Source organism: Coenobita brevimanus, chromosome 93, assembly GCF_032717465.1.
Source record: "Coenobita brevimanus isolate Jiangsu-jjx chromosome 93, ASM3271746v2, whole genome shotgun sequence".
In the NCBI taxonomy this organism is placed as follows: Eukaryota; Metazoa; Arthropoda; class Malacostraca; order Decapoda; family Coenobitidae; genus Coenobita; species Coenobita brevimanus.
Window position 1 is genome coordinate 30,449,007 of NC_137046.1, and position 130,792 is coordinate 30,579,798.

At 43.3% G+C, this 130,792-nt stretch overlaps 1 protein-coding gene across 1 annotated transcript; it reads right to left on the reverse strand.

The window, feature by feature from the left end:
- Positions 1-10,393: 10,393 nt before the first annotated feature.
- Positions 10,394-95,180, reverse strand: LOC145412493 (RNA demethylase ALKBH7, mitochondrial). The gene is made up of 4 exons (XM_080282381.1): positions 94,515-95,180; positions 61,096-61,272; positions 36,816-36,940; positions 10,394-10,678 (listed from the first exon to the last, which is right to left on the reverse strand). Exons 1-4 carry the CDS (start codon positions 94,980-94,982, stop codon positions 10,531-10,533), a joined length of 918 nt encoding a protein of 305 aa, XP_080138507.1. The 5' UTR covers positions 94,983-95,180; the 3' UTR covers positions 10,394-10,530.
- Positions 95,181-130,792: the final 35,612 nt, after the last annotated feature.

Sequence of the window (130,792 nt, forward strand, 5' to 3'; positions counted from 1 at the left end):
TGTTCACTTATATTTACATTCATTGCTTTCTTGCTGTTTACACATTATTTACACTTTATTTACAATTCTCTCCCTACGTGTCAAGTGGGGTTGGTGGAGGATTAGTGCCCCTCCCTGTAAAACAATTAACTCTAAGCCCTTGTCCACCCCGTTTGGGATACATGGCGTCTGGCAATGATGATGATGATGATTTACAATTCCACTTGCACTGTTTTACTCAATAAAAAGATCATAGTCACTCTCTATCAATTGTCAGCCCTTTACCTCTTTCCACACGAGGTTTAGTAGGGGGTAAAGGTCACAGGGCCCTTTGCATGGGGTTATAAAGCGGCGGCAGTTAGCAGGAGCAATTCAGACATACTCCCACTTTCAAAGATGACAGTGAACTGATAGTGGTGGCCTCCTGCCGCCTGGCTAGGGTAGGTGCAATACTACCAACTTCAGCCCTATGAGACCTGCTAATATATAGCAATGAAATGATTGGCAGGAAACCAAGACAATACATAATAAATTAGGTAGTTCCAGGTGAATGTAAATATCACTTAGGCTTCTCCCTTCCCTCCTTATATGTATTTTTATTACGAAAATAGATTATACGGCATATTTCAAGGGGAAATAAACAGCGAAAATTAGCGAATGAGTGCACGTGAGGTGTTGTCAGGTGATAATTAGCCAATTCTAGGTGTATGGCACTCTCACTTACCTTATTTCTTTCTTGTGTATATTATTTGGTATAAGAATAGGGCATAGGGCTTATTTCAATGGATGAAATCAGTGAAAAATTCCAGGGAAGATTTACTTAGCGTAGCACGGCCAGGCAGGCGAGAGGATAGGGTAATGGGGGGGAGGTAGGGAGGGGAGTCAAGAATGGAGAGAAATGGCTAAATTGTCAACAATGGATGGGAGTACAGATGAGATTAGGAGTGCTGACTAGTGTTGGACATTGGCAGTACTGATAGATGATACAAGCCACCACTTCAAAGGCCGGGCAAATTCAAAATAACACAGAATCACAAAAGTGTCGCCCCACGGTGTGATCCCTTGCTCCCAAGCGTCACGAAAGTGACGCCCCGCGGTTAAGGAGTTTTTTTTTGTTCATTCATTGCCAGATGCCATGTATCCCAAATGGGGTGGTCAAGGGCTTAGAGTTGTTTTACAGGGAGGGGCACTAATCCTCCACCAACCCCACTTGACACGTAGGGATGCCAACAGCATCTGGTGTTCCCAGGCGGTCACCCATCCAAGTACTAACCAGACCCAACGATAAGGAGTTAAAGTATTAATTATTCAAAAATAAGTATTTTTATAGAATGACGGGGAATCGTCCAGGGTGCGAATTGTCCTGACGGGGAATCGTCCATGTTTTGACGGCGAATTGTCTGACGGCAAATTGACTTGACGGCGAATTGTCTCGGAACCTATACAGTATGTAGACACTGTAATCACACACTCCCTGACTGGCTTTTTCGACAAAGGCAGAGCTATATTCTATAGACGAGGGATTGGGTTGTGTAGTATTGGCGTTTATTGTGTCGTACAAACCCGCGCATACTCCTTCAGCACATGGAACTTCATTAAGAGTTGTGATATCACCTCATCGGTAGCAGTAGGCGTTAATTGTGTCGCCCGGAATCTCTATTAGCGGTCTCCCGCATACCCCTTCTGCGCAAGGAACTTCAGCTCATCCAAGCGTGCTGTGGAGTGTGGAAAGGCTAACAACCAATCAGAATGCTACCCACAGAGTAGTGGTACCGTACAGTGTATCGTATCCGAGAGAGGTCGAGTTAGGAGCAATTTCAAATAAATATAAGGTATGAACGAACTTCCGACTATATAAGAAATATGAGTGAAGAGTATTTACATTTTTGCCTACAGGATCTGTTTAGAAGAGCGTAAAAAGCCTAAGTTGCAGTGACAGTGAAAAAGAAACGAAAATCATATGGTTCACTGGTACTTACTTCAGCTTCGCCCCTCCGTTCAGTGGGTTGTGTTCGGTTTCTCTTCCTTGATTCTGAAGTTGACACTGTGATATTGACCTTGATCCATTATTCTTGACAATTATATATCGACATTCAAAGTTTACAATAACAATTGTTAGGAAACAGATTATTGTAGCAGAAGCACTGATAATACCCCTTAGAATCATCAATTATTTTATGGTTTATCTTAAACTGTGCATAAAAACGGATACCAGTACTCCGTCCCAAAACCGAGAGTCAGGAGAGTAGACAGGTGCAGGGTGGACGCTGGCATAGAATGGATATTGTGTTTAGTGCCAGTAGGATATTTATCGTTGTTATGCCATGTGCTCAGAAATCAACCTGCTCTCTGAATATGTGAGTCTGATACTGAGCTCTTTCCAACATCGGGTCCAGAGAATGCAACCAAAAGAACAGGGCTAAATCACAGGCTAAGTCTTACACGTATAGTACTCACAAAGAATACAGTGACTTGGCACAATACATTGTGATAGATAATACACACTATAGGAAGTATAAAGATCAGAGTCTGAGACTAGCGGGCTAATAAGATAACTGCAGGTGGCGCCCAGGTGTGGGAGGTGTCTCGTCAAGTGTGTGCTCTCTGAAGGGGCGTGGGACCACTATTGTATTCTGGATCGTTGGGTGAGGGCTGCTGGGTGGTGCAGAGGGAGGCCTTTCACTAGAGGAGCCTCCATTGGTGTCTCGGCCCTCGGGGCTGGGACCGAACCAGTCGGGAAGGCACGCTGCCTTGTGCCTGCCCTTGGTGGAGTACAGTTCGCCAGCTTGTCTAAGGAGGCCTTGGCCGGTAGTTCTGGGGGCGTCCCTCTGTGACTATGCGGTCTCGCCTTTGTCGGGAGTCTGACAGGGGCTGCCTGTGCTTTCCTCCTGCGGGAGTCTGACAGTGACTGGTGACTTAGGGGTGCTGGTTGTAGTGAGTGTACCCCCAGACTCACTATAGGGCCACTCCAGACCTCTTCCAGCAGTGACTCCACTGGGAGGCCTGCTCTGCCCCCTGTGGTGCAGGGAGAGCGAGAGGGGCATCCCGCTCGGCCTCCAGAGAAGTGAGGCGAGCAAGGGGCATGAGATGAGTGAGGCAAGCAAGGGTCATGACCCTCTGTAAATGCTGAAGGTTCAGCAGATGAGGCCCGCGTGGTGGGCAGGGCCTCCCCGGTGGGCATCCTCTCCCTGGAGAGCCAGGTGGGCATCACAAAACGGTCCTGCTTCAGGCAGGGGCTACAGGTGAGGGAAGCATGGTGGGCATTCCCTCCCCGACAAGCATGGTGGGCATCGTTGTGGTCCTGCTGGTGGCTGTAGGTGAGGGAAGCACTGTGGGCGTTCCCTCTCCGATGAGCATGGTGGGCACTGTCGTGGTCCTACAGAGGGCAGGTGAAATATGCAAGGTTGGCATCCTTTCCCTGACGAGCATGGTGGGCGTCGTTGCGGTCCTACTCGGGGAGTCTGCCGGCACACAGATCCTGCCCCAATTCTGGTGAGCGCTGGTCCAGGTATAGGGTAATGAGGCAGGGCGACGTACCTCTCGTGGATTCTGTTGAGGGGAAGAGGGGCGCGTGGTGGTTGGGGACGTATGTCTGTCTTGCTCGTTCTCTTCTCGCACCTCTATGTGGTCTCCCCTTGGTACATCTCATATTTCAGTTTCATTCATGTCCTCCACTGGTACACACTAGTGATTTCTCAAGGAAAATATAATTTTTATCGACATGCAGTCATCACCTGTAGGTCAGTCCTGGTCTGAGGCTTCTTGTTTGTGTTTTTAGTTGTTTTACAGGGAGGGTCACTAACCCTCCACCAACCCACATGTCATATAGGGAATGTGTTGGTGTGGATATGGATGTGATGTGATATAACGTGTTAGGAGAAATACACTGAGATGGTTTGGCCATATGGAGAGGATGAAGAATGAGAGATTAACAAGGAGAGTGTATGTGAGTGAGGTGGAGGGGAGGGGAGGGAGAGGGAGGCCAAGGATGAGATGAAGGGATGAAAGGGAGAGGTATATGAGAGAGGGAGAGTGTGCGCTGGGAGCAGGGCAGTGAAATGGTAGGGGACCGGGTGACATGGAGGCGATTTGTTTGTGGCCACTCCATATGGGATTAAGGCACATGGCAACAGATAGATCAACATATCGAGATCGAATCTCAGTCAGACCAGTATAAAATATAATAATTTGGTTTTACGCCAGGTATCCCCGAAGGGCTAAGGCTTTGCCCCTGGGTAGAGGACTTTGGACTGGAGCGTGTTGCATTTTATGACCGGATGCCCTTCCTGATGTCTACCAATGACCCTTGGGTGGATTCGATCCTCCAACCCTTCGGTCAGAGCGGAGCACTCTAACCCACTGAGCCACGGCTGCTGCTCAGTCAGACCAGTGATTAATTTATTAAGCTTCATTTCGGTTATTACATTTGTGGCAGCATCGGGATATGAGGCGAGGCTTGGTTGGCAATTTGATGTTGTTCCCTGGTTAGCTGACAGCGTCCTTGTCCTTACATCCCGGGGATGAGCTGGTCGGTGTGGTCCGCAGTGACCTCAATAGTGGCCTACAATGTTACATGACCCTGTGTGTTTGAAACTTACCAAATTAATCACCTAGGGGAAGAAAGAGGGGTGTAATGGGGCCTATAAATGCCAGCGTTGCTCATAGCCAATGTGGGGATCCTCTATTTGTCTAAGTGGTAATGTGCATGCATGTGGATGGCATTTTGTAAATATTTTCACATAAGTGTAAGTCGTAAAGCCCCCTGGGGGTAGGGTTTTTCTTCAAGAATACTCCCCCAGTATCCCTGCTTGTCGTACAAGGCGACTAAAAAGGTTGGCGGGGGGTTCATGCCCCTCCCCGGAAAGCAACTAACTAAAAAGACGAACAAGAAGCTTCGGACAAGGACTGACCAAAAGATGACAACCAAAGACCGGACAAATGACATGGTAATCACAACATGGAATGTAAGAGGTGCGAATGATGAGGTGAAAGAGAGAGAGAGAGATTGTCCAAGTGCTTGAGGGTGTGAAACTTGATGTATGTGGAATAACTGAAACTAAATGGAGAGGTGAGAGTGTGAGAGAATGGGAGTATGGATAGGGTATAAGTGCAGGAGTAGGTGAGAATGAGAGGGCAAAAGAAGGAGTGTGTATAGTTGTGAGTAAAAGATGGAAGAAGAACATAAGAGAATATGGATCAGTTGGGTCAAGGATTGTGTGGGTAAGATTGAAAGTTGGAATACAAATGTGGGCAATTGTGTGCATGTATGCGCCAATGCAAGATCGTGCAAGCAGAGTGAGAGAAGACTTCTGGACAAATGTGGAAGTGTGCATGGAAAAGTTTGGATGGAATGAGAGAGTGTTTTTGATCGGTGATATGAATGGTGAAGTAGGGAATGTGAAGGTGGATGGAATAGTTGGTGAGTGGGGTGTGTCTGTTGAGATAGATGAGAATGGCAGTGCGTTAGTGGACATTTGTGCTAGGAGGGGGATAGTGATAGCCAATACCCTCTTCAGGCATAAAATGATCCACAGGTACACATGGCGAGTGATGAGAAGTTTGGGTGGTGAACTGAATGAAAGGAAGGCAATGATTGATTATGTGTGTGTGGATGAAAGGATGCGAAGATGTGTGATGGATGCAAGAACTTATAGAGGTTCAGGGAGTGGACTTTCTGACCACTCCTTGGTGGTGTCCAGAATCAAGATCCAAATAAGATGGAGAAATAGAGGAAGGGAAGGATGGGAAGAAGGAGTATTTGCAAGGAGAGTGGAAAGGTTACAAGTGGATGAGAAAAAGGCAGAATATAAGAGAGAAGTGGAGGAATGATTGGGCAAATATGAATTGGAGCAGATGGGGGACGTGGAAGGTGTGTGCAGGATATTCACAGAAGAAATATGTGCAGCACGTGATGTGGTGTGTGGGATAAAGAGAAGACGGAGGGGGGTGAAAGGAACAGTGTGGTGGAATGAAGAGGTGAGACAGGCTGTGGCACAAAAGAAGAAAGCATACAATGAATGGATGAGAAATAGGGGCGTGGAAGAAGTTGAGAGGCGGAAGAGAAAGTTATACGTAGAAAGAAAGAGAGAGGCGAAAAGATTAGTAAGAGAGAGTAAGAAGAGAGTGTATGAGGAATTTGGAAGGAATTTGAGTGTAAAGTGAAGGGACTGTAAGAAAATGGTCTGGAAAGAGGTGAAGAGAGTAGGACAGGGTGGAAGTGAAGTTAGCAGGGGAGTGAAAGATAAAAATGGTAGATTACTAGTGGAGAAGGGAGAAAAAGTGAGCAGATGGAGAGAACACTTTAAGGAATTGTTGAACATAGAGGATGGAAGTAATGCGAGTATAAGTGGCTGGGAGAAGAAGGGAGGTGAGAAAACAGGAAGAAATCAGTATGATGGATGTTGTGGAAGCAATGAAGAAAGTCAAAATGGGGAAAGCCCCAAGAATTGATGGAGTGTGTGGTGAAATGCTGAAGCATTGGTGAGAGATAGTAGTAGAATGGATGTGGAAGATGTGCAGATTGGCCTGGGAGGAAGGTAGAGTCCCGGAGGATTGGAAGTCAGGTATAATTATTCCCTTGTACAAAGGAAAAGGGGAAAAAGAAGTGTGTGGTAATCATAGGGGCATTTGTCTTCTTAGTATAATAGGAAAAGTGTATGGTAGGATACTTACTGACAGAGTTAGGGAAATAACAGAGGAATTAGTTGGAGAAGAACAGGGAGGCTTTAGGAAGGGAAGAGGATGTGTAGATCAGATATTCATTCTTAGATCTTTAGTGGAAAAGTTTCTAGAGAAGGGAAAGAAGTTGTATGCGGCTTTCATGGATTTGGAGAAAGCATATGACAGGGTGGATAGACAAGGATTGTGGAAAGTATTAAGAATATATGGAGTAGATGGGAAGTTGTTGAATGCCGTGAAGAGTATGTATGATGGTGCTAAGGCTGCAGTGCGTGTGGATGGTGAACTGAGTTAATTTTTCTCTTTGAAGGTTGGGTTGAAACAGCGATGTGTCATGTCTCCATGGTTGTTCAATCTGTACATGGATGGGGTAATAAAAGAGGTACAAGGTAGGGTAGTGGATGTTGGAATGGCCCTGGTGAGAGAGGGTAGTGTTTGGAAACTCCCTGTACTGTTGTTTGCAGATGATACTGTGTTGTTGAATGAAGATGAAGGGGAGCTGCAAGGCCTGGTGGATGAGTTTGGGAGAGTGTGTAAGAAACAGTATCTAAAGGTGAATGTAGGGAAGAGAAAAGTGATGGTCTTTGAGAGAGGTGAAGTCGGTGAATGTACAGCAAGGTTGGATGGTGAGGAATTGGAAGATGTGAGTACCTGTAAGTTTAAGTACTTGGGTAGTGTGATGAGTAAGGATGGAGGTTTGGAGGGTGAAGTGCTTGAAGGGGTACAGCGGGGAAGAAATTTTGCTGGTTCCTTGAAGGCAGTGATGAGAAACAGGGAAGTGAGCATGGAAGTGAAAAAGTTACTACATGACAGTATTGTGATACCAACTCTAACGTATGGAAGTGAAGCTTGGACGTTGTTGGAAGGACACAAGTCGAAAGTGAAAGCAGTGGAAATGAGTTATTTGAAAGGAGCATATGGAGTTACATGCACAGAGTGACAAATGAGGAAGTGAAGGAGCACTGTGGTGTGGATGTGACAGGAAGTGTTAGGAGAAATACATTGAGGTGGTTTGGGCATGCAGAGAGGATGAAGAGTGAGAGACTGACGAAGAGAGTGTATGTGAATGCGGTGGAGGGGGGGAAAGGAAGGGGGAGGCCAAGGATGAGATGGAGGGATGGAGTGGAGAGGTATTTGAGAGAGGGGTGTGAGCTGTGGGCAGCGCAGTGAAATGGTAGGGGACGGTGACATGGAGACGATTTATTTGTGGCCACTCCTTATGGCATTAAGGCATCTGGCAATAGATAGATAAACAAAGGAAAAGGGGAAAAAGAAGTGTGTGGTAATCATATGGACATTTGTCTTCTTAGTGTAACAAAAAAAGTATATGGTAGGATACTTATTGATAGAGTTAGGGAAGTAACAGAGGAATTAGCTGGAGAAGAACAGGGAGGTTTTAGGAAGGGAAGAGGTTGTGGAGATCAGATATTCATTCTTAGATCTTTAGTGAAAAAGTTTCTAGAGAAGGGAAAGAAGCTATATGCAGCCTTCATAGATTTGAAGAAAGCATATGACAGGGTGGACAGACAAGGATTGTGGAAACTATTAAGAATAAATGGAGTAGCTAAATGGGAAGTTGTTGAAGCCCGTGAGGAGTATGTATGAGGGTGCTATGGCTGCAGTGTGTATGGACAGTGAACTGAACGAAAGTGAACTGAGTGAATTTTTCTGTTTGAAGACTGGATTGAAACAGGAATGTGTCATGTCTCCATAGCTGTTCAATTTGTATGTGGATGGGGTTATAAGAAAGACACAAGCTAGAGCAGTGGATGTTGGAGTGGCCCTAATGAGAGAAGGCTGTGTTTGGAAACTCCCTGTACTGTTGTTTGCAGATGATAGTGTATTGTTAAGTGAAGACAAAGTGGAGCTGCAAGGCATGGTGGATGAGTTTGGGAAAGTTTGTAAGGAACGGAATCTAAAGGTGAATGTAGGGAAGAGTAAAGTTATGGTCTTCAAGAGAAATGAAGTCAGTAAATGTACAGTGAGGTTGGATGAGGAGGAAATGGAAAATGTGAGTGCAGTGTGATGAGTAAGGATGTAAGTTTAGTGTGTGAAGTGCTTGAAAGGGTACAATAAGGAAGAAAGGTTGCTGGTTCCTTGAATGCAATGATAAGAAACAGGGAAGTGATCATGGAAGTGAAAAAGTTACTACAGTACATGACAGTACTGTGATACCATCTCTGACGTATGGATGTGAAGCTTGGACCCAGTTGGAGGGACACAAGTCAAGAGTGACAGCAGTAGAAATTAGTTACTTGAGAGGAGCATGTGGAGTCACATGGAGAGACAGACTGACAATTAAGGAAATGAAGGAGCATTGTGGTGTGGATGTTGTCATGATATGATGCATTAGGAAAAACACATTGAGGTGGTTTGGCCATGTGGAGAGGATGGACAGTGAGAGGCTGATGAGGTGAGTGTATGTGAGTGAGCTGGAGGGGAGGAAAGGGAGGGGGAGGCCAAGGATGAGATGGAGGGATGGAGTGTTCAGGTATATGAGAGAGAGAGGTGTGAGTTGGGAGCAGGGCAGTGAAATGGCGGGGTATAGGGCGACATGGAGACGATTTGTTTGTGGCCACCCCTTATGGGATTAAGGCATCTCGTAATAGTTAGATAGATAGTTTAATTAGCATTTTCATATATAATTATTTACTGCATTTTTAGCATTTGAAATTTACCTTCTTAAAGTTTATATAATTCAAGTGTATGTTTTAGTGTGGATACAATGCATTCATAATGAAATTGAAGGCTTTCTTTTTAAGGGCATGCAATATCTACAGTCTATTCACTCTGTCTTGTGGGGGTCCCAAAGCTATAGCCCCAGTAGCCCCCCTTTAATCCGGCCCTGAGGAAGGGCATCGTTCAATGTGAGTTTGTTCCACAGGGTCAGATAGTCAATAAAGAGTTTTACTTGGACGTCTTGAAGTGTTTTAGGGAGGCAGTGCAAAGGAAGATGCCTGAGGCATGGACAAACAAAACTTGGATGGGTTCTGCACCATGACAATGCACCTCCTCATGTGTCGCTCCTTATGTGACTATTTAGTGAAGAAGAAGACAAATACCATTCCTCAATCACTTTACTCTCCAGATTTGGCTCCAGCAGACTATTTCTTCCTCCCTAAGTTAAAATCCACTCTGAAAGGTTGCTGATTTCAGACAATAGAAGGGCTGGAAGAAAAATCACAATGAGAACTGTGCACCATCTCTGATAACTTGTTTCAGGACGGAGCGCTTTCCAGAACTGGAAAAAAAAGGGAATGTTGTATTAACAGTGGAAGGGAGTATTTTGAGGGAGACATGTCTGACTAAGGTGTAAGTAAAGCAATAAATTTTTGTTGTGAAAAGTTCATATTCTTTTTGGACAGACCTCATAGGTGAAAAGATTTTGGATTGTGAATATGGAGGGATGAGCACCTATAGAAAGACCTTGTAATACCTAGGAGGAGGTCCTACAAAATGATCAGGGAAAAATATCAAAGAGATCCTATCACAGATCATGTAGCATGTTGTGCTGCCATAATATGAATAAGAGTTACACATGCAAGGATGTACAATGATATTTGGAATGAAGATTCACATGATATGTATAAAGGACATAAGACAGAAGTGAATCAGCAGACATTCTGGATTACATTATTTCTCTCAAGTGAAGAAGATGTGACCGATTGGGAGTGAGCTGGAGGGGCAAGGATGAAGAATATGACTTGGGGAGAGTATAAAAGTCTGAAGTTTCTGCCAAGATTTATTTGTCAGGAGGTTCCTGCATATCTATCTACTAAGTTCAAGGAAATAAGGCATCAGACAGTATGAAACAGGTATTTACAGTGCTGTGTTGCATTTCACACTTAATGTCATAATGACGATGCTTTGAAATTAAGATGATGAGTTAGCATCATCCCCCTCCCTAGGATGGTTACGACTAATTATGGACACTCTTCTTCCACGAGGTACAGCTTGTCTCCCAAAGAAAGAGTCCTTCTCACCAAGAACTTCATGGGTGTAACTGTATCGAGATGCATTCCTGAGAAATAGGGGAGATGATAAACATATACTGATAACTACTGTAAAAAACAACCTACATAAAGCTATGAAATGGTAGCTGAAAAGTAATGAGCTAGTCATAACAATGTTATCTATTGCAATAAGACTCCAAATGAAAACTCAGACTATTACACAGCTTTCACTACATAACCTGAACACCTAGTACCACAGCAAAAGAAGATACACAATGCATAGTTAATACCTGGTACAGTAGCTAGTTCCTATATGTGGGACAGCTAATTTTCAATTTTATATTTAGTCTAAAGTGATTATGTCATCAAAGAGTGTCCCCATGTGATGAGTGAGAAATGAACTGCCTGTCACAGCTACATTAATGAGTACAGTATTATAATGAATTATTTCAACAATTTTCCATTTATCATGTAAGCAATATTTTACACAGATACAATTGCTCCCCACAGATCGCGAGTTCAGAGAACACGATCCTTATTGTACGCAAAGACCTATTTTTTATCGAATTTTAGTGTATTTTTTAATAGTGACGCGAACTGAACTCGTAATAGGCAAGACGACAGCGAAGTGTGGCCCAAATCCAGGGTTTACCCCAAGCACACAACATTGCCACTCCAAGAAGTGCCAACCACCAGTGATGAAGAGTGGAGACTTGTCGATGAGCCATTTCCTGGGGAGGATCAAGAGGATGATGCAATGTCTGAGGTATCAGAAATAGACTTTGAAGGGTTTATAAACGAAGTGAGTGTATTAGCTAGTGAACGTGTTGAAAGAGCTGGTGACTAGAGTGGTGAGGAAGGTGGTGTGTCGGGTGATGCAGGAGTTGCATGATAGGGTTCCGAGACAATTTGCTGTCAAGTCAATTCGCCATCAGACAATTCCTCGTCAAAACATGGACAATTCCATCAGTATACTTATTATTAATTAATCAATACTTTAATAACTGTATTTCAGGGGAATCCATAAAAGTCAATGTTCAATAGCTATGCTTTGGATATTATTTATTAGCTGCACCTTTACTGAGTACTGACTAAAGGTGTAACTAATAAATAATATCCAAAGCCTATGCTATTAACATAGACTTTGATGGTTATTAAAATACTGATTAATTAATAATAGGTATACTGTATTTATAGAGTAACGGGGAATTGTCCAGGGTGTGAATTGTCCTGATGGGGAATCGTCCATGTTTTGATGGGGAATTGTCTGATGGCAAATTGACTTGATGGTGTATTATCTCGGAACCCTAACGTGCACCTCCTGCACCACTCGACACACCACCTTCCTCACCACTCTCATCGCCAGCACTTTCAATACTTTCACTAGCTAATGCACTCACTTTGTTCATAAACCCTTCAACGTCTATTTCTGATACCTCAGACATTGCATCATCCTCTTGATCCTCCTCAGGAAATGGCTCATAGACAAGTCTCCACTCTCCATCACTGGTGGTTTAATTAACTTGTTTCTTCCTCGCTGTGGTCGCCTTTGAATTATTCTAGCGTCACCCATGGCTGTCTTCATTAATGACGGCGAACTGTCTTCTTATTGTTGTGACGGCAAATTGACTTAATGCCAAATTGTCCTGAAACCGAGTGGTGCAGGAGACAATTCTTCCTGTTATCCTCTTGGGTTAAGGTGAGCAGCCATATTCTTTTTGGTTTAGTTAAGCCATATCCATCTTGACTAAGTAAAGCCATAATCTTGCTGTTTTACTTTATCTTAGGTAATATGTCTTAGATAGTTTCCCTGTACAGTACAATACTTAGGACTGAATGGAGTCTCAAGGGTTGCCCATCAAGGGGGGTGCCGCTCATATGTAATTTTTCCCATAAGTTTATGTATTTAGAGTACGCGAATTCCTAGTACACGACGTCCTCTGCCGCCCATATAGGCGCGTACTAGGGGGAGCAACTGTACAATATTGTACCACTAGAATGTGTATAAATATACATAAATAAATAAATAGTTTTATATATATATATATATATATATATATATACAGGTAACTTGCACGGAACACGTGGGTTTCGTTCCTACCGTGCCGTGTTAGGTGCGAAATCGCGTATATTTAAACTACTCCGTATTTTGCTCCCTAGACCCCCCAAATGTGTTGTTTTGCTGTTATCTGTCACTAGAAAGCACTTTAAGTGGTTAGAAGGTTTATTTAATGTTATAACTCACTAATACAGTACTTCAGAGCAAAACTTCAACACACAAATACTGTACGTAAACACAAGGAAACATTCCAACGCCGATCATAGGTAATCATATAAATTAGGTTAGCTGGTACCAGTGCTTTAACTTACAAGTACATACCAGAACAGTACATATTTAACTTAGAAATGCAGTACTGTGATATCAATTGATTTCAGTACATAATCTGTTAGGAATGGCTGGAAAAAAAAAATGTTATGAATACATTTTCACCTTTTTGATATATGTTTATGGTAGTTTCGAGTTATTTTTTACATTATCGTTCTGCCCATGCTTGGAAAAGGGAGCGAAAGAGTTGAATTTTCAGTCCTAAATGAGAAAACTGCACGTCCTCCAAGGCTAGACTCTGCCACGGGAGAATAAAGTGGAGGGTCAGTCCGATTAGCAATAAGGAAGTTGTGTCACAACTTCCAGCTCCCACACCACGAGAATGGCTAAAAATAGAATCGTAATGCAGTTTCAGAACTAACAATAAGTCTAATTATTACGAATACAGATACAAAGCAGAAATAAATACGTTTACAGACAGGGAAAACGTATTTCTTCCGTCATAACATGTTCATCTTTCTCTATCATTTTACGTTCATCTTTATCATTTTACCTTGTTATTTTCACAATATATATTGCTGTCTCGTAAACAGGGTGGTTGGTTGTGTTTTGCAAGGGAGGAAAAAGGTTGTATTTTCTGTCTGGGTCAAGATAATGGGTGTAACTATGTGTGGTTAGGCATGGCCACGAGCGAAAAAATCGTACAACCACTCATCACGATAGCCGGTGGTGAACTGACAGATGATACATGAGAGGGTGAAGTCAAGGTCATGTCCCAGATTTTCGTTCACTTCCCGAAAGTTTTCACAGTTTTCTACAAGCTGCAAACCATTACAGCAAACCTGAGCAAATAGGTAAAGATACCAAGACAAAAATGTATTTTTCTCTTATTATAAGTCTTTAACGAACAAACAAAAAAAAGGCAATATTCCGACGCCGATCATGGGTAATCATATAAATCACGTTAACTGGTTACAAGGCTTTATTTAATGCTTTAATTGCATACAAGTACATACCAGAACAGTAAATATTTAACTTACAAATACAGTACTGTAGAAAAGCAGTATAGTAAGAGTTTAACGAACAAACAAAAAAGGCAATATTCCGACGCCGATCATGGGTAATCGTATAATTCGGGTTAACTGGTTACAAGGCTTTATTTAATTATTTAACTTTATTTAAGTGCTTACAAGTACAGTACATACGAGAACAGTAAATATTTAACTTACAAATACTGTACAGTACTGTGGAAAAAACGAACAAATAAAAAAGGCAATATTCTGACGCCTATCAGGTAAACTGGTTATAAGACTTTATTTCTTGCTTTAATGTTATTTAATAGTACTTTAAGTTGCACATAAACTTACCAGAACAGTACAGTACTGTAAATATTTAACTTACAAATACTGTGCTACTGTACTCGGGAATGTCTCACTCACTGAATAATTTCCCGCCTAGATCGTCACGTAATCAAAACAAACCGCGCGCTGCGGTGACGTTCGAGGATTTGATCTTTCAAAGGCCTCTCCTGCGTTAATTTGTAGTTTTCATAATGGTTTTTTAATCTTACGTTGTCTTATATGTATCCCAGCCCTTACCATGTATAATTGCGAGCGCGTTCCGTGAGATCGTGTTCTGTGCGAGTTACCTGTATATATATATATATATATATATATATACATACAGGTAATCCCTTCATTCATGCGAACTTTTTTCACGTGATTTCGTTATCCACGAATTTTTCGTACAAAAATTAAAACATAAAATTATAGTATTCAAATAAATAGTTTTAATATACAAGAGAAATAAATAAAATATAAAAATGCCTACCTGCTTCCTGTGTGCATACATATATGTATGTGTGTGTGTGTGGGGGAGGTCGGTCTACCATGCACCACACAGTCAGTTTGAATCCGACGGTCGAACCATGCGTGACTCGCGAAACGTTATTTGTGGCTTATTTTTCTGCCTTCCAGTGACTGCTTGCCTTGTCTGCCAACATGGGGCCTAAGCGTAGTGCTAGTGATGCATGTGGTAACACGCCAAAATGGACTGTAACGTGATGTTGCTGACAGAGAAAGTTGTGTTGGACAAACTTAAGGGAGGAATGTCGGCGACAATTCTCCGTCAGGACGATTCCCCGTCATTTATTTACATACCAGTTTATTTAGCATGTACAGTACATTAGTTTTTTACTTATATGAGTTATAAAATCCTCCTGAAAATTAGTAATTAAAGTATTAATTAATCAATAATAAGTATATTTATAGAATGACAGGGAATTGTCCATGTTCTGTTGGTGAACTGACTTCATGGTGAACTGTCTCGGAACTGTGTGTTTGGGGTGAGTCAACTGTTCTTACAATAAAGAAGGCAGAATGTAACATACGGGAGGCAGTGGGGGCTAGTGCACCAGACTGTGCTAAAGTGTCTCCACCTACGCCTGTGAACTGGCTTGGAACCGTATGTTTGGGGTGAATGAGTCAACTGTTTGGACAATAAAGAAGCCAGAATGTAGCATATGGGAGGCAGTGCGGGCTTGTGCACCAGACTGCTGACGTGTCTCCACCTACGCCTGTGCTTGTCATGTTTCAGTGTTAAATTTCTTACATTTTTGTTGTTTTTCATACTTTAAGCTAGTTTATGAGGTGTATGTAGTGCATAAGCAGTATTATTCAGATGTAATAAACTTAGTAGACATGCGTAATTATGTGCACACAAGGGCAGAACGTATACACGAATTTACCACATACGCGAAGGGTCTGGGAAAGTAACCCTCGCGTGAATTAAGGGCTTACTGTATATATATATATATATATATATATATATATATATATATATATGTATATGAGAGAGGGGGGTGTGAGTTGGGAGTAGGGCAGTGAAATGGCGGGGGACAGGACGACGTGAAGGCGATTTGTTTGTGGCCACCCCAAACGGGATTGAGGCGTCTGGCGATAGATATATATATATATATATATATATACATATATATATACATACAGTGAGTCCTTGATAAACGAAAACCCAAAGTACGAATTTTCGATGTTACGAAAGCGATGAATATAGGACAAATTCCACAATACGAAAGTATCTGTCTCAATGATGCAAAAAGCGATATGAAAGGAAATACGAAAAATTCAAAACGGGTGCTCGCTTGCGGTGAAGAAACGAACTAACCCCTCTGGTAAACAGTTTTTCACACACTTCTCAGTTGAGTCCACAGTTTCGGAACAATTCGCCGTCAGGTCGATTCCCTGTCATTTATTTACATATTAATTTATTTAGCAAGTATATTAGTTTTTGAGTTATATGAGTTATAAAGATGGTGGTTTATTCTTTTTATAATAAATGTAAAATATGGCATCAAATAGTTGGTATTAACAGAAAAAAATATAAATAAATTGAAAAGTGACTCCGGTGACGTACGATGTTTCACTTCATCGTTTAAAATAGGGCTACATGTGAGACATTGGCATTTATATAAATGCCTAATAACCTCAAGTGCACGATCGACATACTCTAAAATTATACGAATAATCTTCATATTATGTCTACATTCTCAGCTTATCAATCGATCTCAACCTACTGCATCCAAAAATTACAATAAAAATTACTGAAGACAGCTATGGGAGACGCCAGATTATAATTCAAAGTCAACTACAGCAAGGAGGAAGCATGTTAATTATTGACTACAAGTGCAAATTAAAAATAATATCCAAAGCCCACACTGCTGAATGAACATTATTAAGTATATTTAGAGAATGACAGGGAATCGTCTTGGGTGCGAATTGTCCTGACAGGGAATAGTCCATGTTTTGATGGCAAATTGACTTCATGGCGAATTGTCCCGCAACCGAGTCCACGTCCCTCCTCACAGCTTTGCTGTATGTGGCTATTTCTGCAGTTCTACACCTTTTTGTACTGTTTAGACATGCCTCCCAAGTGCCCTGCATCATCTCCAGCATCAGGGGAGCCTGCTGCAAAGAAGAAGCAGCACCGTACTCTAACTCTGGAGAGGAAATTGGAAATTATAAGATGCCACTAGGAGGAGCAAGAAGTCTCGGAGACTGGGTGTGCTTTAGGCCTTGCAGCTTCCACTGTTGGACTGTGACCAAGAAAAAGGAGATGTACTAGAAAATAGCCACCTTGTTCTCTACATCTACAGGTATTACTTATTTCTACAGGTATTATTTCTACAGGTATTACTTCCTTCAAAATAGGAGGGGTAAAGTTTAGGTGAAGGGTCTGAGGGGGTCCTGGGATGCATCCCCCCATTTCTATGTACAGCAAGCTCACCCCCAAAGCGTGGGTTTCGTTCCTAACGTGGCGCGTTCGGCGCGAAACCGCGTAAGTTTTAACTACTCCTTATTTTGCTCCCTAGATCTCCTAAATGTGGTCTTTTGCTGTTATCTGCCATTGGTAATCAATATGAAGCACTTTAAGTGGTTAGAAGGTTTATTTAATGTTATAACTTACAAATACAGTACTGCACAGCAAAACTTCAACATACAAATACGTAAACACAAGGCAACATTCCGATGCCGAAACCAGTCAGCTTCGGAATGTTGCCTTGTGTTTACGTATTTGTATGTCGAAGTTTTGCTGTGCAGTACTGTATTTGTAAGTTATAACATTAAATAAACCTTCTAACCACTTAAAGTGCTTCATATTGACTACCAATGGCAGATAACAGCAAAATACCACGTTTAGGGAGTCTAGGGAGCAAAATGGTTTCTGGACTATTCATTGTCAACCCAGTTCACCGTCACAACAATAACAAGACAACATAGACTTTGATGGATCCCCTTGAAATATAGTTATTAAAGTATTGATTAGTTAATAATAAGTATATTTATAAAAGTATTGATTAATTAATATATTTATAGAATGACGGGGAATCATACAGGGTGCGAATTGTCCTGATCGGAAATCGTTCATGTTCTGATGGGGAATTGACATGATGGCGAATTGTCTTGGAACCCACCGATCGTGTGTAATCTATAACTGGTTACAAGGCTTTATTTAATGCTTTAACTTTCTTTAAGTGCTTTAACTTACAAGTGCATACCAGAATAGTAAATATTTAACTTACAAATACAGTACTGTGGAAAAGCAGTACAGCAAATATTTAACAAACAAATAAAAAAGGTAATATTCTGACGCCTATCAGAAAACTAGTTATAAGACTTTATTTCTTGCTTGAACGTTATTTAATAATACTTTAACTTGCACATAAACTTAACTGAACAGTACTGTAAATATTTAACTTACAAATACAGGACTGAGGAAAAGCAGTACAGCGAAACACATCACGTGATCAAAACAAACCGTGCGTGCTGAGCTGATGTTCGAGGATTTGGCCTGTCAAAGGCCTCTCTTGCGTAAATATATAGTTTTCGTAATGGTTCTTTAATCTTACATTGTCTTATACATATCCCAGCACTAACCGTGTATAATTGTGAGCGTGTTCGGCGAGAACGTGTTCCGGGTGAGTTTACTGTACAATAAAAATCGTTCCGATATACAAAATTTTGGATTACGAAAGTTTTTTTTGGTTCCTATCCCTTTCGTATATTGAAGACTCACTGTACTGTATATGTATGTGTATATATATATATATATATATATATATATATATATATATATATACAGTAATCCCCGTACTATCCAGACGCCCACTTTCCGGACATCCCCACTTACTGGACATTGTGGGCCTGGACCTTCAGAACCCAAAAATGGCCAAAATAAGAAAAAAATACCCCCCAAATCCGAATTTTCTCCCACCTGTAATTTGAAATTGCTATGTGGCGCCGAACAGCTGTTACACCACAGACCCTCACCCCTTCCTTCATCGGCCCTCCTCCTCCCCCCTCCCCCCTCCCCTGTCAGGGTTGCCATTTGGTATTTTTCATTACCAAGTGTGGGCCAATTTGGTCATGAAAATTTTGTTTGGTAATGAATCAGAGTAATGCATTACCAAACAGATTTTTCACATGTATGAGGATACACAGGATGGTGATGGTGGATTGTTTGCTCTCTCTGATTAATCTGCTAACGTATATAGCGTGAAAATAACCAACATGCTGCTAATTATACAAAGAGTGATTACATGTATTTCCACTTGTATATAAAATTAGTGAAGAACAAATGCTAGCATTACAAATTTGGTAATGAAAGTTAAATTTGATAATGAAAATTGAGGAGTTTGATAATGTGGCCGTTGCGATCTGCCAACTCTGTTTCCCCCTCACACACCAACACCCAAGTAGTTATACCCTAACTTCGATCGTGAGTGGTAGCATGTTGTAATGGCAGCCACACGTGCTCATTTTTTTGTGAATAAACAGTGAATAAACAGCAATACCTCGCCACTAGACCACACAGGAATTTACAATGTTGTGCAGTGTTAAGAAATTGGAATTTAGAGTGCAAAGGATTAACTGTCGAGTGCAAATGGCGGTTGGAACTGGCATGGTGCAATTAACAATGTGCAGTGTTAAACAGTTATAACTCACAGTGCAAAGAATTACTGGAAGTGCAGCACAACACTGGATTACTGTATGTGCTTCAAGAGATTTTAACCACCGCCAAAACCTTACAAAAGGCAGCCACAAACGTGCTGTAATTACCCTGGATGAGGTACAGTCACTTCTAATTCCTCATTCCTTGGTTCCTTTTCATTTATTTCAAGCTCTATGTCCATTATTGGTGTGAATAAGGTCTTAAATAGGTTTAAATATGTGCTATGCATGTCCGGTAGGGAGTTATTTTGGTGGCTTTCAAAATTAGGCTGGGTTAGGGTCCATAAGTACCAGTCTAGGAGCCAGGGACTTGTTGTAAGTACCCAGAATGTTTAATATTGTATAAATTCACCTCTAAAACCTCATTTTATGGTTCTTTTGCATTTATTTCAGTCTTTTATGTTCCTTATTGGTGTTCCGCGGCATTCAATTTGAAAATCACGACCCAACAACCAATCACCACCCGTCCCTGGTGGCAAGTGTGCATACTAATGCCACCACGTTGTTGTTGTTCTTCCCACCAGTCCACACACCATAGACCATTGCCGTGGAGTACGAGAGCTACCTGCCTTTTTCTTTGTGCACCTTCCCCCCCGCCTCCTACCTTCCATAGCCCCTCCCGAACCCCCAATGAAGCGCTCTATGCAGTATGGCATCAAGAAGCAGCCACCGTTGTCGTACAGTCAACGTTTGGAGCTCATTTGTCGTGTTGAGAAGGGAGCACCCCCACCTCATGCCGAGAGGTTCTAAGTTCTTCCCAACACCACCCAACTCCATTCACTTAAGCAATATCGTCACAGGATTAAGGTGAGATCCCTTAACATTGCTTATTTCTATTAAATACATGCACTGAATATTCCTAAATTTGTATGTTTGTGTTTGATGGTGCCTAGATAGGTGTAGGTAGGGTGCTGTGGGGGATGGTTGGCCAAAGGCCAGACCCAAATTCATTTTTCACATAACAGTTATTATTTATAAACCACGGAATTTGTAAATCATGGCAGTGGTCTAGACCCAAATTGCTGCGATTTACGAGGATTGAGTGTGTGTGTATATATATATATATATATATATATATATATATATATATATATATATACAATAAACATATATATATATATATATATATATATATATATATACAGTATATATATATATATATATATATATATATATATATATATATACTGTACACTCAATCCTTGAGTACCACGTGGTTGAGTAACACGTTTTTGTTCTAACGCGGTCAGCATAATGAGACAAGTCATGTCAACACGCGGAAAAACTCGAGCTCACGCGGGAAGTCAGCTGGCCTGGCGACTAAATTTGAAAGTTGCGCGCGATGACGTCACCCTCTAAACTCTGGGTACTTTTCCTGGGCACATAGTTCCTTTCTGTATGGGTATTGATCTCAATACCACATCCAGCCACCTAAGCCAAGCAGCCCTAGTGGGACAGGTTAGGTGTTAAGGTAGAAAAAATTTTGCCTGGGAAACACACTGAGCATATTTTTGAGAAAAACCTATGGTTTGTTTTGAAACAACTGGGCGAGCATCGTTCCTGGCTGAGGGTTCCCGGTGGTGAGATGAATACGCATACAGAATGGAAATATGCTTCATGGGCACACTCAAGGCCAAATGGTTAGACAAAATTTATGGGTTTCGCAATTTCAGGGGACGAAATGGAACGAAAATGTATGCTAATCAGGAAAAAAAAAAATCCATGTGTTCTCGTGAGTTAGGGTTCAGTTCCACATTCTTCATTCGATTTCATGCTGCCCAACACATTTCGGACCAACTGGGCATGTGGTTATCAGTCCTTTCTCATGCCTCACCTAGTTCTCACCCACTCATAATGGGTTTTGCAGTTTTAAGGGACGAAATGGAATGAAAATGTTTGCCAGACAAAAAGTTACTCTTTTATCCATGTGTTCTTGTAAATTAGTGTTCAGTTCTACATTCTTCGTTCGATTTAGTGCTTCCCAACACATTTCCAACTAACTGAGTATACGGTTATGTCCTTTCTCGCGCCTCGCCTAATTCTACCCCACACTCATACTGGGTTTCACAGTTTTAGGGGACGAAATGGAACGAAAATGTTTCCTAAAAAAAAAAAAAAAAAAAAAAAAAAAAAAAAAAAAAACTTTCATCCATGGGTTCTCGTAAGTTAGTGTTCAGTTCCACATTTTCGTTCGAATTCGTGCTTCCCAACACGTTTCGGACCGACTGAGCATACGGCTAAAAAATCCTTTCTCGCATCTCACTGACTTTACCTCACAGTCATATGAGTTTCGCAGTATTAGGGGACAAAACTGAATGAAAATGTTTGCTAACCAGAAAAAAAATTACTTCCATCCATGTTCTCGCACAAGTTAGCGTTCAGTTCCACATTCTTCGATCTACTTCCTGATAGTCTTGTATTTTTCGGATTACTTATGGGAGGTAAATAATCGTTTCATGCTAAATCTGTTTCCCCGTTGTTTTTAGCTGTGTTACACTGTGTCAACTCGTTTGACTCGTCAGGGTTACAGCGAAAGGGCCTGTCCTAAATGTTTAACTACAGTTGACCTAACCTAGCCTAACTATACCTAATAATTTAACCTAATCTAACCTAGCATCCAGTTGGGAAATTGGGAGACGAAAACCACCTTTGAGTACGTCAAGACAATCATAGGTACGGCTTAAGGAACGTGATGATAAAATGTGGGAAGTTTTTCTGCAGGAAGTTGTAATTTATCACCCTTAAAATAGTCAGAAAAACACCGAAAACAAACTGGAGGAATATGAATTGAATTGGTAAGGTCCTTCTACTGCTGTAAGTAAAGCGTACGTTTACCGAAATGGCAAAAAAGTGTGGAGTACATGAAAGCACCATCATAATGATTTGGAAGGACCAGGAGAAGATAAAGATCGTGCGAAGGAAGTGATGCGAACCTTGTAGCACTGAAAGTTTATATTTGTCCTGAAGCTGACTGAGAAGCTTAGGCCTATAGGGCGTTATGTGGAGCGTCAGAGAAATTGTCATTTTTACTCCTCCTTACCACCTTACCCCACATAAATTACCCCCACTTATATGCACCATCAGGTAAAACAGTGATATAATCATTGCAATTAAGATCACCAATGATATTAGAAATAGCATTAACAAAAAAGTTGGGCTAGGTACCCTTATTTTGATACGTAGCTTCCCGGCATTCATTCACCACCCCCCAACGATAATGTTATCAAAGTTTCGCCTTCTCGTATCATGTGGCCTTCGGGAGAGACGTTAGGCCGTATGGTTAGACTAAAATTTATGGGTCTGGCAGTTTTAGAGGACGAAATGGAACGAAAATGTTTGCAAAAAAAAAAAAAAAAAAGTACTCTTTCATCCATGTGTTCTTGTGAGTTAGCATTCCGTTTCACATTCTTCGTTCGATATCGCTTTTCCCAACACATTTCGGACTGACTGAGCAGTTTAGCCATATGCTTAGTCTGTCTGAAAAGTGTAGGGAAGCGCGATATCAAATGAAAAATGTGAAACGGAACGCTAACTCAAGAGAACACAAGGATGAATGTAATTTTTTCTGGTTAGCACACATTTTTGTTCTGTTTCGTCCCCTAAAGCCATCAAACCCATGAATTTTCATCTAACCGTATGGCCTAAGGTCTCTCCTGAAGGCCACATGATACAAGAGATGGCGAAACTTTGACAACAACAATGGGGTTGAGGGGAGGGAGGAAAATACCATGGAGCTACGTATCAATTAAAGGGTACCCAGCCCAACTTCAGCTTTTGCTAATGTTTTTTTTAAATGCCAATGATTTTTTAAATAACAATAGTTACATCTCATTGTTTTACCTGATGGTGGGTGCAAGTAAGGGTTAATTTACGTGGGGTTAGGTTGTAAAAAAGGGTAAAAGTGAGTTATGAAAAGTCGCCAGAACACATTGTACCATTATACACACAAACATATTGTCTGAGTGACGCGCATTTGGGTACCACGGTCCTTGTCCAGTCCCTATTGCCCGCGGTACTCGAGGATTCAGTGTGAATATATATATATATATATATATATATATATATATATATATATATATATATACAGTTTATATATACTGTATATATATATATATATATATATATATATATATATATATATATATATACTGTTTATATTATATATATATATATATATATATATATATATATATATACAGTATATATATATATATATATATATATATATATATATATATATATATATATACTGTTTATATTATATATTAATATATATATATATATATATATATATATATATATATATATATACAGTAATCACTCCAATATCCGGATCAATAGAGCCATCGGTAGGTTCGGTTATTGGTTTCGTCCGGATATTGGGCCCCAGCTTATGGACTTGTACTTATGGACCCTAACTCAGAGAAACACCTATACAACTCCCTCTGGACATGCATAGCACCTATTTAAGACCCAAATCACACCAATAAGGCACATAAATGACTGAAATAAATGCAAAAGAAACATAAAATGAGGGTTTAGAAGTATGTTCATACATTAATAAACATTCTGGTACTTATGGACCCTAACCTAGCCTAACTCTGAAAAACACATTCCTACTGCACATGCATGAGGTAAGTATAGTATGGAAAAAAGTACAGTATGAAACATTCTGGTAAGTATAGTATGGAAAAAAGTACAATATGAAACATTCTGGCTACTTACAGCAAGTCCCTGGCCACCTCGAAGAATAACTGCCTCCTCTCGAACTCTGACAGTAAGAACGATTTCCTGAAGCACTTGCAGTACACTCTTCCTGAAGTCTTGCACTGAACTTAGTCAATAACACACAGAAGTCCGTTCTCTTCACAGTGTTCACTTTAGTCCAAATAATGTTCCATTTTAATTTCGTGTTGCACATTAACTTTTCCCAATTTTTTTTTATTTTCCAAAGCCAAAACAAAGAAGGTTAGTTACGTTAAATTTTGTTTCCACTGAGTCTTTTCTCTCATTTCGAAAACCTTAACACAACACACCGTTTTTTTCACTGCACAACACTCAAAATTCCCGTGTGGTCTAGTGGAGAAGTTCTTGCTGTTTATTCACTGTCAGGGTCCGAGAGTATCACTGGCAGGCGACCAAGGGGTGCATCGCTGGGTCGTGGTGATGGCGTACCAACTACAGAAGACTCTGAGGAAAGCCGCAAACTCACATCGAGCGGTGACTCCACTGTAGCTGATGTGCTGGGCTGTGGCTCGGAGCATGAGGGCCTGTCTTGGGGAGGCAACAGAGTGGAGCCAGGACTTGGCACAGCGGGGGTCACGGGCCTGAAAAAACTGTCAATCGTTGATTGACGCAAGGACCGACGATTCTGGCGATTGATGATGCGCTGCCGGAAAGCACGCACTTCCTCCACGAGTCCCAAGGGCCCCATCTCCCTGTCGCAGTCCGGGTGTTCCAGGTAGTCTAGGACGAACTCTAGATGTTCCCGGAGTGCGCTCAGCTTGGGGATGGCTGGAGTAGTGTCCTGCTGAGAGGAGTCCGCATCATTGTCGCCTTCGTCGTCGGAATCTTCAAGTTCGGGAATGACACCAGCAACCGAAGACGCGATCTCGATATCAGACAACGTCTGATACCCAGGATCGCCCTCGTCGTCGTCCAACCACTCACGTACATCGTCCACATCAACAACGTCGCCGTGCGTACATAGCCTTGCATGGAAGTCATCCACATCAAAGCCCAGAAAATCGTACTCCACATCTGGTCCGAGAAGCAGACGAGACCAACCATTTTCAAGAGTTTTCTCAGGGACTTCCTTCCATGCACTAGCCCAGTTGTACAGCGCAGACTTGATGTTGTAGCGGCGAAGGTTTTCCAAAGTCCTCTTGCCTCGAGTGTCACGTCCTTCCCTGCACTCGTCCTCGTCCTCGAGAACAACCATCACCTCGTCCAGGAACTTCCGATGGTACAGGCGCTTTGTTGCCACGATCACTCCTTGGTCCATGGGTTGAATGAGAGCAGTCATATTAGGTGGCAGAAACATGCACCTAATACGGCCATTCTCAGCAACCAAGTCCTTGTCGCACGGGTGGGCAGGTGCATTGTCGAGCAGAAGGAGAGCCTTTACCTGGTCGCGAAGGATTCCCAGTGTCTTCTTCTGGTACTGGATGACCTCCTTGACGAAGTGACGGTGAAACCAGTCTTTGAAAGTCACAGCTGTGAACCATGCTTTCAAAGAATGGTACCATACGACAGGAAGGACATCCATCACCCCACGAAGGCACCGAGGCTGCTTTGCACGGCCAACAACAACGGGCTTAAGCCGGTGCATGCCGTTAGCACTGGCACAACACAAAGCAGATATCCGTTCCTTAGAAAGCTTGCGGCCAGGTACACGCTTCTCCGTCTCATCAGCTAGAGTGTTCGTTGGCACCGAGCGATAGAATAGGCCAGTTTCGTCTGCGTTATAGACTTGACCGAGAGTGAGGCCTTCCCTGTCGATCAAGCCTTTCACCTTTTGCCGAAACTCGTCAACTCCATCCTCGTTAGCGTCCAATGCTTCGCCATGTGCTTTACGGTTAGTAAGGCCATGTCGCAACTTGAACGCGAAGAGCCAACCCTCGGATGCCTTGAAGTCTAGGGCGTCGTGAAGCCTTGCAAACTTCTCAGCAGCAGCCTTCAGCTCCGTTCCACGTACCATCACACCAGCTGCACGTTGCTGTCGGTACCAAATCAACGTGGATCGGTCGATTTCTGCAAACTTGGGGGTAAACATAACCTTCCTTTCCACGTTGCGTTTGCTTCTCGACGAGAAGTCAGCCGTGTACTGCATGAGTTTGTCTCGGGAACGTTTGATATCGAACAAAGTCGACCGGGCCAGGTTCAACTCGCGGAGAATGCGTGAAGAAGACCAACCCGCATCAACTTTCTCCAATATCTCCCTCTTCTTTTCCAGAGTCAACACCACTCTCTTCCTTTTCTCAGGTGGCGGGGCCATCATCACACACACTAAGAGGAAGGCCGAGAGCAGCAGGAGGCCTTGCAGCAAGTACGGCACCACCACAAAAGCAAGCACGTGGGCAGCCATTGCGAAGAACGTAGGTCCAGTCGCGGTGAGAGACAGGCGGGAAGTGGGGAGGATGCAGCGGCGCTCTATCGGACGTCGGAGGAATGACGAACCAAAACAATGCTCTCCCGCGGCGCGCACGGCAAGTTCAAATTACGGACGGCAAAAAATCGATTTATTTTTTTATTTTTTTGGGTTTTCGGACCATTTTGGGAATGTTGGATCCCAGGACAATAAGGTCCGGGTAGTGGGGATGTTCGGTTATTGGGCGTCCGGATGTTACTGTATATATATAAATATATATATATACATATATATATATATATATATATATATACATATACAGTACCCTCGCGTCCAACACGGTAATATTGTCATGCATGGGTCACGTGTTGGACCAAAAACGTGTTGGACTAACAATAGAGCTTATGGGGAAAAATGAATTATGTCAGCAACCCTTGGAAATGTCACCCTAAATACCTACCATATACCTACACATATATTGGTACTATTGTAATTATAATAAATGGTACTGTGCTATGAATGATAACTAACCTTTTAGGATAGTGTTGGTGGGCTTGCTGGGAATGGAAGATGGTATCCAAGGCTGTAGGTAGTCCTACTGGGTCCCCGGAGGATGGCTGCTGGCGTCACTAGTGGGTAATGGCTGTTGCTCCTCCTCAACCTCCCTCATAAATCTTTCAAAATCACACTCAGAATCACTATCTTCGTCCACAGCCATGGAAGGTCCTGCTTCTGCCTGTCCTAGCACTCTGTAATCCTCGGCAAAAGGCATGCTTCTCACACTGTTGGCAGAGCCCCATCTCGTGACTGTGGAAAGTGACCGCTGTCGATGACTCGGTAGAGAATAAGGAGAAGCAACTTTGTTTATAAACTGGTACACACGCTGATGAGAAGGGTTTCAAACGATTGATATTTATTCTAAAATATTAATATGTATTCAGTGTCAGGCTAAATGTTCAATGCTGTAGTACGATACATTCTCTGTCGAGCCGCCTGGGTTTTGGTCACACTGTTTTGCTCATAGTATCCTCGGCAGGAATCCATCCAGATGAATTCCAAATGACCATGGTATTGTCGGAAATTTTACCACGTTACCGTTCCGATTTACCATCGTATCCTCGGCAAACCTGGTATGAAGCGCCGTGTGATAGCCTTCGGCTGCCAGGATCTTGTCTTGGTTTTTTATTATGGTCCTCACGTTGGCTTTATTCATGTCGTAGGCCTTGGCAATGTCAACTTTCCTCTCCCCTTTCTGCTTCCTCTCAATGCTTTCTAGCTTGGTGGCCTGAGGGAGGTGCCGACGCTTCTTGGGGTTCTCAGAAGGCTTACTAGGCATCGTGAGCAGGGTAAAATGCAGTAACAAGGGCAGAAAATGCAGCAAGAAAAAAGCACCTTCCAATGCGAATTATGCGACTGAGTGGCACTGTGGCAGGAGAAATTTAAACAAAACATCACGTGACAGCAGAAGCGTTTTTAATTGGGCAGCATCACGATCACGTCACAACTGCGGGCGGGGAAGGCTACTTGATCAGAAGTTTTCATTGGCTATCATCATCATGGGAATGTCCAGTATGACCGTGTTGGACCGGGGGTGATTGTGCTACAGGTGAACTCTGCGGATTTCGCCCACTTCTCGGAGCTCTGTGTGTGTTATGCTAACACACTCATGTTCCAGTAATTAAATCGTATTAAAAAATACTAATTACTTGCTCTCCGTGCTGGACATGAATCGTGCTGGACTAACGCGTCTTGGACGTGAGGGTACTGTGTATATATATATATATATATATATATATATATACAGTATAAATATATATATACACCTATATATATATATATACAGTATAAATATATATATACGAAGGGTGATCAGAAAGTAATGACAGTTTGTGCTATAACATGAAAACCTTGAATGATGGGAGGTAGGGGAGCAAGGAGAGTGCAGAGTTGCCTGTCCTTACGAGTTTGAACTTGTCGCCGTATGCCTGACTTTTCTTGTTTTATTGTTGTGAGTGAATGCTTCACTCTTGTTTTTGCTCTCTGGCCAGAAACATGGATTACTTGAAAGAAGGCTGCAGGTTCTACATTTTTACGAGGCGGAAACTGGGAAAGAAAGCAACAGAGATTCGAGGGGAATTATTACAAGTTTATCCAGACACTACTCCTTCCCTGGAAACTGTTTCCCGCTGGATTCGTGCTTTCACAGCAGGAAAAACTGAATTGAAAGATGAACAACGCTCTGGACGCCCCCGGACATCCGTGACCGAAGCAACAACTGTCCATGCACGGTCCATCATTGACGAGGATCCAACTGTAACTCTTAGGTTCTTAGCCTTGGAGCTTGATATCAGTTATGGGAGTGCATATGACATCGTGCATGAACAATTACACCTGAGGAAGAAGTGTTGTTGATGGATACCCCATTTGTTGGCTGATGAGCAAAAGGCTGAACGGGTGAGGATTTGTCGTGTCTGGCTTACTGAATTTGAACCAAATGGTCCAAAACGGTTCTCAGATGTTGCTACTGGAGATGAGCGTTGGATTTCATTCTTCACAACCCGTGACAAGCAGTCAAACATGGTGTGGTTGGGCGATGAAGACCCTCGACCTCAGATTTTGAAGGAAGGATTTCGCAGCCGGAAGCTCCTTTTCACCATCTTTTTCAATTCTCAAGGACCAATATGCGTGGATGTGATGCCTGGAAAGTCCACTATCACAGCCCAATACTACACAGACCAGGTCCTTCCACAAGTCTTGGAACACAAGGCCAACACTGCACCAACCCGCCGTCGGTCTCACCTTTTGCTGCACCACGACAATGCTGCACCCCACAAAGCTCGCCTCACTATGCAGTACCTGGAACAACAAGGTATAACTCTGCTCCCCCACCCACCCTACTCCCCTGACCTGGCTCCCTGTGACTTTTCGTTGTTTCCAAAAATTAAATCTGCCATCGCTGGGAAGCAATTTCATCGCATCCAAGACTTGGCACGGACCGTCAATTCAGAACTCCGAAGTATACCATCTTCAGAGTACCACGCTTGCTTCATGAAGTGGAGAAAGAGAATGGAACGCTGCATAGAGGTTGGAGGGGAGTACTTTGAAGGAATGTGAGTCATAGTTTGATAGTTCTTCATGCTAATAAAAGTTTATGGACTCAATGTCATTTCTTTCTAATCACCCCTCGTACACCTATATATATATATATATACAGTATATATATATATATATATATATATATATATATAAAATGAATGGATCAGAAATAGGGGCATGGAAGAAGTTGAGAGGCGGAAGAGAGAGTTATATGTAGAAAGGACGAGAGAGGTGAAAAGATTAGTAAGAGAGAGTAAGAAGAGAGTGGATGAGGAATTTGGAAGGAATTTGAGTGTAAAGTGGAAGGACTGTAAGAAAATGTTTTGGAAGGAGGTGAAGAGAGTAAGACAGGGTGGCAGTGAAGTTAGGAGGGGAGTGAAAGATAAAAATGGTAGATGACTAGTGGAGAAGGGAGAAAAAGTGAGCAGATGGAGAGAACACTGTAAGGAATTGTTGAACATAGAGGATTGAAGTAATGTGATCATAAGTGGCTGGGGAATGGCTGGGAGAAGGAGGGAGATGAGAAGACAGGAAGAAATCAGTAGGACAGAAGTTGTGGAAGCAATGAAGAAAGTCAAATTCGGGAAAGCCCCAGGAATTGATGGAGTGTGTGGTGAAATGCTGAAGCATGGGGGAGTGATAGTAGAAGAATGAATGTGGAAGATGTGCAGATTGGCCTGGGAGGAAGGTAGAGTCCTGGAGGATTGGAAGTCAGGTATAATTATTCCTTTGTACAAAGGAAAAGGGGAAAAAGAAGTGTGTGGTAATCACAGGGGCATTTGTCTTCGTAGTATATTAGGAAAAGTGTATGGTAGGATACTTATTGACATAGTTATGGAAAGAACAGAGGAATTAGTTGGAGAAGAACTGGGAGGCTTTAGGAAGGGAAGAGGTTGTGTAGATGTAGAGTAGGATGCTTACTGACAGAGTTATGGAAAGAACCTAGGAATTAGTTGGAGAAGAACAGGGAGGCTTTAGGAAGGGAAGAGGTTGTGTAGATCGGATATTCTTTCTTAGATCTTTAGTGGATAAGTTTCTAGAGAAGTGAAAGAAATTGTATGCGGCTTTCATGGATTTGGAGAAAGCATATGACAGGGTGGATAGACATGGATTTTGGAAAGTAGCCAAGAAACCATTTACAACGCTGGGTGGTAACCGTATAACCAAACCATTCGTGCTCCCTACGTGTCAACAAGTGGGTTGGTGGAGGGTTAGTGCCCCTCCCCGTAAAACAAATAACTCAAGTCAAATGGCCACCCCTTACGGGATTATGGTGTCTGGCAATAGATAGATAGATATATATATATCGCAAATTGACTTAGGACCTAAACACAAAGAATTGCTATGGGAGAGTAGTCTGTCTTTGCTTTGTGTTTCCACCTCTACCAAGTGAATTTTTTGGGCAACAAGTAACTGGCAACTCCTCTGGTGTTGGCGGAAGATGGTGAAACACTCAGTACGTCAGTGATTGCACAGAAACGAGAGTGGGAGTATATATTCCCTTTGCACCAAGTTTGCACCTCCCCTTTTTTTCATATGCATTAATCTTTGCCCTGTTATTTTCCTAGAGTCAAGTTGTCATGCCTGGAAAATACTGCTCAAGGGATGAGAAGGTCCGTATCATTGCATGGAGGCAGGATAATGTCCCTATCAACACGATTTGTGAACGTACGGATGCGCAAAGTCACCTGACATGAAGATTCTTGCTGCAGCGCGCGGCCTGCCACTTGATGTCATACCAGAGCACAAGCATGGTGGAGGAAAGAAGAGGACGACTTCCAGAGGTACAGATACGCTTCTGAAGAGGGAAGGAATCAAGAATCCTCAACTGACAGCAGCAGAATTGAAGAGCATGCATCCCCAGCTGTTACAAGACTTCTCAATTTAAACTATCCAACACTGCTTGCAGAAGGAGCTGGGTTTGCCAAGCCTCACCACAGCCAAGAAACTGCTTCTCACTGACCGCATAAAGAAGCAGCGCATTCAGGTTGCCAAGAAGTATGCACACTGGACATCGGATGAGTGGAGAAAAGTTATGTTTTCCAATGAAAGCACATTTGAAGTGTTCCAGGTGCATTCTGCCAAGGTTCGTCACCCTGCCTCCCGTAGTCAATATGACCCTGCTTACACGGTGTTAAGCACCCACAATCAGTAATGGTATAGGGGTGTTTTTAAGGTGAAATGGGAAGGGGAGGCCTCTACTTTCTACTAAGAACTTGATGATGAATGGTGGCTGGTACATTCAAGTTCTGAAAGATCATTTGTTATAACTTTTTTTGCTATTCATGGGTGTGACTTTTTCATGCATGATTCAGCTCCATGTCACAATTCAAGAAAGGTGACAAAATGGCATATATATATATATATATATATATATATATATATATATATATGTCTATCTATCTATCTATCTGTCTATATAAATATCTATCTATCTATCTTTACAATCTATCTATCTATCTATGCCACATATATATACATATAGATATAGATATGTATGTATATATATACAGTGCTCGTCAGAAGTATCGAGCGCCCTGCGTCCCTCCTAAGAAACAAATCTTTCAACATTGAAAAAGCATATAAATAATGCATTTTATTTACCTTTAGTGCTTCGCAGGGTAGCCTTTACGCTTCTTCACGGACCTGAGACATCTTGGAAGTGAAAGGGCGAGGCTCCTGAGGTGCTGGAGGGGTATTTTGTCCCAGGAGTCACGAATGGCAGCTTCCAGCTTAGTCAGAGAGCTCACGTCCTTCCCTTGGAGACTCTCCTTTACGAGGTACCAGAGGTTTTCAATCGGGTTGGGGTCTGGGCTATTTCGTGGCCAGTCTTTCATGAATGATACCTTGCAGTCATGAGCCAATTGGTGACCAATTTGGCCTTGTGAGCAGGTGCACCGTCCTGCTGAAACACTCGTGCACCTATTAGCTCGAAGGAGTCTGGTAAATGATCACACAGAAGCTCCAGGTAAACATCCTGATTCACTCTTAGGTTCTTCGGAAGTACAACAAGCTTCCCCAAACCCTTCCCTGAGAAACAACCCCATACCATGAGTGAATCAGGATGTTTAACTGTGCTTTCTACATACTGTGGGTCAAGTGGGTCACTACCTTTGCGTTGGTACACACATGCTCCTCTGTTACAGATGACACTAAACGTTGCCTCATCAGACCACAACACTGACAACCATTGCTACTCACCCCAATTAAGGTATTTGTTAGCAAAGGCAAGCCTACAAAGTCGCTGGCTGCTAGAGAGAAGAGGCTTTCTCACAGGCATGTGACTTATGTAACCAAGTTCATGGACCCTACGAGACACTGTTGTCACAGACACCTCACCAAACACTTCTGGGTTGCTTTCCTTTATTTTCCATGCACTCACACGAGGATTAAACTCCACTGCATGTTTTAAAACATTAACAGGCCTTGGGGAAGTTTTCCTAGGCCTACCAGACCGCGGTTTCTTTGTGGGAACTTCACCACTGTTTTCCAACCGAAACTGCGCGCACCACCGATGCACTGTCGCTCGAGCCACACCAACCAATTCAAAATTTCCTTTGTCTGGTGGCCTGCCTCCTTTAGAGTAATGATCTGGGATATGATTTCGCTCGATAGTTCACGGGTAGGTTCCATAACAAAGTGGCGAAAGCCAAAACACTGTGGGACACTCGGTAAAAAATGGCGCAAAAAGAGAGGGAGACAAGGCAGAGTTCCTCTCTCTCAGGCAGCCCGTGGGCAACTAAGGCGGGAACCAACCAGCACGTCGGAAGGCCTCAGGCTACCGTGACGTCATGCTAATGCGCCGCAAACTTGTGGCTCAATTTTTGCCCCTAAAAATGAGTGATTCTTTTTTGGCCATAAGTATTGCGCGCCCGGTGGTAGGCGCTCGATAATTTTGACGATCACTGTATATATCTATATCTATCTATCTATCTATATATATATATATATATACACTAATCCCTGTAATATCCATATGCCCATTTTCCGGACATCCCCCAAAACCGGACATTTTCGTTGGGGGATGCAATATTCCCAAAATAGGCCAAAAACCGCAAAAAATTTGAAAAAATCTGACTTTTTCCCGCACATAATTTGAAGTTGGCGTGCGCGGTGCGGGTCAGCTGTGTTCCGGTGTGTTGTTCTGCCGACGTCCACTAGAGCGCCCCTGCATCCTCCCAACTAACCGCCCATCTCTTGTTGTGTGTGCATGTTCGTCGTCATGGCCGCCCACGTGCTCGCTTTCATGGTGGTGCCTTTACCTGATGCAAGCTCTCCTGCTGCTCTCGTGCCTCTCCTTCGAGTGTGTGATGATGGCCCTGCCGCCTGAGAAGAAGAGAGTGGTTTTGAGTCTGGAGAAGAAAAGGGAGACATTGGACAAGGTGGATGCGGGATGGTCTACCTCACGCATCCTTCATGAATTCAACCTGGCCCAATCTACTTTGTTTTATATCAAGAGATCCCGCGACAAACTCGTGCAGTACACAGCTGACTTCTTGTCGAAAAGCAAACACAACGTGGAGAGGAAGGTGATGTATACTCCCAAGTATGCAGAAGTCGACCGCTCCATGTTGATTTGGTATCGACAGCAACATGCTGCTGGTATGATGGTGCGTGGCACGGAGCTGAAGGCTGCTGTTGAGAAGTTCGCAAGGCTTCACGATGCCCTAGACTTAAAGGCATCCGAAGGTTGGCTCTTCACATTCAAGTTAAGACATGGCCTTACCAACTGTAAGTCTCATGGCGAAGCTTTGAACGCCAACGAGGATGCAGTAGACGGGTTTCGGCACAAGGTGAAGCGCTTGATCGACAGGGAGGGCCTCACTCTCAGTCAAGTCTACGACGCTGACGAAACTGGCTTATTCTATCGCTCTTTGCCTACGAACACTCTAGCCGAGGAGACGGAGAAGCGTGTACCTGGCAGCAAGCTCTGCAAGCAAAGGATATCTGTTTTGTGTTGTGCCAATGCTAACGGCATGCACCGGCTCAAGCCCGTTGTTGTTGGCCGTGCAAAGCAGCCTCGGTGTCTTTGTAGGGTGATGGATGTCCTTCCTGTCGTCTGGTACCATTCCTTGAAGGCATGGTTTACAGCCCAGGTCTTCAAAGACTGGTCCCACCGCCATATCGTCAAGGAGGTCATCCATTACCAGAAGGAGGAACTGGGAATCCCACTTGACCAGGTAAAGGCCCTCCTCCTCGACAATGCACCTGCCCACCCGTGCAACAAGGACTTGGTGGCTGAGAATGGGCGCATTAGGTGCATGTTTCTGCTACCTAATACTACTGCTCTCATCCAACCAATGGAGCATGGAGTGATCGTGGCAACGAAGAAGCTGTACCAACAGAAGTTCCTGGACGAGGTGATGGTTGTTGTCAAGGACGAGGATGAGGACGAGCACAGGGAGGGACGGGACACGCAAGGCCAGGGGACTTTGGAAAACCTTCTCCGCTACAGCATCAAGTCTGCCATCTACAACTGGGCCAGTGCATTGAAGGAAATTCCTGTCAAGACTCTAGAAAATGGTTGGTCTCGACTGCTTCTCAGAACAGATGTGGAGCACGATTTCCAAGGTTTTGACGTGGATGACTTCCATGCACGTCTACGTGCGCATGGGAACGATGTTGATGAGGACGAAGTGCGTGAGTGGTTGGATGACGACGAGGGTGATCCTGGGTATCAGACATTGTCTGATATCAAGATCGCATCTTCAGTTGCAGGTGTCAGTACCCAGCTTGAAGATTCCGACGAGGACGGCGACAATGATGCGGACTCCTCTCAGCGTGACACTACTCCAGCCATCCCCAAGCTGAGCGCACTCCGGGAACACCTTGAGTTTGTTCTGGACTACCTGGAGCACTCGGGCTGCGACAGGGAGATGGGGCCCTTGGGACTTGTGGAGGAAGTGCGCGCTTTCAGGCAGCGCATCATTAATCATCAAAATCGTCGTTCCTTGCGTCAATCAACCATTGACAGCTTTTTCAGGCCCATGACCCCTGCTATGCCCAGCCCTGGCTTCACTCCATTGCCTCCCCAAGACAGGCCCTCATGCTCCGAGCCACAGCCCAGCACATCAGGTACGGTGGTCACCACTCGACGTGCGTTTGCGCCTCTCTTCAGAGTCGTCTGCAGTGGGTACGCCATCACCACGACCCAGCAACACACCCCTAGGCCACCTGCATGTGCTACTCTCAGACTGTGACAGTGATTAGACGCCTAGAACTTCTCCACTAGACCACACAGGAATTTACAGTGTTGTGCAATGAAAAAAAAAAAAAAAAAAAAAAAAAAAAACAGTGAATAGTGTTAAGGAATTTGAGTTCTGAGTGAAAAGATAAAGATTTAATTGACTTTCAATGTAACATAAATTAACTACAGTGTGTTATGTTTAGAAAATGGTTTTATGAGTGGAAAGACTTTAAGTGCAGAGTGCAACACTTATTTCATTAAGGTACAATGGAGTGCAAGTAAGACTAGAGTGCACAGTGTTAAGAGAATGGAATTCTGAGTGCAAATGACTAAGTTCAGTGCAAGACTTCATGAACAGTGTACCAGTACTGCAAGTGCTTCAGGAACTCCTTCTTACTGTCAGAGTCTGAGAGGAGGTGGGTTATTCATCGAGATGGCCAGAGACTTGCTGTAAGTACCCAGAATGTTTCATATTGTACTGTATTTTCCATACTTACCTCTAACACCTCATTTCACTCTTTTATGTCCCTTATTGGTGTGAAAAGTGTCTTAGGTGCTATGCATGTGCAGTAGGGGGGTGTTTTTCTGAGTTAGGCTAGGTTAGGGTCCATAACTACCAGTCTAGGAGCCAGGGACTTGTTGTAAGTACCCAGAATGTTTATTATTGTATAAACTCACCTCTAAAACCTCATTTTATGGTTCTTTTGCATTTATTTCAGTCTTGTATGTCCCTTATTGGTGTGATTTGGGTCTTAAATAGGTGCAATGCATGTCCAGAGGGAGTTGTATAGGTGTTTTTCTGAGTTAGGGTCCATAAGTACAAGTCCAGGAGGCTGAGGCCCAATATCCAGACAGGACCACTATCCGGACATGCCTTTGGCTCTATTACATCGGATATTGGGGGGATTACTTATATATATATATATATATATATATATATATATATATATGCTGGATACACACACACACAGTATATACTCACTTCATGATGTAAAGTGATCGTCGCTTCAAAAAGACATCAACAACTTGATCTCTGTGTTCCACATGCACAAGTCTCATCACTGCATCACTCAGCAAATTCAGCCCACATATGATGTTTCCACAGAACTGTTGTAGGAACGGGATAAATTCTGCTACTGTCTAAAAACTGTATAAAACATACTTCAGCAGTAATCATCATTAACATTATCAACATCATCATCATCATCATAAAAAATTACACTGAAATTATTGGTCAGCAAGATCTGGAAATAACACAGAGAAAGCACAAAAAAGGTAAAACTTTCAACAAAATATCCAGTGAAATGGGTCACATTCTCATTCACCAACCATTCAAGATTTTGACATACTGGCTCCAACAGACGAAAAATAAATAAATAAACATAAATTTTAAATATCAACGGAACAGACACTCTAATCACTATGACAATTGTCGTATCACTCATATTGTTTATGAAGGCTCCAACGTGCTTATAAGCGTTGGCCTTGGTCATCTAATAGTGGCTCTCCACACTGCTCGATCTCTTGCAGCCTTCCTATTCAGTCTTATCCCTGATGTCACACTCTACAACCTTGTCCCATGTCTTTGTTGCTTTGCCTCTCACAACCCTTCTCCCTCTCACACTTCCCACCTTATGCATCCAGCTGTTATTCTCCATCCTCTCAACATGTCCAAACCATCTCAATCTACCCCTCCTAATATTGGGAGTAGTCTGTGGCACCAGTCAAGCAGGGCAGTACGCACAAGGTGGATGGAAAGCTGATGAAAGAGCTGGAGCTCCCGTTTCATAAGCCCTCGGGTCTAGTTCCTAACCATCCCCCTATGCTGAACTTTTTCAGTGTTTTGGTAATAAAGAGTAGGCCAGCATGCTATCCAATACAAGTTTCTCCAACTAGCTGTAAACACCAAACTACATGCACATTACACACTACACTTCCTTTTCAAAATTCAACCAAAATCTATCTATCTATCTATCTATTGCCAGACGCCTCAATCCCGTTTGGGGTGGCCACAAACAAATCGCCTCCAAGTCGCCCTGTCCCCCGCCATTTCACTGCCCTGCTCCCAACTCACACCCCTCTCTCTCATATACCTCTCCACCCCATCCCTCCATCTCATCCTCGGCCTCTCCCTCCCTCTTCCCCCCTCCACCTCACTCACATACACTCTCTTCGTCAGTCTTTCACCCTCCATCCTCTCCACATGGCCAAACCACCTCAGTGTGTTCCTCATAACGCTTCCTATCACATCCACATCCACACCACAACGCTCCTTCATTTCCTCATTTGTCAATCTCTCTCTCCATATGACTCCACATGCTCCTCTCAAATAATTAATTTCTACTGCCCTCACTCTTGACCTGTGTCCTTCCAACAACATCCAAGCTTAACTTCCATACGTTACAGCTGGTATAACAATACTGTCATATAGTAGTTTTTTCACTTCCATGCACACTTCCCTGTTTCTTATCACTGCATTCAAGGAACCAGCAACCTTTCTTCCCTGATGAACTCTTTCAATCACTTCACCCACTAAACTTCCATCCTTACTCATCACACTACCCAACTACTTAAACGCACTCACATTTTCCACTTCCTCCTCATCCAACCTCACTGTACAGTCACTGACTCCACTTCTCTCAAAGACCATAACTTTACTCCTCCCTGCATTCACCTTTAGACTCCGTTTCTTAAGCACTCTCCCAAATTCATTCACCAAGCTTTGCAGCTCCCTTTTGTCTTCACTTAACAAAACAGTATCATCTGCAAACAACAGTACAGGGAGTTTCCAAACAATGTCCTCTCTCATTAGGGCTGCTCTAACATCCACTGCCCTACCTTGTATCTCTCTTATAACCCAATCCATATACAGATTGAACAACCATGGAGACATGACATCCTTGTTTCACCCCAACCTTCAAAGAGAAAAATTCACTCAGTTCCCTCTCCACATGCACTGCAGCCTTAGCACCCTCATACATACTCTTCACAGCCTTCAACAACTTCCCATCTACTCCATATAATCTTAATACTTTCCAGAGTCCTTGCCTATCCACCCAGTCATATGCTTTCTCCAAATCCATGAAGGCCGCAAGATCATCACCACTACCGATAAGCACCATCACCACCATCAAACAACACTGTTACCACCACTAAACAGCACTATTACCACCACCAAACACCACCATCACCACCACCAAACAGCACTATTACCACCACCAAAAACCACCATCACCACCACCAAACACCACCATCACCACCACCAAACACCATTATTACCACCACCAAACACCACCATCACCACCACCAAACACCACCATCACCACCACCAAACACCACTATCACCACCACCAAACACCACCATCACCACCACCAAACACCACCATCACCACCACCAAAAACCACCATCACCACCACCAAAAACCACCATCACCACCACCAAACACCACCACCAAACAGCACTATTACCACCACCAAACACCACCATCACCACCACCAAACACCACCATCACCACCACCAAACACCACTATCACCACCACCAAACACCACCATCACCACCACCAAACACCACCATCACCACCACCAAAAACCACCATCACCACCACCAAACACCACCACCAAACACCACTATTACCACCACCAAACACCACCATCACCACCACCAAACACCACCATCACCACCACCAAACACCACCATCACCACCACCAAACACTACCATCACCACCAACAAACACCACCATCACCACCAACAAACACCACCATCACCACCACCATCACCACCAACAACCACCACCATCACCACCACCAAACAGCACCATCACCACCACCATCACCACCACCAAACACCACCATCACCACCAACAACCACCACCATCACCACCACCAAACACCACCATCACCACCACCAAACACCACCATCACCACCACCAAACACCACCATCACCACCACCAAACACCACCATCACCACCACCAAACAGCACTATTACCACCAACAACCACCACCATCACCACCACCAAACACCACCATCACCACCACCAAACACCACTATTACCACCACCAAACACCACTATTACCACCACCAAACACCACTATTACCACCACCAAACACCACCATCACCACCACCAAACACCACCATCACCACCACCAAACACCACTATTACCACCACCAAACACCACTATTACCACCACCAAACACCACTATTACCACCACCAAACACCACTATTACCACCACCAAACACCACCATCACCACCACCAAACACCACCATCACCACCACCAAACACCACCATCACCACCACCAAACACCACCATCACCACCACCAAACAGCACTATTACCACCAACAACCACCACCATCACCACCACCAAACACCACCATCACCACCACCAAACAGCACTATTACCACCAACAACCACCACCATCACCACCACCAAACACCACCACCAAACACCACCATCACCACCACCAAACATCACCATCACCACCACCAAACACCACTATTACCACCAACAACCACCACCATCACCACCACCAAACAGCACCATCACCACCACCAAACACCACCATCACCACCACCAAACACCACTATTACCACAACCAAACACCACTATTACCACAACCAAACACCACTATTACCACCACCAAACACCACCATCACCAGCACCAAACACCACTATTACCACAACCAAACACCACTATTACCACCACCAAACACCACCATCACCACCACCAAACACCACCATCACCACCACCAAACAGCACTATTACCACCACCAAACACTATTACCACCACCAAACACCACTATTACCACCACCAAACACCACTATTACCACCACCAAACACCACTATTACCACCACCAAACACCACCATCACCACCACCAAACACCACCATCACCACCACCAAACACCACCATCACCACCACCAAACAGCACTATTACCACCACCAAACAGCACTATTACCACCACCAAACACCATCATCACCACCACCAAACACCACCATCACCACCACCAAACAGCACTATTACCACCACCAAACAGCACCATCACCACCACCAAACACCACCATCACCACCACCAAACAGCACTATTACCACCACCAAACAGCACTATTACCACCACCAAACACCACTATTACCACCACTAAACAGCACCATCACCACCACCAAACACCACCATCACCACCACCACCAAACACCACCACCACCAAACACCACCATCACCAAACACCACCACCACCAAACACCACCATCACCAAACACCACCATCACCAAACACCACCATCACCAAACACCACCACCACCAAACCCCACCACCACCAAACCCCACCACCACCAAACAGCACCATCACCACCACCAAACAGCACCATCACCACCACCACCATCAACACCACCACCATCACCACCACCAAACATCACCATCACCACCACTAAACACCATTATTACCACCACCAAACAGCACCATCACCACCACCAAACAGCACCATCACCACCACCAAACAGCACCATCACCACCACCAAACACCACTATTACCACCACCAAACACCACTATTACCACCACCAAACACCACTATTACCACCACCAAACACCACTATTACCACCACCAAACACCACCATCACCACCACCAAACACCACTATTACCACCACCAAACACCACTATTCCCACCACCAAACACCACTATTCCCACCACCAAACACCACTATTACCACCACCAAACACCACTATTACCACCACCAAACACCACCATCACCACCACCAAACATCACCATCACCACCACCAAACACCACTATTACCACCACCAAACACCACTATTCCCACCACCAAACAGCACCATCACCACCACCAAACAGCACCATCACCACCACCAAACACCACCATCACCACCACCAAACACCACCATCACCACCACCAAACACCACCATCACCACCACCAAACACCACCATCACCACCACCAAACACCACCATCACCACCACCAAACACCACCATCACCACCACCAAACACCACCACCAAACACCACTATTACCACCACCAAACACCACCACCACCATCACCACCACCAAACACCACCATCACCACCACCAAACACCACTATTACCACCACCAAACAGCACCATCACCACCACCAAACACCACCATCACCACCACCAAACACCACCATCACCACCACCAAACACCACCATCACCACCAACAAACACTACCATCACCACCACCAAACACCACTATTACCACCACCAAACAGCACCATCACCACCACCAAACACCACTATTACCACCACCAAACAGCACCATCACCACCACCAAACACCACTATTACCACCACCAAACACCACTATTACCACCACCAAACACCACCATCACCACCACCAAACACCACTATTACCACCACCGAACAGCACCATCACCACCACCAAACAGCACCATCACCACCACCATCACCACCACCAAACAGCACCATCACCACCACCAAACACCACTATTACCACCACCAAACAGCACCATCACCACCACCAAACACCACTATTACCACCACCAAACAGCACCATCACCACCACCAGACACCACTATTGCCACCACCAAACACCACCATCACCACCATCACCACCAACAAACACCACCATCACCACCACCAAACACCACCATCACCACCACCAAACAGCACCATCACCACCACCAAACACCACCATCACCACCAACAAACACCACTATTACCACCACCAAACACCACTATTACCACAACCAAACAGCACCATCACCACCACCAAACAGCACCATCACCACCAACAAACACCACTATTACCACCACCAAACACCACTATTACCACCACCAAACACCACTATTACCACCACCAAAAACCACCATCACCACCACCAAACACCACTATTACCACCACCAAACACCACCATCACCACCACCAAACAGCACCATCACCACCACCAAACACCACTATTACCACCACCAAACAGCACCATCACCACCACCAAACACCACCATCACCACCACCAAACACCACCATCACCACCACCAAAGACCACCATCACCACCACCAAACACCACCATCACCACCACCAAACACCACCATCACCACCACCAAACACCACCATCACCACCACCAAACACCACCATCACCACCACCAAACACCACTATTACCACCACCAAACACCACTATTACCACCACCAAACAGCACCATCACCACCACCAAACACCACTATTACCACCACCAAACACCACTATTACCACCACCAAACACCACTATTACCACCACCAAACAGCACCATCATCACCACCAAACACCACTATTACCACCACCAAACAGGACCATCACCACCACCAAACACCATCATCACCACCACCAAACACCACTATTACCACCACCAAACAGCACCATCACCACCACCAAACAGCACCATCACCACCACCAAACACCACTATTACCACCACCAAACACCACCATCACCACCACCAAACACCACTATTCCCACCACCAAACAGCACCATTACCACCACCAAACACCACCATCACCACCACCAAACACCACTATTACCACCACCAAACACCACTATTACCACCACCAAACAGCACCATCACCACCACCACCATCACCACCACCAAACAGCACCATCACCACCACCATCACCACCACCAAACAGCACCATCACCACCACCAAGCAGCACCATCACCACCACCAAACACCACTATTACCACCACCAAACACCACTATTACCACCACCAAACAGCACCATCACCACCACCAAACAGCACCATTACCACCACCAAACACCACCATTACCACCACCAAACACCACTATTACCACCACCAAACAGCACCACCAAACACCACCATCACCACCACCAAACACCACCATCACCACCACCAAACACCACCATCACCACCACCAAACAGCACCATCACCACCAACAAACACCACTATTACCACCACCAAACACCACCATCACCACCACCAAACACCACCATCACCACCACCAAACACCACTATTACCACCACCAAACACCACTATTACCACCACCAAACACCACTATTACCACCACCAAACACCACCATCACCACCAACAAACATCACCATCACCACCAACAAACACCACTATTACCACCACCAAACACCACCGTTACCACCACCAAACACCACTATTACCACCACCAAACAGCACCATCACCACCACCAAACAGCACCATCACCACCACCAAACAGCACCATCACCACCACCAAACAGCACCATCACCACCAACAAACACCACTATTACCACCACCAAACACCACCATCACCACCACCAAACACCACCATCACCACCACCAAACACCACCATCACCACCACCAAACACCACCATCACCACCAACAAACACCACTATTACCACCGCCAAACACCACCATCACCACCAACAAACACCACCATCACCACCAACAAACATCACCATCACCACCACCAAACAGCACCATCACCACCACCAAACACCACTATTACCACCACCAAACACCACCATCACCACCACCATCACCACCACCATCACCACCATCACCACCACCATCACCACCACCAAACACCACCATCACCACCACCAAACACCACTATTACCACCACCAAACAGCACCATCACCACCACCAAACACAACCATCACCACCACCAAACACCACCATCACCACCACCAAACACCACTATTACCACCACCAAACACCACCATCATCACCACCATCACTACTAGCACACAACACCATTACTATCTATCTATCTATATACCTAGGCTGCTTCCCCCAAAGAAAGGGAGGTAGCCGAGACAGGACGATACACTCCCAATTTACTCATCCACACATACACACATTTATTCACATCGTATTCCGAAGGGAAGAAGGGACAGATCCTCACTGCACCACACCACATGAGGGTCAACTGCACAGTGCAATCAGCAACATCCGCAGCAGGGCCCGACAGCAGAGCTGGTTTACCCCTGCCACATCATAATGGACCCATCCCCTTACCCTCACCTGACCTGATCAGCTGATCAGACAAAATGCGGGAGAATATCCCCTCAGGGCTGCGTCATCATTTATTCAGTCACAGTTTCTCTCCATTCATTTCTATCCCGCACAGCCACTCTTCCTTGCTCAACAGTCATCCCTCTCACATCCAACGCTCTCTTCACACTGTCCATCCATCCTATTCGTGGTCGTCTTCTCAGCCTTACACCTCTCACATCAGATCTAGTTATCTTTTTCACCAATCGCTCATTATAAATTCTCTCCATATGCCCAAACCATCGCAACACCCTCTGCTCAACTCGATCAGCCATCTCCTGAACAACTCCAGTTCTCCTCCACACTTCATCATTTCTCACTCGATCCATACACATCACTCCACACATATTCCTCAAACCTCATCTCCATTACATTCAAACTTTTCCTCTCTGCTACACCCATATTCCATGTTTCAGCCCCATATACAGTCATTACTCGTTTTACGATGGGGTTACATCAGGTCATATCTTATCATATACCGATTTTATCGTAAATTGGGAGACTGAAACCCATTACAAAAGGGGGGTTACATCAACTCAACTTCCGAAAGTCACCTAACCAAGACTGAACCGTAAATGACAATCCACCTTCATTCCTTCCTGTGTTGGTCCAAGTCATCTCCGAGTCGTCCCCCCTGAGGCTGGGGGACAGCCTGTGCTTACAGGCACTAGTGGTCAGCCTCTGAGTCAGACAGGAACAGGTTAGGGGGAGGGGAATTCAGCCCATACCTGCACCAACCTTAGCACTGGGACCCATACCTGCACCAACCATAGCACTGGGGCCTACACTGGCATTGACCTTACCACTGGGCACACAAATCCACAGTACTGTAGTACGATGTTTGGCTGAGAGTGACCATAACAAGGGGGCACACATGAACAAGTTGGAAAGACAGGGCTTTGAAGGAGAGGCGGGACCTAAACCATAACAATGCCTGCACGCCGGGGCCACCATCTTGCCTGAGACAAATGACGGTCACCTTGCATGTGCCTGGCGCTTTCCAATGGCAAAATCGTTATAGCAGGCAATTTATTGTAAACTGAAATTTGGGGTGGAACTTTTCTATTATCACTGTAGCGAATTATCATAAACGGAATCATTGTAAAACGAGTAATGACTGTAATGCAGTCGGTACCACATCACCCTCATCCAGCCTTCTCTTTACATCCATTCTAAGCAAATGACATCTAAACACTTTTTTCATTCCTCCCAGCACCTTTCCTACTTCATTCATTCTAAACTTCACTTCTGCATCTATTCTTCCATCCACAGCAACATGTGACCCTAAATATTTAAAACATTCTACCTCCTCAAGCAACTCACCATTCAAAACTATATTCATCCTCCTACCATCTACCAACCTCGTACACTTCATCACTTTATTCTTATTCTAATTTACTTTCAATTTCCTCCTTTCACACACCCTTCTAAACTCCTCTACCAACTGTCTCAATCTCTCTGAATCAGCCACCAGTGCAGTATCTGCAAAATGCAGCTGATTCAGATTCCACTCTCTAACATCAACATTCACCAGACTCAGACGACCACATAACACTATTGCATTCACCTCCCTTACAATACCATCCATATAAATATTAAACAACCAAGGCGACATCACACATCCCTGCTGCAGTCCCACTCTCATGGGAAACCAATCACTGACAGTACTTCCCACTCTTACACATGCTTTACAATTTACATAAAAACTTTTCACCCCTTTTAGTAACCTACCATCAAGTCCATACAATCTTAAAACAGTCCACGAAGCCTCCCTATCAGTTCTATCATATGCTTTCTCTAAATCCATGATTGCCCAAAACACACCCTTACCTTTCGCTAAATACTTTTCACACACCTGTCTCACAGCAAACACCTGATCCATGCATCCCCTCCTTCTCCTAAAGCCACACTGTTCATCACCAATCATTCCCTCTGTACCTTCTATAACTCTCTTAATTAACACTCTACCATACACCTTACCTGCAACACTCAACAGACTTATACCCCTAAAACTACTACATTCATACTTATCGCCCTTACCTTTACACAACGGGACCACACAAGCACTTGCCCAGTCAACTGGCACCATACCTTGCACAAAGCACACATTCAACCACCTTACTAACCAGTCAACAAGAGTCACTCCACCACCTTTCAGACATTCCACAGCACACCCATCCATACCTGCAGCTTTCCCTGTTTTCATCTCCTTTACTGCCTCCTATACTTTCTCAATCATGATCAAAGAATCATTCAACTCTCCCAACACATTTAATCCTTGCACCCTTCCTTCTGCCACGATCTCAGCCTTCCTTTCCTCCTCTACAGCTACCGCAAATTGACTTAGGACCTCCCCCCACAAGGTACTGAAAAATGCAGAAATCATAGTATATCACATTAATATGAAATCATGTTTCTCCTGTTTTTCAGGACCAGTTGGATGCATTTTGGCATGGAATCACATAGATCTCTAAAGTAATTTCTTTGCACCAAACATCTGTCAGTTCAGTCTTGAGGTCGGGTGTCTTCTTCTCTGCCATGATTTTCTTCATCTTTGCCTGGCAGTTTTCTATCGAATTTAGATCCGGACTGTTGCCAGGCCAGTCGAGGACTTCAATCCGATTATCCTGAAGCCATTTTGTCACCTTTAGTGACTTGTGACAAGGAACTGAATCGTGCATGAAAAAGTCGCACCCATGAATAACAAAAAAGTTTAACAAATGATCTTTCAGAACTTGAATGTACAGGCCACCATTCATCATCAAGTTCTTAGGAAGAAAGCAGAGGCCTCCCCTTCCCATTTCACCTGAGAAACACCCCCATACCATTACTGACTGTGGGTGCTTAACAGTCGGCACCGTGTAAGCAGGGTCATATCGACTACGGGAGGCAGAGTGACGAACCTTGGCAGAACGCACATGGAACACTTGGAATGTGCTTTCATCAGAAAACATAACTTTTCTCCACTCATCCGATGTCCAGTGTCCTTACTTCTTGGCAAACTGAATGCGCTGCTTCTTCATACGGTCAGTGAGAAGCGGTTTCTTGGCTGTGGTACGGCTTGGCAAACTCAGCTCCTTCTGTAAGCGGTGTTGGATAGTTCGAATTGAGACGTCTTGTAACAGCTGGGGATGCATTCTGTTCTCTTCTGCTGCTGTCAGTCGAGGATTCTTGATTACTTCCCTCTTCAGAAATGTATCTGTACCTCTGGAAGTCATCCTCTTCTTTCCACTGCCATCCTTGTGCTTTGGTATGACATCAGGTGGCAGGCCGGGCGCTGTGGCAAGAATCTTCATGACAGTTGACTTTGCTCATCCAGTACATTCACAAATCATGTTGTTAGGGACAATATCCTGCCTCCATGCAATGATATGGACCTTCTCATCCCTTGAGCAGTACTTTCCAGGCATAACAACTTGACTCTACGAAAATAACAGGGCAAACAGTAATGCATACGAAAAAAGAGGGGACTTTGCTCATCCAGTACATTCACAAATCATGTTGTTAGGGACAATATCCTGCCTCCATGCAATGATATGGACCTTCTCATCCCTTGAGCAGTACTTTCCAGGCATGACAACTTGACTCTAGGAAAATAACAGGGCAAACAGTAATGCATACGAAAAAAGAGGGTGGTGCAAGCTTGGAGCGACGGGAACATATACTCCCAATCTCGCTCTTTGGCAAGCACTGATGTGCTGAGTGTTTCACCACCTTCTGCCAACACCAGAGGAGTTGCCAGTTACTGCTTGCCCAAAAAATTCACCTGGTAGAGGTGGAAACACAAAGCAAAGACAGACAACTCTCCCATTGCAATTCTGTGTGTAGGTCCTAAGTCAATTTGTGGTAGATGTACATCCAACAATCTTTCAAAACACTTCGCCCATCTCTTCCTTACTGCATCCATCTCAATTAACATCCTCCCATCCTCTGCTCTTACTCACTCTTCCTCTCCCTTTTGCACCTTTTTCACCTTCCAAAACATTTTCTTATTCTATTGAAAATTCTCAGTCAACTGCCTATCCCACCTCTCACCTGCTGCCACTTTAGCATCACGCATAGCCCTTCTCACCCTATTCCTCTTTTCCTTATACCTCTCATATGACACCTCATCCTTCCTCTGCAGCCACACTTCATATGCACATCTCTTCTCAACCACAGCCATACTTACTTCCTCGCACCACCATTCACTTCCCTTTCTTACACCACCACCCACTCGTCTCACACCACACACCTCTTCTGCATACCCCACCACAGCACTCATAAACAACTGCCATTCCTCCTCCACACTGCCATTCTCCTGATCTTTCACTGCAATCCACTCATCTTTCAATTTCTCCTGATACTCTATCATTTTCTCTTTTATCCAACTCATTCACTTTCAAAATCTTCCTGCCACACCTAACTCTCCTAGCTCTCACCCATCTCTTACCTACTCTCAACCTTCCCTCCACCAGGTAATGGTCAGACATACCTCCACCCTCCCCTCTCAAAACTCTCACATCCAACAATCTTCCTATTACATTCCTGGACACAATCACATAGTCCATCAATGCTCTATCAACAACCCTTCCACCCTCGTCTCACCCATGTATACTTATAAACATCTTTCTTCTCAAACAAAGTATTTCCAATCACCATCTCTCACTAAATGCACATCCCTATCATTTGTTCCCCATTTTCATTTCTTCCAGGCACACAGTGCATACCAACTACACCTTCATCTGCTACATTTCCCACTCTAGCATTCAGATCTCCCATCACTACCACATTCACATTTGCTCCAGAACTCTGCAGACACTCATCAACATCATTCCAGAAAGACTCCCTCTCTTCTTCATCCCTTTCACTACTAGGCCCATATGCACTCACAAATACCCACAACTCACATTCAAATTTTGCTCTCACCCATATCAGTCTTGATGACACCTCCTTCCATTCAATCACACACTGCTGTACTTCCGGGCTCACTAACAAGGCCACACCTTCTCTTGCCCTTCCTCTATCCACACCTGACAATCTTCCATTCACACTTCCAATTATGGAAATATCATCATTGGTGGAAAGATTCACATTTATTTTTTGAAGTGCCTGGCAAGTGTTAAATATCAGCATACATATAATTTCTGTTTCTGACCTGAGTTACTAGAGGACAAGGGAACCTAATCTTGGGACAGTACAGAATAGCTTCTTAGACACAAAGGCCATTCTATCTGTCTAACTATCTATCTATTTATTCATAGCCAAAAGTCTCAATCTCACAAGAGGTGGCCATAAACAAATCATCTCCATGTTGCCCTGTCCTCTACCATTTGGCTGCCCTTCCTCCTATGCACACTTCCCTCTCTTATATCTCCACTCCATCCCTCCACTGCATCCTTGGTCTCCCCCATCCCCTCCATCTCACTCACATTCGTTCTTCAAGCCAGTCTCTCATACTCCATCCTCCCCACATGGCCAAACCATCTCAGAATATTTTTCTTAACACATTTCAATCACATCCACAGAAATATCACAATGTTCCTTTACTTCCTAATTTGTCTGTCATCTCTTGTAACTCCACATGCTCCTCTCAGACAACTCATTTCCAATACTCATGCTCCTGACTTGTATCCTTCCAACAAGGTCCATTCTTCACTTCCATACATTAGAGTAGGGGATTATAATGCTGTCACACAACGACTTTTTTTACTCTCACTCTCACTTCCTTATTCATTCTCACTGCTTTCAGTAACCAGCAACCCTTCTTCCCTGCTGTTCCCTTTCCAGCACCTCGTCCTCCAAACTTCTATTCGTACTCATCACACCTCCTAAGTACCTGAATGCACTCACATTCTCCAATTTCTCTCCATACATTCTCACTGCATTCTATGGCTTCATTTCTCTTCAAAGACTAAAGCTTTACTCTTATCTACATTCACTTTCTGATTCTGTTTCTTATATACACTCATATTCACCAAAGCTTGCAGCTTACATGCATCCTCACTTAATACAGGATTGTCAAGAAACAACAGTACACGGAGTTTTCAAACTCTACCCTTTATAGTTAAGAGACACAATCATCCGCTACCCTACCTTGTATCTCTTGTACATCTCCGTCCATGTATAAGTGAACAACTCAATATACATGACACATCCCTGTTTCGGTCGAACATTCAGTCAAAGAACTTGATTCACTTTCCACAAGAACTGCAGCCCTGGTACCCTCACACATACTCTTCACAGCATTCAACAGTTTCCCAGTTACTCCATATATTTTTAAAATCTCACACTCCTTGTACAGTATATATATATATATTCCGTCACATGCTTTCTTCAGATCCACGAAGCCAGCATATAACACATTCCTTCTCTAATACTCTTCTTTGAAACATCTTAGAATGTATAGCTATCTGATCAACATAACCCCTTCCCTTCCTAAAACCTCCTTGTTCTTCTCCAACTAATTCCTTTGTTATCTCCCTAACTCTGTCAATATGCATGGATGCATAGAGACAGCATTATAGCCGGTTGTTGAATGAGGAGTTTGACTGGGATAGGGAAGGTTTGGAGTTAAGAGGTCCAATGTTTGGTCCTTGGCCTTTGATTGATGCTGCAACAGTGAGTGAGGCAACAGGCAGGATGCAGGTGGGGAAGGCAGCAGGTGTGTCTGGGTTGACTGCTGAAATGTTGAAGGCCTCAGGAGATACAGGAATAAGGTTAGTCACTGACCTGATAAGTATGATTATATATCAGTGCGTTGTCCCAGATGACTGGCTGAAGAGAGTAATTGTAAATGTGTACAATGGGAAGGGGGTATAAAGTTTTCAGATCACATAATGAAGGTAATGGAGAGAGTTCTAGAAAGAATGATTAGAGAAAGAGTGAATACTGATGAAATGCAGTTTGGGTTTATACCAGGCGGGGGGACCACTGATGCCATATTCACTGTTATGACAGCTTCAGGAAAAATATATAGGAAAGAAAAGGGGAACTGTACTTTGTTTTTGTTGATTTGGAGAAGGCCTTTGACAAAGTCCCAAGAGAGGTGGCGAAGTGGACAATGAGAAAGCTTGGGATCGAGGAGTGGGTGGTTAGGGTGGTTGTATGGCCATGCATGTGGGTGCTCACACCCAGGTAAGAGTGAATGGAGATATGAGTGATGAGTTTTCCATGAATGTTGGAGTGCATCAGGGGTCAGTTTTGAGTCCCTTGTTGTTTATCATGGTACTTGAAGCCCTCTCACGTGACTTCAGAAATGGACTCCCGTGGGAGATGTATGCTGATGATTTGGTGTTGATTGCAGGGAATGAAAGGGAGGTGGAGGAAAGATTCAGGAAGTGGCGAGATGATATGGGGCACAAGGGCTTAAGAGTATATGCAGATAAAACTTAAATGATGATATCTAGGGTTGGTGGGAGTACTGTCAAAGAAGAGGGAGAGTGGACATGTGCAATTTGCCACAAAGCCGTGGGAAGTAATTCCATCTTGTGCAGCGTTTGTGATAAGTGGCTGCATAAGAGATGTAGTGGTATTAGAGGTAGACTGCAAGATAATGCTGATTTTATGTGTGCAGTGTGTCGGGAAGAGCAGGTGGAAATTGTCAGGCGTGGAAGGATTGAACTTGCTGGTGAGTCTCTCAAGTGTGTGGAAGTTTTGTTATTTGGGAGACACGTTATGTGATGGAGGTGGGGGTGGAGCTAGCTCTATGGCTATGAGGAGTGGTTGGAAGAAGTTCAGGGAGCTGTTGCCTCTTCTGACACTGAGAGGGCTCTCCCTACGTGCTAAGGGATCTTTGTATACAGCATGCTTTAGGAGTGTAATGCTGTATGGCAGTGAGACCTGGGCAGTAAAGGAAGAAGATATTCACAGGCTCAAACATACAGAAATGACAATGAATAGGTGGATGTGCAGTGCATCCCTGAGTGCAAGGCCAGGGGGGCGCTAGGCTGGTGATGGAAAAGTTGAGAGGTAGGATGTGACTGGAGTGTACTGGTGTTGTGATGAAGAGAGGTAGACTGAGGTGGCTGGGCATGTGGAGAGGATAGGGGATGATAATTGGGTGCAGGACGTGAGAAGCGTTAATATTAGGGGTGGGGTTGCGGGGGGCAGACCAAAGAAGACCTGGGACAAGGTCATTAAGTGTGACCTCAGGGCCAAGGGACTGTACAGGGAAGCTGCCAGAGATCAAGCCACACAGAGAGCTGCCATTTAGTGACCAAGGCCAACGCATGCAAGCATGTTGGAGCCTTCAAAAACGAAACAAAAGGATATCCTACCATATATTTTTCCTTTCACACTGGGCAGACAAGTAACCCTATGACTGCCACACACCTCTGTTTCCCTTTTGCTTCTGTAATGGGAAAAAATTATTCCTGACTTACAGTCCTCTGGAGCCATAACTTTCTCCCAGGCCAGTCTGCACATCTTTCTTATCCATTCTATCACTAACTCTTCCATGTATTTCAACATTTCACCACACACTCCATCAATCCCTGGGGCTTTCCCCATTTTGACCTTTTCATTGCTTCTAATACTTCCATCCAACTGATCTCTTCCTACCTACGTGCCTCTCTTCTTCCAGCCATTCCCAAACCTCTATACTTGTGCTACTCTCATTCTCTGCATTCAACATTTTCTTGATGTGTTCTGTCCGTCTGCTTACTTTCTCTCCTTTCTCCACCAACAGTCTGCCACTTTTCTCTCTCACTCCTCTACTGCTTCCCTTATCACTGTCTTACCTTCCTGACCTACAAAACAGTTTCTTATATTCCCTCCACTTTACAATGAGACTTCTTCCAAACTTCTCATCCACTCTTTTCTTTCTCTTATTAGTCTTTTCACCTCTCTCCTCTTCTCTACATATAACTTACTCTGCCATCTCTCCATTAAACCCGATGAGGCCAGTAGGTATCCAAATATATTATGCTTTTATACACAGAAACATATTCAGGAATTTATAATCCAAAAGATAATTTTAAAAAGTGAGTCTGTCTGTTTGTCTGCTACAGACATTAAGGAGGAACTATCTACAGGGCTCTAAAGGGGCCTAACAGGAGTAATTTTATGATGAAGTTAATCCTGTAGTTTATATTTTCTGAAGTGGTGCCCCTGATGGAAAAAAGTAGAACTCATCAGATCAGCATGGTGGTCAATTACCATAGTTTTTAACTTCCACCTACAACCACATCAATATTACAACTTAAAAAACCACTACAGTATATTAAGTCAACGTGGTGGAGTTTGAAGGCTGGGTGGGTTGCATGGGGAGGGTGGGTTAGTGTTGTGGGTCAGCATGGGTGAGCAGGATGGATGAGTGGCTGGGTAATGGGAAAATAGGTCCATGGAAGGATAGGTCCAACAATAACATATTCCTGAAGAAATGGACTTTGGAGGAAAAAAGGTCCAATGGGTAAAAAAAGGATCCCATGGGTCATCCCCTACAGAGGGGTGGCCCCCCAGGGGCCCAGGCAATGCCAATATAAGGGTCACAGTTTTTTACCCAGGGACTGTTGGGAATCATGCTAGCATAAGGAGGAAGTAAAAACTATACAGCTGACCCTCATTTTACAATGAACCAGAATGCAATGAATCACTTATATGACAACAAAAAAGTCAGGCCCTTTTCATGATAAAGTAAGCTCTCAATTATCCTTTGGTGCAATATCCTGCCTAACACAGTATCCAGCACAGCAATCTTGGCTCTATTAAAGCACTATCCGGCAATTTTATGCAACATCCGGCACTGAAATGGGACTTGACTGGCAGTCCAATGCAATGTCTGGCGTTGAGGTGTCTGAACTGGCTTGAAAGTGCTCGCCAACCGGTGCCAGGGGAAATCCAGAAACTTGGGAGCCAATGAAAACGCTCGCTACACACCAGCCAATCAGAATCCATCATGGGCATGGCTTATCCAGTGAGCCAAGAATACCGCTTCGCTCTAATTCTCACCTGTGGATGTCATAGAGTCAAGACCCGCCTGTGCACTCCCACACTTCTGACCATGCGGTTGCAAAACTTTGGTGCACTGACTAACTCTGTGGCAGCCTATGTTCAAGCTATTGTACAGTACTGTTTTGTACTGCAAAGCTAATGGCCTGACAGTGTTCATGCCCTCGTACTCTATTGTCTTTTTTTTTTTTTTATGTCTCCGACTCTGGGCATAGGCTTCATAGTCTGTTACCACGACCCAGTAGTCCTCCTACGTCCACACACCTTCACATATCACCACTTTGGCACTAACACCCACCATCCATATTGAATACATGCTAGGGCTGTCTCATACAGGACTGGTGTACAGTGAGTCCTCGAAATACGAAAACCCGAAGTACGAATTTCCGATGGTACGAAATTGATTAATATAGGACAAATTCCACAGTACGAAAATATCTGTCTTGATGATACAAAAATCGATACTCAATACGAAAGGAAATGCAGAGATAGCCCGATTATCCAGACTATATGATGTGAAGAAGTGCCTGAATAGTCTGAAATCACGATTAATCTGGCGAAATCAAAACACAAGTACTGTTAGACTGATTTAGTTACCGGTAAATGTACAATGAAAGACACAACTATCTTCCCAGTTCAGTCTGAAGAAAATTTACACCAAGTGAAATACAATGAAAACCCTGTTTCTACTAGTGCCTGTTTCAAATGGTTCGATTTTTCCACGCTATATTCGTCAGACTCTGGGAAGATGCTTTTGTCTTTCATTGTACACTTGAAGCAGCAGAAAGACTTTACCAGTTCAATTCATAATCCTCCAGCTTGTTTCTGTAATTTTCTGACAACTTTCAGTTTGGCAAATTACTTTTTCTTGCTGAAAAATTTTCTCCCTGTTTTTATCATCACTTTCCCCTACGATCGTTTCCAGCGCAGTGGAAGAAACATCAACGTGCTCAAAGGTGGATATCGTTTCCCAATTTCCCAACCGGAGGTTAGGTTAGGTTAAAATTATTAGGTACAGATAAGCTTGGTCAGGCCAGGTTTTCTTAAACACTTAGGGAAGGACAGTCCTTTCTCCCATTATGTTAACGAAATAAACAAGAGTTGTCACACCAGAATAGCTAAAAATGACGGGGAAAAAGATTTAATAAGAAACGTTTACTGTATTTACCAACCCAGAAATAATCTGAAAAATATAACAGACTATCAGGAAGAACTGATTTGGTAAGGTGCTTTTACTGCTTAAAGTAAAACGTATGTTTAGCCCTCAATGGCTGTGGGTTCATATATTTGCGTGCTCCCATGGTCGGCCTTGGGACCATTTATTCAAAGTTCTAAAATCAATTTCTTTTTCTTACATATGTGAACAGACTCGTCTGGCACACCTGGCTTCCCCCCCCCCCAAACCCATCCTGTGATTTGCTATGATTCGTGTAAGAATTAATAAAATTAGGATGCATGTTACATCAGCATGTATACATTGGCCGAAAACATCTGGGCCGAAGTGAACTGTGAACGCCAGACTGGTTGAGGTGGTGGAGTAGGGTCGTGTAAACACACCAGTGACCCTCATTCCCTTCCCATAATTGCTCGCAGTTTTTTATAGCTCACCCTAACTTAACGTCACTGACACCAGTACAGTAAGGCGTTGTTCAGGGCCAGCAGCTATGAAAGTGATAATGGAATACATTATTGTTTGTATCAGTCGTCTCTCTTTCACACATCCACATAAGAACAAACAAAAGAATGAGCAGTAAATGTACACTAACTCTAAGGAGCAGAAATAACTGTGCTCAGTCGGTCCGAAATATATTGGGAAGAGTGATACCGAACGAAGAATGTGGAACTGAATGCTAACCTACGAGAACATGTGGGACAAAAGAGTAATTTTTTTCTGATTAGCAAACATTTTTGTTCCATATCATCTCTTAAAATTGTAAAACCCATAATCTTTCGTGTAAGCATACAACCTAAAGACCTTATCAATTCAGTTCATATTCCTCTAGTTTGTCTTCGATACTTTTCTGACTATTTTGAGGGTGGTAAATTATGTTCTCTTGCTGAAAGAAACTTACTCAAAATTAGGGCGCATGTAACATAAGCATGTTAAACATCGGCGAATACATCTGGAGTGAAGAGAAAGCCTGACTGATGGGATGGTAGAGTAGGGTCATGTACACACACCAGTGACCTTTGTTCCCTTCCCATAATTGTTCGCAGTTTTTTATAATGCCCTAACTCAATGTCATTGACACCGAAACAGTGAAGTGTTGTTCAAGGCCGGTAGCTATAAAGAGGTTAATGGAATACTGTATGAAAAATTCAAAATGGGCGCGGTGCATAGCGCAGCACTTGCTTGCCGAGAGAAAACGAACTAACCGCTCTCTAGTAAACAAATTTTCACGCGCTTCACAGATGAGTCCACGTCCCTCCTCTCCTCACAGCCTCGCTGTACGTGAGGATATTTTCGCAGCCCTTCACCTTTTCATATTGTTTTTCCATGCCTCCCAAGTGCCCTGCATCATCTCCAGTGTTGGGGAAGCCCGCTGCAAAGATGCAGCAGCACCGTACTCTAATTCTGGAAAGGAAATTGGAAATTATAAGACCCCATGAGGAGGGGCAGGGAGTATCGGAGATTGGGCGTGCTTGAGGCCTTGCTGTTTCCACCAGCACAAGAATATGGCCACCTCAATCTCTACAATTGTACACAGGTATTGCTTACTTCTTAATAGGGAGGGTGAAGTTTAGGTGGGTGTCCGTGGGGGTCCTGGGACGCATCCACCCATTTATGTGTATATTTCAATGGGGAAAATCGTTTTGATATACGAAATTTCGAATTACGAAAGTTTTTTTTTTGGTCCCTATCCCCTTCATATATCAAGGACTCACTGTATTGGTATTAGCAGAGGTACTTTTATGACATGTCTGTGGGTCTTTGGTAGATCAGTAAAGTCTGCTTGAATGACATTCTGATCCTTAAACCGTTCTCTGCCCCAGCAAGGATTCGAACCTGGATCCATTAAGATGCAGGCCAACTCTCTACTGTGCTGTATTGTGTACTGTACTGTTTATTGTGTACAGTGCTGCTTCTCCAAATTGATGCCAACACTTGATGAGTACATACAATAGTACAGCTTGTACAGTACAGTATTACTGCACTGTATCATTACTGTATTGTTTTTATATGCTTAGGTTTCGTCTTCTACTCATGGTAAAGTTTATTGGACAGAGCGTCGAGATGGACAGAATCACATTATCCGGCATTTCACATTACTCAGCGTGGGGCTTGGCTGAATTACAATGGATAATTGAGAGTTTACTGTATGTGACAGAATTTTTTCTTAACCAATGATTATTAATCTCATAAAAAGCCTAACTGATCAATACATGATCACTATTTTCGTTTATATAGTCGCCCTCACCTATGTCTAACGTCATTTGTTTTTCAAGGTGGCATTTTCACTTGTCACTGTCAGGTGTGTCAGTGTCAATGTTGGAATAATAGTGTGGTGTTTGAGTTCAAGGAGCAAGTGAAGTGCAGTGAAGTGAAATAACCACCAGTTTAGATGACTTAAAAACTTGTTTTGGGGGTTTATTTTTGGTGGCTAGCAGCCTGTGAAGTGCACTGATGTGAAATAACAACCAGTTTCAGTGGGCTGGAAACTTTGTTAGGTAGGTGACCCTTGATGTAAAATGTATCCCCAATGAACCGATGTTATAACTGGCTCAATATACGATAAATTGTCATACAATGGATTTCAAATACATCATCATAAAATGAGGGTGTCTATCTATCTATCTATTGCCAGACGCCTCAATCCCGTTTGGGGTGGCCACAAACAAATCGCCTCCAAGTCGCCCTGTCCCCCGCCATTTCACTGCCCTGCTCCCAACTCACACCCCCCTCTCTCATATACCTCTCCACCCCATCCCTCCATCTCATCCTCGGCCTCCCCTCCCTCTTCCCCCCTCCACCTCACTCACATACACTCTCTTCGTCAGTCTTTCACCCTCCATCCTCTCCACATGGCCAAACCACCTCAGTGTGTTCCTCATAACGCTTCCTATCACATCCACATCCACACCACAACGCTCCTTTATATCCTCATTCGTCAGCCTGTCTCTCCACGTGACTCCACAGGCTCCTCTTAAATAACTCATTTCCACTGCTCTCACTCTTGACTTGTGTCCTTCCAACAATGTCCAAGCTTCACTTCCGTACATTAGAGTTGGTATCACAATACTGTCATGTAGTAACTTTTTCACTTCCATGCTCACTTCCCTGTTTCTTATCACTGCTTTCAAGGAACCAGCAACCTTTCTTCCCTGCTGTACCCTTTCAAGCACTTCACCCTCCAAACCTCCATCCTTACTCATCACACTACCCAAATACTTAAACGTACTCACATTTTCCAATTCCTCACCATCTAACCTCGCTGTACATTCACTAACTTCACCTCTCTCAAAGACCATCACTTTACTCTTCCCTACATTCACCTTTAGGTTCCGTTTCTTACACACTCTCTCAAACTCATCCACCAAGCCTTGCAGCTCCCCTTCGTCTTCACTCAACAACACAGTATCATCTGCAAACAACAGTACAGGGAGTTTCCAAACACTATCCTCTCTCACCAGGGCCACTCCAACATCCACTACCCTACCTTGTACCTCTTTTATTACCCCATCCATGTACAGATTGAACAACCATGGAGACATGACACATCCCTGTTTCAAACCAACTTTCAAAGAGAAAAATTCACTTAGTTCACCATCCACACGCACTGCAGCCTTCGCACCATCGTACATACTCTTCACAGCATTCAACAACTTCCCATCTACTCCATATATTCTTAACACTTTCCACAATCCTTGTCTATCCACCCTGTCATATGCTTTCTCCAAATCCATGAAAGCCGCATACAACTTCTTTCCCTTCTCTAGAAACTTTTCCACTAAAGATCTAAGAATGAATATCTGATCTACACAACCTCTTCCCTTCCTAAAGCCTCCCTGTTCTTCTCCAACTAATTTCTCTGTTCTTTCTCTAACTCTGTCTATAAGTATCCTACCATACACTTTTCCTATTATACTAAGAAGACAAATGCCCCTATGATTACCACACACTTCTTTTTCCCCTTTTCCTTTGTACAAGGGAATAATTATACCTGACTTCCAATCCTCCGGGACTCTACCTTCCTCCCAGGCCAATCTGCACATCTTCCACATCCATTCTACTACTATCTCTCCCCCATGCTTCAGCATTTCACCACACACTCCATCAATTCCTGGGGCTTTCCCCGATTTAACTTTCTTCATTGCTTCCACAACTTCTATCCTACTGATTTCTTCCTGTCTTCTCACCTCCCTCCTTCTCCCAGCCATTCCCCAGCCACTTATACTCGCATTACTTCCATCCTCTACGTTCAACAATTCCTTAAAGTGTTCTCTCCATCTGCTCACTTTTTCTCCCTTCTCCACTAGTAATCTACCATTTTTATCTTTCACTCCCCTGCTAACTTCACTTCCACCCTGTCTTACTCTTTTCACTTCTCTCTAGAACATTTTCTTACAGTCCCTCCACTTTACACTCAAATTTCTTCCAAATTCCTCATCCACTCTCTTCTTACTCTCTCTTACTAATCTTTTCACCTCTCTCTTCCTTTCCACATATAACTCTCTCTTCCGCCTCTCAACTTCTTCCACGCCCCTATTTCTCATCCATTCATTGTATGCTTTCTTCTTTTGTGCCACAGCCTGTTTCACCTCTTCAGTCCACCACGCTGTTCCTTGCACCCTCCTCCGTCTTCTCTTCCTTCCACACACCACATCACATGCTGCACATATTTCTTCTGTAAATATCTTACACACACCTTCCACGTCTCCCATCTGCTCCAATTCATATTTGCCCAATCGTTCCTCCACTTCTCTCTTATACTCTGCCTTTTTCTCATCCTCTTGTAACCTTTCCACTCTCCTTGCAACTACTCCTTCCTCTCGTCTTTCCCTTCTTCTATTCCTCCATCTCACTTGCATCCTAATTCTGGCCACCACCAAGTAGTCAGAAAGTCCACTCCCCCAACCTCTATACACTCTTGCATCCTTTACACATCTTCGCATCCTTTCATCCACACACACATAATCAATCAAACGAGGGTGTGCTGTATTTTAATTAATCTTATTGGTGGAGTTTAGCTTTCCAGCCTCCTGTTATATAACTGAAAACCAATAAAAAGGACTGGGTGACTATATCAAAAGGTTAAAATATGGTGCTGCTGGTTTCTCACCCTGACACTGTCCACATGTGGCTTGATGAGGCCATTCTGAGCAAGGTCAAGGACATGCATCTGAGGCAGCTGGCTCTCCTCATTTCCAGAGAAGGCCAACAGACGTTTCCTTCTTAGAATGCTGGATGCTGCTTTACTCCACCTTGACCTCTCAATTTCTCGGTAGCCTTGAATAGCCTAGAAAAATAAGTGATTTATTATTATAAGTGACCATTCCCTCATTAAGACAATACAGTTAACAAATACATTAGTTAGATAACTGAGTCTGACTGGTGAAAGCCCAGGATTGACCCCATCATCTGTGAATGGCTTCTATTTCATGCTTCCCACAACACGACTGTATTTCACTTGGCTCCCCTTTTGCCTCTTAGGGAAAAAAAAAAAATGTTACCCATATATTCACCATATGACAAGGTAAATAAAGTATGATTATGGAAGGTGGAATGAATGTATGGTGTAGACAGAACTCTATTAAATTCTGTAAAGAGTTTTTAAGATCATATTAAAGCATGAGTAGGAGTACAGGTATGTCATGGTAATCTTTCAATTATCAGACATCACAATACGCGGCACTTTCTGCTCGGCGCTATTAAAACAATATCCGGCAAAATCATGCACTATCTGGCTCAGAAATGGGAAGCAATATCTGGCACTTTCTGCTCGGGTCTATTAAAATATCCAGCAAAATTAGGCAATATCTGGCTCGGAAATGGGAAGCAATTGGAGGAGTAATCCCTCCAATATCCGACGTAATAGGGCCATAGGCAGGTCCGGATACTGGTCCTGTCCGGATATTGGGCCCCAGCTTATGGACTTGTACTTATGGACCCTAACTCAGAGAAACACCTATACAACTCCCTCTGGACATGCATAGCACCTATTTAAGACCCAAATCACACCAATAAGGCACATGAATGACTGAAATAAATGCAAAAGAAGCATAAAATGAGGGTTTAGAAGTAGGTTCATACAATATTAAACATTCGGGTTACTGGCTCCTGGACTGGTACTTATGGACCCTAACCTAGCCTAACTCAGAAAAACACCTTCCTAATGCACAAGCATAGCTCCTAACACCCTATTCACACCAATAAAGGACATTAAAGGGTGAAATGAAGTGTTTGAGGTAAGTACAGTATGGAAAAAAGTACAGTATGAAACATTCTGCCTACTTACAGCAAGTCCATGGCCACCTCGATGAATAACCGCCTACTCTCGGACTCTGACAGTAAGAAGGATTTCCTGAAGCACTTCCAGTACACTGTTCATGAAGTCTTGCACTGAACTTAGTCAATCGCACTCAGAAGTCCGTTCTCTTCACAGTGCGCACTCTTGTCTAACTAATGCTCCATTGTAACTTACTAAGTGTTGCACTCTGCACTTTAACTTTTCCCATTCTTCTAATAATTTTCTAATGCAAAAAAAAACAAGTCTATTAACGTTAAATTTTGTTCCAAATTAGTCTTTTCACTCACAACTGTAAATCCTTAACACAACACACTGTTTTTTTTACTGCACAACACTGTAAATTCCCATGTGGTCTAGTGGAGAAGTTCTTGCTGTTTAATCACTGTCAGAGTCCGAAAGTATCACTGGCAGGTGACCTGGGGTGCATCGCTGGGTCGTGGTGATAGCGTACCCACTGCAGACGACTCTGAAGACAGACGCAAACTCACATCGAGCGGTGACTCCACCGTAGCTGATGTGCTGGGCTGTGGCTCGGAGCATGAGGGCCTGTCTTGGGGAGGCAACGGAGTGGAGCTAGGGCTGGGCACAGCGGGGGTCACAGGCCTGAAAAAACTGTCAATGGTTGATTGACGCAAGGACCGACGATTCTGACGATTGATGATGCACTGCCTGAAAGCACGCACTTCCTCCACAAGTCCCAAAGGCCCCATCTCCCTGTCGCAGTCCGGGTGTTCCAGGTAGACAAGGATGAACTCTAGGTGTTCCCGGAGTGCGCTCAGCTTGGGGATGGCTGGAGTAGTGTCCTGCTGAGAGGAGTCCGCATCATCATCGTCTTCCTCGTCGGAATCTTCAAGCTCAGTACTGACACCTGCAACTGAAGACGCGATCTCGATATCAGACAATGTCTGATACCCAGGATCGCCCTCGTCGTCATCCACCCACTCACGCACATCGTCCACATCAACATCGTCGCCGTGCGTACGTAGCCATGCATGGAAGTCATCCACGTCAAACCCTAGAAAATCGTACTCCACATCCGTTCCGAGAAGCAGACGAGACCAACCATTTTCCAGAGTCTTGACAGGGACCTCCTTCCATGCACTAGCCCAGTTGTAGGATGCAGACTTGATGTTGTAGCGGCGAAGGTTTTCCAAAGTCCGCTGGCCTCGTGTGTCCCGTCCCTCCCTGCGCTCGTCCTCGTCCTCGAGAACAACCATCACCTCGTCCAGGAACTTCTGTCAGTATAGGCGCTTTGTTGCCACGATCACTCCTTGGTCCATTGGCTGAATGAGAGCAGTCGTATTAGGTGGCAGAAACATGCACCTAATCCGGCCATTCTCAGCCACCAACTCCTTGTCGCACGGGTGGACAGGTGCATTGTCGAGGAGAAGGAGGGCCTTTACCTGGTCGCTCGGGATTCCCAGTGTCTTCGTCTGGTAAGTGATGACCTCCTTGACGAAGTGGCAGTGGAACCAGTCTTTGAAGATCTGGGCTGTAAACCATGCCTTCAAAGAATGGTACCAGACGACAGGAAGGACATCCATCACCCCACAAAGACATCGAGGCTGCTTTGCACGGCCAACAACAACGGGCTTAAGCCGGTGCATGCCGTTAGCATTGGCACAACACAAAGCAGATATCCGTTCCTTGGAGAGCTTGCGGCCAGGTACACGCTTCTCCGTCTCCTCGGCTAGAGTGTTCATTGGCAAAGAGCGACAGAATAAACCAGTTTCGTCAGCGTTGTAGACTTGACCGAGAGCGAGGCCCTCCCTGTCGATCAAGCCCTTCACCTTGTGCCAAAACTCGTCAACTCCATCCTCATTAGTGTCCAAAGCTTCGCCATGAGCTTTACGGTTGGTAAGGCCATGCCATAGCTTGAACGCAAAGAGCCAACCCTCGGATGCCTTGAAGTCTAGGGCATCTTGAAGCCTGGCGAACTTCTCACCAGCAGCCTTCAGCTCCGTTCCACATACCATCACACCAGCAGCACGTTGCTGTCGATATCAAATCAACGTGGAGCGGTCGATTTCAGCAAACTTAGGAGTAAACATCACCTTCCTCTCCACGTTGCGTTTGCTTCTCGACGAGAAGTCAGCCATGTACTGCATGAGTTTGTCTCGGGATCTCTTAATATCAAACAAAGTAGATCGGGCCAGGTTGAACTCGCGGAGGATGCAGGAAGAAGACCACACCGCATCTACTTTCTCCAAGATCTCCCGCTTCTTCTCCACTCTTTTCCTCTTCTCATGCGGCGGGGCCATCATCACACACACTAATAGGAGGCACGAGAGCAGCAGGAGTGCCTGCAGCAGGTAAGGCACCACCACAAAAGCGAGCATGTGGGCAGCCATAACGACGAGCGTGCAGTCGCAGCGAGAGACAGGCAGAAAGTGGGGAGGATGCAGTGGCGCTGTATCGGACGTCAAAGGAATGACGCACCACAACAATGCTGTCCTGCGCCGCGTGCGCATGGCAAGTTCAAATTACAGGCGGGATTTTTTTTTTTTTTTTTTTCCCCCCCCCCGGACCATTTTGGGAATGCTGGATCCCGGGACAATTATATCCGGTTAGTGGGGATGTTCGGATATTGGGCGTTCAGATATTAGAGGGATTACTTACTATATTTTTTTTGGTGGTAATGTGTATCATCTGGCTCAGACACAGGACCCAATTGGCACACAGGTAGACCCTGCAACATAGTAACACATACCAGCCAATTACAAAGTGTTGCGGGGGTGGCCCACCTGACGCACCAAGCCGTCACCCTCTTATTCTCTCCACTGGATGCCACATAGTGAGGACCTACCTGTGCCTTGTGCATTTGTGACCCACATGGTGGCTACCCCCAGTGCTGTGACTTAGCCTGCAGCCCCCCCCTTTCCATGCTTCACTTACTGGTGTAATACTGTGACTTCCCTTGTGGTCCTTCAGTGCTCCATGCCCAGTAGCCTATTTAATCTGCTCTGAGAAACTGGCAACTGACTGGTAGTCCGAGTGTAGTCATTATTAATGACACATTGTAAATTATTTTTATGATATGGATTTCAATAACCATTTGAGAAAAAAATTGCCTAAATGTTACACATAGTTAATTGCACGGATTAATTTAAAAACGGGGCCTTACTAAGTTTGTCAGATGTCCTAGATACATGTAAAACTTTGAATTCTCAGAACAAATCACAACATGTCCAGGTAAAGTTTTATAAGTACCGTGATTTTTTTCCCCCATGTTCAGGCAACTTAGGGTAAATTGTCATTGCTGCAAAACTGTGTAAAATCTAACCTAGTAAAACATCAGAATTCCAATGAAAAATGACTGGTAAAAATGGGTGAAGAAGCTATATGTCACCAGTCACTCTTAACCTCCTGATGGCGGCTAAGGTGGTGAAAGTGATGCCCCTGGTACAGCAATGCACCCAAAAGTCACCCATTTTCAATTCAATAACTTTCATATTAACACACAAGAAAAAAAAAATGCACAAGAAGGCTAAACCTTTCTGTTTACCTATTAGCACTTTAGTGAATGTCTAGATGCTCCTATGCTGGTGTTGAGATCAGTGGAAGCAGCATCATTTTTAGTGTTTTTGTGTGTTTCTGTAGCAAACTAGCCTCATTTGTGAGAGCAATGCAGTCAGCAGGATGCTAAAATGACAAACTGGCAAACCAAAGCATGGGCGGATGAATAAACAAAGCACTCGCAGCAAAATACAGGGCGTGGATTTTGAAACAGAACTGTGGCTTTTAAAAGGAACGTCACAGTCTGTCAATGAGTCTTTTTAACCCGCCCCATCCCGATGTTTTCTGGGCAATGGTACGCCCCAGCCCTGACATTTTTGGACCTTTTTTTTTTTTGGCTCAAACATCCGTTTTTGGTGAGAAATATCGAAAATTCATAGAGAAATTGCTCACCTGAGGTTTAAAATACTCGATTCAGGTACCAGTACTTCCTTACCTGACTGGGTTTTCTAACAGGCTGGCACCAAAGAACACGAGTTCTATGGGAGGGTAACTATTTTATCCACTCATAAACAGTATTTATTTATTTACTTGGTACGAATTTATATGTAGTACAAGAGTATATTGGTTTTCAAACAGTAATATAGGCATTATAAGCATTGTTTCACTCACTAACTCATTACCATTCATGACCTTTTTTTTCCCACATTACCTGAACATCATTTCTGACTGTTTCTTCCTCTAATGCTATGTAAACTTTGTCCTCCACATTGTCATCGATTGGGGAATCACTCTGGCCCTGAATGTCTTTATTGGCCAGGTCACTGGTAACAGGTGAATTGCTGTGACAATGGCGTGCAGGGGGGGGGGAGAGGTTATGCGGTGTAAGGCATTGTCCCTGCTTGGCATCTTGTAGAGGAATAGAGGAAGGTGTCCCGTGTATACGTGCCAAAAATCATTCACGAAATCACTTGCGAAAATTGAAAATTGTGCAAATTAGGGACCTTGCAATGTTGCCGTGTTAATTCACGTCGCCGGGACATGAGTGCACATCATGTGCGGACAATAATTCACATCGCCGAGACGGCGCGGGTTAAAAGGAACGTCACAGTTAAGGGGTTAAATATCCCACAGCCCATACAGTCATGACTTGTTTTACGATGGGGTTATGTCACGTCATACCTTATCGTATACCAATTTTAACATAAATAGGGAGATTGAAACCCATTATAAAAGGAGGGTTACGTCAACTCAACTTCCTAAAGTCACCTAACCAAGACTGAACCATAAATGACAACCCACCTTCATTCCTTCCCGTGTTGGTTCAAGTCGTCCCCCCTGAGGCTGGGGGACAGCCTGTGCTTACAGGCACTAGTGGTCAGCCTCCGAGTCAGACAGGAACAGGTTAGGGGGGGGGAAATCCAGCCCATACCTGCACCAACCTTAGCACTGGGACCCATACCTGCACCAACCATAGCACTGGGGCCTACACTGGCACTGACCTTACCACTGGGCACACAAATCCACAGTACTGTAGTACGATGTTTGGCTGAGAGGTGACGATAATAAGGGGGCACACATGAACAAGTTGAAAAGACATGGCTTTGAAAAGGTGGCAGGACCTGAACCATAACAATACGCTGCATGCCAGGGCCGCCATCTTGCCTGAGACAAGCGACGGTCACCTTGCATGTGCCTGGTGCTTTCCGATGGCAAAATCGTTATAGCAGGAAATTTATTGTAAATTGAATTTTGGGGTGGAACTTTTCTATTATCATTGTAGTGAATTATCGTAAACTGAAACATCGTAAAAGGAGCAATGACTGTACTTTGTCCATTCGAAACTAAAGAGATAGAATATTTACTGACGATGCAAAAGTAGAAAGCATAATGCGAACTGATGCGACAGCAAAATGCTCTCAAGTAAATTTGAATATTCATCTGCTTGGTCAAGTGGGACAACCCATGAACGGTCTACCCCCCTAACTCTCCATCTATCATTCATCAAAATTCAGGGAATATGTTGCATTATATTGCAATTCCGATGTTTTACTAGGTTATATTTTATGAACTATCGCAATAATGACATAATTTACCTTAATTTGTCAATATATGAGGAAAAAAATCAAGCTACAGATAAACCCCAGTTTAACAATGCAATTAGTTAAGTAAAAACCCATCACGAAGAAGAGTATCACAAATCGGAGACAAATTAACATATAAAGTATGGGGATGCATTTTTGAGCCTTGGGTTTCCCCTCCTCAACCAAGTCCTAAACCCACCCAAGTGAGTCATAAAAAAAAGTTTAAAGCCAATCTAAATGACCTAACAGCTGTTAAAGAAGCTGACCTAAGCCTAACACCTGTAAATAACTCACAAAAACCAACAAATAAAATCTGAAAATCATTAAAAATAGGTCAGAAAATATCAAACACCTCTCATCACTTACTTCTTGTAAGTCCATGTCTGGTCCTAGTCGTCATCCTTGCTAACCCCCCGAGGGTGGGGGACATGTGGTGCTCCCTAGCACTCACTCCTCCTCCTCAGAGCCCTCAAACCCCATCTCTGGGGGAGGGTCAGAGGGGGGGAAACCTGGCGAGGTGGGGTGATGGTAACAGGAGACTGATGTACTGGCTCTGGGGGTGGCGATGGGGTGCGATACAATGACTTACGAGGTGGTGATGGGGTGTGATGTGATGACAGACAAGGTGGTAAGGGGATGCGATGCGATGACAGGAGAGGTGGTGAGGGAGACTGCTGTGATGACTCGTGAAGTGGCAAGTGAGACTGCTGTGATGACTGATGAGGTTGTGAGGGAGAAAGCAGTGGCAAGAGAGACAGAGGCAGTGGCCGAAGTGGTGTCGAAGATTGAGCCTGGGGTGAGGAAAGTAGCCATGGAGTGGCATAGTGCTGCAGTGGAGACTCAGGCGACGCGGGAAATGGGGATTGGCTTGAGGTGAGGTCCAGCACTAGGGGCCGAGCACGTCCTCAGCGGGAGAAGGACCTTGGTGTCTCTCTGCTGGTCAATGGCTGGGGAGATGCTCTGTGGGTTGCTGGCATGGTGGGGACCTGTTTGAAGAAGGCAATGATTGTAGTCTGCCTGGCCGCCCTCTTCTTTTCCTCCAGCATCGCCCTGTACACCTTCATCCCCTCCTCAAGCCAATCAGATGCATCCCTGCTTTGTCCTTCGAGACGGTCGTGAATGCACATAAGCGCGATGACCTTGTCAACCTTGGTCGCCATCTCCTTCAGAATCTTCAATTTGGGGGCTCGCACCTCAGGGATGACCTCCTCCTCCTGTGCCTCCTGGTGTGAATGCTGAATCTCCATATTGAGGAGCTCCTCATTGCTGAGCTCTTGCCTCTGGCTTTCCAGGACCTTCTCCACGTCATGCTCGTAGACCTTCCCAAAGCCCACCTTGTGCGACACTTGCACAATGTCCTAATCACCACCGTCCGTTTCAAAGAACAGTAGTCTCCTTGGGCATGCAGACGCTGATCCCAGTGCTTCTCCTGTGATCGGAACGCTTTCTGGAAGTCCTTGAGCATCAGCTTCTTCAGGACCTTCTGTGATCCCCCCCTGGATCTCCTCAATAGTGTCAAATCTTCATTGTTTCGGCTGGATTTTCATTTCTGGAAAGAGGAAAAATCACAGGGGGCCAAACCTGGTGAATATAGGGGGGGGGGGGAGAGGGAACAACTGGCATTACAGTATTTTTATGCCAAAAACCTCTGAACAACAAGGGCTGTGTGCACAGGTGCTGTCATAGTGAAGCATCCATCTGTTTGAGTGCCACTTGTCTGGATGTTTTTGCCTCACACTGCCAGGAAAAATATATTGGCAAGATCCATACGATAAGCTAACAATGTCACAAACATTGTAGATTGTCCTCCTGCGATCTTCAAGAATGGTTGCATGAATTTTGGCCTCATTGTCAAGAGATGAACTGGTGGAAGGGCAACCAGAACGTGCATCATCGTCTGTTGACGTTCGTTCATTTTTAAAATGCTTAAACGAGTTGTAGGTTTGTGTAACCCCCAAAGCATTGTCAACAAATGCTTGTTTTAACAGATGAGTTTCTGCCGCATTATTTGTGCACACACGTTGCTTTTTCACATCTTCCATATTTGACATCACAAAATTTGCAAACTAACCTAAACACAACAATAAAAAAATACACACATGCACCCTACACAACGCCACTTGACAATCTAACAAAGGGCGCATTCACTGCCACCTAGCGTCCACACACCGTACAACAAGTGGTTTCCACCCTGCCTTCAAATTTTGGAAACTTTTGGGCAGCACCTCAGGTACAGAGGAGCATCATTCCAGATTCTGCATGGAGGGAAACAACAGGGGTGGACCTGAAGGCACGAAGGGCAATGCAAAGTGTTGTGTCTTGAACAACAACCAGCTTCCTGAGGTAAGTCTAGGCAGCCAACCAACACTGGGAGAAGCCATAGGAGGGTTTGCTCCAGAAAAACACGAAGTACAGCCATGACATGGTGTAAAGTTGTACAAAAAAGTATTGTTACTCAGGGGTCCAATAGATACGTAACGAACACTACAATGGCTGCTGTTTCCGAAGGGTTGATACATTCATATTGACGCATTTATTACCTCAAACACAAGAAATGCCTCTTGTATCCCATGCATAACCAACATTGCTGGATATGCAGGGGTACCAACAGTTTCCCAGCCCTCTCCCTGTTTTTCCTAAACCATCGTTGTTTTTCATATTGTTTAGCACAACGTCGTAACGATACTTTTTTGAACAGTTGTACAAGTCTGGTATGCAAGAAGTCAACAGAACAACATATGGTATTGATAACAGTTACACTCATTTTCAGGTTAATGATCACAAAATTTGCATAGTAAACCCTCAACATACAAAACCCTCTTTTAACGAATTTTTGTTTTAACAGCTGTTAGGTCATTTAGATTGGCTTTAAACTTTTTTTTATGACTCACTTGGGTGGGTTTAGGACTTGGTTGAGGAGGGGAAACCCAAGGCTCAAAAATGCATCCCCATACTTTATATGTTAATTTGTCTCCGATTTGTGATACTCTTCTTCGTGATGGGTTTTTACTTAACTAATTGCATTGTTAAACTGGGGTTTATCTGTAGCTTGATTTTTTTCCTCATATATTGACAAATTAAGGTAAATTATGTCATTATTGCGATAGTTCATAAAATATAACCTAGTAAAACATCGGAATTGCAATATAATGCAACATATTCCCTGAATTTTGATGAATGATAGATGGAGAGGTAGGGGGGTAGACCGTTCATGGGTTGTCCCACTTGACCAAGCAGATGAATATTCAAATTTACTTGAGAGCATTTTGCTGTCGCATCAGTTCGCATTATGCTTTCTACTTTTGCATCGTCAGTAAATATTCTATCTCTTTAGTTTCGAATTGACAAAGTACAGTCATTGCTCCTTTTACGATGTTTCAGTTTACAATAATTCACTACAATGATAATAGAAAAGTTCCACCCCAAAATTCAATTTACAATAAATTTCCTGCTATAACGATTTTGCCATCAGAAAGCACCAGGCACATGCAAGGTGACCGTCGCTTGTCTCAGGCAAGATGGCGGCCCTGGTGTGCAGCGCATTGTTATGGTTCAGGTCCCGCCACCTTTTCAAAGCCCTGTCTTTTCAACTTGTTCATGTGTGCCCCCTTATTATCGTCACCTCTCAGCCAAACATCGTACTACAGTACTGTGGATTTGTGTGCCCAGTGGTAAGGTCAGTGCCAGTGTAGGCCCCAGTGCTATGGTTGGTGCAGGTATGGGTCCCAGTGCTAAGGTTGGTGCAGGTATGGGCTGGATTCCCCTCCCCCTAACCTGTTCCTGTCTGACTCGGAGGCTGACCACTAATGCCTGTAAGCACAGGCTGTCCCCCAGCCTCAGGGGGGACGACTTGGACCAACACGGGAAGGAATGAAGGTGGGTTGTCATTTATGGTTCAGTCTTGGTTAGGTGACTTTAGGAAGTTGAGTTGACGTAACCCCCCTTTCATAATGGGTTTCAATCTCCCTATTTATGTTAAAATTGGTATACGATAAGGTATGACGTGACATAACCCCATCGTAAAACAAGTAATGACTGTATGGGCTGTGGGATATTTAACCCCTTAACTGTGACGTTCCTTTTAACCCGCGCCGTCCCGGCGACGTGAATTAACGTCCGCACATGATGTGCACTCATGTCCCGGCGACGTGAATTAACGCGGCAACATTGCAAGGTCCCTAATTTGCACAATTTTCAATTTTCGCAAGTGATTTTTGGCACGTATACATGGGACACCTTCCTCTACAAGATGCCAAGCAGGGACAATGCCTTACACCGCATAACCTCTCCCCCCCCCCTGCACGCCATTGTCACGGCAATTCACCTGTTACCAGTGACCTGGCCAATAAAGACATTCAGGGCCAGAGTGATTCCCCAATCGATGACAATGTGGAGGACAAAGTTTACATAGCATTAGAGGAAGAAACAGTCAGAAATGATGTTCAGGTAATGTGGGAAAAAAAAGGTCATGAATGGTGATGAGTTAGTGAGTGAAACAATGCTTATAATGCCTATATTACTGTTTGAAAACCAATATACTCTTGTACTACATATAAATTTGTACCAAGTAAATAAATAAATACTGTTTATGAGTGGATAAAATAGTTACCCTCCCATAGAACTCGTGTTCTTTGGTGCCAGCCTGTTAGAAAACCCAGTCAGGTAAGGAAGTACTGGTACCTGGATCGAGTATTTTAAACCCCAGGTGAGCGATTTCTCTATGAATTTTCGATGTTTCTCACCAAAAGCGGATGTTTGAGCAAAAAAAAAAAAAAGGTCCAAAAATGTCGGGACTGGGGCGTACCATTGCCCAGAAAATGTCGGGATGGGGCGGGTTAAAAAGACTCATTGACAGACTGTGACATTCCTTTTAAAAGCCACAGTTCTGTTTCAAAATCCACGCCCTGTATTTTGCTGCGAGTGCTTTGTTTATTCATCCGCCCATGCTTTGGTTTGCCAGTTTGTCATTTTAGCATCCTGCTGACTGCATTGCTCTCACAAATGAGGCTAGTTTGCTACAGAAACACACAAAAACACTAAAAATGATGCTGCTTCCACTGATCTCAACACCAGCATAGGAGCATCTAGACATTCACTAAAGTGCTAATAGGTAAACAGAAAGGTTTAGCCTTCTTGTGCATTTTTTTTTTCTTGTGTGTTAATATGAAAGTTATTGAATTGAAAATGGGTGACTTTTGGGTGCATTGCTGTACCAGGGGCATCACTTTCACCACCTTAGCCGCCATCAGGAGGTTAAGAGTGACTGGTGACATATAGCTTCTTCACCCATTTTTACCAGTCATTTTTCATTGGAATTCTGATGTTTTACTAGGTTAGATTTTACACAGTTTTGCAGCAATGACAATTTACCCTAAGTTGCCTGAACATGGGGGAAAAAAATCACGGTACTTATAAAACTTTACCTGGACATGTTGTGATTTGTTCTGAGAATTCAAAGTTTTACATGTATCTAGGACATCTGACAAACTTAGTAAGGCCCCGTTTTTAAATTAATCCGTGCAATTAACTATGTGTAACATTTAGGCAATTTTTTTCTCAAATGGTTATTGAAATCCATATCATAAAAATAATTTACAATGTGTCATTAATAATGACTACACTCGGACTACCAGTCAGTTGCCAGTTTTCAAAAGCTTAAGGCTCATCTCTTCTCAGAGCAGATTAATGACCACCTTGAGCTGGCCAAACATTATGTTCATTTAACAGATTATCATTTGATAAAAGAATGGACGCACGGGAAACACTGACCAGCATTGCGTCCACCCTTCACTCACTCTCTCTCTCTCACACACACACACACACACACACACACACACACACACACACACACACACACACACACACACACACACCTCTGCATCCTGAAGAATGCCACATCAGTCTCTGGGTGACCAGCATCGTGACAGGAGTCATAAATAGAGCATTTATTGAGAAAAAGAGCCATTTAGACCTAGCTGTATGTTACTGTGTACAACTGTACAGATGAACGACACTATATTTAACGATCTTCGTTCAGCAAAAGCCATGACACCCGGGAAATTACTAAACAGCATGGTGTTAGACTTTAACGTCAAGGGTCTGGTACCAATTACTTCGTTATATCGAGGGTGTACTGTACAATAAGATAACTGTGGTGGCTGCATTGCAACAATCCTGTGCATATATGGTAGCTCTTGCACAAGTCAACGATCAGACATTTGAGCCAAGATGGCCATCCAGTATTTACAGGCATTGTGATCATCTCCAGTGGTGGGTGGGGGCGCTCACCATCCACTCACTCGATGTAATGCTGCTGTTGGGTGTCTGCCCTTTCCCCTCCTCCATCCTTCTTTCCTTCCATCCTCTTCTGTCTTTCTTTCCTTCATTCTTTTCTTGTCCTTCTGCCTACAGGTGACTTTACACTCCCTCTTCTGTCTTTCTTTCCTTCATTCTTTCTTCTTCCTTCTGCCTGTGGGTGACTCTACACTGAGTGACAAGCAAATGGTTTCCTGAACACCAGGTACTACGCTGGGTGGTAACCATATAACCAAATTTTGGCGCCTGGTGGTTTGGTGAGTAATTATTGCACTCCAATCGGATTGAGCCGGTGAAGGTTTATATCCAAGGGGTGGTTGGGGTTGATTGCTCATGTAATGCCACTCAGGGATGAGTGAGGCTGGTCACTCTCATCTTAAATGTCGGGACCAACTGCCTAGCCCCGGGCTCCTACGCTCCTCATGGGGCAATGCAGGATTGGATGATGGATGGATGGATGGTGATCATCTCCCTTTGATTTCATCTCATGTATGCAAGGCCACTGAAAAACTGCTGTTATCACCAAATAACAGTGCAAGTGTGCAATGAAAAGTGTAGTGTGTGACAAAATGTGGATAACTTATTTTGTGTGGAATACTGAAACTTCTGGCTTAGAAATCATGTCTGGCAAGTCTGCTGCTCCTAGTGACAAGCAACTTGCTATTCAAGACACCAAGGGCAAAAAAGAGTAAGTTTTTTTTTATATTTTATGTTACGTGGCCCTTGACCCCCAAAATATCCCAACTGAACCCACATTAAACTGACATCGATATACTGTATGAAAAATCGGTAAGGGACAGGTTTTCACTTGATGTAACCCAACACACAGAGTTGTGGCTGTACAGGTGGTAGTATAGGCATACCCCAGTATAACGATGGAATTGGTTAAGTAAAAACCCATCGCTAGGCGGGGTATCATATCCTGGGGTAGATTTAACATGTACAGTAAAGTACAGTATAGGGATACGTTTTTGAGCCATGGGTTTCCCCCCCAACTAGATCCTAAATCCACCTGAATGAGTCCAAAAACAAGTTTCTAAGTAACCTAAACCCCCAAATAGCAATAAAACAAGCCTAAAAGCAGTTTATAACTCACTTAAGCCCAAAAATAAAATCTGGAAAAAAAAAAAAAAAAAACTTAGTAAACTGTACCCCAAAATGACAATGTTCATCCCACCTACAACTAAAACACATTAATCTAAGTCTAACAACAGTTTATGAATCAACTTGAACACAAAATTTAAGTCTAAAATATCATCAAAACTGGTAAAAAAAAAAAAAAAAAATCATTATACCGGGGTTTGGCCATCATTCAGTGGGATAGGGTAGTATTTCTACCCCTATCGCTATGCCGGGGTGTTGCATCTTGGGGTCTGCTTGTATTAGTAGCAGTAGCAGGTAACCCATGGATTGTGTGCCACAGCTCAGGCTGGGTAGCATCCTGTTGCAAACCACAGCTCAGGCTGTGCTGGCCATGAATCACCATTAACTACTCCACCCCTACTCAAACTTACGCATGGTGCTACGCAACGACGGAGACAGAGAGGTTTTTTCTTTTCACCACATGATGATATCTTCAAGTTTATAATAAACAAAAACAAAATGTTTTGTGCCTGTTTTTTATTAATTTTTTCACTACTCCCCTACATAAACTTACGCATGGCCCTATGCAAAGACGGAGAGTTTTTTTTTTTCTCTCCGTTGGGTTCCTCTGATCACAACCTTATTACCTTAACCTGTTCTAATGCTCCGGTACGGCCTGTGGACCTTCCAAAGAATTGTCGTCTGTGGCACTTTGGAGCTGCAGATTAGGAGGCCCTCAGGCAGTCCTTTGATTTTCCATGGAATGATTATTGCTTCCATGGCCGGAAGCCATCTGAGTGTGCCTTGCGCATTATGGAGGTTATTCTCTCGGGCATTGTAGCATACATTCCCTTCTCATATCCTTTGACTAATGCAAGAAAGCCTTGGTTTAATCACACTTGTTCTAATGCTGTCTGCAACAAGGAGAGGGCCAATAAAAGGTACCAGAGCCAACCCACCCCTGAATCACATCTTGTTTATGTTTCTGCCCAGAATCATGCTAAGTCTGTTCTTCGCCCTGCTAAAAATAATTTCGTCCGTAATAAATGCTCTCAACTCTCCAACTCGAATTCTTCTTGCTCCTTCTGGCACCTTGCCAAAAACCTAACAACTTTACTTCATCATCCTTCCCTCCTCTTTTCTGTTCTGATGGCTCTGTAGCTATTTCCTCTACTGATAAAGCAGATCTCTTCACTCAGACTTTCTCCTCCAGTTCCATCTTAGACGATTCCAGTGCTTGTCCTCCATCACTTCCCCCCTCGGACTTCCTCATGACTGACATTAAAATTTCTTCAGTGGATGTACTTTCTGCCATCACTGGCCTCAACACTAACAAGGCATATGGGCCTGATGGCGTCCCTCCTGTTGTCCTCAAGAACTGTGCTTCAGTGCTTACACCCTGCCTAGGTAAACTCTTTTGCCTTTGTCTTTCAACTTGTACCTTTCCTTCTTGCTGGAAGTTTGCTCTCATTCAGCCAGCCCCAGAGATGCGTGACCATTCCCAACCCTCTAACTATCGTCCAACTGCTTTAACATCCTGTGTCTCAAAAGTTTTGAGTCAGTTTTTAACAGAAAAATTTTAAAGCATCTTTCCTATCACAACCTCCTTTCTGATCGTCAGTATGGGTTCCATCAGGGACGCTCCACTGGCGATCTTCTCACCTTCCTTCCAGGCTTCTGGTCATCCTCCTTTCGGGACTTTGGCGAAAGCTTTGCCATTACACTTGAGATCTCAAAGACTTTCGATCGAGTCTGGCATAAATCTTTAATTTCCAAACTGCCCTCTTATGGTTTCTATCCTTCTATCTGTGCCTTCATCTATAGCTTCCTTTCTGGTCGTTCTATAGCCACTGTTATAGACAGCCATCGTTCTTCTCCTAGATCTATCAACAGTGGTGTTCCTCAGGACTCTGTCCTATCACCAACTCTCTGTTTTTTATTCATCAATGACTTTCTAAGCCGTTCACTCTCATCTTAAATGTCAGGACCAACTTGCCTAGCTCTGGGCTCCAACGCTTCTCATGGGGCAATGTAGGATTGGTTGATGGATGGATGGATGAACTTTTTAAGCTGTACATCTCACCCTATCCACTCGTACGCTGATGATTCCACCCTTCACCTTTCCATTCGGTTCGTGCAACGTCCATCTCAACTGTTACTTCAACAAAGAAGAGATGAGTCTATGGCACATCTAATGTCTGACTTGGCTCGTATCTCTGACTGGGGTAAAAATAATCTTGTTGGTTTTAATGCATCAAAAACTTAGTTTTTATACCAATCAACCCGACACAGTCTTTCACAGGAGTACCCACTAATGTTTAATAATGTCCAGCTCAATCCTGCATCATCCCTGAATATGCTTGGGGTTTCATCCACTCAGGACTAATCTTGGAGAGATCATACTGTCTCTTGTAAAATCTGCTTCCAAGAGATTAGGTGTGCTAAGCCAACTTGGGACCTTCTTTACTCCTGCACAGTTGTTGACTTTATACATAGGTTTTATTCGCCCCTGTTTAGAGTACAACTCTCATGTGTGGGGAGGCTCCCCACATACAGCTCTTCTCAATAGAGTGGAGTCAAAGGCTTTTTGTCACATCAACTTTTGTCCTCATACTGGCTCCCTTCAACCTCTTCGTAGCACTGTTGTATCTTTATCTCTTTTCTATCGCTATTTTGATGGTCACTGCTCCTCTGAACTGTCTGCTCGCATCCCTCCACCTCTACGACTGGTGCGTAGCACATGTCTAGCAAAAAACTCTCATCCCTTTTCTGTCCAACTCTCTCATGCAAGAGTTAACCCTTACTCCCAGTCCTTCATTTATGCAACAGGTCAACTCTGGAACTGTCTCCCTCTGTCTGTATTTCCTACTTCCTATGATCTCCAGTCTTTCAAACGCAGCATGTCCAGGCATATCAAAATGAACGGATCTTGAATTTGGCTCTTTTTTGTATTATTCTTGTTTTTTTCTTAGAAGGAACGGTTTGTGGACTCCAGCCTTTGGTTCCTTCTTTCTTGCATTAAAAAAAAATGATGCTCTTGATGTTTCCTTTCAAGTTTATAATAAACAAAAAGTAAAAAAAAAAAAAAAAAAACTTCATTTTTTGCACACCACAGGATGGGATGAAAAAACATAATTGCACAGTCTACGGGTTAATAGTAGGTTAGTACAGTAACCCTAGTCAGTCTGGGCAAGAAAGCCAATCAACTGCAGGCAAAAAATTGTCTCTGTAAGGCCATCCTGTGCAGTGAACTGTTCCCTTGTGATGGATAGCACCTCACCACGGCAAGGTGTGAGGAAGTGTGTGGATGTTCAGTTCCTGGGTGGATGTTCATATGCATTGCTCCACCCCATTAACAAGGGCAACACTGGAGACTTCAGAGCATACCCTGTTATTTGGCTATCATATATGGTTTTCACCCAGCACTGCAAACTGTTTCCAGGGTTAATGGAAACAATTAGGTTTGTTACTGAGTATAGTCACTTTAGGAAAAAGTAGGTAGCACTACATCAGGTGAATGGATGATGGTCGCCACCAACTACCACTCCTAATATGAGCAAAGGGTAGCCCTATCAGTACGCAGTGAACACCAGCAATTCACTTCATGACGTCCTGGTACTTAAGGCATACTGATCAGAAATTCAATGTGAGGGGCCCCTGTGAGGTGGGGAGCCATCCAGACGGAGGCCAAGAAACATGTACTGAGTGCGCAGGCTGAAAAGCTTCCCATGGAGTCAATCCAATGGCAGGGAGGGGCATTCCAACTCGGTGACGCACAAAAGTGCACTTTGGTGCGCATTAACAGTGAAACCTTAATCCACAGCCTGGGTGGCGAAGGCATACACGGTCAGCTGGGGATGGCATTGGACCTCCCACAATGAGGCAGCACTGCAGAGGATAGATATGTCATCAGCATAGACCAGAACTTACACACCAAGGGGGTGGGGAGGTCAGACATCAAGCTATTAAAGGGAAAGGGACTAAAAACAAAACCCTGAGGCACCCCCAGCTAACTGGAGTGAAGGAGTACGTGTTCCCCAGGGATGCACAGAAGGTCTGCTCCTCCAGATAGGTTTGGACCCAAGCAACAGCACAACCAGTGATACCAAAGCATGACAACTTATAGCGGATTCTGTCATGGGACGGCAGAAACAAAGGTCCCCTGGAGATCCGCAGTGACCACCAGGAGCTGCTCCTGATGGGATGTGTGGTGAGCATGGTGGTCAAACTGGAGGAGGACGTCAGATGTCCCCTCCCAGGGCAGACTCCACACTGAACCTCAAAGAAGTGGCTGCCACTCTCAAGACACCAAGAGAGCCAGAGGCACATTATCCTTTCAGTCATCTTCCCATGTAGGATAGCAACACTTAGGGCCTGTATGACACTGGAAAAGACTGGTTCCTCCCTGGCTTGGGGATGAAGAGGTGTGAGGCCTTCCAACAAGAAGGGATGACTCCAGAGCCCCAGCTTTTATCAAAGATGGCAAGAAAGGACTGACAGGAGAGGGGGAGATGGACCAAGAACTTGGGGACAAAGTCTGGGCCACATGCTTTCTTAAGTGCCTGCAGTGCAAAGGAAAGCTTTTTCTGCAAAAAGCATGAGGCCAAGTCTGCAGGGGACTGGTCTGGTGTCACATGCACCAAGTTTAAACATGCTCACTGTACATATGTACTCTCTGCATACAGATTGCAAATGCACAAAGTTCTTCATGCAGGAAATCCCCATCAAACAGAGTGCAAACACAAACCTCCAACACATATCACCCAGTGCATTTGACAAACATGCAAGAAGTTCATGCATGCTCACAGTACATGCGTGGATGGAAGTGAAAATACGTCACTGCACTGAGACATGTTTACACAGTTGTACTTAACTGCCTCTGCTTTCTAGTTTTCTAGGGGAAGGTAATGTATACATATTATTCTAATACATATTGCAACGTTGGGTCTGGTTAGTACTTGGATGGGTGACCGCCTGGGAACACCAGATGCTGTTGGCATCCCTACGTGTCAAGTGGGGTTGGTGGAGGATTAGTGCCCCTCCCTGTAAAACAATTAACTCTAAGCCATTGGCCACCCCGTCTGGGATACATGGCGTCTGGCAATGAATGATGAATGAATGAATATTGCAATGTACTCAATGTCCTGTATGGCATAAGTCTGATAACTGCAACCAGATACTACTAGCATGGGAGCAATATGCAAGCCATTTTCATGTTACTGAGCATGCACACTGCAACTGATGCATGTGCACTGACTGCAACATGAAATCCCCAGCGCACAGGACAACAGAAGAGAAGCAGGGGCACCAATCTGGGAATGAAAAGAGGCAGCCTTGTCTTGGAAGTCAACCAGGAGGGCACCCTCCCTCGCTCCTTCATCCCCTGAATGAATTTCCAATTCTGTGACACAGAGATGGAGAACAAGAGGGGACACACAGGAAGCTGACCAGGCAGCACAACAAGCACAAATGGAGAAACAGAAAGGGTGCGCCAACACAGTACAACACACCAATGTAGTATACTGTACAGTGGAGGCATAAAGACAATGAAGATTATGCACCTGAAACTAAGTACATTACACAACACAGCTGAAAGGCATAGGCCTACATCCATCAAGGACCAGATTTAGGCAGCACCTCTGTGAAAATGACAACTGAGTGTGTGGCCTAGCTGTTTGCATCCTATGTTAAGTTGGTTATTCCTGTGTTGGATCCAAAGGATGATTAATCTGGTCTATGTTATACCAGGCTTCATAATGATGTCCAGGTTAGGTCTAGGTTTGGTTAGGTTAAACTTATGTTTTTCCAATGTTTTTAATTATATTGTATTTTGGTTGATTTTGACCTAAATTCTATCAGAAGGCACTCAGTTTTAATATGTAGGGGGCTATCACAGAAATTTGTAACTTCCAATGAAATGAATTAGAATTAGTATTAAACACACTGATTATACACATTGCATCCAGAGAAGTAAAATTTACCACCACATGGGTACGATACACTAGCATTTGTAATAATGCCAGTAGTACATGTGCCAAAAGATACCCCCTTTTTCCTGATGTGAGAATTGCTTCCATGGCCAAGAGCCATTTGAGTGTGCCTCATGCATTACGAAGGTTATTCTCTCAGACATGGAAGCATACATACCCTTCTCATCCTGTGACCAAAAAAAAAAAAAAAAAAAAAAAAAAAAAAAAAGAAGTTTAATCACACTTGTTCTAATGCTGTCCACAAGAAGGCCTACAAAAGGTACCGGAGCAAACCCACCCCTGAATATCATTTCTCCTATGTTTCTGCCTGGAATCATAATAAGTCTGTTCTTTGCTATGCTAAAAGTAATTTCATTCATACTACAGTAAATGCTCTGAACTCTCTGGTTCAAAATCTTCCTCCTCCTTCCAGCAATTTGTCAAAAACCTTTCTAACATAAGTTATATACTTCATCATCCTTTCCTCTTTTCGGCTCTGATGGCTCTGCAGCTGTTTATTCTACTGATGAAGCAGGACCCTTCACTCAGACTTTCTCCTCCAATTCTGCCTTAGATAACTCCATTGCTGTTCCTCGATCACTTCCCCCCCTCGGATTTCCTCCTGGCTGACATCAAAATTTCTTCAACTGATGTGTTTTCTGTCATCATTGGCCTCAATACTAACAAGGCCTATGGGCTTCATGAGGTCCTTCCTGTTGTCCTCAAGAACTATACTTCTGTGCTTACACCCTGCCTAGGTAAACTCTTTCATCTTTGTCTGTCAACTTGTACTTTCTTATCTTGCTGGAAGTTGGCTCTCATTCAGTCTGCCCCAGAGTTGGGGACCAATCCCAGCTCTCTATCACCCAACTGCTTCAACATCCAGTATTTCTAAAGTTTTTAAATAAATCCTTAACAACAAACTTTTAAAGCACATCTCCTATCACAACTTTCTTTCCAACCATCAGTATGGGTTCTGCTAGGGACACTCCACTGGTGATCTTCTCACCTTCCTTTCAGACTCCTGGTCATCCTCCTTTTGAGACTTTGGTGAAAACTTTGCCATAGCACTTGGTATCTCAGAGGCTTTCAGTTGAGCCTGGCATAAATCTTTAATTTCTAAACTGCCCTCTTACAGTTTCTATCCTTCTATCTGTACCTTCATCTACACCTTCCTCTCTGGCCATTCAATATATAGTTGCTTCCGTAGACAATCACCATTCTTCTTCTAGAGCTATCAATACTGGCGTTACTCAGGGTTCTGTCCTATCATCAACTATCTTCCTTTTATTCATCAATGACCTTCTAAGCTGTACATCTAACCCTATCCACTCATTTGCTGGTGTCTCCACCTGTCACCTTTCCATCTGCTTCTCACAGCGTCCATCTTGGCAGTTACCATACTTCAAAAAACAAGAGATGAGGCTATGGCACACCTAATGTCTGATTTAGCTCCTATCTCTGACTTGGGTAAAAGCAATCTTGTTGTTCTTAGGCCGTGGTTAGGATTACAGCAGCCGTAAGTATACACTCACGGACTACAATTATGGCAACCGCCACCTAATCTATTTCTAACCTAACCAAACAACCAAACACAACTTAAACTAACCTATTTCTAACCTAAATGAATCACCAAACATAACTACTAAATTCTAGCAGTTAAAGCTGAATTGTAGCATATTAACCTAACCTAACCTAACAACTTGAGCATTCATTATATGTATAAAAGCTCTGTAAATGCAATAATCATAGCCCATGAATGTATAATTACTGCTGCTGTAATCCTAACCACTTTGTTGTTTTAACGCATAAAAACTCAGTTTTTACATCTCTGAACCTGTTATAATCTTCCTCAGGAGCATCCTCTAATTTTGAACAATATCCAACCCAATCCTGCATCATATCTGAATATACTTGGGGTTTCATTCTCTCAAAATTTATCTTAGAAAGATCATATTACCTCTCCTGTGAAATCTGCTTCCAAGAAATCTGGTATGCTAAGCTGACTCCATGCCTTCCATACTTGTTGACTTTATACAGGGGTCTTATTCGCCCCTGACCAGAGTACACCTATCATGTATGGGGAAGGGCCCCACTTACAGCATTCTCTACAAAGTGGAGTCAAAGGCTTTTCGTCACATTTACTCTTCTATTACTGTCTCCCTTCAACCTGTGTCATTTTGCCACACTGTTGCATCTTTATCTCTTTTCTATCACAACTTCAATGGTCACTGCTCCTCTGAATGGTCTGCTTGCTTCCCTCCACCACTACAGTGGAGCACCTAACAGCAAACTTTCATCCCTTTTCTGTCCAACCTTCTAATGCAAGAGTTAACCTGAGACATCCCGTTGATGTATGGATACGTTTTGCAATTACGAGGTCCGTCATTTGCACACTTTTCAAGTTTCACGGGTGATTTTTTGAAGGCACATGTGGAAGACCTACCTCTACCCAACGCCAGGTGGGGATAATGCCTGGTCCCACCTGACCCCCCCCCTCCCCCTGCACGCCATTTTCTCGGCAACTCGCCTGTTAGCAGTGACCTGGCCAGTAAAGACATGTCACACCACAGTCTCTCTAATGACGAAATTCAAGGCAAAAGTGATTCCCGAGACGGGGGGCAAAGGAAGAAACAAGCCAGAGGAAGAAACAAGCAGAAGAGATAAGGCGGTAACATTGTAAAGGAAAGTGCCGTATGTTTGTGTGTTTGGTGAGTGAGCAATGCTTATATCGCCTATATTATTGTGTGAAAACCAATATACTCTTCTAATACATATAAATACGTATCAGATAAATAAATATTTACATATACTGTAATGAGTGGTTTGGAATAGTTACCCCTCCCAAGAAATATCTTCTCTGGAGCCCAGCCTGAAAGAACACGGAACCAAGGTGAGGGTACTGTTATCTGTATTCAGTATTTCTAAAGTCAACTGAGCACTTTCTCTCTGAATTTTCGATGTTTCTCATAAAAAGAAGAGGTTTTAGCAACAAAAAAAAAAAAAAAAAAAAAAAAAAAAAAAAAAATTAAAATATGCCGGGATTGGGGGGGGGGGGTCATTGGTGAAAAACCTGTCGGGATGCAGTGGGTTAACCGTTATTCCCAGTCCTTCATGTATGCAGCAGGTCAGCTCTGGAACTGTCTTCCTTTGTCTGTAGTTCCTACTAACAATTACCTTCAGTCTTTCAAATGCAGTGTGTCCAGGTATCTTGAAATGAATAGATCTTGAATTTAGCTCTCTGTTATCCTTTTATTTTGTCTTGGAGACAGCAATTTTGCAGGCTTTTAGCCTTTGGTTTCTTCCTTATATATATAGTACAATCCCAGCTATCCGGTATCCAGACAAACGGAATACTCAGAACAACAGGAAAATTCAAGGGCTGGTAAAAATGTCAGTAAGTTATAACTGTGCGCCAATTTGAATGGACCGGCAAACCGCCGTTTGATCGTGTCACGTGAGGCTGGGTGAAGTCAGACAAAGCGAGGTGAAAGCATTTCCGGCTAATGTAAATCCCTAGCAAATCCTCTTAACCACCCCTCCTCTCCCCCTCTTTCCCCTACTTGAATTCAGTCATCCTCCACACCCTCCAAAAATCACCAGTCTGCGTTTTGCCACCAGACAGTAAAGAAGCTCTCTTGCTATTGTGTTCCACTGATAGACGGTAATTTGTACACTCCAAAATGTCTAAAGTGCAAACTAAACGTAAGCGTATCGTGCTTACCTTGAAACAGAAGCTAGACATATGCAACAGACTTGAAAAATGCGAACATTATAAAACACTAATGGCTGAATATAAATGTTAATAAGAATGAAAGTTTACTTTGTTGGAAGAAAAAATAAATAATATGCCTGCATTTCATACATACATAAGAAGAGAGGATAACTGCAGTAGGCCGGTTGGCCCATGCTAGGCAGCTCCTAGAAGAGTAACTGAACTACTAGAATGAGATAAGGATAGCAAAGAAGAAGGCTCTCCCCCGCCCTCCAATCCCTCCAGCCAAAGCCGGCAGGAAAAAGTCAGAAAGAACACCACGCCGTATAGAAAAACTGGCGTGGACATTTTACAGGAAAGTGTGAAAGGAGAATAGAGACTATCATAGTGTAACCTGAAAAGAAAAAATTTTTGAATTAGTATTGGTTATAAGATTTTCTTTATTCTATATCCACCCCTTATTTGTCATATGCTTATCTAGCCTATGCTTGAAACTCTCAATGGAAGAGGCAGCAACTACTTTACTAGGTAGCTTATTCCATTCGTCTACTACTCTATTACCAAACCAATTTCTACCGATTTCCTTACTGAAACGGAATTTTTCTAGTTTGAAACCATTATTTCTAGTTCTAGCCTGTATGCTCACTTTAAGTACCTTGCTAATATCTCCCTTACTTATACCATTCATCCACTTAAACACCTCAATTAAGTCTCCCCTTACTCTACGCCTCTCTAGCGAATGCAGACTTAGTCTTTTCAGTCTGTCTTCATATGACAGGTTCCGGACGTCATGTATCATTTTAGTCATTCTTCTCTGTACATTTTCTAACGAATTAATATCCATTCTATAGTAAGGACACCAGAATTGTACTGCGTAGTCTAAATGTGGCCTTACTAATGCTAGATAAAGTTTTAGTATTACTTTAGATGATCTGTTGCTCACGCTTCTCGAAATAAATCCTAGGACCCTATTTGCTTTATTTCTCGCATTAATGCACTGTTGCCTTGGTTTAAGGTCGTTACTAATCATAACTCCTAGATCTCTCTCGCATTCCGATTTGCTAATTTCTTTGTTATCTAAGCTGTATTTAGTATCTCCAATGGTCTTGCCTACGTTAAGTGCTTTACATTTTTCAACGTTAAATTCCATTTGCCAAGTTTTAGACCATTTGGACAATGTATCGAGGTCTTTCTGTAAGTTATGGCAATCGTCAGTCGAGTTAATGATACGCCCTATTTTTGTATCGTCGGCAAATTTGCTGATGCTGCTACTGACTCCTAAGTCTAGATCATTTATATATATGATAAATAATAAGGGACCGAGTACTGAACCCTGTGGTACACCGCTAGTTACTAATCCCCAGTCCGACTTAGTTCCATTTATTAATACTCTCTGCTTTCGTCCTTTCAGCCAGGATTCTCTCCATTTTAAGATATCGCCGTCTATACCGTGTGCTCGAACCTTTCTAACTAACCTTTCGTGTGGGACCCTATCAAAAGCTTTACTAAAGTCCAGATAAATAACATCGTAAGCTTTATCACTATCTACTACCTCATAGACCTCCGAGTAGAATGACAACAAATTTGTGAGGCAGGATCGTCCTTGCCTGAATCCGTGCTGACTTTCGTTTATAAGATTAAATCTTTCTAAGTGTTCTCTAATCTTATTTGCCAAAATTGACTCTAAACATTTTTCCTACTATTGACGTTAGACTTATCGGACGATAATTCGACGCAGCTGATTTATCACCCTTTTTAAAGATGGGCACTACGTTTGCGGTTTTCCACGCCTCTGGAACTTCTCCTGAACTTAAAGAGTCATTAAATAACGTTAAAAGTGGCTGACATAATTCTTCTTTGGTTTCTTTTATAATTTTTGCATATATATCGTCCGGACCTGGCGATTTTTGAGGCTTTAACTTATTAATTTCTTTCAATACGTCCTCCTTACTAATAGTTATTTTACTAAGAATATTTTCCGTATTCTCATGGTAAATATTTGCTGCTTGAGGGACCAGGCTTAGATTTTCTGCAAAACAGCTGAGTGGCAGGTGAGGGGTGGAGTGATGGAGGTCAAGTGGGGAAGAAGAAGAACAGTCGGAAACGTAAACAAACTCACGTGGGGGCACAGGTGTCGTGATAATTCTACAGTGCAGTCTTAACACATCATCAGTTCACTAATAAATGTTCAGGCTTTTATTTCTTTATTTTATTTTTCAATTTTTATGAGTACAGTACATATAATGAATACAGTAATTCGGTAAACAATGGACTGGTGCAATTTGCAGTACTGAAAATTGCTAGACATTGCACACATGTCCGTTATGACCATGGTGTGTGTTTACAAGGCAGTTTTTCAGGCGGAATCTCTTAGTGTAATCCCAAATGTGACTGGTGAGTACCTGAACTGTATTTACTGCTGTGATAGCCTTTGTATAGATTTGACTTGAAAATCAGAAATACGGGAAAAATCTGTAACCGGGAAGGTAAATTCCTCAAGCCACCCGGTTAACTGGGATTGTAGTGTGTGTATATATACATATATATATATATATATATATATATATATATATATACTGTGTATATATATATATATATATATATATGTCTATCTATCTATCTATTGCCAGACGCCTCAATCCCGTTCGGGGTGGCCACAAACAAATCGCCTCCACGTCGCCCTGTCCCCCGCCATTTCACTGCCCCGCTCCCAACTCACACCCCCCCCTCTTTCATATACCTCTACACCCCATCCCTCCATCTCATCCTCCGCCTCCCCCTCCCTCTTCCCCCCTCCACCTCACTCACGTAGCCTACACTCTCTTCATCAGTCTTTCACCCTCCATCCTATCCACATGGCTGTACCACCTCAGTGTATTCCTCCTAATGCTTCCTATCACATCCACATCCACACCACAACGCTCCTTTATATCCTCATTTGTCAGCCTGTCTCTCCACGTGACTCCACAGGCTCCTCTTAAATAACTCATTTCCTCTGCTCGCACTCTTGACTTGTGTCCCTCCAGTAACGTCCAAGCTTCACTTCCATACGTTAGAGTTGGTATCACAATACTGTCATGTAGTAACTTTTTCACTTCCATGCTCACTTCCCTGCTTCTTATCACTGCTTTCAAGGAACCAGGAATCTTTCTTCCCTGATGTACCATTTCAAGCACTTCACCCTCCAAACCTCCATCCTTACTCATCACACTATCCAAGTACTTAAACATACTCACATTTTCCAATTCCTCACCATCCAACCTCACTGTACATTCACTGACTTCACCTCTCTCAAAGACCATCATTTTACGCTTCCCTACATTCACCTTTAGATTCCGTTTCTTACACACTCTCTCAAACTCATCCACCAAACCTTGCAGCTCTCCTTCGTCTTCACTCAACAACACAGTATCATCTGCAAACAACAGTATAGGGAGTTTCCAAACACTACCCTCTCTCACCAGGGCCACTCCAACATCCACTACCCTACCTTGTACTTCTTTTATTATCCCATCCATGTACAGATCGAACAACCATGGAGACATGACACATCCCTGTTTCAACCCAACATTCAAAGAGAAAAATTCACTCAGTTCACCATCCACACGCACTGCATCCTTAGCACCATCGTACATACTCTTCACAGCATTCAACAACTTTCCATCTACTCCATATATTCTTAATACTTTCCACAATCCCTGTCTATCCACCCTGTCATATGCTTTCTCCAAATCCATGAAAGCCGCATACAACTTCTTTCCCTTCTCTAGAAACTTTTCCACTAAAGATCTAAGAATGAATATCTGATCTACACAACCTCTTCCCTTCCTAAGCCTCCCTGTTCTTCTCCAACTAATTCCTCTATTCTTTCTCTAACTCTGTCAATAAGTATCGTACCATACAATTTTCCTATTATACTAAGAAGACAGATGCCCCTATGATTACCACACACTTCTTTTTCCCCTTTTCCTTTGTACAAGGGAATAATTATACCTGACGTCCAATCCTCAGGGATTCTACCTTCCTCCCAGGCCAATCTGCACATTTTCCACATCCATTCTACTACTATCTCTCCCCGACACTTCAGCATTTCACCACACACTCCATCAATTCCTGGGGCTTTCCCCGATTTAACTTTCTTCATTGCTTCCACAACTTCTATCCTACTGATTTCATCCTGTCTTCTCACCTCCCTCCTTCTCCCAGCCATTCCCCAGCCACTTATACTCGCATTACTTCCATCCTCTATGTTCAACAATTCCTTAAAGTGTTCTCTCCATCTGCTCACTTTTTTCCCTTCACTAGTAAGCTACCATTTTTATCTTTCACTCCCCTGCTAACTTCACTTCCACCCTGTCTTACTCTTTTCACCTCTTTCCAGAACATTTTCGTGCAGTCCCTCCACTTTACACTCAAGTTCCTTCCAAATTCCTCATCCGTTCTCTTCTTACTCTCTCTTACTAATCTTTTCACCTCTCTCTTTCTACATATAACTCTCTCTTCTGCCTCTCAACTTCTTCCACGCCCCTATTTCTCATCCATTCATTGTATGCTTTCTTCTTTTGTGCCACAGCCTGTCTTACCTCTTCCCTCCACCACGCTGTTCCTTGCACATCCCTCCATCATCTCTTCATCCCATACACATCACATGCTGCACATATTTCTTCTGTAAATATCCTGCACACACCTTCCACATCCCCCATCTGCTCCAATTCATATTTGCCCAATGGTTCCTCCACTGCTCTCTTATACTCTGCCTTTTTCTCATCCTCTTGTAACCTTTCCACTCTCCTTACAAATACTCCTTCTTCCCGTTCTTCCCTTCTTCTATTTCTCCATCCTAATTGGACCTTGATTCTGGCCACCAGCAAGTACTGGTCAGAAAGTCCACTCCCCCAACCTCTATAAGCTCTTCCATCCATTACACATATTTGCATCCTTTCATCCACACACACATAATCAATCATTGCCTTCCTTTCATTCAGTTCACCACCCACCCTTCTCATCACTCGCAATGTATACCTGTGGATCATTTTGTGCCTGAAGAGGGTATTGGCTATCACCAACCCCCTCCCAGCACAAATGTCCACTAACGCACTGCCATTCTCATCTATCTCAGCAGGCACACCCCACTCACCAACTATTTCATCCACCTTCACATTCCCTACTTTACCATTCATATCACTGATCAAAAACACTTTCATTCCTTCCAAACTTTTCCATGCACACTTCCACATTTGTCCAGAACTCTTCTCTCACTCTGCTTGCACAATCTTATGTTGGCGCGTACACACACACAATCACCCACATTTGTATTCCAACATTCAATCTTACCTGCGCAATCCTTGACCCAACTGATCCATACTCTCTTATGCTCTTCTTCCATCTTTTACTCACAACTATACATACTCCTTCTTTTGCCCTCTCATTCTCACCTACTTTTGCACATATACCCCATCCATACTCCCATTCTCTCACACTCTCACCTCTCCATTTCGTTTCAGTTATTCCACATACATCAACTTTCGCACTCTCAAGCTCCTGGACAATCTCTCTCTCTTTCACCTCATCATTCGCCGTGGCTCAGTGGGTTAGAGCGCTCCGCTCTGACCTAAGGGTCGGAGGATCAAATCCACCCAAGGGTCATTGGTAGACATCAGGAAAGGCATCTGGTCATAAAATGCTACACGCTCCAGTCCAAAAGTCCTCCACCCAGGGGGCAACGCCTTAGCCCTTCGGGGATACCTGGCATAAAACCAAATTTATTATATATATATATATATTCGCTCCCCTTACATTCGACGTTCCAATTACCATGTCCTTTGTCCGGTTCTTGGTCGTCATCTTTTGGTCAGTCCTTGTCAAAGGCTTACTGTTTGTCTTTTTAGTTAGTTGTTTTCCGGGGAGGGGCACTAACCTTCCGCCAACCCTTTTACTCGCCTTTTACGACAAGCAGGGATACTGGGGGAGTATTCTTAGGGGGTATATATATATATATTTTGGATAGCGGTTTCAGGGGTAGCGACAGGATATAAAAACCCCCATGCACGGTGGATAGTGAGAACCACCGCCTGGATAGCGACCACCTGGCTGGCAGAGGACGAGGAGAGAGAAGATGGAGGTGTTCACGACCGAGATGAACCACAGGAGGGTGAACCAACGACAAAAGACTTCTCGGCACTGCTAGGAATGTTGGGAGAGTTTCATGAAAAGATAAACAACCTGAGGTTTGACACCCATGATGAAGCTATGCAACACCTCAACAAACTCGTATCATCAACAAGAAGTTCAATGAGAAGATCCAGGCGAGGCAGCAGTCACTTATCACCAGTTTCATGAGAAAGGAGAATGCAGGGCGTGAGGCAGCGAGATAAGCTGTAGTGAATGACACAGATGATCCAGATACTCCACCTGTTGTTACTGATGAGGAAACTGTCTTTGAGGGGCTTGATGACGAGGAGGAGAGAGAGGCGATGAGGATAGATCAAGAGGCACATCAATGGGGGGCAGGCACTGAAAGTGAATGTGAGGGAGAGCGAGAGCAAGTTCGCCCCTGCCCAAGCCCCCAATAGACCCCAAGTCAACTTCTAGTGTGTCATATTCAATAAACAACACTCCAAACCAATAAAAAGTAAGTTTATGTATCCTTCTTTCATGTCTAATATGCACTAGTCTTCCTTTTGCAAACATTATACATGTTATATATGGCTGAAAATGGAAAAATGGGGTGAATTGTAAAAAGCTCCAGACTATTTTGATATATTTAGGTAAGAAGTTTGCCCCAAAGATAGCGGTTTCATGGATAGCGACGATTGTGCCAGACTAATATGATCGCTATCCAAGAGGTTTTACTGTACAGTATATATATATATATATATATATATATATATATATATACAGTAGGCTCGCACAGTGCGCGAGAGATTGGGCGGTCCACGACCTCGCGCACTGGGAATTCGCGTACTGGGAATACATAATCTTATGGGAATACTGTAATTACATATGGGCGGTACCCCCTCATACCTGGACATTTTTTGGCCCTTAGAGACATAATAAAGGTCATATTTTTCAGACATTGTACTAAAGCTATAGCTACAATAACAAAAATATGGGTAGTCACCCTAACAACAGTAGGCAACAGGCCTGATGACCTTAAATAACAGGGGTTCCGAGGCGCGGCAACACTTACAGCGCCGCACTCCCCACTGCACCAACACTTCCCTCCACAGACTCCTCTTGAGCACCTTCCCCAGGAGCATCAAAGTCACTCACTTCGGCTATAACGCCTTCAAAGTCCAATGCTGACACTGCTGACATTGCATCCTCTTCATCCTCAACAGGAACAGGAGCAGACGACACGTGACGCGCTGTGTGAGGGGTGGTCACACACTAATAGAAAATGGCATTTTTGAGCCACTCCTTACCTCTGCCTCGTGTTCTGTGCGGTTAACTCGCGCATTCAAGGGTTTTTGGTTATGATTTTTGGTCACTCGCACACAATGCGAATCGCGCACTGTGCGAACCTACTGTATATATATATATATATATATATATATATATATATATATATATATATATTTATAGATAGAGAGAGAGATAGATAGACAGATACATGTGTGTGTAAACCATAAATACTATTCAAGTAATTTTGATTTTGTTTTTTACCTCAACCTCTGCTTACACTTTTCTTATATGACAAACATTACTACAAATGAGTCCCTGAGGGGAGTAAAGATCCTTCAGGGGGAATTAGTGACCCCAAGTGGAATTTGTGATCCAAGTGTCATAGATGTTATCGTATAATATAAATAGAATACTGTACAATGTAGCCTACATGAAAATAGTTGACCGGTAATTGTAGTTTCTCCCAAATATTTTTTTCTTGTGCTTTTTGCTTTAATTTTGAGTTGAAATCTATCTATCTATCTATCTCTATCTATCAATATATATATATATATATATATAGATAGATAGATTGATAGATAGATAAAATCGTGTACATCACCTTCACAAAACAAAACCATAAGGAACAAATCTGTAGCTGGTACATTTGCCAGCATTTTCTCAAAATTTGCTATACATCAATGCACAAGTTATTTTACATGTGTATTATATATGTAGCCTATATTTACGCTAGTGGTAGGTGGTGGCAACCATCATTTATATAAATAAATATATATATATATATATATATATATATATATATATATATATATATAAAGAAACTGATAGATTTGCCAGCCATTAACCCATTGGATCCCAGAGTTGCTGGGCGATACACTGTTCCAGGAGGGTCCTAGGCGTACCGCCCTCCGCCTATCAGCTCATAGTTGCGAAGCTCATAGGTCCCTACTCGGGGGTTCCCTACTTTATTAAGGTTCGAAAATTCCCAGTTCTGTCCAATACTGGGGACACTGGGCTCCAATGGGATATATATATATATATATATATATATGCCATATATATGCCATATATATATATATACCTGTATATATATGCCACCCCTTATGGGATTATGGCACTTGGCTACAGATACAGAACATACATTAGGGTATATACAATACTATATATACCCCAGGCTCCTTCGCTCATGGGGCAACACAGGATTAGATGATGATGACGACGAAGGTAGGGTAGTGGATGTTGGAGTGGCCCTGGTGAGAGAGGATAGTGTTTGGAAACTCCCTGTACTGTTGTTTGCAGATGATACTGTGTTGTTGAGTGAAGACGAAGGGGAGCTGCAAGGCTTGGTGGATGAGTTTGAGAGAGTGTGTAAGAAACGAAACCTAAAGGTGAATGTAGGGAAGAGTAAAGTGATGGTCTTTGAGAGAGGTGAAGTTAGTGAATGTACAGCGAGGTTGGATGGTGAGGTATTGGAAAATGTGAGTACGTTTAAGTATTTGGGTAGTGTGATGAGTAAGGATGGAGGTTTGGAGGGTGAAGTGCTTGAAAGGGTACAGCAGGGAAGAAAGGTTGCTGGTTCTTTGAAAGCAGTGATAAGAAACAGGGAAGTGAGCATGGAAGTGAAAAAGTTACTACATGACAGTATTGTGATACCAACTCTAACGTACGGAAGTGAAGCTTGGACATTGTTGGAGGGACACATGTCAAGAGTGAGAGCAGTGGAAATGAGTTATTTAAGAGGAGCCTGTGGAGTCACGTGGAGAGACAGGCTGACGAATGAGGATATAAAGGAGCGTTGTGGTGTGGATGTGGATGTGATAGGAAGCGTTATGAGGAACACACTGAGGTGGTTTGGCCATGTGGAGTGGATGGAGGGTGAAAGACTGACGAAGAGAGTGTATGTGAGTGAGGTGGAGGGGGGAAGAGGGAGGGGGAGGCCGAGGATGAGATGGAGGGATGGGGTGGAGAGGTATATGAGAGAGAGGGGTGTGAGTTGGGAGCAGGGCAGTGAAATGGCGGGGGACAGGGCGACTTGGAGGCGATTTGTTTGTGGCCACCCCAAACGGGATTGAGGCGTCTGGCAATAGATAGATAGATATATATATATATATATATATATATATATATATATATATATATATATAAATTGGTTAAATCAGTAGTTATTCATGATAAGTAAGAAGTATGGTAAGATGCCAAACTTACATCATCCCAGTGATCAAATTCATATTTCAGTCTTTTAAGATGAGGCTCCACCTCTTTCATTAATATCTCTTCTTCATCTTCATTTACAAAGTCTCTAACAACTGAGAAACTGGAAGATACCGAATCCTTTGTTTCATTGCGACATGTTGGATGAAAGTAAAAGCAGCTCTGTTCATTTGGTAGTTTTTGAGGCTGATCGGAGGCGTCTCTATATAATATACCGTGCCCTACGTCTGAATACCAACAACATTTTGCCATTAATCCAATTTCTCTTCCACTCCAACAGAACTTCCTTTGGGTATACAGCTGCTTGCTGGCCAAGTACGTGGCAAATGGTGCAGTTGCTCTCACATTCAGGTAATTCCAGCACGAATACAGTTTATGGGGTAAAACACTGTCAGGGTGTATCCCGCTGGATAGCTTTGCTGCGGCATTAAAACTTGGCATAAAGCATTTGTTGATAATCATCTTGCTCTGAGAAGTTTTCAGCCTGATAATCTTCGTGGTTAGTAAAGCCTTGTTCTGAAAAGTTTTCAGCCTGAAATCTAGGTAAAGTCAAAGTTCATGGTCTTTTTCCAGATATGTATTTACGTTTGATTTTCATTATGGTGTTACTGAACAAGGCAAGGACTATGTTAATTAATAATAACCGCGTTTTCAAAGATCATTTTATATACAGTAGTAGACGACACAACACGACGAATCTTCTCCTTCTTGTGGAAGTTGTGGCCCTGAACTTTGAAGGTACACTGTTATAATGCGATGAAAACGCTCAAAGCCACTCAGTTCTTCCCTAATCTAGACCTACCCTAGCTTAAACATCGACCTAATTTTATCTAAACTTATTACCTAAAATAATTTGCACTTTTTATGTACAAAATATTGGATCAAGGCAATCTACAGAAAAAACGGCAAACGTGATTTCGCATTAGCACCCTACAGTAGCACCAAACTACAGCAAATAATAATAATAATAATAATAATAATAATAATTTGCTAAATGTGTGTGGCAAGACCACACCTTCGTTTGTTGTATAAGTACTCTGTATACCTTTTCAACAATAAATATTTCAGCAAATAATCATTATCATACAACCCTCCTTTCCCACCCCAGGGTGGGGTGAGGTGGAGACTGCCCTCCTCCCAGGAGAAAGAAGCAAGAGGTGGATGTTTGATTAGAACCAGTACGACTGTTGTCATGATTACATGACGTCTCACCAGCTGTATTACACGATACAGACATAATAATGATAATAATAATAATAATAATGTAGTTTACGCTGATACAAAGAACCGTAGTTTATTCGATAGAGAAGAAAATTGTTTCCAACTGGGACAAGATAAACTGCGCTGCTTGACGTAGTTAAGGATTCTACCTATTTTCAGGTAAACGAAACTAAGGTAATGGTTATAGTACGCCTATTGATACCTTATAAATATGGACTTAGTCACCAGTTAGTAATAAAAGCTTGACATGATAGTATTTGTTGGATGTTATCAAAGAAATAAGGTGAGTGAGTTTTGATTGAATGTTAATTGTTGTAAAGGTACTCGGTGTCGTATGCACGGAGTGACTTATGCTGAAAGTTACCGTTCCGCTCAGTGCGCATGCGCCGAGTGGCCTTTTAGCTTCTATTTTGAAAGTACATGTTATCTCAAATTTTGTGCCATTTATCAACAACATTGTATGAAATACATGAGCCAGGAAGATAGTTGTATGTCTTGTCGACCTGTAGGTAACTATAGGTCGATATATGGATATATATATAAATAAATATATGTATGTTACAGGGAGTTTGTGAATTTAGTCATTTTGGTGAATTAAAATTAGTTTAATTTAGGTTTATTTAGGTTAGGTAGGTTAAGGTTTGGTTAGGTTAGGTTAATTTAGGCTTAATAGAGAAGGGAACGGTAACTTCCAGCATAAAGTCACTCCGTGCATATGACACCGGACCACTTTTACAACAAAAGAAGGTGAATGTGGTAAATATTTTATTGCCGTTTCCTATTTTTTCCATTTAATTTTTTTTTTCTTTTCATTGGAGTGTTTGGAGGCCTCATTTGTTGTGCAGATGAATAATAGCTAATATGACTCCTGACCCTGCGGGAGCTCTTGATTGCCACCTAAGTTAATCTAACCAAACCTAACCTAACCTAAAAAAAAAAGTAATCAAACCCAACCTAACCTAACCAACCCAAACTTAATCTAACCAAACCTAACTAAACCTAACCTAACTAAACTAACCTAACCTAACCAAACCTAACCTAACCATACCAAACCAAACCTAACCTAACCTAATCTAATGAAAGTAACCTAACCTAACCTAACTAAAGTAACCTAACTTATGCTGATGGTCCTTTTTGGCTCATCTGACAGGCCAAGATAAGCTATCTCAACCTAAGATATCTCAGCTTTGCTAGGCAGAATGCTGTGGTCTGCAGAAAATTTAATGCTTGCCTCCATTTTTAAAGATATTTTTCTCAATTTCCTAGTAACTAAACAAGCAGCCTGCACATGGCATCTCGGTGGTGGCCTTGGAGTCGAAGCACAATTTCAAAATTAAATATCGCCCTGTGATTGGCCGGCTGAGTGACGTTGGTCTGGTGAGAATTGAAATTAAAAGTATTCATAAAAAATAGAAATATTCATTTGCACACAAAAACACATGCAGGTAATACTGGTAATGTTTTTTTTTTTTTATGTGTCTGACTCTGGGCATAGGCTTCACAGCCTGCTCACAAGGCCCGGTAGTCCTACCTACCATGCACCACTACATGTCACCACTTCAGTGCTAACACCCACCGTCCATATTGAACACATGCTAGGGCTGTCTTATATAGGACTGGTGTATTGGTATTAGTGGGGGTATTTTTACGACATGTCGGCGGGTCTTCTGGTAGATCGGTAAAGTCTGCTTTTATGAAATTCAAATCCTTGAACTGTTCCCTGCCCCAGTGGGGATTTGAACCTGGGTCCGGTAGGACTGCTGGCCACCTCTCTACTGATTGAGCCACCATCTCCCCCAATGTTTATCCATCCATCCATCCATCCATTGCCAACGTTGGGTCTGGTTAGTACTTGGATGGGTGACCGCCTGGGAACACCAAATGCTGTTGGCATCCCTACATGTCAAGTGGGGTTGGTGGAGGATTAGTGCCCCTCCCTGTAAAACAATTAACTCTAAGCCCTTGGCCACCCCTATGTTTATCTATCTATCTATCTATAGCCCGACGCCCTAATCCCGCAAAGGGTGGCCGCAGACAAAACGCCTCCAAGTCACTCTGTCACCCACCATTTGACTCCCCTCCCCCCAACTCACCCCCCCCTCCCTCATATACCTCTCAACTCCATCCCTCCACCTCATCCTCGGTCTACCCCTCCCTCTCCCTCCCTCCACCTCACCTACATACACCCGCTTAGTCAGTCTTTCATTCTCCATTCTCTCCACATGTCCAAACCACCTCAGTGTATTTCTCCTAATCTTTTCAACCACATCCACATCTACCCCACAACGTTCCTTCACTTCTTCATTCGTCAACCTGTCCCTCCACGTCACTCCACATGCTCCTCTCAAGTAACTCATTTCCACTGCTCTCACTCTTGACTTGTTCCCCTCTTGCAAGGTCCACGCCTCGCTTCCATACGTCAGGGTAGGGATCACAGTACCATCATGCAGTGACTTCTTAACTTCCATACTCACCTCCCTATTTCTCATCACTGCTTTCAGTGTACCAACAACCTTTCTTCCCTGCTGTACCCTTTCACGTACTTCATCCCCCAAAGTTCCATCCTTACTCATCACACTACCCAAGTACTTGAATGCACTCACATTCTCCATATCCTCACCATCCAACCTCACTGCACACTCTGTGACTTCATTCCTCTCAAACACCATAACTTTACTTTTGTTTACATTAACTTTCAGCTTCCTCCTCCTACACACTGTCCCAAATTCATTCACCAAACCTTGCAACTCCCATTCATCTTCACTCAACAATACTGTATCATCAGCAAACAGCAACACCGGAAGCTTCCAGATCTCACCCTCATTCATTAGGGCCACCCCCACATCCACTGCCCTACCTTGCACCTCCTTTACAACCCCATCCATATATATATTAAACAGCCATGGAGACATCACACACCCCTGTTTCAGTCCCACATTGAGATCAAAGAACTCACTCAGCTCACCATCCACTCGCACCGTAGCCCTAGCTCCCGCGTACATACTCTTCACAGCACTCAACAATTTCCCCTCCACTCCATATATTCTTAATACCTTCCACATACCTTGCCTATCTATTCTGTCATAAGCTTTCTCCAAGTCCATGAAGGCAGCATACACTTTCCTTCCCTTCTCTAGATACTTCTCCACTAAACATCTTAGAACAAATATCTGATCTACACACCCTTTTCCCTTCCTAAATCCCCCTTGTTCTTCTCCAACTAGCTCCTCTGTCATATGCCTAACCCTATCAATGAGTATTCTACCATATATTTTACCAGTCACACTAAGAAGGCAAATACCCCTATGGTTACCACATACTTCTCTCTCCCCTTTTCCTTTGTACAGAGGAACAATTATACCTGATTTCCAGTCCTCTGGAACCCTTCCCTCTTCCCAAGCCAATCTACACAACTTCCATATCCACTCCACAACAATCTCACCCCCATACCTAAGCATTTCACCACACACTCCATCAATTCCTGGGGCCTTTCCCAGCTTAATCTTCTTCATCGCTTCCACTACTTTCGACCTACTGATCTCTTCCTCCCTCCTCTCATCTCTTCTTCTCCCAGCCATTCCCCAACCACTTATACTCACACTGCTCTCACTCTCTACATTCAACAAATCCTCAAAGTGCTCCTTCCATCTCCTCAATTTCTCTCTCTTCTCCACCAACAATCTATTATTCCTATCTTTCACTCCCCTACTATTTCCCCTTTCACACTGCCTTACTTTCTTTACCTCCTTCCAAAACAATTTCTTACTCTCCCTCCATTTCACACTCAGATTCCTCCCAAAGTCTTCATCTACTTTCTTCTTACTCTCGTTCACCAGTCTCTTAACCTCCCTTCTCCTGCTCACATATACCTCTCTCTTCTCTCTCTCAACTTCTCCCCTTCCTCTACTCGCCAATGTTTATATTACTTTTTATTTACCCTATCATTTATTTTTACAGCAACTATCAAATCAATTCAAGAATAATGTAAGAATTCTAAGAGAGAAAATTATCTTGATTACCATGGTCACTTCAAATTTTACGAAAAATACGGCAGTGCTGAGGTAGAAAATTTTTTATGCAAAGATTTGTAAGCACATTGACCTTTATGTTTGGGTGGTGTGCCCTACCACATTCCTCCTTTGTCTTTTTATACTGCAGGTCTCCCCTCCAGTCATATAAACATTTTTCAACCATTCTTCTACATATTCTCACTCCAGTTTTATTACCGGTACTGTAGCCTCTCTTTACCTTTTGGAAATTAATTTCCATAGACAAGACATTCATGACTGTAGTGTAATTGAAACTTATGTAGCACAAATAACTGCATATGTACAGGTATTAAAACATTCTTATATAGCCCAAATTCATGAGTGTAGTGTAATTGAAAATTATGTAGCACAAAATTACTGCAGATATACAGGTATTAAAACATTCTTATATAGCCTAATGAATGTTGTTATGAGATGTTAGCAGCTCTGTGGTCAGACGCTGTGTGACAACCTACAGCCCTGCCAGCTGCATGATAACTGTTAGGTGCTGGGGGAAGGGAGCATGGCTTACTGAGATATCCAGAATGGATGGCCTCTAGTTAAGAGCAATCAATATTCCTTCTGAGGTATTTTGATCGATATTGACTTTCCATTTTGTAAACAAACCCAGTGCTACCGAAGTCGAGCCAAACTCAATAGACAAGAAAGAGCTTATGGCCTATTGAGACATAATTGTGGTCCCATATAAGTTTCTTTGACATACATTATGATAGTCTCCATTTTCTCCTTTCACACTTTCCTGTAAAATGTCCATGCCAGTTTTTCTATACTGCATGGTGTTGTTTCTGATTTTTTCCTGCTGGCTTCGGCTGGAGAGTGTTGGGGTGAGGACCAGGAGGGAGATAGAAACAGCAAGGCCAGCTTGAGATGTATTCTGAGAGGTCCAGGCATGGGTGCATCCTATCACTAGTGCGGCCTTATACCCACCAAGCCTCAGGCATGGGCCGGTGGCGCACCTGTGAGCTCTGCTTGGCGGGAAAAGTTCCTGAACAAACACAAACATGTTTGTATAACATTAATGCGGTATATATACTGAGAAATGGGGTGAATTTGATATCGTGAGGTGACTGAGGTCCACTTGATCCCTGATCGATTTTTACCAAAAAATAAGAAATAGGTGAAGGTAATATTGCAAATTTGAAAAAGTATGTTATTACATGAAATCCTTACTGTTTTTAGGATATAATGCTTACAAAAATGCTGGTCAATATTGTGTAGAAATATGCTAAAAAAATTATTACAGAGGCCACGCTAAAAATGCAGAATATTTTCCACTGGGAAACTTTTGTGACAACAAGTACTGTAGACAAGCCACGAAAATCTGTTATATGTAGTTTGACAGAGAATTTATCCAGGATTATTTCAGCAAAATTTGACATGTACACAGTGTTTTAGGTTGGAGGTAATGATCAACAACTAGAATGGGGTGACTATGATCAGTGTTTGGGTGTGACTTTGATCCAATAAAAATACTGGTACCGGTATAAGTAGTGCTGGTAAAATATTGGTAAAATAAGCCACAGAAAATTGTTTGAAGCATGCTTATTTTAATAGGCCTTGTATCTGTGTCATATTGTTGTGCATGGTCTGTAGCCCTAGGTTTTGAGCAGTAAGATGCCAAGAACCTACAAATGTTCCCCGCGCTCAAGGCCCTATAAAAACTACAGTATGCAGACTCTAGAAAGTGCTGTAGAAAAAATATGAATGGTGATATGACTATGTGTGCTGCATCCAAACATTACAAGGTACCCTTTGGAACGTTGCATAATCGTTTAACTGGCAAACATACCAAGAGTCCTGGTGGTGTTACCGTTCTGTCCCATGGAGAGGAAATCGCAATAATTCAGAACGTACCCTATCAATTTTATGCATATACTGGTAAGTCTTTAAAGTCATTATCTTTTGTGGCATCAATAATGTTTCTTTTTTTTTTAATATACCAGTACCATAAATGAAATTTGTTTTCTGTTTGATTTTAATGACTTTAAGGATGTGCACAAACATTAATCTCTAATTGTTTTATTTGCAGAAGCATGAGATTGGTTTATTTGCAGAAGCATGTGATACTGTACAGCATGCAAACAGTTCAGTACATATTTCTGTGTTGATCAAAGTCCCCCATATAGGTGATCATTTTAACCCCCATGTAACCAAATATGTGTACGGTAATTCCAAAGTGGCCTGGTAGATTTCAATTCTGAGGTGATATTGATTGGCCCACTGCCCCAGCAATGTTTTAAAGGCAAAACTAACCACCGATCACTTTCACCCCCAAAGACCAAATGAAGTTGATCGCATGATTTTTTACATTTTTCTGAAATGAAATGCAAGTAATTATTTAGTTTATATAGTCTTATATAAAGAGTTCATACTCTTGCAAAGCCATTTATATGCCTTTTTGATTTTTTGAAATAAAATTGTTCAGTTCAGATGGAAATTAAGTTTTATTTTGATCATAGCAACCCCATTCTATAGTATATATATATATATATATATATATATATATATATATTTAACCCATTGGAACCCAGAGCTGCTGGGCGAGGCATTGCACCAGAAGGGTACTAAGCGTACCGCCCTCCGCCTATTGAATCATAGTCGCGAAGCTCATAGGTCCCTACCCGGGGGTTCCCTACTTTATCAAGATTTGAAATTTTCCAGTTCTGTCCAATATTCTGGATGCTGGGTTCCAATGGGATATATATATATATATATATATATATATATATACACATGTATATACAGTCGGCGCAATGGAAGTCTGGACCCTCTATTTTGCACCATATATTTGGTAAGGTCCAAGAAATATTGTAGGAAAATTCCTGTAGTCGGTGGATTTTTTTCTGATGGCTTCTAGCAACTTTACAGGCTTAACACCACATGCTGTGAGTTTATGAGCTCAGTGCCTGCCTGACTTTGGATGGAAAAGCACATCAAATTTTCTTGTCCTGCCTGGCCCTTGTTAATTTCAAAGCTCTCGTTTTCACACCCTCCTCTGCCTTAGTGAATCATTGGAGATGGGTCCCAAGCCACTAACTGATGTAGAAAAAGCCTGAATTTTAACTATGAGAGAAGAAAATGTAAAAATTAAGGAGAGGCTTCAGTGTAGCAGTACGGCTGGGGATCTTGAAGTCTTTCTGAAGTTGATACTTCTTTCAGCAATTCTGGGTACCGTACATATCTTTCAGTTGTCTAGCAGTCACACGTGGGTCTTTTATCACAGCTTGCTTCAGTAACCTGTCTGTAGTTGATGTCTTCCTTTTAGGTCCTAGCCTGTCTTTATGTTGGGGAATTGTGTTTTTTGGCAGATGGCGGGCAGCAGCGAGGAGTGCCATAATGGTAGATTTTCCTCGCCCAGTTCGAATACAAATATCCTTAATACAGTAATCACTCCAATATCCGGATCAATAGAGCCATCGGTAGGTTCGGATATTGGTTTTGTCCGGATATTGGGCCCCAGCTTATGGACTTGTACTTACGGACCCTAACACAGAGAAACACCTATACAACTCCCTCCGGACATGCATAGCACCTATTTAACACCCAAATCACACCAATAAGGCACATAAATGACTGAAATAAATGCAATAGACACATAAAATGTGGGTTTAGAAGTATGTTCATACATTAATAAACATTCTGGTACTTATGGACTCTAACCGAACCTAACCTAACCGAACCTAACCGAACTCTGAAAAACACATTCCTACTGCACATGCATGAGGTAAGTTTAGTATGGAAAGAAGTACAGTATGACACTTTCTGGTAAGTATAGTATGGGAAAAAATACAATATGAAACATTCTGGTAAATATAGTATGGAAAATAGTACAACATGAAACATTTTGGCTACTTACAGCAAGTCCCTGGCCACCTCGATGAATAACCGCCTCCTCTCGGACTCTGACAGTAAGAACGATTTCCTGAAGCACTTGCACTACACTCTTCCTGAAGTCTTGCACTGAACTTAGTCACTAACACACAGAAGTCCATTCTTTTCACAGTGTTCACTTTAGTCCAAATAATGTTCCATTAAATTTAAGTGTTGCACATTAACTTTTCCCAAGTTTTTTTAAGTTTCCAAAGCCAAAACAAAGAAGGTTAGTTACGTTAAATTTCTTTTCTACTTAGTCTTTTCTCCCAACTTGAAAACCTTAACACAACACACCGTTTTTCACTGCACAACACTCAAAATTCCCGTGTGGTCTAGTGGAGAAGTTCTTGCTGTTTATTCACTGTCAGAGCCCGAGAGTATCACTGGCAGGCGTCCAAGGGGTGCATCGGTGGGTAGTGGTGATGGCGTACCGACTACAGAAGACTCTGAAGACAGCCGCAAACTCACGTCGAGCGGTGACTCCACTGTAGCTGATGTGCTGGGCTGTGGCTCGGAGCATGAGGGCCTGTCTTGGGGAGGCAACGGAGTGGAACCAGGGCTTGGCACAGCGGGGGTCACGGGCCTGAAAAAACTGTCAATCGTTGACTGACGCAAGGACCGACGATTCTGGCGATTGATGATGCGCTGCCGGAAAGCACGCACTTCCTCCACGAGTCCCAAGGGCCCCATCTCCCTGTCGCAGTCCGGGTGTTCCAGGTAGTCTAGGACGAACTCTAGATGTTCCTGGAGTGCGCTCAGCTTGGGGATGGCTGGAGTAGTGTCCTGCTGGGCGGAGTCTGCATCATCATCGCCTTCGTCGTCGGAATCTTCAAGTTCGGGACTGACACCAGCAACCGAAGACGCGATCTCGATATCAGACAACGTCTGATACCCAGGATCGCCCTCGTCGTCGTCCAACCACTCACGAACATCGTCCACATCAACATCGTCGCCGTGCGTACGTAGCCGTGCATGGAAGTCATCCACGTCAAACCCTAGGAAATCGTACTCCACATCTGTTCCGAGAAGCAGACGAGACCAACCATTTTCAAGAGTTTTCACAGGGACTTCCTTCCATGCACTAGCCCAGTTGTACAGCGCAGACTTGATGTTGTAGCGGCGAAGGTTTTCCAAAGTCCGCTTGCCTCGAGTGTCACGTCCTTCCCTGCGCTCGTCCTCGTCCTCGAGAACCACCATCACCTCGTCCAGGAACTTCCGACGGTACAGGCGCTTTGTTGCCACGATCACTCCTTGGTCCATTGGTTGAATGAGAGCAGTCGTATTAGGTGGCAGAAACATGCACCTAATACGGCCATTCTCAGCAACCAAGTCCTTGTCGCACGGGTGGGCAGGTGCATTGTCGAGGAGAAGGAGAGCCTTTACCTGGTCACGAGGAATTCCCAGTGTCTTCGTCTGGTAATGTATGACCTCCTTGACAAAGTGATGGTGAAACCAGTCTTTGAAAATCACAGCTGTGAACCATGCTTTCAAAGAATGGTACCATACGACAGGAAGGACATCCATCACCCCACGAAGGCACCGAGGCTGCTTTGCACGGCCAACAATAACGGGCTTAAGCCGGTGCATGCCGTTAGCATTGGCACAACACAAAGCAGATATCCGTTCCTTAGAAAGCTTGCGGCCAGGTACACGCTTCTCCGTCTCATCGGCGAGAGTGTTCGTTGGCACCGAGCGATAGAATTGGCCAGTTTCGTCAGCGTTATAGACTTGACCGAGAGTGAGGCCCTCCCTGTCGATCAAGCCTTTCACCTTGTGCCGAAACTCGTCCACTCCATCCTCGTTAGCGTCCAATGCTTCGCCATGTGCTTTACGGTTAGTAAGGCCATGTCGCAACTTGAACACGAAGAGCCAACCCTCGGATGCCTTGAAGTCTAGGGCGTCGTGAAGCCTTGCAAACTTCTCTGCAGCAGCCTTCAGCTCCGTTCCATGTACCATCACACCAGCTGCACGTTGCTGTCGATACCAAATCAACGTGGAGCGGTCGATCTCTGCATACTTGGGGGTAAACATATCCTTCCTCTCCACGTTGCGTTTGCTTCTCGACGAGAAGTCAGCCGTGTACTGCATGAGCTTGTCTCGGGAACGCTTGATATCAAACAAAGTCGACCGGGCCAGGTTGAACTCGCGGAGAATGCGAGAGGAAGATCAACCCGCATCAACCTTCTCCAATATCTCCCGTTTCTTCTCCAGAGTCAACACCACTCTCTTCCTTTTCTCAGGAGGCGGGGCCATCATCACACACACTAAGAGTAGGGCAGAGAGCAGCAGGAGGCCTTGCAGCAAGTACGGCACCACCACAAAAGCGAGCACGTGGGCAGCCATGGCGAAGAGCGTAGGTCTTGTCGCGGTGAGAGACAGGCGGGAAGTGGGGAGGATGCAGCGGCGCTCTATCGGATGTCGGAGGAATGACGAACCAAAACAATGCTCTCACGCGGCGCGCGCGGCAAGTTCAAATTACGGACGGCAAAAAATCGATTTTTTTTCCATTTTTTTTGGATTTTCGGACCATTTTGGGAATGTTTGATCCCAGGACGATAAGGTTCGGTTAGTGGGGATGTTCGGTTATTGGGCGTTCGGATATTAGAGGGATTACTGTATTTACATTTTCCTCTCTCATAGTTAAAATTCGGGCTTTTTCTACATCAGTTAGTGGCTTGGGACCCATCTCCAATGATTCACTAAGGCAAAGGAGGGTGTGAGAACGAGAGCTTTGAAATTAACAAGGGTCAGGCAGGACAAGAAAATATGACGTGCTTCCCCTTCCAAAGTCAGGCAGGCACTGAGCTCATAAACTCACAGCATGTGGTGTTAAGCCTGTAAAGTTGCTAGACGCCACCAGAAAAAAAATCCACCAACTACAAGAATTTTCCTACAATATTTCTTGGACCCTACCAAATATATGGTGCGAATTAGAGGGTCCAGACTTCCATTGCGCCAACTGTATATATATATATATATATATATATATATATATATATATATATATATAATCATGTACAGTATACAGTACAGTATATATACCCGGTACACTGTGACTGTAGAAAATGCCTACAGTAGAGAATGTTTGTTGCAGAAAATGTCTACAGTAGAGAATGTCTATTACAGAAAATGTCTACAGTAGAAAACATCTACAATAGAAAATATCTACAGTAAAGAAGGTCTGCAGTAGAGAATATCTACAGTAGAGAATGTCTGCAGTAGAAAATGTCTGTAATAGAGTGATGAGAAGGGTGGGTGGTGAACTGAATGAATGGAAAGCAATGATTGATTATGTGTTTGTGGATGATAGAATGAGAAGGTGTGTACTGGATGCAAGAGCATATAGAGGTTGGGGGAGTGGACTTTCTGATCACCACTTGGTGGTGGTGAGAGTCAAGGTTCATGTGAAATTGAGGAATAGAAGAAGAGAAGGACAGGAGGAAGTAGTTTATACAAGGAGGGTGGAAAGGTTACAAGAGGATGGAAAAAAGGCAGAATATAAGGGAGAAGTGGAGGAGTGATTGGGTAAATATGATCTGGAGCAGATGGGGGATGTGGAAGGTGTGTGCAAGATACTCACAGAAAAAATCTGTGCAGCATGTGAGGTGGTGTGTGGAGTGAAGAGAAGACAAAAGAGGGTGCAAGGAACAGCATGGTGGAATGTAGAGGTGAGACAGGCTGTGGCACAAAAGAAGAAAGAATATAGAGAGTGGATGAGAAACAGGGGTGTGGAGGAAGTTGAGAGACAGAAGTGAGAGTTATATGTAGAGAGGAAGAGAGAGGTGAAAAGATTAGTAAGAGAGAGTAAGAAAATATTGGATGAGGAATTTGTGAGGAATTTGCATGTAATGTAGAGGAAATGTAAGAAAATGTTCTGGAAAGAGATAAAGAGAGTTAGACAGGGTGTTAAAGAAGTCAGTTGGGTAGCGAAAGATGAAAATGTAGTAGGTGATATGCTGGATGATGAGATAGTAGTTTTGGGAGGGGACTTAAATGGTCATGTAGGTGAAGCAGCTCAAGGTTATGAAGGAGTACATGGGGGATGTGCATATGGTATGAGGAATGCGGACGGGGAAAGGACACTCGAGTTTGGGGAGGCAACAAACATGACTGTGTGCAACACACATTTTAGGAAGAGAGAGAGTAGGTTAATTACGTATGAGTCTGGGGGAAATAGCTGTCAGATAGATTATTTTCTGGTTAGAAGGGCTGATAGGAGGTTAGTGAGGGATGTTAAAGCTATAGGAAGTGAGGAGTGTGTGCTGCAGCACAAACTATTGATTTGTGATATGGTGCTTAAGGAAAGTGATGAAAAAGGGGGCTTTTGTACCCAGGAGGAAAATATGGAAACTGGAAAACCCAGCAGTAAGAGATGCCTTCTGTAGCCAGATGAGGAGAGTGGTGGCTGAACAGGGAGACATTGACAGAGGCGATAATGAACAGTACAGAGCCCTCGAGAACAACCTCTTGAGAGTTACTGATGTAATATGCAGTTGGACTAGAGGCCCACCAAGACATAAAGTACCGGTAACTTGGTGGTGGGATGAGGGTGTAGAGGCTGCAGTTGAGGAGAAAAGAAGGCTTTTCTGGGAATGGAAGAAGGGTGGTAACAAGGAGGAATGCTTGGCTGTCAAGCCTAGGGCTAGAAGGGAGGCATACAGGGCGAAGTCTGAGTCACAGAGACTTTTATTGGATAACCTAAATCATGGAGAAAGGAAAAATATGATATTTAAGGTGGCAAATCAGATGAAGAGGGATAATTGGCATATTATAGGTGAGCAGTGTGTGAAGAATGATGAAGGAAGGATAGTGGTGAACAGTGTGGATATTAAAGATGCATGGAGAGAGCATCACAACCGGTTGTTGAATGAGGAGTTTAACTGGGACAGGGAAGGTTTGGAGCCAGCAGATACAGTGTTTGGCCCTTGGCCTTTGATTGACACTGCTACTGTGAGTGAGGCAATAGGCAGGATGCAGGTGGGGAAGGCTGCAGGTGTGTTAGGGTTGACTGCCGAAATGTTGAAGGCCTTCGGAGATATAGGGGTGAGGTTAATCACTGAGCTGATAAATATGATTATATATGAGTGTGTTGTCCCAGGTGATTAACCGAAGAGTGTAATTGTAAATGTGTATAAAGGGAAGAATGATGCCCTGGAAAGAGGAAATTATAGAGATATAAAGCTTTTAGATCAGTTAATGAAGGTAATGGGGAGAGTTCTAGAAGGTATGATTAGAAAAAGAGTGAATATTGATGAGATGCAGTTTGGGTTTATGCCAGGCAAGGGGACCAGTGATGTCATATTCATTGCTCAACAGCTTCAGGAAAAATATATTGGAAACAAAAGGGATCTGTATTTTGTTTTTGTTGATTTGGAAAAGGCCTTTGACAGAGTCCCTAGAGAGGTGGTGAAGTGGGCAATGAGAAAGCTTGGGTTGGAGGAGTGGCTGGTTAGGGTGGTTATGTTCATGTATGTGGGTGCTCGCACTGAGGTAAGAGTGAATGGAGATTTGAGTGATGAGTTTTCCGTGAACGTTGGTGTGCATCAGGGGTCAGTTTTGAGTCCCATGTTGTTTATCATGGTACTTGTAGCCCTCTCACATGACTTCAGAAGCGGACTCCCGTGGGAGATGTTGTATGCTGATGATTTGGTGTTGATTGCAGAGAACAAATGGGAGGCGGAGGAAAGATTTAGGAAGTGGAGAGATGGTGTGGGGCATAAGGGCTTAAGGGTGGAGTCAAAGGCTTTTCGTTTCATTAACTCTCCTCCTCGTACTGACTCCCTTCAACCTCTGTCTCTTTGCCACTCTGTTGCATCTTTATCTCTTTTCTGTCACTGCTTCAGTGGTCACTGCTCCTCTGAACTACTCTGCATGCATTCTTCCACCTCTACGATGGATGCGTAGCACCCGTCTAGCAGCAGACTCTCATCCCTTTTCTGTCCAACTCTAATGCAAGAGTTAACCGTTACTCCCAGTCCTTCATTTATGCAACAGGTTAACTCTGGAACTGTCTCCCACTTTCTGTATTTCCTGCTTCCTATGATCTCCAGTCTTTCTAACGCAGTGTGTCCAGGCATCTCGAAATGATCGGATCTTGAATTTGGCTCTCTCTTGTATTTTGTTTTTCTCTTGGAAGGAACAATTTTGCGGGCTCTTTGCCTTTGGCTCTGTCTTCCTCACCAAAAAAAAAAAAAAAAAAAAAAAAAAAGCAGATAAAACAAAAGTGATGATATCTAGGGTTGGTGGTGGTACTGTTAAAGACAAGGGAGAGTGGCCATGTGCAAGTAATTCCAACTTGCGTAGAGTTTGTGATAAATGGGTGCACGAGAGTTGTAGTGGTATCAGAAGTAGACTGCGAGATAATGGTGATTTTATGTGTGCAGCATGTCGGGGAGACCAGGTGGAGATTGTCAGGCATGAAAGGATTGAACTTGCTGGTGAATCTCTTGAGTGTGTGGAAGAGTATTGTTGTTTGGGAGACATGTTGTGTGCTGGAGGTGGGGCTGGAGCTAGCTCTGTGGCTAGGGTGAGAAGTGGTTGGAAGAAGTTCAGGAAGCTGTTGTCTCTCCTGTCATTGAGAGGACTCTCCCTATATGCTAAGGGGTCTTTGTATGCAGCATGTGTTAGGAGTGTAATGCTGTATGGTAGTGAAACCTGGGCAGTAAAGGAAGAGGATATTCGCAGGCTCAGACATACAGAAATGACAATGATTAGGTGGCTGTGTAGTGCATCCCTGCGTGCAAGGTCTGGGGGGGCTGAGTTTATGATGGGAAAGTTGAGAGGTAGGATGGGACTGGAGTGTATTGTTGTTGTGATGAGGAGAGGTAGATTGAGATGGTTTGGTCATGTGGAGAGGATGGGGGATGATAATTGGATGCAGAAGGTGAGAAGTGCTAATATTGGGGGTGGGGTTGTGAGGGGTAGACCGAGAAAGACGTGGGATGAGGTCATTAAGTGTGACCTCAGGGATAAGAGACTGAACAGGGAGGCTGTAATAGAACATGCAGCATGGAGAGCCGCCATTAGGTGACCAAGGCTGACGCATGCAAGCATGTTGGAGCCTTCAAGAACGAAAACAGAAATGAAAACGATCACTAGTGGAGAAGGGAGAAAAAATGAACAGATGGAGAGAACACTTTGAGGATGGAGGGGATGTAAGAAAATGTTCTGGAAAGAGGTAAAGAGAGTTTTTTTTTTTTTTTTTTATGCGAGGAAGAAGGAACCAAAGGCCATGAGCCCACAATAACAGTTCCCTCCAAGAGAAAAAATACAAGAGAGAGCCAAATTCAAGATCCGATCATTTCGAGATGCCTGAACACACTGCGTTTGAAAGACTGGAGATCATAGGAAGCAGGAAATACAGACAGACAGAGACAGTTCCAGAGCTGACCTGTTGCATAAATGAAGGACTGGGAGTAACAGTTAACTCTTGCATTAGAGAGTTGGACAGAAAAGGGATGAGAGTTTGCTGCTAGACGGGTGCTATGCATCCATCGTAGAGGTGGAAGAATGCATGCAGACAGTTCAGAGGAGCAGTGACATTGAAGCAGTGATAGAAAAGAGATAAAGATGCAACAGTGCAGCGAAGAGACAGAGGTTGAAGGGAGTCAGTAAGAGGAGGAGAGTTAATGAGACAAAAAGCCTTTGACTCCACCCTATCGAGAAGAGCTGTATGTGGGGAGCCTTCCCACACATGAGAGTTGTACTCCACACAGGGACAGATAAAGCCCCTCTATAGAGTCAACAATTGTGCAGGGGTAAAGAAGGAACGGAGTCAGCTTAGCACACCTAATCTCTTGGAAGGGTGTTAACCCGCTTGCACATTATGACGCAGAACGAATCAAAGTCCTTGCAGCCTGAAGAGTAACTAATGATGCACTATGACGCAACTTCCCTATAAATGATCTTAGAAACTTTTCCTGTGGCTGAAAGTGCATCAAATTTTGGTGAGTCAAAGGTGGGTGGCCAGGTCTGAGGTTAATATATGGCAACACTCACAAGCCTCTCACAAGGACAAGCGGCCAATGTTTACCTCAGTGTCCTCTTGGCAATCAGACTAGGAGGGTATGTTAGTGCGCGGCTGGCCATCTTATTCCTTGTTTTCTATTACGTCACCATCCATACCTTACATGTATTATACAGTGGTAGTGTGTTTATGTGGTGCAGTGTGCCAGTGAAGAAGGTGCATAAGTATTTTATATACATTTTCAGAGAAATCCAAATGTGAAATCCATAACCGATTGTGACAGTTCCCTTTCAGTACTGAAAGTAACCACAATGGCAGAGAAAGGGTTATCTGAGGAGGAGTGCCTGAAACTTTTATTCAGTGCAACTGAAAGTGAGAAGGACACACACAAAGGATCTGGGGAGAGTGATTTTGAGGGTGACTAGGGTGAGAAGGAGAGAGAGAGAGTGAGGGAACTTGATAAACCTCCCTCCGCCCTCCAGGGTCAAGGCCACCTTCATTATTATCACCATCACTCTCATGACAACCACCATTATTACCACCAGCACAATGGAGACAAGTGTCTCTTATTGCCACCCCCCCCCCCACACACACACACACACATCACAAATAATCACACACATATAGGTTGTGATCATACCTTTCCTCCTCATTGCAACTCCATCTTTACATACCAGAAGCATTACAACACTGCTAGAGGATGTGAGTAACCAGCTTATTTGTCTAGTTATTGTACGTTGTATTATAAGGTATAATATGTGTGTCTTTACTATATATTCTCATAGGGAAATATGGTGCATTTCATTGTTTTTCTCTCAGGCATTTTACTCATAAAGTATAGGTCGCATCAAAAATCCGAAGAAAGCATGAACAAGCTGATTTTTTATTATGGCGGGGGACAGGGCGACTTGGAGGCGATTTGTTTGTGGCCACCCCAAACGGGATTGAGGCGTCTGGCAATAGATAGATAGACTTTTGTAAAACAAAATAACCTTTGTGTGCAAATTATCATTATAAGAAAAGTTCTGAAACAGAAACATACGGGCACGAGCTTACATGCTGTTACCACGTGCAACCTGTCCTAATTTTTCAAAATTCATTTTCTCAATAACAGTAATAGTTATAACGATGTCCATTATATCATGGGCTTCCTTATCCTTTGGGCTACAAAACTGGAAATGATTTACATATATGTTTGTTACGGTGTCAGTAATAACATACGATATGATAAAGAAATCAGATATTTTTAGGCGATTTTTTTTTTTTTCAATTTACTCGAAAACTATTGGGTGTATCAAATCATCATGAGGTTCATTAGAAAGCTCGTGAATTTCTGCATATAGACATGTCCTTTGCAACTGCATCCTGGGAAAAATTTTGTAGCTGCAGTGATGTTGGGAAGTTATTAGAAGCTAGTTTTCACCTAAATAAGGTTTATTCTTGCTTCATTTCTGTACGGTACACTTATTCATGTTTTTTTTTTTTTCTTATCTTACAGTATAAACATGAGCAAGATGATGGGCTACGATTTATAACAATATAAGCATTTTCTGAGGGTAAATTTGGCCTTAGAATTTTTTTCCTTTCCAGGCGAGCAGAGGCAGCCTAAGCAGGGTTTGGGTTTCCTGCCTGGCTCCAAAACTTATCGGAAACTTATGGTGTGCGAGAGGGCTAAAGAAGTTAGTTGGGGAGTGAAAGATAAAATGGTAGATTGCTAGTGGAGAAGGGAGAAAAAGTGAGCAGATGGAGAGAACACTTCAAGGAATGAATGAAATGTAAGTATAAGTGGCAGGGGAATAGGTGGGAGAAGGAGGGATGTGAGAAGAGAGGATGATCAGTAGGATGGAAGTTGTGGAAGCAATGAAGAAAGTCAAGATGGTGAAAACCCCAGGCATTGATGGAGTGTGTGGTGAAATGCTGATGCATGGGGGAGAGATAGTAGTAGAATGGATGTGGAAGGTGCACAGATTGGCCTGGGAGGAAGGTAAAGTCCAGGAAGATGGGAAGTCAGGTATAATTATTCCCTTGTACGAAGGAAAAAGGGAAAAAGAAGTGTGTGGTAATGGTAATCATAGGGACATTTGTCTTCTTAGTGTCATAGGAAAAGTATATGGGAGGATGCTTATTGACAGAGTTAGAGAAATAACAGAGGAATCAGTTGAAGAACATGGAGGTTTTAGGAAGGGAAGAGGTTGTGTAGCTGTGTAGATCAGATATTCATTCTTAGATCTTTATTGGAAATGTTTCTAGAGAAGGGAAAGAAGTTGTATGCGGCCTTCATGGATTTGGAGAAAGCATATGACAGGGTGAATAGACGAGGATTGTGGAAGGTATTAACAATACTGTATATGGAGTAAATGGGAAATTGTTGAATGCCATGAAGAGTATGTATGAGGGTGCTAAGGCTGCAGTGTGTGTGGAAAGTGAACTGAGTGAATTTTTCTATTTAAAGGTTGGTTTGAAACAGGGATGTGTATGTTCAGTCTGTACATGGATGGGGTTATAAATGATATACAACATAGGGCAGTGGATGTTGGAGCAACTCTAATGAGAGAGGGCAATGTGTGGAAACACCCTGTACTGTTGTTTGCAGATGATACTGTGTTGTTAAGTGAAGACGAAGGGGAGCTGCAAGGCTTGGTGGATAAGTTTAGGAGAGTGTGTAAGAAACGGAATCTAAAGGTGAACGTAGGGAAGAGTAAAGTTATGGTCTTTGGGAGAAATGAAGTCAGTGAATGTACAGTGAGGTTGGATGAGGAAGAAATGGAAAATGTGAGTGCATTTAAGTACTTGGGTAGTGTGATGAGTAAGGATGGAAGTTTAGAAGATGAAGTGCTTGAAAGGGTACAGCTAGGAAGAAAGGTTGCTGGTTCTTTGAAAGCAGTAATAAGAAACAGGGAAGTGAGCGTGGAAGTGAAAAGTTACCAACTCTAACGTACTGAAGTGAGGCTTGGACCCTGTTGGAGGGACACAAGTCAAGAGTGAGAGCAGTGGAAATGAGTTATTTGTGAGGAGCATTTGGAGTCACATGGAGAGACTGACTGACAAATGAGGAAGTGAAGGAGTGTTGTGGTGTGGATGTGGATGTGATAGGAAGCATTAGGAGAAACACAATGAGGTGGTTTGGCCATGTGACGAGGATGGAGAGTGAGAGCCTGATGAGGAGAGTGTATGTGATTGAGGTGGAGGGGGGGAGAGGGAGGGGGAGGCCTAGGATGAGATGGAGGGATGGAGTGGAGAGGTATATGGGAGAGGGGGGGGTGAGCTGAGAGCAGGGCAGTGAAATGGTGGGGGACAGGGCGACGTGGAGGCAATTTGTTTGTGGCCACCCCTTACGGGATTAAGGCATCTAGTAATAGATAGATACAGTAAACCCTTCACAAGTCGAACTCTATGGGGCTCTATCCTGGTTCGATTTACCAAATTTTCCGCCATACTGAATTTTCACCCCTGAAAATTGCAAAGACAATACGCATTACTTGTCCTTTCAGCACTAAGTTAAAGGAGCATATATAAATAAATATGTTATGACAAAACAATTCAGCGCATTTCATATACCTTCAATTGGTAGAAAATCATTCGTAGAGGCAGTACAGACCTGTCGGCAGCTTGTGTTCGAGATGGATTTTCTATCTATCTTTCTATTGCCAGACGCCATAATCCTGTAAGGGGTGGCCGTTTGACTTTGAGTTATTTGTTTTACGGGGAGGGGCACTAACCCTCCACCAACCCACTTGTTGGCACATAGGAAGCACGTGTGGTTTGGTTATATGGTTACCACCCAGTGTTGCAAATGGTTTCTTGGCTTGCAGGAAACCATTTGGCTTGTCACTCAATGTAAAGCCACCTGTAAAGGAAAGAAAAGCAATTAGAAGTGACAGGAAAGACGGGAGAAATAGGAACAGAGGTGGGCAGGCACAGAAAAAGAATGATAAAGGCTCAGGAAGAAGTAGGCAGCACTATATCAAGTGAGTGGATGATGGTTGCCACCACCTACCACTAAAATGGATTTTCACCCCCCAAATTGCAAAGACAGTACTTATTACCGTACTTGTCTTTTCAACACTAAAGTAAAGGAGAATATACCTGTACAGTGTATAAATGAATAAGGAAAGACAAAAAAAAAAAATTCAGTGCACCTAATTTACCTTTCGTTAGAGGTAGTATAGACCCGTCAGCAGCTTGTGTTGGAGACGAAGGTGGTGGAGTTCACAGTTTAATGTAACATTCTAAACAGTACCCAGTACAGTATATATTTCACTGAACAATAAGAATTAAACTTAAATGTAATCACTATAATAGACTGCAGTGTAACACTTGCTGTAATAATAATACTGACCTTTAATCATGATCATTTAACACTAAGTTACATGCACACATTTTTTTTTCATTTAGTCAAATTACAATTTTCATAAACATACACACACAGACACTATTCGGTGTCTGTGGCAACACTACTTGAATTGCTGGCTATCTGAAGAGCTGTAGAAGCAGAATCACTGCTGAAATCAGGAGGGATAGGCCGACACTTTGACATGGGCTTAAAAAATATCATGAATCTTTATCTGCTTCTGCTGCGAATACTGGCGATGAATAACCAAGCCTCGTAACTCCCTTACATGCGTATAAAAATTATGTGCTTCTGCATTATCAACATAATCCAGCCAAGATATGACAACACCCATTGCTTCACGAACTTGGGATAATGTGTATATATTCTTGTGTCCAACATCACTGTTCTCTATCTCGTCGTCATCATCATCATATTTTTCATCTTTCTTCCCAGCCACGGACTCAGCAATTTCTTCTTCTGTTTGATAATGATACCCAGGGTTATCTGCAGCCATTTCAAGCCACGAGATGACATCATCTTCATTAATATTCTTCTCACCGACTTTTTGCATAACTTCAAGATAATCTGAGACTTCTAAGCCAGTGAAATCAGGCAAGCAGCAGACTGGTGGCCACATGTGCACCTAGCACCACCATTTTCCCCCTACCTCCGCATCTCAGCCTACTTACATACGTGGTCTTGGCCTGAGTACGGCTTACAGAAGATTCTGTCTTCTAAAAGTTCGACTTATGAAGGGTTTACTGTAGAAAGAAAATTTCTACTGTAGAGAATGTCTGCAGTTGAAAATGTCTGCAGTAGAAAATGTCTACAGTAGAACATGTCTACAATAGAACATGTCTACAGTAGAAAATGTCTACAGTTGAAAATGTCTACAATAGAAAATGTCTGCAGTAGAAAATGTCTATAGTAGAACATGTCTACCATAGAACATGTCTGCAGTAGAAAATGTCTACAGTAGAAAATGTCTACAGTAGAACATGTCTACAGTAGAACATGTCTGCAGTAGAAAATGTCTACAATAGAACGTCTGCAGTAGAAAATATCTACAGTAGAACGTGTCTACAATAGAAAATTACTACAATAGAACATATCCACAATAAAAAATGACTAGAGTATTTTCCAATTTTTGGCCTATTTGTCATAAATTTTTATTTAAATGTTTCTTTTCTGAGTTTAAATTACCTTAGTCTTGGCTTTACCAGAAAAGGGAATTGGTTTTAAATAAAATTGCGTTATGAAAAAAGCTATAATAATGCATGTGGTGAAGAACAAGGAAAAGCAGTACATGCTAGCTCTAAAACTGCCGAGTTGACAATACCATACAGGCGTACACATGTCTTATCGGCTGACGAAAACTGAACGAGATCTGTATGGTTTCTACCTCCCCTGTCTCTCAGCCTCTCTCTCTCTCTCGTTATTGCAGTTTCATGTTTTTTGTTTCTGTGGAGAAAATGATGGAAACTGAAATTCCGGACTTCTGAAGAATTTTAAAAATTCTTTCCAGATGAAAATTTCAAGACCTAAATGGAGGACATGTCTGGGAAAATACGGATGTATGGCAACCCTAGGCCTGTGTGACCCAACTGCAACCAGGTGATGACAACGTCAACCTCCCAACAGGGGTGGTGAAGTGCAAAAGAGTCAGTGCGAAAATGCCCAGGTGGGAGGCAGGAGGTCAGTTGCAAGGTTTGCATTCCAGTATGATATGCAGGCGCCATGTGCAAGATTAGGGAATACAGCTGAATCAGGTGCCACAGATACTGAAGTGCCGGAGGTCAGCCCCTGCATCATTGCTGCATCAGCAGTTTCATTACCATGGATGCCTACATGCGAGGGAATCCATTGTAGGAAAAAGTGCCATGGGGGAGAGGCAATGAGAAAGAGGTGCCCCAGAATGGCGTGGACCAGCCTGACATGAGTCTGTAGAAAATCTGAGAGGAGAAAGGTAAATGAAGACTGTGAGTCAGTATATAAAACCAGTTGGAGTTGAAGGAAGGTCTGCACAAACTCAAGAGCCTGGAGGATGGCTAGGAGTTCCACAGTCAGGAAATCATGCCACCCATTGAAACACCAAGTTTGGCAAATGGAAAGATCCACAAAGTATGGTGCTGAGGCAAAGGATGATGGGATGGGGAGCTGGACTCATCTCTGTAAATTTTAAAGGAGTCCCATAAGAAGAGGAGTCCATGCTAAGAAAGAGCTGTCATGCCAGAACTGCATTGGCTGATTTCAGGAATGGTATCAGGAGATAGGGATAATCACAGGCTGATTCATTCATGGGGTGAGAGGGGACCACTTGGGCAGGCCAAGGAACTTCTAGAGATGCAGTGTGACAGGCTTGGATGCTGTGGAGAATGAAAGGAAACTTCACCAGTGGCCAGTCCAGGGTCTGGCGAAGGACCATGGGGAAGCAGTAGAGGGAGGAGACTGGGTGGCTGGAGGGAAGGGCAGAAATGTAATGGAGCAGCCAACAGTCCAACTCCATGTGATAGATAGAGAGGGGCATCAGCCCAGACTCCACATATAGTGAAACAACAGGGGTGGACCTGAAGACACCAAAACCAGTGTGAAGTACCGTGTTCTGGACAATATCCAACTTCCTGAGGTGAGACTGGGCAGGCAATCCATAAAGGGAGGAACCATAAGAGATCTTGCTCCGGATGAATGCCAGATATAGATGGAGGGGAGTAGTTTGATCAGTACCCCAGCAAACTTCTGCAACACATTTCATGTTGTCCAGGCGACTAAGGCATGCTACTTGAAGATAGTGTATGTGAGTGGCCCAGGTGAGACAGGGACTTCCCTGATGGGGACTGAGAAATTTGTTCCGGGTCCACAGGGTGAGTGACTCCGTAGCAAGCCAAATCATTGTTATGGAGGGGAGCTTCAAATGAGTGAGGCACAGAAGAGCATTGATGTGCAGTGACTGTAAAAACCCAGTTTGCAGCCCAGGTGACAAAAGCAACATTAGCCTGTTGGAGGCAATGTGTGGCCTCCCATAATGAGGCAGCACAACAAAGGATGGAAACATCGTCAGCACGGACCAGGATAGACATAGGCCAGAACAAACACTCGAGGAGGGTGAGGGAGGTCAAAACATCGTTCATTCATTTTGTTCAGTTTTGAAGGCCCCAACATGGTTGTATATGTTGTCCGTGGTCACTTAATGGCGACTTTCCATGTTGCTCAGTCTCTGGCAGCTTCCCTATTCAGTTCCTTATCCCTGAGGTCACATTCAGTGACCTTGTCCCAGGTCATTTTCGGTCTGCGTCTTACAATCCAATCCCTAACGTTAGCACTTCTTACTTTCTGCACCCAATCATCATCACCCATCCTCTCCACACCCAAACCATCCCAGTCTACCTCTCCTCGTCACAACACCAATACAGTCCAGTCCCATCCTATCCCTCAACTCTTCCATCGTAACCCATCCCCTCCAGGCCTTATACTCAGGGATGCACAGCACATCCACCTAATCATTGCCATTTCTGTACATTTGAGCTGGTGAGTATCCTCTTCCTTTTCTGCCCAAGTCTCACTACCATACTGCATTACACTTCTAACACATGCTGCTTACAAAGATCTAGCACAGAGGGAGAGCCTTGTTAGTGTCAGGAGAGGCCATAGCTCCCTGAACTTCTTCCAACCACTCCTCACTCTAGCCACAGAGCTTGCTCCAGTCCCGCCTCCATCACATAACATGTCTCCCAAATAACAAAACTCATCCACATACTTGAGAGACTTATCAGCAAATTCAGTCCTTCCACGCCTGACAATCTCCACCTGCTCTCCCGACACACCACAAACATGAAATCAGCATTATCTTGCAGTCTACCTAATATCACATCTGGTACATCTCTTATGCACTCACTATAACACAGGGGTGGCCTGCATATCTGAATTACTAAATATGCGGTATTTGTCAACTGTGGTGTGGCAGGGCTTGGCAACTGCTCTGATGGCATAGAGGGAGAGTCAATATTCCCATGGCAACCACTGACGCTTCCTTGTGCTTGAAATTATGGCTCGGAGACCCATGGCCTTCTATGAGACGATCAGTGTGGCTGGGGTTAAAGGATTAAAAATCACAGGAGCAACAGTACACATAAAGCATATGATAAGAGTACCAAGACATATCCTAGTAAATGAAATCTTAGACATATACAAGGGAGAAAATTATAAATACAGGTAATGGCCTACTCTACCAAGACCAAAGATCTGATTTCAGTATACTATCTGCTTGTATCCCATTGAGCTCAATCCTCTCACCCTCATTCTTTAACCTTTTCCTCCATGACCTGCCAGCCTCTGCCCCTTCAGCAACAGTATAGTAAATGCTGACCCTATACAGCTTAGCGTCACAACACTCCAAAACTCTGAAAGTAGCAGCCTTGCTTATTATGTGTGAAATTGTTCATTACTTAACTCCCCAATGGACATGGGTTCAGAAATTTGCGTGCACTCCATGCTGGCCTTGGGACCATTTGTTTAAGAGTTCTAAAATTGATTTTTTATTCTTACAGATGTGAAGAGAATTGTCTGGTGCACCTCGCAATGTGTTTTTTAGTTTCCTAAACCCATCCGTGATTCGCTATGATTCGTGGAAGAAATAATAAAATTACAGTGCATGTGCCATTGACATGCAAATATATGGGCAAAAACATCCGTGATGAAGTGACTGCCTGAGTGCTTGGGATGGTAGAGTAGGGTCATGTAAACATACCAGTGACCTTTGTTCCCTTCTCATAATTGTTTGCAGTTTTTTTTTTAGCTGTTATTGGATGTCACCAGCACCAGTACGGTAAAGCGTTGCTCAAGGCCGGCAGCTATTGAGGGGTTAATAGGTATCTTGTTATTCTTGAATGATCTTGTTTGTGCTCATTGTAAACCAGTAGCTGATCATCCTTTTACGTAAGGGCCTTGGTGGTAGGTGGTGGCAAACATCATCCACTCATGTGATGTACTGGTGCCTACTTGTTCCTTAGGTGACTACACTAAATGACAAGCCTAATGGTTTCCTGTAACCCAGGAAACCATTTACAATGCTGGATGTTAACCACATAACCAAATACAGTAATGGGGTGATATGGAACCTACTATAGTACTCCCTTTAACTGAGTGGAGATATGCAAATGCAGCAATGATCCAGGAACCAAGCCTTCGCACTATTCCCAGCGCCTCACCATAGCAAGGCGCTGTCCACCACAAGGGAACATCAGTTCACTGCACAGGACAGCCTTGCAGGGGCTGTTGCTTGCCTGAGGTAGATGGGTCTTCTTGTTCAGACGGGGGTGTGATCAACAACATGTACTGCTACTACCAGTACTGTAAGGGCCTATACCCTGTGCTACTTAACCTCTTCAAACTGATAACATATCTTTCACTCTTGCCACTTCCAGATGATTTTATTCAGCTTAGGAGAGATTTTTCAAACTAAGGAAGTCAGATATAGCTAGCTTTCACTGATTCATTCACTACAAAAAGTTTCTTCTAAGGTAAATAAAAGTGTGGAGTTAGCGAGGATAATCCAATAGAGTGCATGACTGGACTCAGGTTGTTGATGCTTGTAACCTAGTATATCATTGTGTATATGTGTTCCTTTTGTTTGTTGCAGATTTGCAGTCATGAGGTGGAGGTGCCCCTACATCATTAAAAGCTTGAATAAAAATGCTTTGGCCTTACACTGCCGAAGATATCATTATTCCCACATACCTGCACCAGTTACAACCACTGAATCAAAGGTAAATATGTATAGCTGTTTTCTCACTTGCAGTAATACCAGTATTAAACAAATATATAATACTTTCCTTAGATAATTGTGTATTAGTATTCTTGATGGCTGAGTAATACAGTAAGTGGGATACGTGGTGGTGCTCACCAGTGACTCGCATGTAGTGTTACCCACAGGGGACTGCACTCAGGGGCCTGTGCTCCTGGTCATCCTCCTCTTGGGACATTGGTAAGGGTTAAGCCACTGCACTTTACTTTTCTGAGGCCTCCAATTGAGTCTGGCATGAATCTTTAAATTTCAGACAACTTTCTTGAGGTTGGTATCCTTTTGTCTGACGTTCAACACTAGCTTCCTATCTGATCTGGTCGTTCTATAGCTGCTGCTGTAGATGGTCATTGTTCTTCTCCAAGAGCTGTCAATAGTGGTGTTCCTCAGGGCTTTGTCCTGTCACTGACTCTCTCTCTTCTTTTCATCAGTGCCCTGAGCTGTACATCTAACCCTGTCATCTCATACACTGATGAATCCACACTTCATCTTTCCATCTGCTTCTCACAGCATCCATCTCAGCAGTTACTTCAACAAACAAGGGATGAGACTGTGCCACACCTAATATCTGACTTGGCTCAATACTTTGATTGGGATAAAAATATTCTTGTTGTTTTTCATCCATCCATCCATCATCCAATCCTAATTTGCCTCATGAGGAGTGTAAAAGCCTGGGGTTAGGCAAGTTGGTCCTGACATTTAAGATGAGAGTGAACATTTAAGATGTTGCTTTTAACCCATAAAAAACTGAGTTCTTATATCTTTCAACACACCAAAATCTTCCACAGGTATCGTCTAATTTTTAACAATATCCAACTCAGTTGTGCATCATGTTTGGATATATTTGGGGTTTCTTTCTCTCAGGATTTATCTTGGGAAAATCATGTTACCTCTTTTGCAATATCTGCTTCCAAAAGATTAGATGTACTAAGCTGACTCTGTACCTTCTTTACCTCTTATTCTTGTTTCCTCCTGTGGGGAGGCTCCCCACGTACAGCTCTTCTCAACAAATTGGAGTCAAAAGCTGTTCTCATATTCTCCTTTTACTGGATCCCTTCAACCTCTGTCTCATCACCACACTGTTGCATTTTTATCTCCTTTCTGTCACTGCTTCAGTGGTTGCTGCTCTTCAGAACTGTCTGCTTACATTCCTCCACCACTGCACCAAGTGCGTGGCACCTATCTAGCTGCAAACTGTCATCCCTTTCCTGTCCAGCTCTCTAATGCAGGAGTTGATTGTTACTCCCAGTCCTTCATGTGTGCAACAGGTCAACTCTGGAACTGTCTTCCTCTGTTTGTATATCCTACTATCTGTGACCTCCAGTCTCTCTGATGCAATGAGTCCAAGCATCTTGAAATAAACAGATCTCAAATTTGTCTCTCTGTTATCTTGTTTTTATTTTTTCTTGGAGGGAACAATATTGCAGGTATCTAGCCCTTGATTGCTTCTTTCCTTAACCCTTACACCGCGGGCATGTTTCCCAATGTTTTGTGTGTTCCGCGGGGTTATTCGGGCTCCGACAGACTCTCAAAAAATATTTGCCAAAAATCAGTTATTAGTCCTAGAATATTAAAATTACATATGCTTATGGCACATACCTTCAGCTTTCTCCTGGGATGTTTGTTGAGCCTACGTCGATTACCGTAGGACTTGTGGAGACCTCTGAAGTTGGGTAACGAAGTCTCCACTTTACACTTCCTGACAACCCGTAATATGATTACCACAGCCAGATATTAACACTATAAACACTACTCTATGATTATCAAGTTTGGTATCCATACTCCAAAAAAAATCCACTGTGAAAGCAATGAAAATTACGAGCACGTATGGCCTTCCCACGTGCGCTAGTTCGCTGTTGGTATTCTGTCATTTATTATTCATAAAATCCCTCACACTTTATATTTCTGTTACTATATAACACTTATATATATCTAAAGTCTTTATCCATAAGTTTCCTTCAGTAGTATTAGTTTATTGTCACTGTAGGGATTCAATTTCTTTCAGTAAAATACGTAACATTCACTTTTTCGTCCTGTATACTAGCATTGAGAGTGAATGTCACTTTCACCTTCACTCTCATAACTCATAGTATTCATACATGCTAGAGTGACACTTTCACTTTCATTACTCCTAGGGCATATACTCGTATTCTTATAATACTACTCATTTCTATCTATCTATTGCCAGACCCCTCAATCCCATTTGGGGTGGCCACAAACAAATCGCCTCCAAGTCGCCCTCTCCCCCGCCATTTCACTGCCCTGCTCCCAACTCACACCCCCCTCTCTCATATACCTCTCCACCCCATCCCTCCATCTCATCCTCGGCCTCCCCCTCCCTCTTCCCCCCTCCACCTCACTCACATACACTCTCTTCATCAGTCTTTCACCCTCCATCCTCTCCACATGGCTAAACCACCTCAGTGTGTTCCTCATAACGCTTCCTATCACATCCACATCCACACCACAACGCTCCTTTATATCCTCATTCGTCAGCCTGTCTCTCCACGTGACTCCACAGGCTCCTCTTAAATAACTCATTTCCACTGCTCTCACTCTTGACTTGTGTCCTTCCAACAATGTCCAAGCTTCACTTCCGTACGTTAGAGTTGGTATCACAATACTGTCATGTAGTAACTTTTTCACTTCCATGCTCACTTCCCTGTTTCTTATCACTGCTTTCAAGGAACCAGCAACCTTTCTTCCCTGCTGTACCCTTTCAAGCACTTCACCCTCCAAACCTCCATCCTTACTCATCACACTACCCAAATACTTAAACGTACTCACATTTTCCAATTCCTCACCATCTAACCTCTGTACATTCACTAACTTCACCTCTCTCAAAGACCATCACTTTACTCTTCCCTACATTCACCTTTAGGTTCCGTTTCTTACACACTCTCTCAAACTCATCCACCAAGCCTTGCAGCTCCCCTTCGTCTTCACTCAACAACACAGTATCATCTGCAAACAACAGTACAGGGAATTTCCAAACACTATCCTCTCTCACCAGGGCCACTCCAACATCCACTACCCTACCTTGTACCTCTTTTATTACCCCATCCATGTACAGATTGAACAACCATGGAGACATGACACATCCCTGTTTCAAACCAACTTTCAAAGAGAAAAATTCACTTAGTTCACCATCCACACGCACTGCAGCCTTCGCACCATCGTACATACTCTTCACAGCATTCAACAACTTCCCATCTACTCCATATATTCTTAACACTTTCCACAATCCTTGTCTATCCACCCTGTCATATGCTTTCTCCAAATCCATGAAAGCCGCATACAACTTCTTTCCCTTCTCTAGAAACTTTTCCACTAAAGATCTAAGAATGAATATCTGATCTACACAACCTCTTCCCTTCCTAAAGCCTCCCTGTTCTTCTCCAACTAATTTCTCTGTTCTTTCTCTAACTCTGTCTATAAGTATCCTACCATACACTTTTCCTATTATACTAAGAAGACAAATGCCCCTATGATTACCACACACTTCTTTTTCCCCTTTTCCTTTGTACAAGGGAATAATTATACCTGACTTCCAATCCTCCGGGACTCTACCTTCCTCCCAGGCCAATCTGCACATCTTCCACATCCATTCTACTACTATCTCTCCCCATGCTTCAGCATTTCACCACACACTCCATCAATTCCTGGGGCTTTCCCCGATTTAACTTTCTTCATTGCTTCCACAACTTCTATCCTACTGATTTCTTCCTGTCTTCTCACCTCCCTCCTTCTCCCAGCCATTCCCCAGCCACTTATACTCGCATTACTTCCATCCTCTACGTTCAACAATTCCTTAAAGTGTTCTCTCCATCTGCTCACTTTTTCTCCCTTCTCCACTAGTAATCTACCATTTTTATCTTTCACTCCCCTGCTAACTTCACTTCCACCCTGTCTTACTCTTTTCACTTCTCTCCAGAACATTTTCTTACAGTCCCTCCACTTTACACTCAAATTTCTTCCAAATTCCTCATCCACTCTCTTCTTACTCTCTCTTACTAATCTTTTCACCTCTCTTCCTTTCCACATATAACTCTCTCTTCCGCCTCTCAACTTCTTCCACGCCCCTATTTCTCACCCATTCATTGTATGCTTTCTTCTTTTGTGCCACAGCCTGTTTCACCTCTTTAGTCCACCACACTGTTCCTTGCACCCCCCTCCGCCTTCTCTTCCTTCCACACACCACATCACATGCTGCACATATTTCTTCTGTAAATATCCTGTACACACCTTCCACATCCCCCATCTGCTCCAATTCATATTTGCCCAATCGTTCCTCCACTTCTCTCTTATACTCTGCCTTTTTCTCATCCTCTTGTAACCTTTCCACTCTCCTTGCAACTACTCCTTCCTCTCGTCTTTCCCTTCTTCTATTCCTCCATCTCACTTGCATCCTAATTCTGGCCACCACCAAGTAGTGGTCAGAAAGTCCACTCCCCCAACCTCTATACACTCTTGCATCCTTTACACATCTTCGCATCCTTTCATCCACACACACATAATCAATCATTGCCTTCCTTTCATTCAGTTCACCACCCACCCTTCTCATCACTCGCCATGTATACCTGTGGATCATTTTATGCCTGAAGAGGGTATTGGCTATCACCAACCCCCTCCCAGCACAAATGTCCACTAACGCACTCCCATTCTCATCTATCTCGGCAGGCACACCCCACTCACCAACTATTCCATCCACCTTCACATTACCAACTTTACCATTCATATCACCAATCAAAAACACTCTCTCATTCCTTCCAAACTTTTCCATGCACACTTCCACATTTGTCCAGAACTCTTCTCTCACTCTTCTAGCACGATCTTGCGTTGGCGCATACACACACACAATCGCCCACATTTGTATTCCAACTTTCAACTTTACCCACACAATCTTTGACCCAACTGATCCATACTGTCTTATGCTCTTCTTCCATCTTTTACTCACAACTATACACACTCCTTCCTTTGCCCTCTCATTCTCATCTACTCCTGCACATATACCCCATCCATACTCCCATTCTCTCACACTTTCTCCTCTCCATTTTGTTTCAGTTATTCCACATACATCCACTTTCGCACCCTCAAGCACTTGGACAATCTCTCTCTCTTTCACCTCATCATTCGCTCCTCTTACATTCCATGTACTCATTACCAAGTCCTTTGTCCGGTCCTAGGTCATCATCGTTTGGTCAGTCCTTGTCCAAGGCTTCTTGTTTGTTTTTTTAGTTACGTTTTCCGGGGAGGGGCACTAACCCTCCGCCAACCCTTTTAGTCGCCTTTTACGACAAGCAGGGATACTGGGGGAGTATTCTTGAAAACCCCCCAACCCCCAGGGGGGACTACTCATTTACATTTCTATTTTATTTACGTTATTTACATTTCTATTTTATTTACACTGTGTTATGCACTGTCACTTGAAGTAACTTATAAAACTATTTTCCACTGTTCACTTATATTTACATTCATTACTTTCACTTGTTGTTTACACATTAATTACACATTATTTACAATTCCACTTGCACTGTTTTACTCAATAGAAAGATCGTAGTCACTCTTTTATCACTTGTCAGCCCTTTACCTCTTTCCACACGAGGTTTAGTAGGGGGTAAAGGTCACAGGGCCTTTTGCATGGGGGTGAAAAGTGGCTGAAGTTAGCAGGAGCAAACAGACGTACCTTCACATTGGAAGATGAGAGTGAACTGATAAGGGTGGGCTGGGGTGGTGGCCCACCTAGGGAAATGCATTACTGCCAACGTCAGCCTCTTGACAGCAGCTAATATATAGCAGTGAAATGATTGGCAGGAAATCTAGACAATACATTATAAATTAGGTAGTTCCAGGTGAATGTAAATATCCCTTAGGCTTCTCCCTTCCCTCCTTATATGTATATTTATTACGAAAATTGATTATACGGCATATTTCAAGGGGAAATAAACAGCGAAAATTAGCGAACGAGTGCACGTGAGGTGTTGTCAGGTGATAATTAGCCAATTCCAGGTGTATGGCACTATCACTTACCTTATTTCTTTTTTGTATATATTATTTGATATAAGAATTGGGCATAGGGCTTATTTCAATGGATGAAATCAGTGGAAAATTCTAGGGAAGATTTACTTAGCGTAGAATACAGTGTGGTGGCCTGCAATAATTAGGTAGTTCCAGGTGAATGTAAATATCACTTAGGCTTCTCCCTTCCTTTCTTATATATATTTTTATTATGAAAATAGATGATACAGCATATTTCAAGGGGAAATAAACAACGAAAATTAGCGAACGAGTGCACGAGAGGTGTTGTCAGGTGATAATTAGCCAATTCTAGGTGTGTGGCACTCTCATTTACCTTATTTCTTTCTTGTATATATTATTTGGTATAAGAATAGGGCATAGGGCTTATTTCAATGGATGAAATCAGTGAAAAATTCCAGGGAAGATTTACTTACTGTAGCATGGCCGGGCAGGCGAGAGGATAGGGTAATGGTGGGGAGGTAGGGAGGGGAGTCAAGAACGGGGAGAAATGGCTAAATTGTCAACAGTGCATGGGAGTACAGATAAGATTAGGAGTGCTGACTAGTGTTGGACATTGGCAGTACTGATAGATGATACAAGCCACCACTTGAAAGCCCAGGTGAATTCAAAATAACACAGAATCACAAAAGTGACGCCCCGCGGTATGATCCCTTGCTCCCAAGCGTCACGAAAGTGACGCCCCGCGGTTAAGGGGTTAAAAAAGAAAAAAATGGTTACTTGTATGTTTGGAACTCTTATTACACTTGGGTGGTTAACTTTATAACCAGTATCTGGGATGGGGAAAGGTTATTGCCACTGCAACTATTCCCTGCGTATCATATTGAATAGGCAAGGTGCTGGAGAGAGAGACTTTGACATCCTGGCACTGATATAACTAGGCTGATCTGCTGCCTGGTTGTATACACTGTATGTCTCACAACTCCTTCCATTTCTCTCAGAAAAAGGATGATGGACCGCAGGAGTAAGGCAGTACAGTATCAGTCTTTAGTCCACTGAGTTCACTTTCAGATGAGCCTGGGACAGCAACAACAATAACAAATGACATGGCAAAAAAATAAGACATGGTGTAGATCAGGGGATCCTTCAGCTCTCAGTTTCTCACAAAATGGTAGAGGAAGCTATACAGCTGGTTCTTGTGCTGTGCCTGCCCAGGACCCATGAGGGCTAGACAGGCTCATATGTATGTGTGTTATGTGAGAGATGTGAATGGCCATTTTAGTGACTTTTCAACCTCTTCACTCAGATAAGTTTTTTTTTTTTTTTTTTTTTTCTCTGTCCAGGTGATTTTATTCGGCTTATGAGAGTTTTTCAAACTGGAGGGATTTATATAGCCCTCACCAACTCCTTCAGTAAGAGAGCCCTTTCCCAAGATGAATAAAGTCGTGAAAGTATCTGGAATACACCAGTGATATGTCATCTGATTGGAGGGGTTAATCCTTTAATTGCAGTTGGCATCCATGAACACCCATGTGAGAGATACCATTTCCATCTATTTTATAGGTTTTGTTGAAATTTAATGGGCAGAAGGAGTAAGCACTCATTTATATATATATATATATATATATATATATATATGTGTGTGTGTGTGTGTGTGTGTGTGTGTGTGTGTGTGTATACAGTATATATGTATATATATATATTTATGTATATATGTACAGTAATACTGTATTCCCAATATCTGATGTAATACAGCCAAAGACATGTCCGGAAATTGGGCCTGTCCGGATATTGGGCCCCTGCCTCCTGGACTGGTACTTATGGACCCTGACCCAACCTAACTTTGAAAGCCACCTAAATAACTCCCTACTGGACATGCATAGCACCTATTTAAGACCCTATTCACACCAATAATGGACATAAAGCATGAAATAAATGAAAGGGAACCAGAGAATGAGGAATTAGAAGTGAGTATGGAAAGTATTTAGCAGTGTACAGGGTACTTACAGCATGTCTGTGGCCACCTACGCTAAGGTTCTGGCAGTGGTGAAAATGCTCTTGAAGTATGTACAGTAATCCAGTGTTGTGCTGCACTTAATTCTTTGCACTGTGAGTTATAATTATTTAACACTGCACATTCTTTTCTTAATTATGCCATGTCCCAAATTCATGGAAAGAAGCCAATATCCACCCAGTTCCGAAGAAAGGAAGTTCGTCTGACCCCTCCAATTACAGACCAATAGCTGTCACATCTTCTCTTGGTAAGGTATTTGAAACTTTAATTAATAAGCATATTGTTAAACATCTTGAATCCAACAACTTAATTAGTGATAGACAATACGGTTTTCGCCACGAAAGATCCGCCATTGACATACTCAATCTCTTAACTCATACCATCCATCAATCAATTGATCTTTTTGGAGAAACTCATGCAGTAGCTCTTCATATCTCTAAAGCTTTCGACAGAGTATGGCACCGTTCCCTGCTGTCCAAACTCCCTTGCTATGGACTAACGTCTTTTGTTCCTTTGATTTCTTCTTATCTTAGTGACAGGAAAATAAGAGTAAAAGTAGATGATGTATATTCGAATTTCCACTCAATTAATGCCAGCGTGCCGCAGGGATCAGTTCTGGCGCCAACCCTATTTCTGGTTCATATTAATGATCTCTTATCTGTCACTCACAATCCCATTCACTCATATGCAGATGACTCAACACTACATAGTTCATTCACACTCAGACGTCCATTTACAAAGTCTAATATCTCTACCTCTCAACTCAGTACAGCCATCTCCATAAATCAAGATCTAGCTACAATCAGTGAATGGGGACAAAACAACCTTGTCTCTTTTAATGCTAATAAAACTAAATATATACAGTTTACTAATATTCCCATCTCCAAAAGTATTGAAATTCTTGGTGTCTCACTTAACAGTGCCCTCAGCTGGACCTCTCATGTCAGATCACTTGCTAAAACCGCCTCAAAGAAACTTGGATTATTGTACAGAGTCCGTAACTTCTTCGCCGATGAGCAGTTAGCTATAATTTATAAGAGTCA

Bases quoted from the DNA above. Each gene is read 5' to 3' on its own strand.
- LOC145412493 (XM_080282381.1), bottom strand. From the start codon at position 94,982: ATGATTATCAACAAATGCTTTATGCCAAGTTTTAATGCCGCAGCAAAG. The intron at 61,273-94,514 runs GTAAGTTTGGCA...TTATTTTTCTAG, and splicing joins AATTTGATCACTGGGATGAT to GCTATTCAAGGCTACCGAGA. The intron at 10,679-36,815 runs GTGAGTATATAC...CCTATTTCTCAG, and splicing joins CGATCACTTTACATCATGAA to GAATGCATCTCGATACAGTT.